Below are 116,969 nucleotides of genomic sequence, written 5' to 3'. Positions count from 1 at the left end.
TCAAAATATAACTTAAATATACATTAGTTATTGTTTATTCTTTGTGTCAGTAGAACCTATTGTAATAACCTTATTATTATTGTAACAGTACTAATTTGTTTTGTGTGTACCGCGTTAGTGTTATTAGGTTTTAAATGTTTTTAGCAAAATATATTTTTGGCGATCGCAATAATGAATTTTGTGTAGTTATATTATTCTAATGTTATTGTTTTTCTTAATAATTATTTAATATTATGTGTGTTAAAATTGTGTTGCCTACCACTTTTTACATCATTTCTACGATGCGTTGATGTTATATTATTATCTACTATTTTAAAGCGGGGAATTCACTACCGGGCTGCCCGCGGGCCGCCCGGTCTGGCGCAAGTCTGCCGCTTGCCCCTACTGAACACACACAGAACAGGCAAGCCAATCGAATTAGATAGTGGGCTGCAGCTCGGTCGTGGAAGCATGGACTCAATCTTCTTTGTAACAAATGATAGATCAGTATCGGCATTGATTTCTTTGGATTTTTTAATTAGTTCGCTGTATTAGCGGCAGTACGTAGATCGGTGTTCATGTAAACCGTATACAACCGGTAAATGGAAATAAACGAATGTCAAAATTGTTTTTGTTCCTTCATTCCTAAGTTTAGTGTTTGTATTGTTTACAATAATATGTTTTAAAATAATATTTAAAGTGCACTCCAGTCGCTCTCCTAGGCGCGAATGGCGACGGGCCGCCCGTCGCGACCATCCATGTACAGACTTTCCCGTGCCCGCGCGGGAAAAATCCGATCTCGCGGGCAGGCTGCGGGCACGGGCCAACGGGCATGTCTGTGCCTGTACCTAGGAATTGACGAGCAGACATGCGACAGACCTGCCCGTGACGGGCGGCCCGTAGCGGGCGGCTCGGTAGTCAATTCCCCGCTTTACACTATAACTATTAATCTACTTAAAATATTGTGTTTCATAATCACTGTGCAATCCATTTTTATTTAATTATGATAACAATAATAATTTATTATCGTGTTTCCATTCTTTGTTATATTTACCGGAATAATTGGTAATTTTAGGCGCTTTACAGACGACGCGGCGGGGCGTGCCGGTCAATTTGCAAATAAAAAATGTGTGTACGCGGCGCGGGCAGCCGCAGACATCTAGATTCGTGTCGCGTAGAGCCGCGAAATTGACCGGCCCTCCCAGCCCCGTCGTCTGCAAAGCGCTTTAATTTCACTGTCGTATTATAAAACTATTATGACGCTCAATTATTTCGTATAAAGTTCAACTCGAATAAAAATATGTTTTAGATTAGTAGCATCTTACTGTAGACATTTCAGCGAACATATAGAAATAATGAAAAGGTTTAAATTTAATTGTCTTTTGTACTCGCGCACAAAACATTTGTATGCCAGCCGTTACGCTGCAACGAGGAAACAAAAGAGCGGTAATTTCATGCGCGAGTAAAAGAGACACGTAGTGAGTAAAAGAGACAAGAGACATCTTTTTTAAACTTCATAATAATACAGGGACAATGATCATACAGGGGGAACAATCGGAAAAGCTTAATAATTGGGAAAAGTTGAGCTCTTCAAGAGAGTCCTACGTTTCTATTTGTTACCGCATTATTATACTAGATAATTAATTTTACGAACTAAATACTAATTTGTTCGTTCTTTAGAAAATGCACTGTTCAGTAGTAGATATAAAAATATTTTGTTTTATATTTTTAATTAGCTAAATAATTTTAGTGCTAAGTAATATCAAATGTTCCGTCGATATGTTGCCTGCTTGATATTTTATCTATTTAGAATAAATATCTTATTATTAATTGTACAACAATCTAGTCAAGTTAGATTAAAATATTATATTGTTTACTTAATGACAGTGCTGATATTTGCCATAATATATGGCAAATATCAGCACTGTCATAATTTGTCTCAAAGTGAATTCAAGTAAAGGACAATCACTTATTGTAAAGGCATTTTTTATTCAAATATAAATACTACAAATCATTCAACAAATCCAACAGTTACCCTTTCCCTAATAAAAATACTTAAACAGCGCAAGGTATGCTTATCTTTCAGACAAAGATAGCGGACTTTCAATTAATACGCTGCGTAAAATGTAATTGTTAGTAAAAGAGTAAACATACATTTTATAGTGTCTCCGATTAGCAAATAATAAGCTCTATTATTTTCTATATTTCCATGAAAAAGTATCAATTATACAATACCATAACACTGTCTAAGCGCAAATAAATTACGACATAAGATACTTGTTTTATTTATACCTACCCAACCTCACTTTTAAAATAATTTAAATTAATAACGCTATATTATAAGTACCCACAAATATAACGGACAGTAATCAAATTCATCAAAACTCGTGTCGAACTGGTTCTATAATATATAGTATTAAATAAAACAAAATATTTGTCTGTATTCCGTAAATATATTTACAAAAGAAATAAATAATACATATGGACATTTACATGGCGTAAATGCGTGAACACTGCTGCTTGAGACACGGAATGGATGATTTTAAGTCACATTTCTACACCTTTTCAATATTCATAAATAATTTTTCGTCTGTTGGTGACTAGTGGCAGATATTTCCAATCACAAAAGATTCATACAAGATCCATAGAGTCGTCTAACCTACTCGTCTGCGATGTTAAATTATTTGTACAATAAATTAATATTTCTTAACCTTAGAAGTTAATTGGTTTTCCGATGTAAGCGGCAAGATTCGCTTCTCTTAGGGCCTCGGCGCAGGTCTGGAACAAAAAAAAAAAAACATGAAAAACTGTTCCTATTATATAACATGATAACAATATAAGTACATTCAGTCAAAAATAAATTGCCATACTCCAGAAAAATGCTGGGAAAAACAAAACAAATCCTTTACATGGGCAATTTTGCGTTAACGAAAGAGTTGATCCATAATAAAATTATTATTTTTTACTCTGAGTATGATAATAATTTTTTACACTAGCAGTAGACCATATTCCCAAAATATTCGCAGCTAAGTAGACTTCGAACATAATTTTTAAATCACATAAAAAGTACAAAAATCTTATTATTGCCAATAAAAAATGTGTCAGAGCGTTAATATTTAAGGTGTACAAACGTTTTCTGTGAAAATACAAGGCGCAAAAACTACCCTTTGAACGTGATTTTGTTTGGAAATTTTATTTCAACGTCTACTCTTTCTTGACAGACTGTATAATCTTGAGTCTTGACAGACTGTATAATGTAATATCAGAGAAGTTGATTCCTTGGCAGATAGCGGACCCAAGTAATTTGGTCGCGTTAAGTCAAACCCATCCAACCGATCACGGCTATCATTGAATAAGCATAAGCCGACCACATAACGTAGGTCCGTCAAATGCCTAGGAATCAGTTTCCTCGATGGTACGTACGGGATGGGCGTGGCAAACGCGCGCGACGTCCTCGGCGGCGGCTCCATACTCCTGAGCGAGCACAGCCTCGTTAATCAGCTCACCAGCACCCTGAAAACAATATGACCATTACTTAACACTTTCACAGTCCACCATACAAAAACAAAATCTAGTCCCTCGAGTCCACTCCAATTGTCATTGTAAAGCATTTATTTATAATGGATTATAAGGACTTAAGGGAGATCGCAGACGACAGACTCGATCGCACAAAAAGTCTGCGATCTCCCTTAGTAATTTTTATGTGCTTCTATGCGTCTTATTTTGTCTATGCTTTTTTCAACGCCGGCAACGCCGCACCGACCGGCACAGCGTTATGAATAATATTATACACTAAATTAAAAATGCGAAAGTGTGAAGAGGTAACAGACAGACTCTCTGTTACCTCTTCACGCTTAAACCACAAAAAGGATTTTTGAACGTACTGTTTTGCAGCACCCTCTGTGTCAGTTTAAAAAAAAAACAAAAGTTCACCCCAACTAATTTATTTACCCAAAATTATAATTAGTTACACTTTAAGCTACGACTTCCCACACGTTACTTGCCCGGCTTCCAGAATCTAACTGAACGATAAATTGAAGTAGAATGAATACTAAACGAAAACTGCAACGCAAACGGAAAAATATCGAAGAATATAGAAATGCTAAGTAAACGGAATGTACTAACTAACTAGGGATGTAAACGAAGATACTTTGTGTGTGGGAAAGGACAAGGGACTATCCTTTGTTTTTATTGCGGAAAAATGCACGACTCAAGCGTTGTCTACGAATATCGGCATAACCGAGTTGCAGGCGTCATTTAGTATTCAATAACTCGACATTATATCATGCTCATAAGTGAAGACGTGAGTGGAAGAACTCGTTAATTAATATTTTATAACTTAAGGACTCATTTTTTCCCTTATAATTTGAACAAACTTTGTAACATACCTACTTTATCATCTAGCTAATACCAGAATTAAAAGTCACATAATTTTATTTCAAATCATTTTCTCGGCCGTAAAGCCTTCTTTTTTGCATAAAACGGCAACTTTTTGGGAGATCGCAGACGGCACACTTTTTGTGTGATTGAGTCTGCGGCGCACATACAGCCGTCATGGCCTCCCTTTAACTGCTATTTACCGGCTTCTTCCACTTACGTCTTCGAATTTAGTCGTTGGTTGTACATATCTTCGCAATCATGGTTATCAATCATGGCCCAACGCGACGTATAGGGGTCTATAATACTCACGGGTCCAATGATGTGCGTCCCCAGTATGACGTCGGTGGCCTTGTCAGCGAGCACCTTGACGAAGCCGTCCGTCTCGTCGTTCGTCTTCGCGCGCGAGTTCGCCAGGAACGGGAACTTGCCAACCTTGTACGCCTTGCCCTGGAAATTGCAGTGTTTTTTTTAACCTCTCGAATACCGGGATGTCAAAATTCGATGCAGCCGTAATGACCGTGTTCTATGGCGCCATTTAAATTTTCGTATTTTTTTTTTCAAATTTTACAAAATTTCGCCAATCAGGAACGAATTTAGTGCATACTTTTTGTAGCCACCTTCATACTCTTAAAAATAATGCATGAGGTCGAGTGCAGTCGAGCCGGTGCAGGTACACAGAGGTATTTCTACGGGTGGCTCGATATAGTGTCGGTGGGGTTCAAGAGGTTTATCAAAGTTTAAATCCTATAGGTATCTGTAGGTGTCAAAAGGCCTTAATATTATATCCGTACTAATATTGCGTCGGATGGGCACACTGACATACTTTCGCATCTATAATATTAGTAATAATAACGCAGGAGTAGTTTAATAGTGCCCAAGTGTGTGCGCAGTACACAAGATTACTCTCATAACCCAGTGGGACGGAAAACCGATACGACTGGCGAGAGATCAGGCGCAGGACCGACTTTTTACATGCCCATCCGACGCATGGATCATCTTACTCGTCAGACAATCAGGAGATCAGCCTGCATTGTCCTAAACCTAACCTAACCTAACCAAACTTGGAAATAACATGTTACCAACGCGGGATTCAAACTCACGACCTCCGGGGTCGAGAGCCACGCTCTAACCACTAGACCACGGAGGCGTGGGGGGGGGGGGGGGGGGGGAATTAATCTAATGATAATAATAATCAAAGTAAATATACCTCCTTCTTCAGATCTTCCTCGGTCTTGCCGACCCAGCCGACCTCTGGATGAGTGTAGATAACAGACGGGATAGCATCGTAGTTGAAGTGGACTGGCATTCCCTGAAATTAGAAATACACAAAATATTTTTATATTATCATTAACACGTCCATCGTGGGTATCGCAGACACAATAGATTTTCAATTCTTATGCGGCAGCAGGCTGCCACTTGGGGATTGATGGGTTAACCGACAGACGGCAGACTTAAAAATACACAATGTTACCATTAACGACTTTAAATACAAAATTAATCTTTAAGCATGAATTTGTTAGGAAATAAACTGGATTTGGCAAAAAACCAAGCGTAATTAATTTTGTTTCAAAACAGTTGAATTGGGCTCCTAATTTACAGTTACCACTCGCGGTTCGACAGGAACCGCGAGTGGTAACTTTCGCGCTGCTTCATGCCCAACTTGCACCAACCGCTTCTTCTTTATAAATAAAAGAACGATATGTTTTAGATTGAACAGCAAAAACTAAAAAGGGCGTAAGCGACAAAATGGTTTTTGTCGCGTAATTTAAAATCCATAAATTACATTTCATATAAGCTATGGGCAAATTAAAGTGTATGCTTGAACCAATTTATGTACAAATTTTGGAAGCTTAAGTCCCTCTCTTCTGTTGGCAAAATAGGAATCCCTTTTTTTAAAGAGATCTATTTGATTGATTATTCTGTGTTATAAAAGTTGACCAATCGTGTTATGCTATGGGTAATTCAAAGACAAAGACATGATGAATACTGACAATGAACTTTAAATTTCTTAGCTTTAGTCATTGCTGAGAAAAATCGATATCGCTTCAGCCAAATTATCAAGGCGTCACCTTAAGCCAGATTTAACCCCAGGCTGGTGCAAGTGAGACTGATTTAACGGAAGCTACCTTGATTCCTTCTACACAGACGATACCCTCATCTTCAGCCTTGTGCGCCAACATGGGGCCGTGGATAACGTCACCGATCGCGTAGATTCTGAAATATTACAAGATATTATTAGTTCAAGCAGTAATATTGCTTCTAGTCCCAGTGATGGAGTGTAACTTTAAAACATGCCAATATCAGAGCTATTTTTCTTAAACTTCTTTCTTGTTATTTGTACTGTTGGACAAATAAAACAATTTAAATATCAAACGTCAGTATGATATTTATATTGTTGTTTTAATAGTTTTTAACCCACCAATCCCCAAGCGGCACCCGGCTGTCGGCTGCCCACGATCAAGGTATTAAGATAAATAAAATTAAATTAAGAAATTTAAAAAAACCCCCGCCAAAACAACTTTAAAAAGTAATGAAATAATATTTACTGCCTTTAAATTCAAATAATTCCTAACTTGTGTAAAGTGATATTTTAGTCCATAATTGTTGTCACGGTGTGTCGGGGGACCGCCAAGTAAACTACAACCTATAACCGCCAAGTCGCTGATTACCTATCTCGATTCAGATCACTGTGAATTGATCCTTAAACTTGTTAAGTGAAATTAAACACCTACATTAGCGGTCCCCCGACACATACAGCTATAAAATGCCATACTCCTGTCATAGTGTCCGTAGCACCCTTTTGTCGATGTATTTGAGGCAGCAATAGCATTCCACCACATGTAATAATATTATGTATGCCACTTACTAACAAAAAGCTATTTATACAGACATTATGATGATACAATTTTTGTTCATTTCTGATTGGTACCTGAAAGAAGTCACTTGACAGAAAAATACAAAATTATAACATCATCTTATTAGTAAGACGGATTGTGTATACAGGTATACTACATACCCGGGCACCGTAGTCTGAAAGTGGTTGTTGACGGGCACTCGGCCGCGGTCGTCGAGCGCGATGCCAACCTTCTCCAGACCCAAGCCTTTAGTGTAGGGCCGACGACCGATAGAGATGAGCACCACGTCGCAGTCCATCTGTGGATGGGAGTAGTTTCAGTTAGTATATGGGCTGAACAGATAGCTGGCAGCACTAGTCTATAAAATAGCCGACTTTAAGTTTCGGATTGAAAATGAAAAACTATAACAGTTTGTAGGCATTAGCGACGCCCGTTGGAGTATTTCTTGATATACTAGAGAACGTGAATTAACTATAAGACTGGTTTGCACCAGAGGCGTGGGTAAAGTTAAATGTATGGTTATAGTTAAGGTAAATTTAACTTTAACTTTATCCTTAACTTTGCCCGGAGAAATTGACAGATGACTGCTGATTCAACAAGGTTATAAATGCGCGTGGGCGGGGGCGCTGCTGGTAAAGGAGAACTGTCAAAAATTGCGTTTTTGTATGATGACAGCGTTAGTTCCTTTTTTCGCCACGTGCATTTGAAACCTTGTCGAGCTCTATGGTTATGGTTAAATATAGCGTCTTGATGGCGTCCATTTTTAACTTTACCCAAAGATTTGACATTTTGCACTGTAGTCAAAGTTAAAGTTAGTTGGTGAAACCCAGTCTAAGTGTCAGGAGTCTGCAGCAGGATGTATCAAGTAAATTATTTAATTTTAAGTTTCGGATTATTGACACCGGTTAGCAGGACCGTCGTTGCGTATATTTCCTATCCATACTAAAATAATGCGAAACTGTCTGTTACCCTTTCAAGCACAAACCGCTGAACCGATTTCGCTGAAATTTGCTATGGAGATACTCTGAGTCCCGGGAAAGGACATAAGGATACTTTTTGTCCCGCAAAAATGTACGGTTCCTGCGCAATAAACGAATTTTGGCGTAACGGGGTTGCGGACGTCATCTAGTATTTTATAATTTAGACGCAGTTCCCACGTAAGGGCTATTGGCGCCCGTGTGCAAAAAAAGGATTTTGGCGCCCCTTTAGGCAAATTTTATGGGTCCTTAGTTTTGGCGCCTCTAAAGATGACGATTTGGCGCCCCAAGAGGATGACGCCCGTGTGCATTGCACACATTGCACATATGGTAGCGGGGGCCCTGTTTAGACGTGGTTGAATGAGTCATTAGTCATTACTCTATGGTATTTTTTTCTTATCCTTTTTTTAGTACCTTTGGTTTATTAACTTTGTATGACATAATATTCACATGATAATATACCCCGCGTTCCACTTGACGTTAAAAACGATCAAAACGCTCAAAATGCCTCCTATTTTGAGCGTTTTGATGGTTTTTAACGATAACGCGGGGATAGAAAATATATCTTTTATATTGTTAGTTTTCTCCTTATTCGTGACTTTTCATACTTATTTATGACCTATGATTCATAGGTCATAAATAAGGGTTATTTTATTAATTAAAAGTAAATAAGGATTATTAGGATATTATTAATAACTAGCTGTTACCCGCGACTTCGTCCGCGTCAACAAAGTTGACAAACATGTATGCAACAACAAAATAATTTTGAAAATCGGTCCAGAAACGGCGGAGTAAAATATAGGTAAAACATAAAAAAAGTAAAAAATATCCTCCTCCTTTTTGGAAGGTGGTTAAAAAGTAGCCTAAGTTACTCCTTAGTACATCAGCTATCTGCCAATAAAAGTCCCGTCAAAATCGGTCCAGCCGTTTCAGAGATTAGCCGGAACAAACAGACAGACATACAGACAGACAAAAATTGTAAAAAGTGCTATTTGGGTAATTGTACCGTATTCATATGCATGTAGTAAAAAACGGTTCTTTCGATATTACAAACAGACACTCCAATTTTATTTATATGTATAGAAAATAAATACTCAAAAAAATCACAGCATCTAAAACATGCTAGTAAATAACTCTTGATATTACGTCAAGCAAGTCATTCACAGATAACATTGATAAGTACAAATCTTGAAGTTCTTACGACTAACATACACTGATAAGAAAAATAAACCTTCAAATATATACTTTCTGTATGTTTTTTTTTTCTTTTGTAATTCGAAAAATTATAATATGTATAATTATGTGCATAGTGCATATTCTAGGTAGCTATTAACAGGTTATTAAAAAGAGGTCTGTCTAAAACTTTGCACCAGTACCCACATAATTACATTTAATTTAGTTGCTGGTTTATAAATCAATTTTGATTTAATAACTAAAACTCGCAGCTTCTTACAAAATGCCTTAACATGACATGTCACAACTCACAAGCCTTGTCAAGACTTAATATTATTGGAAAGTCACACGATAGACTAAACTTTTTTGTTTCCTTTAATTTGTCAATTTGGGCAGACCCAAGAAAAGGCGGCGCGACGAGCTAGACGCTGTAGATAAAGAGTGGCCAAATACAGCGAATAACAGAGACCTGTGGAAGGGAAGAGGGGAGGCCTTTGCCCAGCCGTGGGACACTACCGGTTATTAATAATTGAAGACGTGAGTGCTAGAACACGATAACTAACATTTTGGAACATACGAATTACGAACATTTACTCATTTTTTTCCTTATAATTTGAACAAACCTTGTAACTTATCTACTTCATCACCTGGCTAATATATATCTGGCTACACATATAATGTACAGTTTCTTTATTTCAATAATTTAACTAATTAGACTTTAGGGTATGAAGCACTAGCTTCAGATTCTCTTAAACGCCATTCAATCATTCAAAACATCTAATCATAGTCTGGCGACTGATTGTAGATTGAATACAAGGAAAAAAAAAATACTTTTCCAGCCCTAAATCTTCCATTTATGCAAAAAAAAAAAACGGCAATTTTTTACTGTTAGTTATTGTATTCTTCCACTGTCCAGTCCACCATGTTTTCAATTTAATTTATCACTTACCACTTCCTTATTCCCGCCTTTGGCTGCTTCCACGTCGACCTTGACACCTCCTCCCTCCTTCCTCACTCCGAGCACCTTGGTACCAAGCTTGAACTTCATGCCCTGCTTGGCCAGGATCTTCTGCAGAGACTTGGACACTTCGGCGTCGATGCCGATTCCTGGAAGTTGAGTTTCCAGTTGTAAGAAAGTTGTCTGTAGGAACCATCTTAACGCAACAATTAAGAATGGGGTAAATTACGTACATTGTATAAGTTTTGGCTATTTGTATATGCTGGTTTAATCATAATAGTGAGGGAGCCCTAGAACAATTTTTTGTATTACTAACAAGCAAATTTTTTGTGAGTAGCTTCATTTTAATAAGACAAACAACTTTTTTATCTGCGAAAAATCTTGAAAGTGGTAAGGGTAACAGAGATAGAAAGGATTTCATACTTTGATTTGATGGTCCTAAAATATGGATTGTTCTATTTGTAGAACAATGTTACTCATAAATTATGTAACTATTAACCTACCAATATACAAAAAATCAGCAGGTTATTGTTCCGTTTTAGGGTTCTGTAATTAACAAAACTTGGTTGACAAGGGTACCCTAAAACGGATCCAACAATGTTCTTACCTCCAATGCTGTCGAGGAACTCAATAGCGGTGACATCAGCACCCAATCTCTGGTACACTGAACCCAGCTCAAGACCAATCACACCGGCTCCAATAACCAACATCTTCTTAGGTACTTCAGTCAACGAGAGAGCACCCGTTGAGGTGATGATTTGTTTTTCATCAAACTAAAGAAAATGATTTATAAATTATTTAAATATATTGCATAATATTATGAAAAAGCTGTAAAATATACTTAAGCTGCTGAATTGACTAATAAGTCGGAATAATAATAAGGAACAATAATATTATTATTGACGATAGGAATGGAGGTACTATTACATTTCTAAAGTATAAATCATAATTCAGCATAAATATATTATAAAAAAATATTATGTAATATTGGTAAGATCAAATTAATTTTATGTTACAAATATTATGCTTTATTGACATAAAACAACTTGTTTTTAATTTTTGGTAAATTTTAAAACTACTCACAGTGACTCCTGGGAATGGTGTGACTTCAGATCCGGTGGCAATAAGAATATTTTTGGTGTTGATGGTCTCTGTGCCCTTCTCTCCGTTGACCTCTACTTTGTTTGGTGCCACAATGGTACCCACTCCACGGACAAGTTGAACCTTAAACAAAGACATACAATAAATAAACAGGAATCTTACATTATAATAATATAATAATATCTATGGACACTTCACACCACGTCAGTCTGGCCCCGTGCTAAGTACCTAAAGGACTTGTGTTACAGGTACCAGACAACGGAAATATATTTAATACTTTTATACTATACATATATTTAAGATTTTTATTATATCATACACATATTTAATACACATCCAGACCCGGGAACATTGAAAACTTTTTGTTCTGTCGGCGGGATTCGAACCCGCGACCCCCGGCTTGAGCTACCAACGCGCTCACCACTGAGCCACAGAGGTCGTCGAATTATGCCAGAACTATGAGGAAAGAGGAATGAAGGAAGAATTATTAATAAAGCTACAACAAGATAACAAAACTTTCTGAAACTGTCATTATGCTAGACTTAGATGTTTTTGTCACTACTAATATAAAAAAGATTCTTGTTACAGTTGTTGCTTGACAGACAAGGTATAACCAAAATGACTGTATTCATAGTGTAGATCCCTTTATGATTAAGACGGTCATAAGTATAATCTTAAATATGCTTACCTTGTTCTTCTGGAAGAGCATAGCAATTCCACCAGTAAGGCCCTTGACGGCCTTTTCCTTGTAAGCCATCATGGCTTTGAAGTCGTAGGAAACATTGCTAACTTCGATACCTCTGTTTTTGAAGTCATGTTTAGCTTGATGATAAAGGTGAGAGTTATGCAGCAGTGCTTTTGAGGGGATACAGCCCACATTCAAGCATGTTCCACCAAGGCTTGGGTCCTTTTCAACGGAAACCGTCTAAAACAAACACCAATTTGCTCATGAAAGTAAAACAGTTATAATAAATAAAAAGGAGAGTGAAAATACTTTTATTTTAAACATGTCTAGGTGGGGAGTGTCTACTCCCCACAGTATTTAAATCAAATATTGTGTATTTTTTAGCTTTGTAGTTTATATGAAGTGTGTAATAGAAACTCAACATGAAAGTCTTTGAATAATAACATATTGTTGTTGCGCCTGCCAAATCTTGTGTTTTTAGTAAAATTTTCAGGGCTAGACAATAAACTGTTTTATTGAATGATTGATAGATTTATCAAAAAATTAAAGATCAGTTCATACATAATAAGATTTGCCACCATACTGCATTTTAAATTATTGATTAGTCCATCCATCATTAAATAAAATCGTTTATTGTTTACCCTTGATACTAAAAACACAAAGGATTTGGCAGGCGCAATGACAATATAAAGCTTTTCTTTAACCTATCAACTCCTAAGCAGTTGAATTTGACCGCGATTTCAATAGAATAACAATCGATTTCCAAGAATCCACGATTGAGGGATTAAATACAGTGTGTATTTACCTGATATAATATGCAGGTTAATCCTTCTATATTTTTATGTGGTCAGGCTAGTGGTAGTAATCTACAGTCGTATAGGTATAGTTTTACATACCTTTAAGCCCAATTGTGCTGCTTTGATGGCCGCAACATAACCACCAGGGCCAGACCCAATAACTACGAGATCAGCATCATGTGTGGATGAGTAATGTCTGATTCCGATCCTTACACTTCCAGTCTGAAAATAAAAAACAAAATTAATTTAAGAGGATAAAAGCCAAGAAACAAAGGGTAAGATATGACATGACTTAACAAATTGTCCTATGTTAATTAGAATTTTTGTGTATGTAAATTGTAAACTAATTAATTGTGAATGGGTTAGGTACATTTTTAAACTTATTTATTTATATCTTATGATTGTGACTGAGACTACCTGACTACCTGAGACTACTATACTTACTGATAATTACAAGCAAAATAAAAATAAAAAAACTACAGGCGGTCACATGTTTGAAGGTCAAAGACACTGACTTCTCAGGGATGAATGTAAGCTTGTTTAGAACATTTTGTAACTAGTATATTTAAATGAGTACAAAATATATCATGATTTAGGTGATATTTATAGGAATTAAATATTAAATTTAATTATTTCAGAGCGGCATAAAACAGTGGATAGAGATTGCATAACCCGAGAATGTCATGCGTGTAGTTGAGGGATAATATTATTACAAAAACTAAACTTACTTTAAAAGAAGAGGATGCGAGTTTTAAAAATCTATATCCCATCCTTAATATTGTCTATAAATAAGGGTTATAAGTGTAATATTTATTGAATTATGCCCTGGCGATTTGCAAAAGTTCACACGGAATACAAATTTCGATTTTGGCTTGACAGTTGACACTTGACAAATGACAACGATATGTGTGTCATAATTTGACACATTTTTTTTTACATATTTTAAATAGCAGTAAAAATTGGACAAGTAGTTTTTAAAGCAACCTTATTAAATATAGTGTTTTTGTGCCAATGAATGAGCGTATATATAGCTTTGATAAGGGGAGGTCCCTAACGTAAAAAAGCGGCCAAGTGCGAGTTGGAATCGCCCATGAATGGTATTCCGCAGCAGCAAATAGGCAACGTGTTTAGGAAATCAAAAATATTTTTTATACATGTACTGCACAGATTTTAATCGGCGAGGTATTATTATATTATTGTCCAAATTGGACAAGTAAGATGGACAGTAATGGGGGGGGGGTCCGGGCCCCAGGACACCCCCCTTATATACGCCCATGACTAGTACTGTCCAATCACTAGTCATGTTCACCCTATAATAGGGTTGTTGAGGAAGTGATTATGAGAAAGAGGAGGAGGAAGAGGAATTTTCACGCGCAAATTTAGAGCATGCAGATGAGGAAGAGTATATTTTTTGAGCAAGAGGATGCGGATGAGGAAGCGAAAGAGGAAGCGGATGAGGAAGAGGATGATAGGAAATTATAAATACTAGCGGACCCAACTCAAAAAACTTTGTCCTGTCTGTACATAACTAGGTACATACATTACACAAAAAATAATTAAAAGGCAATTTTCCAGTGGACCAAACTATGAATCTAAACCATTCTCAAAACACACACAATAAAGAATCATCAAAATCGGTCCAGCAATTAAGGAGGAGTTCAGTAACATACACAACACATGCACACAAAAAAAGTGAATGATACAATTCTCTGGCTCTGGCGTGTGCGTTGCCATGATTGGATACGCGACGTGCATGCGCAGTGAAATTCCTTATAAATTCCTCTTAAATTTTGAAGAAGCGATAGCGGAAGAGGAATTTTTATTTTTATTTAAGAGGATGCGGTAACGGTTGAGGAACCCAAAATATTGCGGAACTTCCTCATTATGAGGAAGCGGAAGAGAAATCCTCAGCGGGTTGCTGAGGATTCCTCTTCCGCTACCCTATACCCTATACCACTTTTTGTTTGAAACCTATGCTTTCTTTTTTCACAGGTGATATCTAAGGTGGTTTCTAAAGTGTCATTTTCTGATATTATTAGAAATGATATTTGAGGAGCTGGCGAACAAAACCGAACAAGTCCACCAGAGTGAAAAAGTATATTTTTTCGTCTTCTCTAATTATTTCAATCAAAACTGGTTAAAAAGGCTTTAAAAAGCCCATTTTTAAACAAAACCGGATTAGTTCAGCAGTAGTCTGTAGTAGTCATAGACTTAATATTATGTATATATTATGTCTATGGTAGGACTTCAATTGTCAAGGGGAGTGGCGGGAAAAGTAGAAAATTTTTCAGCACTGAAAATTTAATTTGATTTTTATTGTAAAAAGTTGCATAATTGTAGGATATTTGTCGTATTGTATATATTTTTTAATTGTATATAATTATTTCTTCGTATTGTTGGTAAGTTTTTTAATTATATAAAAGTCCCTTCACGGGACCAGGCGCGCCGCGATGTCTCAGCGGCCGTCCAAACGGAAGAAGAAGAGACCAATATCATCTAGTCCGGTGGATGATCAGGCTGAGTCGAGTAGCTCTGAACAGTCTGAGCCCACAGAGGAATTTAGCAAATATGCTCCTTATAGAGTAAATGATTACAGCCGTCGCTATCCAGAGGACAGCGCAGCTGGATTTGAATTTGTAGTCTTCGTGGAAAGCACAGGTGAAACTCCTATAGGTACTCGCGACCTCATGGGTTTAAGTCGTATTTTCCAACAATCGATTAAGGGAATATCTTTCTTGAGAAAAATTAATAAATTCAAAGTTGGAGTCTATTTTAATCGGCCGAACTTAGCTAACGCATTTCTTGAAAATACTACTTTTTTACGAGACCAAAATTTAAAAGCAAGCATTCCAGCTGGTAGCACGGAGTTGACTGGTGTCATCAGCTCCGTACCGACTGAAATGTCCAATCAAAAAATTTATAAAGCAATTTCGAGTAGTACAAAAAGGGTAATATGTGTACGTAGAATAATGAGAAAAGCTAAGGTTAACAACAGCTTTGAGCTGCAACCAACGCAATCAGTGGCAATTACATTTTCATGCTCTACATCATTACCTGAATATGTTTTAATAAATATGTGGCGATTTCCTGTTACGACATATATTCCACCAGTGAAACAGTGTTATAAATGTTTAAGATACGGACATTTAGCAAAGTTTTGTAAGAATGCAGAGCGTTGCTCGATATGTGCCGAGGCTCACAATTATAAAAACTGTACTCAAAGCCCAGATAAAGCTGTTTGTGTACATTGCAAAGGTAGCCATTTATCTATATCTGGAGAATGTAGAGTTAAAAAAATGAAAATAGAAGAAAATAAAAAAAAGTATACAACTACATCATATGCAGACCTTTTTAATAATAAATTACAACATTTCCCTTCATTGAATGAAAACACAAATAGTAAAGACTTATTAAATGTACTTCTCTCAAATAAAAACGCACTTACGTTACTCACAGAATGTTTAATTAAAGCTATTACTCTGAACAAGACTCAAAATGCAAGCATAAACTCACAGCTTCTTTCAGAAACAATAAAAGAAACTATAAAAGAAAAAAATAACAATCTTTCACATTCTCTGCCCAAGTAAATATTATGCAATGGAACAGTCAAAGCTTGCCAAGTAATAAATATGAACTACAAAAATTTCTATTAGATAATTCCATCCACATTTGTATAATTAGTGAAACGTGGCTCAAACCACATATCACATTTAACATGAAAGGATACTCTATTGTGAGAAATGACTGTGGTAATAATCACAATGGAGTAGCCATATTAATTCATAACACTATAGTCTATAACAAAATTAATACATTTTATGATGATTCTTTACAAAATATTGTTGTTCAGATTCAAATTTTTCAGAAACAAATTTCGATTGTAAGTTTTTACAGCCCAGGAAGCTGTACTCCTGAATTTAATAAGAAAAAATTTAATGATTTAATACACACTATTCTGAAACCGATAATTTTGGCTGGAGACTTTAACGCGCATCATACTTTATGGGGTTGCGGCAAAGTTGACGCGCGAGGGAGAGATATTGTTGATGTCGCTGATGAGAATGATTTGGTTCTCTTGAATGATGGACGTCCAACCACTGTAGGGTCGCATAGATGGAAGCCAAATGCACTAGATTTGACTTTTGTTTCGGCGTCGTTAGCATTATTTTGTGAATGGCAAGTTTCTTCAGACTCGTTAGGTAGTTATCATTTACCAACTCTGACAACATTGAATCTTTCTCCATCATTCTCTCCCCATAGTAACTTGTCACAGACATTTGAAAGTTTTCCTCTTCACACGAATCTGAAAACAGTAAATTGGGATTTGTATGAAAAAACTGTTAATCAGAAATTAAAAAAATTTCAAATTGAAACATGCGATTTAATCGACAGTTATAATAGATTCTGTGCGCTTATAATTCAAACTGTTGATAAATGTGGCACATTTATCAACGGTTTGAATAAGCCTAAGTTCTGCACCCCAACTGCTAATTCTGTTTCTCAAAGTTCTGCCTGTAGTAACGTTAAAAAAAAAAGTTAAAATTCCATTAGTATGGTGGAATGAAAAATGTTCCAAGGCTGTACATGATTGTCGTCAAGCCTATGCGCGGTTTAAAGCGAATTCTTGTATTGAAACTTTTATCGAATTTAAGCGTCTTCAGGCGCATAAAAAACGCGTATTGAAACAAGAGCGAAGACTTTCTTGGGAAAACTTTTGTAAATCTGTTAGTAGATTAACTCCTATGAGCCAAATTTGGATGAAAATAAAAAAATTCAACCGAAGTTATACACCTAGAAGTAGTTTCATTGATAGTGAATGGATATTACAGTTTTTAAATAAATATACTCCAGATACAGTACCAAATAATTATAAGAACAGTAATTCCAATGTGACAACATCTCCAAATTCTTTTTTAATAGATAGTTTTACATTTGAAGAGCTGAAAGCAGCCATAAAATCTCGTAAAGATTCTGCTTGTGGTCTAGATTGCTTATCTTACAAAATGTTTAAATTGTTAGACACCAAAAATATGAAGTTGTTTCTTAATCTATTAAATTCATTGTGGTGCCATTCCATGATTCCTGAACAGTGGAAAACAGATTGTCTCGTTCCAATATTAAAACCCGGAAAGGATATAAATGTTGCAGATTCATATAGACCTATAACTTTAAGTTCTTGTGTTGGCAAAATATTTGAACAGCTTATTAAACAGCGATTGGAATTTTTTATAGAAAGAAATCATATTTTACCTAGTAATCAGTTCGGTTTTCGGCGTGGCCGTTCGGCTAGAGAGAGCTTGAGTCATTTTTGTTTGGACATTCACAATGCTCTGTCTTGTAATTCAATATTGGTTGGTATTTTCTTTGATGTTGTTGGCGCATATAATAATGTCAATTTGGAAAAACTTTCAACTATTTTAACTTCTTTACAATTACCTGAAAAATTGGTAAATTGGGTGTGTCATTTTCTTAGTGGTCGTAAATTATATGTGAAATTTGAAAATAAACTGATTGGTCCAAGGTATTCCTACAAAGGAATAAGTCAAGGTGGAATTCTCAGTCCTTTACTATTTATTTTGTATATACATAAGTTAAATATTGTCTTAGGTCAAAACATTACTAACCTACAGTTTGTAGATGACTTAACTATATATTGTACTGCAGACAAGTTGTCTGCAGCTATTGAAAATCTCAGAGTTGCTCTCCTCGGCCTTAAGGCCTATTATGATGATCTGGGCTTGGACATCAGCTCTGAAAAAAGCAAAGTTTTAGTTTTTTCAAAAAAACCTATCAAAACAACAAACATTGTCATACAATATGGAGATAGTAAGTTAGCAGTTGACAAAACTGTTAGATTCTTAGGTGTGATTTTTCAGAACTCCTTCAAATTTAATAAATATATTGATTACTTAGCAAACAGGGCTTTAAAGGCTTGCAATATATTAAAGTCTTTAGCAGGCACATATTGGGGAGCTGATCCAAAAATTTTATTAATTCTTTACAAGGCTATTGTAAGAAGCCATTTTGAATATGGTTATGTATGCTTTGCTTCTATTCCACATTTTGTTGATAGACTAGATAAAGTTCAAAATAGGTGCTTACGGATTGTGCTTGGTGCAATGTGTTCCACACCCATAATATCAATGCAGGTTGAATGTAACATCCCTCCTTTGAAAATTCGCTTTAAATATTTAATATACAGGTTTTTGTTGAGAATTTCATCCATTAAAAATCATCCTCTTCTTGTAAAATTGCAGAGTGGTTCTTCTTCCTCTATTTTATTACATTACCTACCTGAAATTGTAAAAATAAAGCAAGACTATAACTTATATGAAAGTGACTTATGGCCTTGCTATATGAGCACATTTAGCTCTAAATATTTTCCACTAAAAATTGTAATTGATAATTCTTTGAAGTGCAAAGAAGATGTCTACCTTTTACTAAGTAACCTAGTTGGTTATCAACAAGTCTATACTGATGGTTCAAAGACTTCTGAGGCGGTATCAGCAGCCATATATATTAAACAGGATAAGAAAGGATATGGTATTAGGCTTCCAAATTTAACAAGTATTTTTACTGCTGAGTGTTTAGCAGTTCTGTCTGCATTAGAGTATATTGAAACTCAAGTTTATGATAAATGGATTATAGTGTCTGATAGTCTTAGCGTTCTTCAAAACTTAAATAACCCCAAATTTTGTGCTACAACTAACTATATTATCCATGATATTAGAGAAAAATATACAAAATTAACAACATTAAACAAAAAAAATATAGTTTTAGTCTGGTCACCGTCACATATTGGTGTTAAGGGAAATGAACAAGCCGATTTTTTAGCAAGAGCTATAACTATTTGTTCTCAGGAGCATTGTATTAAAAACATATGTCTTCCAGAATCTGACGTTTTAGTCAAAATAAAAGAAACCTTTAAAATCGAATTTACAAATTTTTGGAAACAGACCATGGAAACCAAAGGAAAATGGTATTCTAAGATTAAACAGGAGTTGTCAGTCCCATGGTTTACTAAAGGTGTTTCATTTCATGACAGGAAATTTTATTCTACTATTTGCCGTCTTAGACTTGGTCACTGTCGATTTAATGCTCATCTTCATAGATTGAATATATTGTCTTCACCCGTTTGTAATTACTGTAATCATTCTGAACAAACCTTGGATCACATTTTCTTTACTTGTAACAGTTTTAATCTTCAAAGATTTATTTTTATTAATCACTTGATGGATATCTTTAAAACTGCTGAAGCCATCCCGCACTCCCTTCAGCAGCTTCTGAAAACACCCGATTGTTATAAGCCAATATATGAGTACGTCCTTTCTACCATTGGTGATATATAATTAAATAGGTACTCACCAGTCATTACCTATATACCTTGAGATTGTATATAGTAACACAGAGATAGTTCTCTGTAACGGTTATGTGTTGTAAATTTCCTAATTATATATAAGTACTTTGTGGTTGTAAATAATTCTCTTTTATATTTGCTTTTCATCTCGTTTTTCTTAGTTTTAGTAATAAAATATTATTTAATGTACATAACTTTGAACTGTTTATTAGCAGACTTTTTAGCCTTTTTAGGCATCTGTCAAGAGTCAAGACATTGAAGACAATGACCAATGACGACAGTATGTCAAATTGAAGAAGGGACAGTATTAAAAAAAAAAACAATACTATCAAAACATGAGAAATGGCTTCGGCCTGATGAAAAACTTATTATTCATATTATTTATATCAAAGAATTGGCTTCGGCCTGATGAAAACTCTATTTCAGATGGTTAATATAAAAGAATTGGCTTCGGCCTTCACTATCATTCATTAAATAGAGAAAACATAGAAATGGCTGTATGGGCAACGCTCCCTTTGCCTGTCCCGACCGGGACGAATTAACAAAAAAAAAAAAATGTCTATGGTAGTAGTCGTAGTTGATATTAATTTTTTAAACACTGTATTTTTTTTTCTCGCGGACCAATCCAGTTTTGTTCGCCAGCTCCTCAAATATCAGATGTATTATATTTTGCTCTATGATTAGAAATAAATATTAACTTATACATTATAACTTGAACTGTAAACGAAAGTGCTAAAAGGTGTTTTTGCATTAAATAAAAACTAAAACAGAATAAATTATTGTAATAATTAGTAATGTGTATAAAGAATAATAGATGTATACCTACTTTTAGTAAGTGTATAAGTAGCTAGACTCTACATAAACCAAAAATTATTACATCTATATAGGCTCTATATAGATGTAATAATTTTTGGTTTATGTTTTTATGATCATATTTTTATGATTTTTATATGGCATATTTATAAAACAAAATAATAAGAAATAGAAGAAGACAAAGTTAAATTTCATATGGCAGCACTAGATTGCGCGCGCTGCAAATATATACTAGTAATCTGTGGCGCGCTGCTTGCCGACAGCTACCTACGAAACTGAATGTTTTGTTTATCAATCGAGTTCTGCGGAGTTGTAGTGAATCGAGCTGTTTATTCTCGTGGTTTGTGTGATCTCATAAAATATTTTTGTTGGACTGTTTATCTATAATTTGTTGCGAATAATTGCGATTTATACTTCTTTGCGACTAAAACTGAGTGCTGCGCTTTATAGCGAAGTGATTTCCTTCAAGGTAAGTGATGTGATAACGAATTTAAATCTAATAATTTATTTTATGAAATAGATAAAATTAACCATGCTTTTTAAATTAGTATAAACAAGTCAGCATAAGTTTAGGATATATTTTTTATCAGATTATTCATGGTTTATTCATGTCAATAATTATCACGGAAAAAACGCGCTTGATTTATGTAGCTGTTAGCCTGTTACTCAAAATATGATAAAGCTATTAGGTACTTAGAGACACCTAAAAAAATCTGTCCGAAGTTTGAATTCGTTGGTAATACTTACATAGTTAATTAAAATTATGTAAATGAATATTATTGTGGCACCAGGTACAAGAACCAAACATTATTATCATGTTCATAATTTATTATTATTTATTATTCTATGATGATTCCCATTTGCCACTTATTTTCTACGTTCTTTAGAAAATTGCTGAAAATATGCACAATACAGGTGCATAATGGTTTCTACTATTTCAGCTCAGTCGTCCGTCTTATCAACTAAGCCAATACGCATTAGATGTAAATTATTTTATTTTACTACCTACGTTTTTGGCGTTTTACGGGTGCAAAAATATGCGCAAAAGTAGCCCATCTAGACCGTGGAAAACACGAGGAATGTACACTACTTAACATCTGCGCGAAGTTACATTAAAATCGGTCCAGTAATTTTGGAGCCTATCCAATTTTAAATCAAACCTTTCCCCTATAAAACTAGTATTTTGATTAGTGATAAGAAGTTATAATCCAATTTTCGTCATTCACGCGAAAGGTATTAAACAATAAAATATGATAAAATGGTCTATCTATTAATATCTAAATTCTAAAATCCTTTATAACGAAGTGCGTGTGTAAGATGCGTGTCTGATATTATTTAAAATCAGATGGATGGTCATGGATGTCATGTCAAGTAAAAAATTTTCTCTGCAAATTTTTTCGATAATAAATAGAAAAATCTATACAAATATAGCAACAAAGTGACAAGTGAAAAAACACACCCTTTTCAGCACTATAATTATTACCATCGTCAGTAATTCACAGCAGCCCAAGCGGGCAAAACCGTGAGTATCGACCCGAGATAATCTCCTCTGAATACTCGAACTCGTACAAGTGTTGCAAAATAGTATGTAAAAATATAATTAATCTGAGAAGCCTTCTTCCGTTTCACACCTTCTGACCAGCCTGTCTAGGGAAGACGCAGCATAATTTTCGCACTTTTAAAGATATTATCTATCCCGATCAATTTGTCAATAAGTAATAAAAAGATGTAGTCATTGATCTAAGAGACGCAAACAGCGGGTAGACTGCTCTGGCATCGGCATCGGAACCGGCAGCACTGCCCTGTTACGCACAAGTATGCTATCTCAAAAAACTCGAATTTGAGAAAAACGGCTCTAAAGTTTTAAACAAACATTTGCTTGTATTGTATTAATAAAAATGTGCTATAAACTTAAAACTGTTTGATTGACTTTGTTGAATGTTTCTAGAACATATTGTCATATATATTTTTTAAATATCTGTAATACTTAATATTTAAATAGAGTTAAACGAGTTATGAATAACCATCACTTCATACAAACGTGGTTACGCGTCGTGTGATAATTTAAGTTAGAAGAGTTGCGTGCAATCGGCAGCATGCGATGGGTGGAAAACTTATCTATGTTATCTAATAGTTGTATTAGATGTGTTTGACGAGTGCTACCGAAAGGTGGTAAAAACCTCTGCAGTTCGACGCGGCGTTATGTCGCCAGATGTGAGCGTCTTTGTCAAATTTGTATGGATTTGACAATTTCAAAGACGTCTCACGTAATTGAGGTCTGTCAAATCAGTAAAAATTTAGAAATGCATCTATGCGTCGCGTTGCGGTCTGAATTGACCCTTACAAATGTCACAGACGCTCAGTTCGAAAGTTAGGCTTTCGATCTGAGACTATAAAGCGTCAGTGACACCGCAACCGATTCAATGCGGCGCACGTTTTTGAAGACTTTCAGTCATGGCGGCATACAATTTTCTCGTGACACGTGAGCCGTGTCAGACGCCATAGAAGTAGATGACACGGCTACCGTGTCACCCGCCACGTTCAAAAAGGTTTATTGTTTTTCTTGGTTTTTACGTGTTTATTAGCTTAATTTATTTAATTGAACCCAAACCATTGATGTTAACGGAAGGCTACGTTGTTTTGAGTTGATTTCGAGTAGTTTTACTAAGTTTTAACCTGAAAATGGAAGGTAAGCGATTTTTTTATTCAGGTGTTGCAAACCTTTTGTAGGTTTCAAAGTTAGAAAAATGAGTATATTAACTAGATCTGGGTTTCCGATGTAAATTATACGCTCGTAGATAAATTTAAAGAAGTTCGTTGTTAAGTTTTTTTAACTTCAAAAAGGAGGAGGTTATACGTTCGGCTGTGGATATTTTTTATGTGTGTTCAACGATTACTCCGCTGTTTGTGAACCGATTTTCAAAATTTTTCTTTTGTTGTATGGGGTATTTGTTCCGATTAATCCGGTTCCGAGTTGGTACCATGTTCACAAAAGTGGTGGTCTGATGATGGGAACCATGAGGAAATAAAAAAAATATATGAACTAGCCAATTCCATACATAAAAACTAAGTTTTCTCGATATAATATTATATAGATTTTTGATAAATTGGGTTGAACGAAAGCTGAAAAGCACGATAATTGGGTTTCAGTTATAAAGCTTATAGGACTACTTTTAATTGCAGGGAAACGTTTTATTCCTATGGATAAGGAAGTTTGCGAAAACAGCTAGTTAGAAATATTTTCGAAAGAAACAACTTAGATTAAAACAAAAATCGTTAGTGGATTAGTAATACTTTGATGACAACGCAAGTATTTTTCTACATTATTGTTTAAAAAAATTGCGAGAACTTGAAAGTCTAAAATAATATAGAATAATATGGGCTACCAATATTACTTCTTTATATTCCTAAAGCAGGTCCGCAATTGTAGCAACAGACGGTACAGCTGCTGGAGCTTCTGCCAAACTTCAAAAAAATTTAGACGAACTATCTCGCTGGTTAAAATACTGGAAAATAAAGGCCAACGAAACAAAATCGGTCCATGTTACAATTAGCCTACGACACGAAACATGTCCCGAAGTTGAGCTAAATGAAATCAAAATCCCACAATCCGATGACGTTCGATACCTGGGCGTATATCTAGACCGTAGACTGACGTGGAAAAAGCACATCCAAACAAAAAGAAAGGCACTCGACCTCCAACTGCTAAAACTTCAATGGTTAATGGGCAAAAAGTCACAACTCCGTCTTGAAAATAAACTTCTACTCTTTAATAGTATCTTAAAACCTATCTGGACCTACGGCATCCAGCTGTGGGGTACAGCATCACCATCGAACATTGCCATCCTGCAGAGGTTCCAGTCAAAAACGCTGCGTATGATAACTGGTGCCCCCTGGTACATCTCAAACACTCACCTCCACAACACCTCCTGAAGGTAGAAACTATTAAAGAGGAAATAAAAAGCGCCCTACAAAAATACTCCAAAAGAATGCAAAATCATCCCAACCTCCTGGCTAAAAACCTGTGGTGGTACCCACAATTCGCCTAACAATCCTGCATCGAAGTTTCGGAGAACGGCAAGATATATACAACGTCTGAGATGACGTCAGTGGGCTTCGGCCTGACCGAGCATAACACCTCGCTCGGTCGGAAGATCTTCCTTTGTGGTGGCCACGCATATTCCCACATTGGTGACCCTCGACAGAACACGCCTCCTTCATCATTATCACTCCCCGCCCCTCCGCACCGCACCAGCCAGCATCGCCTCATCGGGTACCTCGTCCACTAGCCGCAATGTACCGCGGCCTGGGCGACTCCGCATCGGCATCATTGGGCTTTCTCACTACACCGACCGGTCAGCAAGCAGAGCACATCTCTTCTGGTCAGCACGTAGCATCGGCCCCGCACGGCAGCTTATCCGACTCACTGGATCCCGTGCAGCAGCTTACAGTTCCGACTCACTGGGACTCACTGCAACAGTTCCGACTCACTGGAACTCACTGGCACTGGCGACTCAAGCGACAAGACTTCAAGATTCGACCTCCGGTCTTCGGGGGGGAGTGATGTGGTGGTACCCACAATTCGCCTAACAATCCTGCATCGCGCTATCGAAGTTTCGGAGAACGGCAAGATATATACAACGTCTGAGATGACGTCAGTGGGCTTCGGCCTGACCGAGCATAACACCTCGCTCGGTCGGAAGATCTTCCTTTGTGGCCACCACTCCCACAAACCTAATGAGCGAAGAGCCTAATGCAACATTCAAAAGGCTCAAAAGACGAGCCCCTCAAGACATGTTAATATAAACAGAGCTAGCACCGAAATGGACATATCACTGGATATGGTCCATACACGCCAAGAATGAAACACATAAAATCCAGCTCAATGTCATAAAGACAGATCGCAGGACATAAAGGAGATAAAAAAAATCCTAAAAGTTTACTACTAAAAAGCCCGGCCGCAAATTATCCGAATTTCTGATCAAAAAATACATTTTGACACGTCAGAATTCTGATAACATGCGGGGTCCACAACAAAATGTATGAACAGAGTGCGTTCCGGCGGGGGTCCGGCGGGCGTACGACGGGGCTAAAAAAGAAGACAGCCCCCACTTTTTTCAATTCACAGAATATTCAGAAACAAACCCTATAGGCTTGTTTTACGTGGAAAATTAAAAGGGTTTTGTTCGGAGTAGAACCTTCTAAAGTGTAATTTGAGGGAGATACAATCGCTTTCTAAATGACACGGCTCACGTGTCATACGCCACACGTTAAAAACCCATTAGACGCGGCTGCCATGTAATCCACAATGAATGCAGCTTTTAAAAAATGTTGACGGCCCCTATTTTTTTTCAATTCACAGAATATTCAGAGGCGAAGCCTATAGGCTTGTTCTACGTGGAAAATGAAAATGTTTTTGTTCAGAGTAGAACCTTCTAAAATGTAATTTGAGGGAGATTCAAGCGTTTTTTAAATGACACGGCTCACGTGTCATACGCCGCACGTTAGAAATATGTATGACACGGCTCCCGTGTCATCCGCACTGAATCGGTTAAGTGTCGCCGCGACAGAGCGACAGATAGATGATCTATGCTGAATAATTATGAAATTATAGAGAACATCATTCGAGCCAATTAGGCCTGGAGGTACTGACACAAAATTCTTGGTCATTTGTACCAGTATAGCGGTTTTACAGGGGTATAATTACGTAAAGGCAAAAAATTTTTGTACCAGGCTAATTTTTGCATAGCTAATCATCGTCGAGTAGCCATTCACGAAAATTACCTTGCCATACTTTTCCGACAGCGCCCAATGGCCGCCATTACACTGCAAAGGTGTCTTCACGTCCGCGTCGGTGCGGCCCGGCCGGCCGCGCTCACTGTTTCAGCGAGTGGCCACGCGTAACTATTTCAACTATAAGATAACAGACTTAGTTTGAGTTACAGAATTTATTGATACATTCTGCCCATCTGTATTAACTTAAATTGAATGAGTAATGCCTAACTGATACAATAAAAAATAAAGTTAAACGAATTTGTCATAAGAGATTCTGACTCACTGATAAATAATTTTTTGAAATTGTCTATAGTGCCATATAGACTGTACTGATTAAGACTATTTTGCAGTGGTTAGGCGTAACTCGTCTACTTTAAAATAGCATACTTGTGCGTAACAGGGCAGCTGCAGCTCTCCATATAGTTCGCGCCATAGAAGTATTTGATATCGTTGGTTCACGCATCCAAGAAACAAGAAGCAGAGGAAAAAGTATTTCTAATATTATTAAGTATTTCTAATATAGTGTATTATTTTTATCTGTTATGAATTCAGGTAGTTAAATATTTATCCCTTTATTATAAATAACCTTTTTTTTACTAAGTAGGTATATTGTTTAGATTTTAGTTTTTTTTTCTTTTCTATTACGCGCCCTCTATAAATTGTTAGCATAGCCCTTTATGAAGCTTATTTTTTTTTTTAACCCATTCACTCCCATAATAACCCACCCCCGCATCTTCTTCGTAAGCAACATAACTCGATACAGAAAATCGAATCTAAGATCAGCGATGGAGACCTAAAAGGTGCTGCCAACATGCTTTTTTCCAGCGATAGCACAGCCCAATACAACACACATACCCTAGAAGCCCTCCGTGATAAACATCCCACACTCCCACCACCGAACATACCTCCTTCGTCTAGTCCTTCTGTGCGACCCGTATAGGCCTCCATAAAGGATGTGAAAAACGCGATAATGTCTTTCAGGACTGGATCGGCCAGCGGTTACGATGGTCTAAGTCCCCAGCACCTGAAGGACTTAATCAGTGCATCTGACAGAGCGCTTCTAGAGGACCTGACGACCTTAATAAATTTGATGCTATCTGGCAAAGTCCACCACGATTTCACGAGTATTTTATATGGTGCTAATTTATGCGCTTTAAAGAAAAAAGACGGTGGTATTCGCCCCATAGCGGTCGGTTGCACCTACCGTAGAATCGCATCCAAAATTTGTTGCAAACACATTACAAAGAAACTTAGAGATACTTTTCAGCCTGTACAACTTGGCTTCGGGAGTAAGGGTGGATGTGAAGCCGCCGTCCACGCCCTCCGCACTTATATTAAATCCAAAACCGGTCAAGTGATCGTGAAGGTTGATGTAAAAATGCCTTCAACTCCGTATCTAGAACTGCTCTGCTCAAGGAAGTCCATAACCACATTCCCGAAATTTATGAATACATCCTCCAAAGCTATGGCGCCAATTCGACACTTCTATACAACAGCGATTGCCTACTATCCTCTACTGGGTGCCAGCAAGGCGATCCTCTGGGCCCCGCTATTTTCAGCCTTGCCATACATTCTATAATTACATCCCTCCAATCTGAATTTAACGTCTGGTATTTGGATGATGGCACCCTCGGTGGAGACCCGGCTACAGTTCTCCACGATTTGCAGTTATTAATAGAGAAATTTAAATCAATAGATTTGGATTTAAATTTCTCCAAATGTGTGCTTTTTTTGAATAGCCCAATCGCACAGCCGCACGACGTAATAATGTCTGAATTTAACAATTTGGCCCCTAGTATCAAAATTCTCAGTAAAGAATCCCTCCGCCTTTTAGGTGCCCCCATTTTCAACGACGGTTTTGAGCCTTACGTTTCGGAACAAAAACAAAAATTCGTAGAGTCTTCTGGCAAACTCGTCGCAATAAAATCCCATATGGCTTACCAAATAATTCGGTTTTGTTTGTTTGTGCCCCAATTTACATATGTCCTGAGGTGCTGCCCTCTATGGGAGTATCCCAACCTTCTTTCCCATTTAGACACCATTTTAAAAGACACAGTAATGAATATTTTTAACTGCCAAATCTCTGACACCTCCTGGGCCCGAGCTACTCTCCCGATTCGTTACGGTGGCTTGGGTCTTAGAAGTATGTCCAGCGTGTCTCTTCCCGCCTTCCTTTCTTCAGCTCACAGCATCCATCCTCTCTTCATTAAAATCATCACCGATTCTTTTGGAAATATAGGCATTGTATCACTAGCTGAGGCGATCGACGCTTGGAAACGTGTTTGTCCCAGTGACGTTCCTGTCAACCCCAACATCCAAAAGAATTGGGATGAACCCTTAATAAAATTGGCACAGTCAGAGATCCTAAGTTCATCGTCCACTACAGATCGCGCGCGTCTCCTGGCGTCCGCTGAGCCGGAATCAGGTTATTGGCTCCAGGCATACCCATCATCCAATACCGGAACACTGTTAGACAATCATACATTCAACTTATCACTCAGTTTGCGACTAGGAGCCAATATCAGCGAACCCCACCTCTGCCACTGCGGCGCCGCAGTAGACCGCCAGGGTCACCACGGTCTGTCTTGTCGACGCAGCGCCGGCCGCCAGTCCCGCCATGCTTCCTTGAACGACGTGATCCGCAGGGCCTTGCCTCTGTCAACGTGCCGGCCACTCTCGAGCCGAACGGTATCGCACGTGACGACGGCAAAAGGCCCGACGGAATGACGCTCGTTCCATGGAGCCGCGGGAGGCCTCTTGTTTGGGACGCTACCTGCGTGCACACGCTAGCGGCGTCACATGTGACGGCCACAACAAGGGAAGCGGGTGCTTCGGCGGCACAAGCAGAGACAAACAAAAGAAGAAAATATGAAGCACTGGGGAATGATTATTTTTTTGTACCTTTCGGGGTTGAAACCCTGGGTCCGTGGGGCCCTGGTGCCAAACAAATGTTCAGAGAGTTATCCCAAAGACTGGTTGAGAAAAGTAACGATCCCAGAGCTGGCGCTTACCTCGGCCAAGGTATCAGTCTTGCGATACAGCGAGGTAATGCTGCCAGCCTCTTGGGTACATTGCCCGCAGCCTCTGACTTAGATTTAGTTTTTTATATATAGTCTTTGTTTTATATTTTAGCATTATTTATAGCAATTATTACTTATTATTATAATTATCAGTATTAATAATTTTAATATATATATATATATATAATTTCACCTGCTTTCCTATAATTGTAAATTAATAATTTAAAATTAAAACAACAATTAGTGTTCTTATACATTAGATGACGCCCGCAATTCCGTTGCGCCAAAATAAGTTCATCACGCGGGAACCCTATATTTTTCCGTGATAAATAGTATGCTATGTCCTTTCCCGGGACTCTAAGTATCTCCATACCATATTTCTGCAAAATCGGTTCAGAGGTTTGGGTGTGTAGAGAAGAACAGAAACACCTTCGCATTTATAATAATATGTATTTTAGTATGGATATATGGATAGACTATTAGACTAACTAAAATTGAAATCCACGTCTGCTAAACACAAAAATGCGTGTGTAAGTTTATGCGTGTCTGATATTTATAAAAACAACAATTAAAACCACATTACACAGTTAAATGCTTTCGGAACTTTCTTCATCAGGAAGTGGATGACAGACAGACATGATAATTTGTTCGTTACTGGAAAATTAAAAATAGCAAGAGGACGAGAGAATTCATGACGCAGTTTGGTGCAATTACCAAAACTCATAACAGTCGATTTAGTAGTAACCAGGGCCCGATCTAAGGGGCCCCCCCTTAGATCGGGCCCTGGTTACCGGGCATTTGCCCAGAGCGGCAAAAATGAGGGGCGGCGAAATTGACTTATTCCAATCTTCCAACCTAGCCATCCACCACTTAAGTTTGAGAATTTTACCAGCTAACCTACCTTAAGTTTGGTAGTGGAAATATTTGAGTATTTTACTTAAATGTTTCTCCTATTTTCCCCCAACAAATATGTTTCCTGTATATGTAAAGGGCGGCGAAAATTATCTTTGCCTGGAGCGGCTAAATGGCTAGATCGGGTCCTGGTAGTAACTCATAATTTAGATTGAGGTGCTTAGGTAATTTCTGCGTTTTATAGATTTTCACTTAACATTAAAGAGGACCAGTACGTTGTGGTCATGTAACTAAAGGCTGCTGGGCTAAAATATGGCTTCCAAATCTTGCTCAGTAATAACTAATAATTAACTAGTCAATATTTTAAGCATGGTTGTGTCGAGGTTTTCCATTGCGTGAGCGGCGCGCATAATTTCGATCTAATCAGAAATTAATTTTGGCCTTGAAATATTCGTAAATACTTTTTCAGGGTTCCCTACCCAAAGGGTAAAAAGGGGACCCTACTAATACCGGTAACCTAGACGTGTACTAGTCTACCTGCACCATAACAAACATAATAGAGCCTACTTTATTTTGGGTATTATATCTCTTTTTTACCCATATTGTTGATAAACGCATTTAATTTTCTAAGTACATATTTTGTAAAAGGACATTAGTTTTCTTGGAATATATAATATGTCGCAGTCAGAGCTCAGGTCAAAGGTCCAATACTGATTGACGGGGACATATTACTGCCGTCGAAATAGGAACACCAGTAATATTATACAACGACTTTCAATTCTATAATACATTAGTATTGCACGAGGTATTTGCGTAATGAGCAAACCATGTGGGCTTGTAACGTCAGATTATACAGTTGTTTTACTCCGCAGTTTCTATGGGTGTGATTGTTAGCAGCGTTTTTTGTTGTTATTGAAACCACGACCAGATATAGCCATACTAGTATGCCTTTGTCCCCTAAAAAAATAGCTCCCACACCGATTTCGGTGACGGTGGCTTGAAACCAGGCCAGCTACGCAGGAGTAATTTTATAGTGCCCAAGTGTATGCGCGGTACACAAGAGCACTCTCTATTCCTTTACTCTCATAAGTCATAACTCATAACCCAGTGGGACGGAAGACCGACACGACTGGTGAGAGTTCAGGCGCAGGACCGACTTTTTACATGCCCATCCGACGCATGGATCATCTTACTTGTAGGACAATCAGGTGATCAGCCTGCATTGTCCTAACCAAACTTAGAAATAACATGTTTCCAACGCGGGAATCGAAGAAACGGAAACCTTCATGTAGATGGTGTAGAGCAGCGGCTGCTCTACACCACGGGGGCGTCAAAGGTAAGGTACTAAACCAGCCTTGCCAGATTTTTTTTGTACCAAGTCGGGACTTTGGAACTTTTTGAGAAAAAAAGCGGAATTCTACAGTCAAAAGCGGGACAATATAAAAAAAGGTTATACAAAATCAAAAGTTTTTTGAATTTTTTATCTTTTTATTTTCGTTAGAATAACGTTTAGTGACAAAAGATAGCTAAAGTAGCCAAAGAAAATCCACCCCTCTACCTCCCGTACTTTTATCTTCATTGCGCACCTTTCTTTCTCAGCACGCTGCATGTACGTTCGGGCTTTCCTCGAAAAGCGGGACTGAGCCTGTCCCGCGCGGGACATTTAATTTTGATGAAAAAATCGGGACGTCCCGCCGAAATCGGGACGTCTGGCAACGCTGTACTAAACGTACCTACAGTAGGCTTCTCATTTACATAGAGATTGAATATTTGTGACTGCGCATCATTGAGAAATTCATTTAATGATGTTAATGATTGATGCGTTAGTTTTTGTCTGTGACATTGTTTAATGGTTACCTGATAGTTCACAGGCTTCCAAGTAAACCACATGTTACTTAATCGGTTAATACGGAAATATTAAAGTTAATAATAGATTCGTTACGACTTACATCATTAGACTTACAACGTTAGATCTCGAAATCTACGAACTCTATACTAATCAGGTGCTAATGGATCTTATCCGCAATTTGGTTCATCATAGATCTACAAAGACACGATACATAATTAGAATGATCTGCTAAGTACATAATTATTGTGGTATTATTAAAGAGCATAACATTATTAAAAAAAATGACCGCGCCGTCGGTGTTGCAATATGTAAAAATTCTAACCGCATTAGCTCAGCGGGTGGGAGGGCATTGTGCATTTCGTAAGCGCATACCTCTCACTGCCATACTTGTAAAGTAATTAAACTGACAGTTTTAACGCGCGGAAGTATAAATATTCATAAGTACGCGTTATATTTGGGGAATTATTCATATTACTATGACAACGAGCTGTTAACAAATCGTTGATTTTACGTGTTAGCGTGCGTTTGATCTAAACTCAAAACAGTAAATTCATGTAGCTCTATTTCTGCCTTTTCTATTTAAGCAGAGTAGCAAATAGCAACAGCTATCTCTTCAACGTAGAAATGTCGCAAAACACAATTGTTGTTATTACTAATCTCAAACTATGACCTGAAACTGCTAGGCCGATTTTGATGAATCTGTATCCATGTAATAGAAAACAATATAGAAATTAAAGCTGAGTAACAGGTTAATCACGCGGCTCTTCCCGCGTAAAAATTAAAAACACAAAATGTACACTATTTCGTATACTAACAGTAGTGTACTTTTTGTTGCAGGAAAATATTAGGTTTTTTTTACGTGGGTTGAGCCCATGATAACTGAGTCACTCAGCTTTAATTTCTGTATTGTTTTCTATTACATGCCTGCTCATGAATAGTACAAATAAACAATGGAAGGTGAACAAGTGGTTATGTGTCATTTGGCTGATATATTATTACTTCGTCAGGTTAATCACATGTTTTGACTACTCAATTACAAAGACAATGTGTATCTGCCGATTGAGTAAGCGTTGGGAGCGGTTTTATATATTAAAATAAGTACTACAATATTATGTTACGCTGCGAAGAAATTCGTTTATCTTTTTTTTTTATATAATAAGGGGGCAAACGAGCACACGGGTCACCTGATGGAAAGCGACTTCCGTCGCCCATGGACACTCGCAGCATCAGAAGGCCTTTTATGAGGGAATAGGGTAATAGGGGAGGGTAGGGATGGGAAGGACAGGGAATAGGTGAGGGTAGGGAAGGGAATAGGGTAGGGGATTGGGCCTCCGGTAAACTCACTCACTCGGCGAAAAACAGCGCAAGCGCTGTTTCACGCCGGTTTTCTGTGTGAACGTGGTATTTCTCCGGTCGAGCCGGCCCATTCGTGCCGAAGCATGGCTCTCTCACGTATAACGGCGAACCGTGTATTTTCTGTAATAAAACAATCCAAACGAAAAAAAGCATATTTTCCGGGACTCATTCCGTGAAAATCTGTTTAGTGGTTTGAGGATGAAGAACTGAAGAGGTATAAGACAGGTAGGTAGATACTTTCGCAAATCACCGTACAAAAAAAGTCAGAAAATCTACTATCAAACCTTTCGGTGGCGCCACATCAGTCGAGTAAAATAAAGGAAGAAAATTCGGCTCAATAAAAGCCCAGTGCCGTGCTTCCAGAAGCTTACTAAAATTTACTATTATATACGAATTTTAGCCTAACGGTAGTTTTTATGAAAGCATTCCCTACCATGGAACAGAAATGGTAATTCGAGACACACCCAAAATTGTGCCTTTTTATGAGTTTTTATAGCCCATTTATGTGAAAGCACCGAATATTGCATCCGAAAAAAGCTAGCTTTGACGACAAAAGCTTGTATATCGTATTAGCTTTTAAGGAAAAACTTGATCTTATGTTGCTTAGAAGTTAGTAGATCCCACACCGGTTTCGGTGACGGTGGCCGGTTTCATTGAAACCAGGCCAGCTACGCAGGAGTAATTTATAGTGTCCAAGTGTGTGCGCAGTACACAAGAGCACTCTCTATTCCTTTACTCTCATAACCCAGTGGGACGAACGACCGAAACGACTGGCGAGAGATCAGGCGCAGGACCGACTTTACATGCCCATCCGACGCATGGATCATCTTACTTGTCAGGCAATCAGGTGATCAGCCTGCATTGTCCTAACCAAACTTGGAAATAACATGTTTCCAACGCGGGAATCGAACCCACGACCTCCGAGTCAAGAGCCGCGCTCTATACCACTAGACCACGGAGGCGTTAGTAGATACCAAAGATTTATACAAATTAATTAGATTTTCGCCCTTTTCAGTAATAACTGGCGTTATTCATGACATAATATTGTGTAAATGCATTATAGAAGTCGATGATTGGAGTGTACAAATGTTATCACTTATCAGTTATCACACTCTTAATTACATGAATTATTTATTATTCCAATTAAAGCTTAAGTGTAGATAGGGGTAAGTACATTGTCACATGCAATTTGTTTTATAGATAAATTATTATTGAAGTTCAATCAAATAAATACTAATAGACTAGGACGAGTCGGCGCATGAGTACCGAAAACTATTCCACCTCAATTTTTTTATGCGATCCTCTTCAAATTGCCCTCCTGATGATATAAATGCATGTTGCCATGGCGCAACCCGGTGCCATATTGTTTAAACAAACATTGTTTAAACAATTGCAAGGAATTGTTATTTTTCAACCGAACAATTTTTTTTATATCTTTATTGAAATATCAATAAAAAAGGTCCTATGACTTTTTACGATAAAGTTAATATTTTTAAAGATATGAATTTTTAAAGGTTCGGAAAACCTCAAATTTGGGTACTTTCGACCCAAGAAAAATATATAAAAAAAATAATAATTATTTTTTTTTTTATATATAGATTAGTACTCACCTTGGGTAGGAAGTAGGAACCAATTAAGAATCCTTACCAGAAGCCTAACTGGGCACTGCAAGCTCAACATTAAACACCTAAACAGAATGGGTATTTGTAGCATAATGACTTGCAGATTCTGTGAGGAGGAGGATGAGACACCTATTCACCTTTTCCTCGACTGTCCTGCTCAGGAACAGGCACCTTGGTCGCCACGAATACTCGTCCACAGAGGAAATTCGTGGCATCAACCCCAACCATATCGTTCAATTTATGAGCAGTATTGGGTTGGGGATGATACTCTAGTGCGAAGGAGTCACAATAGATCCTCACGGGTCGCAGTGACGTCAGGGCTACAGCGACCTGATAGAATGATAGAGTTCTAGAAAATACTGGATTTATCGAGAAATTACAAAGTTCCATAATAGCTTTCACTAACCAACTTCAACAATAATAACCATTGAAATCTCGATTTTTCTAGCCACAACAAGAAATATTTTCCTACTTACCACTAAAACGTTTTAAAACTTTCAATTTTCTGCCTGCATAAGGCTTGAGTACTGTAGCTATTACTCAAACTGACTTAAGGTGCATTTAGGTCACAGCCTACTATGGCGCGTGCCAAAGGAGTTAAGATTATAAATTGTAATCAGCGTTCAGAAATGTAACTTAGAATTTGTATCATAACTCTAACAAGAACTGTAAGGATTTGGTCTAATTGAAACAGAGTTTATGTTTATTTTCCATCAATTTGTCCTCTTCAAAATCATAACGATGAATCACCATGCCTTTGTAACATCGTTAAGAAAATTATATGGTTATGAGACCACATGTCAGAGAATGCGGAATGCATTTTTAAAGTTGTATTTATTAATGGTTCTCACTTCTTAGTAAGCGAACTCATAAATATATATCTTCTGGGGTGGAAAAACCCGCAATGTAGGTAATTTGTTAGGTGCACGTAGTACTAGTACTTATCCTTTACTAGAAGTACGCTTCAAAGACGATGTTACCTGTTATGTAGTGTACACTTGTGTTGGTCAAAATCTACTTTATCAGCCTCATAGGCGGTCACTTAATCTGATGGTTTTTGTTGAATTGCCAAGTCAGAGTTACAACGTTAAACTTTTAGCCTGTCGAATTATTTTTTGCGAAACATTGAACAAGTCCGCAGATTATAATAATCCCATAAAAACACGGAAGTCTGTACGAGAGTCAAGGATGCAAAATAGAGCATTATGTAAACACACTTCTACGATATGAAACTAATCCGCTTTAAAGGTCGAGCGGAATCTTCAGCGGAATGAAGCTCGTCCAGCAATAATCCGGGTAATATAATAAGCCGGTTAAGGCGTTTGTGGCCCATATCTACGGTTCACTTTACTCGCGCAGTAGAACAGGTAATCCTGTTAGTTGGCCGTGACACGGCCCGGCTTCTGCGTTCGATTCAGTTCAGTTTGGTGCGCATCCATAGTCGCGATGTGCGACGCGAGAACTCGCAGGGCTGCGCCCGCCATACGGGAGAAGCTCGCCATCTATGAGAACGGTATGCTTCCCCGTGGTTTTGCATATCTTCGAACCCCGTACAAGGGTTAACGATTGAAAGTGTCCGTTGTATTTGGTAGCGTTTCACTCGCCATGTGTAGTGTCCTACGCACCATGACTACGATATATGATCCTTCTGACACACTGAGCTAGTACGCTCGTACAGAAATCGGATACGTTTTGTCGCGTATTCAGTTTTGTTTGCAATTAATCTTGTAACGTAAACCGGTTCGACGGCCTCGTGTTCGGTGACGGTTTCGGTTAATCAATTCCCAGTAGCGACACCTGATACAGGTGGATTCTTCAAATTTGGAGACTTAGCGGTAAATTAACGACAGTGTGGTGCTTTTCTGCGGTTATTGAATGCGTCTATAAGCCTACGATGCGGGAGCATACAAATGGGTTGAAAATACTAATAAATAGCACAAGTATTTATTTCTCACCGATTCACTAATACGTTGAGTTTTTCATTTCACTGCTCGACTAGCACTCCGCATCATTTTAATATTTGCTCCAGATTTATTCAAAAGATAGTACTGCATCCGCGTTCATCCCGCGTTATTAAACCAGACCTCATAGCCTCAGGTGTTTTTATGTTAGTTCTATAAATACGGGAAATACTGAATTCGTTACTATTGCCAAACTTTAACCTTTTTCTAGAATCTAGAACAGCTTTATTTTTTTAAATTTAACATCAAAACTTATTAGAGCAAACATTTATTTTAGATTATAGTCACACTTAAAGAAAACTTTTCTCTGTTTTGAAAACTAATTGATTTTCAAATTAATATTATTAAAACAACGTTATATTTTAACGTACTAATTAATTGTAAATAAATGCATTCCGACAATAGAACTCATACACAAATGCGTTTTTCCATATTTGTTAGTGCACAAAGTGTGTTGTACCGTCAAGTGCTAGCTCTTGGAGTAGCTCACTCACGTGTATGAAATTCTAGAGTACACTCGACTCTTGTGAGGGATTAAGCAAAGTAGAAAATAAGTCCTTTTTAAGAACGTCGTTGACCTTTGTAAGCGACCTTTATATTTTGCATCCCGTATAAATGCATATGCCTATGAAGGTTTCACTGGCAAGTTTAACTGGCTTTGGTAGAGCTGATTTGAATGTCAAATTCTGAATCATTCTTTATCTTTGGCTAGATGAAGCCCGCAACGCCGTTGCGCCAAAATTCGTTTATCGTCCGGGAATCGCACATTGTTACGGGATAAAAAGTATCCTATCACGTATGTCCTTTCCCGGGACTCAATCTCCATACGAAATTTCAGAAAAGTGGTTCAGCGGTTTGGGCGTGAACAGGTAACAGACAGATATTTATAATATTAGTATGGATTTGGTCAGCTACCAGCTAGAGATGTTTATCTCACAATCGTAAAAAAATGTAATTTAGGGTTTACTACAAAAAAAGTTAAATATATTATGCTAACTGTGGACCTGTTGTATCTCATTCACGGTTTAGTAAACTATAACATTACATAACGAATACACAAACATGGAGATTCTTTGGACATTCCAAAAAAGTTTATGTTCTTAAGCTAAAGTTGCCGATAAAATTGTATATTTTCTGTACCATCCATAAATATCAGAAACAAACGGTAGTTTGATATCTCTACGGTACCATCACTCATTTAAATAATAATTTTGATAGATAAACGCCACATTTTTAACTCTTTATATTTAACGGTTTTGGACAAATGTCCTAGACTAACGTCTTATTGTGTGTCAGAAGGTGACCCTACAAATTCAAGATACCTAGGAAGTGAATGTTAAAATATTCAGGTGCACTATTAGCAGTCCTAAGATCTCTCGGCGCCCCTGTGTGGTCCCCTGCCTCATTGTGGAGTCTCCTCATTAGCAGATCCTCTACAATGACACGCTTCATATCTTCAGCCATTACCCCTGTTTCGTCATTAACAATGCAAGTGTTATTCTTATATGTGCCAGTGTATAATGATTCGTTGTTTACATGTTGTGTATATCTACTACCTAGTTATTTATCTCGAATCATTACTTCGATGAATATTTTATCGTTGGAATTGAGTGGTTTGTGAGTAGTTCTTTGTTTGACAAATGACTCGTTTAAAGTGTTGATATGAAACAAAGATCTTTTCGAGCATCTTCTATGCGTTAAACTTAGTATATTTATAAACATTTGATACTCATTGTTGCATCATAATTCATAAAATAACTTACCATGACGCGCAACAAAATAAAAGTATTGCAATTAGTTTGGCGGGCTTCTCACGCGAACAAAATGTTTATTTTACTTTTTATTTTAATAATCAAGGTTTAGATTACAATAGCATCTGGTTTTTGTAATACATACGGGTCAAGGTTGATGGTATTACGTGGTTAGGCCGAATGTAGTTAGTGTAGAGTGTAGACTGTAGCATATTCAGAACACAACAACAGTTTAAACACAGATGGCAAAATTCCTCGTCTAATTTTTGTGATCAGTGCAAAAACTTATACACATGCTAGCTTTTGCTAAGAATTTGAAAAATTTTAGGCGAATTCCGAATTCCAAAGAAAAATGTTCTTTGTTAAAATTTTTGAAACGTTTCAATAAATCTTTTGTTACGGAATCGTACGACAAATAAGACAGGTTTACAAATTTTTACTATTCAAAAGAATTGTTTGATGTATTCTAACAAAAAGCTAACAAAAGTGTAGTCTGAAAGTAAAAGTCATTTCCTCCAATCATCGAAATAAGTTGAAATGGAATTAAGTAACAAATTCATACTACAAAAAAAACATCTATGTACCAAAGTTTGTATGACAAAAATATATAATTGGTATGTCATTGAATACATGAGAAAAATACAAAGGAAATTCTTGAAACTTAGCCTCGTTTCAAATTTAGTGTTGTACGTAATATTTACGGTGCGATAATGCAATACGCGGACAGTTAGTCAGTGTGCGTTGCATGACAATGCATCTATTGCATTGCGTATGCGGAACGGCGTACAACCGGACAAAAGGATCTGGGACGAAGAGACTCCTTGGGTGGTGGATTCAGGAATGGTTGGATTGACATTTCAAAGCATTAAAGAACTCAAGCTGAGGTAGCACTTATTGAAGAAATTGAGGAATGACCCAAAATAGACAAGAAAGAGTCTTGATGGTAAATACCAGGAACCATAATTTGATAGTTTTCTTAAACCAAAATATCAACTGGAGTCTTAAAGTTTCTGAAAGTGTCTATGATTGGTTTGAAGAATTAGTTAGTAGTATTTACATGTTGTAAAATTTGCCTTATAAGAAAATACGCCATAGTAAAGAAAATATATACCGAGTTCCAGTAATAACTATGTAGTTAGCATTGAAATGTTTGACGTCAAACAATAAACTGAAAACGGTTCGAATTTTCGAGACTCTTGCAAGATAATTTTGAATTCATGCATACTCATTAAGGACGTAACTTGAGACATTATCTTACAGAATATATTTCCATTGTTTTTATTACAACTACAAGTCGTATTTATCTCGAGTTATTTTTACACTCGGCTTCTGGTATTTGTAGTATTGTTTACAATGTTCGTATGGCTACTCGAATTCAGTTTGATTTGAAACAGGGGTTCGATAGTTGTTTATTACCGCTGTGAGAGAAACGAAAGGCAAAGACGATTGTTTGATTCTCTGGAATACTAATATTAGAATGTCTCGACGAGTAATCTTCGTTGTAAAAGAAATGTAGTCAGTGATTAGTTGTCGGCAAGGTGTAGTTACAAATGGTTCTCCGTTTCTCATGAATAAAACAATATTTAGTTTTATCTCGTTTTATATATGGCCCTCCCGCGATAGCATCTAATATTTTAAAGAAAGCGTTGGAATTATCGCTTTCGACATGGCCATTACAGCCTCCTTACGAGAGCGGAGCGAACCTGCTTTAGATAATCTCGCCGAGATCGGCCGTTTTGTCCGTCGGTGTGTCTGTCGGCGCGTTTGTACTGTCACTTATGTCTCGTTGGTTTTGTTTATTGCGTCCGTCGCTGCGGCCCGTTCTGATTTACTTTTCCTTGCAGTTTCCACGAAAGTAAACCCTATGTCGCCGTCATAAGGGACCGGGGGGAGGTAAATAACGTCTGGACGAATAGATAAACTCGCGTGCCACTTGTAGGAAACGGTAACGTTTGGCCAGCGTTCCGCGGTTTTATATGTATCATTAAATTTCATATCGGCCACGTGCTTGTTAATAAAATTTATATCCTCTGTATTTATGATTTCACATTTATTGGTTTGTTAGTGTAATTTATATTAAAAATGGTATATACGGGAAGTTCTCTACTTTATTCACGTATGTACTTACAAAAGTACATAGCTCTGTACTTCATCTTTTACTTTTAGATCATCAAAGTTATTTAAAACCATTATAGTTATGATCGTTAACACCAAGGCACTTTCAATCAGGATGCATAAACTTACCACGAGCTGCACTTAATTTGGAATAGTATTATTAATGGTCCATTAAAGTCGTCCGTATCGAGAGCATAATAATCGTTTTCCTAGCATCGTTACTATAACCATACGGTTCTCTATTAAGATTTTAACACGTCAATAAATAGTTCTATGGAAACATTCAGAAGCATATCAAGGCTATAAAGATTTCTTAAGAAAAACAAAATTAATTATGTAAAATCCTTCACAAAGTGGAATGAAATTTTCTATGCTGAATATATTTTTCTTCACCAGTCACCGAATACAATAACAATAAAATACAGTAGGTCAATTCAATGTGCATCTCAGTGGGGCTTCTGCATACAATTGTTAATTGACCTACTAACTTTTATTAAAACATAAGATACTTGTTGACTCGAGTGAGAATTATTGAGTGCATTGGTCTTGGTTGTGAATAAATGATGAACAATTTGACACCTACTTTTAGGAATAAAACACAAAAGGTGGCGCGTACGAGTAGCTTACGCAGGTTTTTCTCCCCGTAGTCACTGATACGATTTTAGGAAATAGGAATTATGTAGAAAAATCCCGAAGTACCAGTTTCTAAGCTAATCCATACTATCCATAGTTTCCATACTAATATTGTAAATGCAAAAGTATATACGTCTGTCTGTCTGTTTGTCGTCTGTCTGTCAGTAATCTCTTCACGCCCAAACCGGTTCCCGTGCTATAAACACATTTTTTCCTCTAGTAGGGAATAAAACATTTTTCGTTATTGCTTTTTATAGCTTGTGGGAGAAAGGAATTTGCTAAAAATGCGTCTTAGAAGCTTCTAGGTATCCAGGTCACTTGTCAAGTAATAAGCATTCTTCAAAAATCCAGCGGTCATTTGGTATTAGCTCGCCATTAATCTCGGCTCTATTGCAGAGTCTTGTGACCTTTTTCTAGAGTCCTTTATAGTCTTAAGACGTCCTTGTACTCTGACGTCTTCATACGGCGAAGACAAAGCGAGTCCCGACGGAATATGATCCTCAAAGCACACGGTCCATGAAAAATTACGTCACATTTTCCCAGACTTGTTTCAAGAATTAAAAGATACGAAATTCTGGCAACTTTTTCGCGTTCGTGTCAAATTTTTCGTTTATTTCTGTTGCATATTGCAACAGCCTAATGTGTTTTTTGTAAGATTAGTTAACGTTATGAAATGGTTTGGTACGCTTTACATTGTATGCAATTATTGTATCCAGGTTTAAAGTTGTAGCGTTGCAAAATTTGACCGTAATATTGAAGTTTGCAACTGTATTCGAAATTTAATGATGAACGTATTATCTGATATCGTCTTCCTTAATTTCAGCAGTTCTTAATTATTACTTAATTACACTTTTAGTACGTAAACACAAAACAAATATATACAGTAGAGTAGCACAACCGCGTTCTTAAAATCAACCGTGTGCATCACAGACGCTTGCGGTGTGTCATGTGACACTATATTTTTAGGGTTCCGTACCCAAAGGGTAAAAATGGGACCCTATTACTGAGACTTCGATGTCTGTCCGTCTGACCGTCTGTCTCCAGGGTGTAACTCAAGAACCGCTATAGCTAGACTTCTAAAAATTTTTTACAGATTGTGTATATCTGTTGCCGATATAACAACAAATACTAAAAACAAAATAAAGTTATTATTTAAGGGGGGCTCCCATACAACAAACAAGATTTTTCAAACATTTTTTGCTCGGTATCAATGATGACAACACGTAGGCACTTGAAATTTTCACAAAAGCCATAATTATATGTGTAATTTAATAATTATTAATAATATTTAAATAAAATAAAAACTTAAGGGGGCCTCCCATACAAAAACACAATTTTGGCCGATTTTTGCTCTATAGCGGTACGGAACCCTTCGTGCGCGAGTCCGACTCGCACTTGACCGATTTTTATATATATCCCATCCAAATACCGTAAAAGTGCTTTCTAACACCAGCTTATTTTAATGTCGTAAGGGCTAAGGGCTCTTCAGGAAGCCGGAGGGCGGCCCTTAAGCACGGATTTTTGGCAGCTGAGATCTCTTCAGTGTATCCTGTGATTACACCACAATGACTGTTAAGTGATCCGGAGGGAACTTTTAATACCCAAAAATATACGTAAAGATTTGAGGAAAATTTAGAAAAATCACGTCTTGTATGATGCATTTTTAAATATTAATTAATCCAATTTTATAGTCATTTATGGTCATTGGTCAGATGTTAACTGCGGTTACTTTTCGTGTAAATAAAGTTTTACTCCGTTCATTTTGTTGAATAATTTTAATTACCAGTTTGACTGTGCTCTATTTAAATAATAGAGAAAAGTAGTTTTAAAAATTTCAATAGAATTCTATTTAAAGCATCTTTGAAATACTTATTGAATTTTGAATTTGATCCATCTACATCAGAATTGATTTATGTACTTATACGATGCGAACATCGTATTTACAAAATGACTAGGATTTTAGTGCAATTAACTTACATACACGAAAATGAATTCGTTGGGCGGGCGGATATAGGGCGCGAAGTGGCGAGTGAGGTCAATGCCCGCGAGCCCTGCCCGCGGGGGATGCTCCTGCAATTATAGATACTGTCTCTTACTCCATAAGGGTCATATTGCAATGCCTATGACGTCATATTATGCCGAGTAAATCGAAATAAGATTTTCCTTGGATGTGATAACAAATTTCTTAGCTAGCTGACCTATCAGATGCTGTGATATGGTGTTTTGCCTCTTATAATGTTTATTCCCTTCATTGGTATTTGATTCGGCTCTTATCATGTTGATTTTAGTGCAAAAATGGTACCTTCTCGCTAATGACGTCAAAATTCAATTTAAGGCGAAATGGAAATATGATTTCATTAACATTTTTAATTAAAACGAGTTAAATGAAAAGTTTTGTTTACACGAAGGCTGTAAGTAAAATACTTCCTGTAATCTATGGCGCTCATTTCTCGCTTGAAATGTTTGCAGGATTTTCTTTTCACGAGTTAAAGAAAATGTGAGTTAATGAGGTGAATGTCCTGGTTTTGCCTACTTATAACTTGAAAAGTAAACTGTACTGATAGGAGCTAGGAAATAACAAGGAGCTAAGAAATATACCTACATGTACCAAGTAGTAATCCCTATAACCGCTGGTGGATAACGTCAGGTAGTTTAATACGAGATATCGATACCACCGAAACTGACTTGAGCAAGACCAAGTAGTAATCCCTATAGCCGCTGGTGGATAACGTCAGGTAGTTTAATACGAAATATCGATACCACCGAAACTGACTTGAGCAAGTTGTTATTCCAATACAGCAAGGCCTAGCTGCAGGAAATGACAAAATATGCCTTGAAGTATGCCGAGCTCGTACCAAATTGAAGTTGCTCCCTTAGTCCTAGGAATCCAGTGTGCACGTTTCGTAAAGTTTCTAGCCTCTGGCTATACGTGCAATCTATATATTAATACGTGAGCCAAAAACTTTGTATCCCTTTTGACGAAAAATGGGGAAACGTAGGTGAATGAAATTTTGCACAGTTATAGTTTATATGGTGAAGGAGTGCATCGAGCTTATATTATTTTGAAATTACACTTTTATCATACATTTTTTTAACAAATAAAACATTACACACTACACTACAACACACACACTAGGAAAAATGACAGATTTTTGAGTGACAAGCCTATACATACGAATTATACTCTTATTCATGGTTGAAGTCTGTTTTTTTTTTCTTTTATTAGGTTCACAAAACAAGATACAATTCACAATACATGTAGCCATAAATAATAGAGCATAAAATGATAATGCCAGATAATGTATCTCTCTAAGAAGTGAACACAACATGCACATAACAATTAGAATTTGTGTCAACTAACTACTATTTTTAAACACATATTTAGTTGGAGTTACTTACAAAGAAAAAACAGTAATTACCCTAGCCGTTGTCTGCCTAGTCTGTTGACAACAAGGTGACAAATTGAAAATGGATTATAGTTTTTTTTTTATTGAATGTTAGATACTATTAGACAATGCTTACACGGCCAGTCTGAGATCAGCTGAGTCCCAGAGACAAGAGTTGAAAAAAATATGATAAATCCAATATCTTTTTACAAAAAATAGGTAGTAGCCTAATGTTGTTGAAACTAAGGTCGAATTTCGACCATTGGGCGATCTCTAGTTTAATTAAATACAGTAGATCTTCATACTAGACCGCCCAATTTAGACTTACGCACACATTAGCGAGGTTTCAAATAACTTCAAGTTGCTGAAATATGCAGTGTCCAGTCACGCAAGTCTAAAACTTGACTGATTTCAAAAGACACGCTTACGGCCTTAGTTATTTATTAATTACTGAACTGCACAACATTATAATAATGTGGTATAAGTCCTATTGGTATGACACGAATAAGGCACCAAGACAAGCTTTAAAGCTGCGCGTCCACTGGATCGGAATCGGAGCGTACGGATTTGTTGCTTTGTATTGATTTGCGTCCACTATGTATGGTATTGCGTCCACTGGATCGGCATTTCTGCGCCTGAGACCGGTATTTATGTCGATGACGTCATCCGTAGTGAACGCGTCATTCGGATTCCGAAGGTTTCAAGTTCTGACGTGTTTGCGACGACGCGACGGCTATACATAAATACTTTCACGATGAATGACGATATTTTAATTACTTTAGTGTAACTTTAAAATCTAAAACATTATCGTAACCAACTGAGGAGAGACAGTAGATAATTATTTGGGATGAAATGGGCAAATAATGAATGAAAGTGGTTCTGATGAAATACAGCTAATTACAACAATATCCTCGTCACTATCCTCCATAATGAAAATGTACGTTATCAGGCTATGACGGACTAAGAATAACTAAATTGCCGATGCTGAATCCGAATGCAGTGGACGCACCACATCGGCATTTCGTAAATGACGACGCTCCGTCCGCTCCGATTCCGATCCAGTGGACGCGCAGCTTAAAACACGAACCAGACAATGACGTCACCGCAAAAGGTTCTATTCAGATGAAATTAAGAATGGTGCTCACCAAAGGTGTCGAGCTATTACCCATTCAGTACGTGACGCACCGACAAACACTGTTTACGATACAGGGGCGTATTGAAACGCCTCGCTTTTGTCATTATGATTTATGGGCGCATTTGAATATGCATGTGGAATCCGTGTTCACGAGTTACGAGTTACGACCTTGCTGTGTGGTGGATTGTTTGTGACGTCATGGCTAAAAGGAGATTATCTTTTTTGAGTCTGCTTTTGTTTTAAGTCATATAGATTCTAGATTGAACAGACAGAAACGGATTCTATAAATAAAAAGAAGAGATAAACTTCTGATAAAAGTAGTCCAGCCTGTCTAGCATACGCCAACGAGATATCTCACTCTCGAGATAATTAAAAACGACTCGTCTTATAATGTCAAAATCTCGACATTATCTCGACAAAACTATATAAAATGTGTTATTTCGATGATAGATCTACGCGAGAAAAAATGTTTGTCAATAGAGATGAAGAGACAAACCATCAAACATCGAGAAATTACACGTAGAGTGAGATATGTCGTTGGCGTATGCTAGGCAGGCAGGATTAACTTCTGTAGTGTTAAAAAAACCAGGCATTATTCCTACCTACTCAAAGTACGAATTATGTTTGGTTACTTTTTTGTCAGAACTCAGAAGTTTATCAATGCTAGCGTTGCTCATTGCCTAGTGTTTGTCGTTACGCAGGTAAGCCAATCAAAAGCGCTGTATAATCAAACTTATATCAATAAAACTTAGAAACTGGGCAATATTAATGTTATTTCCGTTTTCTAATTAGCTGACTAAAGCCTGTACTAACGGGAATGTTATGGACATAACATAAAGTTGCAACCCAGAAAGTTATACATTACATGTAACCTCGCTTTCCATTTATTTCGTGTCGTTATGGCTTTAAAAGTGTAATTTAATTGTAGCCGTAACTAAGTAAATACGTTAATGCTATTACGAGCGAGTCTTTGCTTTATGTAATCTCTTTAACCTTTGCTCTCTGACGGCAGCTAAGTAGAAAAATATTTTTCCAGACTTACTACATTTTACTACGTTTACACTACAACTACCCAATAAAATTGGCGAGTTCTCATAATATGATTCATACAAATATATTTTTGAGTAAGTAAGATGACTCGTTATGTACCTTGAATTTAAATTTTATAACTCAGAAAATGTCTAATATGCTGTCGATATTCAAACGTCGAAGCTATGATAGTTAAAGATATGAATAAAAACCGTCCCCTTAATCGTTTTTGACCCTTTATTATTCACCCTTCTCTACTTATGCGCGGCCACATTTTAGTCGGGTGCACTACCGATCGTTACTCTACAAGTGTGTAGTTTTAAAATTATATACAGTCTGACATAATCCGACTAATGAATACAGGGCTAAAACGCAATCGACCGAAGTTGTTGACAAAGTTGCACATAGAGTCAGTTCCTAGAATTCAATGGTTCTAAAAATGACTTCCATTTGTAAATAAACCAAATTAGGCTAATATAATGTAAGAATATCTAACGCATTGTTATTCATATTAGTAATTTGAATTTTCAATTGTGTAGTTCTATTAGTTTTATTGGTCTTAATAGACGTGGTGCATTTCTTCGGTCCGACTATTTGACCTCACTTACTGAGGGAATAAAGCCATGACTGTCATCAGTAACGCCTGCCCGCATCAGGATGTATGTAGTTTATTGATTGATGACTCAGACGGGGAATTACCGTCATTATGTTGACACCTGTTTCGTTTTTCAGTGAAATGTTTCAACTTTCAGTTGTATAGCTAGTAGCTACTCAATAATATATTACCGAAAGTCTATTAGAGATCGTTGTACTGCAATAAACACGCAACGAATTGGTCATTATTAGGGAAAATTATATGTATTTAATTATTTATATATGCTCTATCTATTAGTGGTTAAACTAGTTAATATAAAATCTGGGGTTTCAGTCAATTTAACAAAAAACATCTGAAGCACCATGCGTGCTTGGGACGCGTCCAATGTTTTTTTCGATTTTACATACTTTAACAAAAAAAATCCAGCTTTTCTTAAAGAAATGATGGAATGAAACTTTACTAAATGGAGAGCCATGGAATTTTGGCTCCATAGTATAATAAACTATGCATATTACGAGCAAGGAGCTCTCAACCTTTCTACCTTTGTTTATTTATCGTTGTTTGAAATTCTGGAAGCCATTAAACAAAGTGATGCTAAGTGTTCCTCTATTTTATGAGCCGTCGACTCTTCCAAAGATCTCCTTAGTAATGCATGAAGTAATATTTTTGTCAGTCCATAAACTAGGTTGGTTACGTTGTCTGCCCGTTTCGTAACTCGTAAACACGGGAATTCCCATTAACGTGAAGCAATCCGTACTGCAGCGATTGGATATAAAAACTTGTGGCCTACTTGGACGTTCTGGTTTTGAGTTTTCTAGTTCATAATGCACGGGAACGGGATGTATTGGAGATATTGTGCGAAACGAGCTTTGTAGATTACAGAAGTTTCAGTGTATGTATGATGAAAGCGAAAAAGTGCGCAAAGATCATAGACGTTGAAACATTTGACGTGGGTGAGCCATGCTTTGGCACGAATGGGCCGGCTCGACCGGAGAAATACCACGTTCTCACAGAAAACCAGCGTGAAACAGCGCTTGCGCTGTATTTCGCCGAGTGAGTGAGTTTACCGGGGTGCCCAATCCCCTACCCTATTCTCTTCCCTACCCTCCCCTATTCCCTTCCCTTTCCATCCCTACCATCCCCTATTACACTATTCCCTCTTAAAATGCCGGCAACGCACCTGCAGCTCTTTTGATGTCCATGGGCGACGGAAGTTGCTTTCCATCAGGTGACCTGTTTGTTCGTTAGCCCCCTTATTTCATTAAAAAAAATATCTTCTAGGAATTATGGCTGCATTTTTCTGATAAAAACAATAGGCAATAGAATTTATGCATTAAAAGGTTTCATAATAGGACTTTGCCAGGATTATTCCGGATAATGGTATCGTTGTCAATGGCACAATGCGATAGAATCTAGTTCTAGGCTCGACAATGCACTCATAATCCATTAACAATCAGCAATCAGATCACGAGGTGCATAAAAAATGGAATTTTAATACAACGTATGTAAGCACGAACGCTAGTTTTGTCTAAACTTAACAATTTTTGTTATCAGTATACTAATGCAGAACCGTTAGTGGTTTTAGTAACCATAATTACGGACCGACCCAAATTGCTCTACAATTAATCACCGGTTAATGAAGCAGTTTCTAGCTTATTTTAACGCCATTTAATGTATGTTGTTTTATCGTAATTTTTTTTTATGAAATAAGGGGGCAAACGAGCAAACGGGTCACCTGATGGAAAGCGACTTCCGTCGCCCATGGACACTCGCAGCATCAGAAGAGCTGCAGGTGCGTTGCCGGCCTTCTAAGGGGTAATAGGGGAGGGTAGGGAAGGGAATAGGGGAGGGTACGGAAGGAAATAGGGGAGGGTAGGGAAAGGAAAAGGGTAGGGGATTGGGCCTCCGGTAAACTCACTTACTCGGCGAAACACAGCGAATTTTTAGTTATTTCAGTTTTTCTAAGAGCTTGTTGTGGTTTTAAATTATTTCGTTCTATGTTAAATACACAACTCAATCTTGTCGATTATATTATTTTGTGAATTGTGACACTTTTGGTGTGTATCCAAGTTATCTCAGATATATCTGGGCCGTTGTTACTTGTTACATTATTCTAATTCTTGTTAAAATAGCTGAAATCGGTAAAGTGCTTATAAACTGAAAAATGTAAGAAAGAAGAAAGCTAGCAAGTAGCCATGTCTTTCGCATTTCGACATAACTATTACATTCCAATATTATGTAATATGTATATGTGATAAACACTCTTCGCATAACAGTGCATTATTTGATAGGGAGCAGTCCCTAGACAAGGGAACGTCATCAAATCATCACTCAGCCCTTTCGGAACGCAATCCTTTCATCGGGATTAGGTGTGGCTTTTATTGGTTTATGGGGTTATATTATTGATGGGCGCCAAGGGTCCAATTTGTATATTTGTTCACATCGATTCGAATTCGTATGAAGGTGGCATTTGATAGTCTTTGCCGTTACAGAGTATTGGCTTACGTTACAAATTCGGGATAACTTTGGACCTAAGCTACGTTATGTCATCTAAAGTAGTGGTTTATTTTATCCAGCTTTATGGAGCTTCTCCGTGCAATCGGTCTAGTGGTGGCTGACGAAAGAAGCTTTCCTATAAAGCAACAATGATGTTTCAAAATGTTGCCTCGTATCATTATTTTTTTAAGTAAGCAATCAAGTAAAAGATGCCATATTCAAGTACGAGGGCTGCTATTTATGTATCCGGAACTGGCCACTTACAAGAACAATATTTAAAAAGTAATTACAACATTTGAAAATAGAACTCTTTGGTTGAAGAATACATTTTGTTTCATGTGACTGTCAATTATTTTTCCATTGTGGCGTCATTTTGAAAATTGCGTGTCTTCATTTGCCATGGATTTAACGCGTGAACATTTTCGTGCAATGATTTACTACGATTTTCGGCGTGGGCTAAATCAACAACAGTGCTTTATTCAACTCACCGCAACTTTTGGAGATGAAGCACCATCAAAAACCACTGTTTATCACTGGTACAGTGAGTTTAATCGTGGGCGGTCTATGCTCACGGATGAAAATAAAGAAGGTCGCCCAAAAACAGCTGTTGTCCCACAAAATATAGATGCTGTGGGGGAACTAATAATGCGTGATCGTCATGTTACATATCGCGAGATAGAGGCGTCCTTAGGCATAAGTATGACGAGCATACATAAGATATTACACGAACATTTGGCTGTAAAAAAAATATGCTCGCGTTGGATTCCGCACAACTTGACAATCGATTAAAAACGGGCTCGTGTCGATTGGTGCAAAAAAATGATAAAAAAATACAACCGTGGTACGTCAAAAGCCGTTTATAATATCTACACAGGTGATGAATCTTGGATCTATGCATATGACCCCGAAACTAAACAACAGTCAACGGTGTGGGTGTTCCAAGATGAGCCGAAACCAACAAAAGTTACTCGTGCAAAAAGTACTTTGAAGCAAATGGTCGCCTTTTTTTTGGAATTAATGGACATGTGGCTACAGTGCCATTAGAGAATCGTAAAACGGTTAATTCTGAATGGTATACGACCATTTGTTTACCAGAAGTCTTTGAAGAAATAAGAAAGGACAACCGACAACGCAGAATCATATTACATCACGACAATGCTAGCTGTCACACCTCAGCTGAAACAACTCAGTTTTTGGAGGGTCAAAAGATCGAATTGACTGGTCATCCGCCGTACAGCCCTGATTTGGCACCTAACGATTTCTTTTTATTTCCATACGCGAAGAACAAATTACGTGGTCAACGTTTTTCGAGCCGCGAAGAGGCTGTTGATGCGTTCAAAATGCACGTTTTGGAGATACCTCAATCAGAATGGAAAAAGTGCTATAAAAATTGGTTCCAGCGTATGCAAAAGTGTGTAGATCATCGCGGCGAATATTTTGAAAAGCAATAAAACCATATTAAATGAGTAGGGAGTTATTGGGCATTCTGTCCCACCTCCGTTCGCTCGCGCGCTCGCTCACTTTGGTGAAGGTGGGACAGAATGCCCAATAACTCCTGTTCGTTTATGCATCAACTGATGGTAAATGAAATGACACGCTCATGACATGCACCTCTGTTCGCTCGCGCCCTCGCTCTCTTCGGTGTGTCAGAATACCCAATAACTTCTGTTCGTTCATGCATCAAGTGATCAAAAATCGCTTCTCATCGATGATTGGACGGCTGAAAAATCTAGAGAGCTATTATAGGAACATTGAATTTCGTATGTTTGAAGCTATCTGTTTATATGAGTCAACACACTGCATGATTATCATTTTGTCATAATCCACTAATCACAGTGGTCGATTGGATTAAACAGATATGAAATTTCTGAAACAAAAAGAATCACTTAAATTAGAATGTGTCTGTCCTGCAGTTAAAAATGAAGTTAAGCGACATGGAAATTTACTACCAAATACCATTCGCAGTATTGTTTGTGGTCCCTCAAACTGTGGGAAAACAAATTTAGTAATCAGTTTGTTACTACACCCGAATGGTCCACGATTCAGAAACCTTTATGTGTATTCAAAGTCTTTGTATCAACCTAAATACGTCTTTTTAGAAAAAGTATTGGAAAAAGTTGAGGATACATCGTATCACAAGTATAATCATAACAGTGAAATTTTAAGTCCACAAGAAGCCTTACCTAATTCTATCATAATATTTGACGATGTTGCATGCGAAAATCAAAATAATATACGTGATTATTTTGCTATGGGTCGTCACAAAAATATTGATTGCTTTTATCTTAACCAAACTTATACTAAAATACCGAAACAACTAGTAAGAGATAATGCCAATCTCATCATATTGTTTAAACAAGACGAGATTAATCTAAGACACATCTACGATGAACATGTAGGGTCTGATATGACGTGGTCGCAATTCCGTGAAATGTGTTCAACTGTGTGGAGTAAACCATACAGTTATGTGGTAATCAATAAGGATTGTGAACGAAATAATGGTTGTTACAGAATGAAATTTGATACATTTATAATAGTGGATTAATTTATTCTATAAAGCTTATACGTACCCCACTACGTAGTAGTATAACTTGAGACATCAATCAGAGTAGAATTCTTAACATGGAGCGGAATCTTAAGGAACAAATTGTGAAATCAGCGTCTGCAGTGAAAAGAAAGGTAGAAATGATAAAAAATACTAAAAACACAAATGACATGGCACTGGAGACGATATTTCAACCGATCGTCAGTCCGCTAAAATTATTAGCAAGCAAAACTGAAAAAAAACGTCATGAAGAAGACGTGGAAGAATCTTCAAATCGTTCACATGAAAAATTTGAAGAATCTGAGACGGATCTTGATGATGAAGAAAATTCAGATAATGACGACTTTAGTTCTAAAACACCTGACAAAACGCTTACTACATCACCTTCTGAGGATAATGATATCCATGAGAACTCATTTAAATCTATTCAATCATCACCGAGTATCGCAAACGATTCTTTGTCTTGGTCTGTATCGTCTGAAGCGCTGAAAGATGATATACCATATGGAGTAAGAAGTGAACGAGGAAAACTTTGGCTAGGCAAAACCCGTTTACATGATGATGGAAAAGTTCTGAAAATTAGAAGCCGCTCTTTAAAAAAAACTTCTGGTCTGGCAGAATTGTTGTACAAAAAAAAACCTAATTTAGATATTATTACAGAGGAAGACTTACAAAATTATAAATTGCTACTCATCGACACAAATGCACATAAACGTAACTGGAAACCATCGAACCAAATAAATGGTAATAAAGGGTTCAAATATACTCACGTGATAAAGCCACTATTTAAATTCGCTAGAAATAATACCAGTAGCGTAGAAAGTCTTCAGCGAGGTGAAGGAATCAACATTTTGAAAGAAGTTAAGAAAGACACTGATTTAGTATACTGGAATGATCCTAATGAGTTAGTTGAGAGACTAAAAATATTACTTGCATCTCGGGCAGCTGGTAATACGGGATTAGATAATGAAGTTAATGCCATACTTGAAGAAATGAAGGAAGCTGGTATCATTAAAAAAATGAAATATATAAGGCTGCCATCAGGAAAATTTAGCAGTTCTATTACACTGCAGAACCCAGCAAGACGGCAATGAATATAGACAAATTTGGTCATCACGTTCATAAGCGTTTACGATTATCTGAATTTTCTGAAATTCTTAGCGATACATTGGTAAGGTCCGATACAGGGGAATTCGATTTAAAGTCATCGAAATTAAAAGGGGTGCAAATTCCAGAAAAAGACGACGAGGCTGTGAATAAAGAATACGTAGATAAAAGTGTCCAAGCCCTTAAAAATGAAATGATGAAAATCCAAAGTAATGTCAGAAACTTTCTTCATAGTTTAGAAAAAATTACTACTACAAATTTTAGTAAAATCTACTACACAAAACAAGAAATCGATAACATGATTGCAGCAAAATCTGTTCAGAATGAGTAAACAAGATATAGTGAATGAACTACACAAAGGAGCGAGACGAAACTTCGCTCGTCGACATACAGTCATTAAAGGTCTGGATGATTTATGGCAAGCTGACCTAGTGGACTTACAAAAATATTCGTCGATTAATAAAGGATTTAAATATGTTCTCATAGTAATTGATGTTTTATCAAAATACGTGTGGGTTAGACCGTTAAAATCAAAATCTAAAAAATTTGTATCAAGTGCTATGTGCAGTATATTATCAGAATCCACACGAAAACCTAAAAACTTACAAACAGATCTAGGTAAAGAGTTTTATAATGATTCTTTTAAGCATTTAATGAAAACTTATAACATAAATCATTATTCCACATGTTCTGTAAAAAAAGCTTCTATCGTCGAACGAGTGATAAGAACTATAAAATTACGTCTTTACAAATTATTTAGTTTATGTGGAAAATATGAATGGTATAAAAATAATTTGAAGTCCGTTGTGCAGAATTATAACAATACTCTGCACCGCATTACAAAACATAAACCAATAGACGTTAACAGTTCAAATCAAAATACAGTTCGATTGAATATTATCAAAAGCCAACAGCCAAAAAAAGTACGCAAAGAATCGTCTTTTCGAGTTGGCGATTTTGTTCGTATAAGTAAATACAAAGGAGATTTTTATAAAGGCTACACCCCTAATTGGTCAACGGAAATATTTCGCATCATAAAAGTCAACGAAACTAGTCCTCAAACGTATCAATTACAAGACAAACATAAACAAAACATTGTTGGTTGTTTTTATGGAAAAGAATTACAAAAAACTAAATTTCCTGATATTTATCTTATCGAAAAAGTTCTAAAGAAAAAAGGCAACAAACTTTTTGTGAAGTGGTTAGGATTGAGTGCCGAAGAAAACAGTTGGATAGATAAAAGTGAATTAGTTATTTAGATATATAAAGCACATAATCAGTGCTATATCACAATACATACTTATCAATGAAGGAAGGTAGTGGTGTAATCAATAACTTGATAGACCATTTACCGTTTGAGTTGCATTTACCTGGATATCAATTTTGCGGTCCTGGGACGAAACTTCAAAAACGAATACTACAAGGCGATCGAGGAGTTAACAAATTGGATGAAGCTTGCATGCATCACGATATTGCTTATATAAATAAAGATCCTAGTGCTCGACGTAAAGCTGATTTAGAACTTTTGAGTATGGCAAAGAAGAGGTTGAAATCAAAAGATGCTGGTAAGGGAGAAAAGATTGCCTCGTGGATAGTAAAAAATGCTATGAAAACAAAAATCAGAGCTGGAAGTGGTATTAAATCATTTAAGAAAGGTATTAAAAAAATACATGCCCATTTAAAAAAACTTAAATCCAAGGATCATCACTCTGCTATAAAATATGCGTATGCAGCTGCGAAAAAACTGTTCAGCAAAAAGAAAGGAATATGTTTACCACGTATAATTCCACTTCCAAAATGTGGTGGACTTTTACCGCTTATTCCTATTTTTGCGGGATTGTCGGCGTTAGGTTCATTAGCAGGAGGTGCGGCAGGTATAGCCAAAGCCGTAAACGATTCTAAAGCGGCACAAAAGAGTCTCCAAGAATCTGAAAGACACAACAGAATGATGGAAGCGGTCGCTCTTGGAAAAGGATTATATATTAAACCTCATAAAAAAGGAGCAGGGTTATATTTGAACCCATCAAAAAACTAATTAGGCGGCTGCCCAGGCGTGCGCTCACGAATTTAGACATATTGGAGTATGCTAGTGATATTCCATACTTTCGCGGCGTTTACATGAGAGATAAGTTGCCTTTAAAACCTAGAAAAATAGAATGTGGAATTGTAAATTTAGATAGTAACGTGAATCCTGGCACACATTGGGTAGCCTATGTAAAACAAAACAGCTACGTAGAATACTATGATAGCTTTGGTAATTTAAAACCACCATTAGAACTGATGAAATATATGTATAATTTGCCCATAAACTATAATTATAACAGACATCAAGCATTTGGAACAACAAACTGTGGTCATCTATGTATTAAATTTTTAAAAAAATATTGGAAGAAACATTTAAATAATATTAAAAATAAATAAACGTGTCAGTATCAAAATGTCTTTCACTGTATCTATAACCGGGAGCGGAGCCTCTTTGACGACAAACTATTCTCCGACGTTGGAACTTCTTGGAGACTATGAATGTGGTCTTTTGCACTTTTCAACTTTCAACTCTATACCTAATATTGATGGACGAAACAACAAGTTTTATTACGGTGATAATGAAATGATCGAAATTCCTGAAGGGTCCTACGAGCTTCAAGATATTTGTGATTATTTGAAAACTAACATAAAAAATACACTGCTTAAACTAAGATGCAATAATAACACATTGAAAACAAATATATTTTGTTCTAAAGACGTTCATTTTAATAAAGATGATTCAATTGGCAACATACTAGGCTTTGGAATGGAAACAATAAAAGCTAATATAAGCACTGATTCACAGTATCCTGTCAGCATTCTATCAACAACTATCGTGAGGATTGAATGTGATGTAGTTAGTGGTTCATTTGTGAACGGAAAAGCAAGCCATATTATTTACGAATTTGTACCTAATGTACCTCCTGGTTATCGAATAATAGAAATACCAAAAAATTTAATTTATTTTCCAGTCAATCAAACTTCTATTAGTTCCATCAATATACGACTGTTAGACGCTGATAACAAAGAAATAAATTTACGAGGTGAAGAGGTACAATTGTATTTACATTTTAGAAAAAAATGATAAATTTTCATAAAACCCCTGCCATATCAAATGTCCAAGTCAGTCCTAAAAGATCTTCTCACAAAGACACACGACAGCAGTTAAAAAAGAAGCTTACCAAAAGCAATAAAGAATACCTCAAGCTAATTGGTTTAATAAAATGAATATTTTAAACATATCTCAACAAACCTCATACGACAACAGCATCGAAAGTTTTGAGTATCATTCGTACAGACCGTATGTAACAAGTTTCAACAAGAATGATGAAATACGAATCCCCATCAATCAACAAGACCTATATGTGCTGCCTTCGCTCAGCAGTTTGTATATCGAAGGCAAAGTAATTGTCTACAACAGGACAACTAAAGAAAAGGTTTCAAATGTACATTTCGTTAATAATCCAGCGTTATTTCTATTTCAAGACATAAGATATGAATTAAATGGAGTAGAAATAGATAAAATAAAAAACGCAGGTGTAACTACGACCATAAAGTCTTATCTGTCCTTAAATGAAAACGAATCAAAATATGCTCGAGTTTGGGGGTGGTCGCCAGAAGGTATAAATAATACAAGTGGTGGAGAATTTTCTGTATCCATTCCTCTAAACAAGATTTTAGGATTTGCGGAAGATTATGAAAAAATTATCATTAACTGCAAACATGAGTTAGTGTTGCTTAGATGTAACACTAACCTTAATGCAATCAAGTTGAAAACAGGAGAAGTTTTGGAAGATATTGTTATAAGTAAAATTATCTGGAGAGTACCTCATATTAAAGTATCTGACCGCGAAAGAATAAATTTACTAAAACAATTAGAAAAAGATCGAGCTATTCCATTAGCATATCGTAACTGGGATTTATACGAGTATCCATTATTACCCAAAACTCGTAAACATACTTGGTCCATTAAAACTTCATCTCAAATAGAAAAACCGCGATTTGTTGTATTAGCTTTACAAACCAACCGCAAAAACAACAGTGAATTGTCGATGGCGGAGTTTGATCACTGTCACGTACGTGATGTGAGAGTGTTTTTAAATTCGTCATACTATCCATATGAGGGATTAAACGTCAGTTTTACAGAAGACAAATTTACTTTATTATACGAACAGTATGCCAGATTTCAACAGTCGTATCACGGACGTCGGTCAGAGCCGTTGATGAGTTTGAAAGAATTCAGAGACGTTGCTCCCTTATTCGTTATCGACTGTTCGCGACAGCACGAAACGTTAAAAGGCTCAATCGACGTGAGAGTAGAAATCGAAACAGACCAAGAAATACCTGATCAGACAGCTGCATATTGTCTGATTTTAAACGACTGCATATTTGAGTATAAGCCTTTGAGTAATATCGTTAAGAAAATATCATGAATAGTAATACAATAATCGTTGACTTACAAGGATTTAAAAATAATAATAACGACTTTTTAGTAAAAGAATTATGTATAGCCACTCGACAGCATACACATACATTTTATGTTAAACCACCATACCCATTCTCAGCGCTAACCGATGATGAAAAAAAGAATGTTCGGTGGTTAGAAAGAAATAGAGGGTTTCGATGGAGCGAAGGCTATATCGATTACAGAGAATTCAGAAGAATTATTAAACCTTACTTAAAAGACCGAAACATTATCGTAAAAGGTGAAGAGAAAGTGAAATGGGTGAAAGAACTGTGTGATCATAATAATATTGTAGATATAAGTTACAAAGACATTCCAAGATTTAACATTCTGTACGATCTGTATTGTAAGGAAGAATCGTATAACTGTTTTATTCATAAGAAGTATTGTGCATTAAAAAATGTATTATGTTTAAAAAAATGGTGTTTAGAAAATAATGTACACTTTCAATAAAAAATAACTTATATTTATTGCTTTTTATTTAAATAATTAAAGTTGAATGAAATAGAAATAAAACAAATATATTCACATCACACATACAATTTATTTAAGCAATAATTACGTACACATTAATTTACAAAACAAACCCTAACTTATATTATTTTCATACAAATTATATATCTTGCAATTTTATCGACTTATTCATTCTAAAGTCTATTGCGACCCTACAGCTAAAACAAATACTTAATACCAAAGTAAACTAAAACCAACTCGTATAACTGTAATTACATATTTTTTTTGATATATTACTGACTAACTTCTCGGTTTGGTCCATTATTTCATCACCGTTTTCATTCACAACATATTGTGCGGATAACAAAAAATTATCATCGTCTATACTGTCACAATGTTGCTGGGATCCATCTAAATCAAACACTGAGATCTTTATCAGACGGAAACCTTTTTTGGGAACGCTGTTTACCACAAACGAATGAACTGGGATATTATGTAGTTTACTTAGTGCACTTTTAGAAACACATTTTTTTCTTAATTTTGCTGGACGACGTTCCCGAATCTCAGCGTTCGGCTTTTGCTGAGCTTTCATTTTTAAAAACTCTTCAGTAAATCCTTCCAAAGGATCTTGAGCATACTGGAAAGTATCCCCATATTCATGTCGGTAGACATTGTCTTCGGATGTAGCAGTCAAATCTTCTACGCGTTCCATTATCTGTAAAAAAAGAAAATATTTAACACCAAATCAGCAATCTTTGGAATTAACGATTATTTTTTAAATGTATTTTAATGACTTAAATCAATAATAAATCAACTTACCGTTGTGTAGTCAGGTCCAAGACTCTATTACCAAAAAATACGTAAATTATGTACACGTGAGTAACTATAATATAAGTTAAGTTTTGTTTTGTAAATTATGTAGACGTTAGTAACTAATTACAGTGCTTATCGACGCAAGAATGAATACTAAAACAAAGTCTTCACATTATTATAGTGATTGCATCATGTAGGTGGCATTATTATGAATGAGGACTCATGTTACAAACAGTACCGCGCGCTCATATATACGTAGCGTAGGTTGTACTACCTGTAGCCCTAGCATGGCCACCAGTAGAAACGCGAAAGTATAGACAAACTGTGGACTTGAGGTGCCATTCCGATCTTTAACGCGACTAATTGCGACCGACAAAAATTCAATTATAATGCCACTTTATGACAGATTATAGCCTATGTCATAAAGTAGGATATTATTTGAATTTTTAGGACTATAGTCTGTCATAAAGTGGCATTTTAATTGAATTTTTCGGAACGAAAAAAGATCGGAATGACACCTCAAGTCCACAGTTTGTCTATACTTTCGTATTTGTACTGGCGGCCATGCTAGGGATATTGGCATGCGCGCGCGGCACGTGTGGATTCAGATTACTCAAGTAAAGCATGTTTCAACTTGATAAAACTTTACGTTACTTGAATTTAGCATCAGCCTGCAGGTTTGCTTGCAAAATCTATGTAGTTGAGAAATAATAAATAAAACAAATTTATTTAGTAAATGATATTTTATTTCTAAATCTACATAATATACATACTAAATACACAGGTTATGCTAAGAAAGTAAATAATACAAAGAATTTCTTAATTAGGTACAGCTTATTAAATCTAGTTAAAAGTTAAATATACTAGTATGTCCCCATGATTTAGTTGAAATTTTATCTTTAGATATGACTCTCTTGTCATCATCACCAGACAGAGCAACTTTCTTCACAGCACATGTGTACAACTCGTGTTTTATTGACTTAAATAAAACATTTGTTTTATGAACAATGTTGCCTTCGTACAGAGTTTTTTGGTAATCAGTAACATTGAAATTGCTGACAATATTTTTCTTAATTCCTTTCGCTTTTTTGATTGTGCTATTTATGGTTTTAATACAATATAACTTTGAACGAAGGCCTACAAATTCACTTATGATTTTACCCGCCATTTCATCCTTGAACAAACCAGGAACTTTTTTATTTTGAATGGGTAAATCATATTGATTAGTATTACAAAAATTACTAGTATCAAAGTAAGGCAAAAAATGTTTTTTTATGTCATCATAAAAATCATGGGTCCGTATATGATATACAAAACTATCAGTGTCCGTGTAACACATCTGTACATTATTTTTATAAAAAGGTTTAATAACAGAGTAATGAAAGTTATACATATGACTTTTTGACAATTCTAGTACGGTAAAACCAATGTATATTGGTTTATCCAAAATTATTTGATCAGAGTTTAATTGTACCGCAACTAGATTTTCACTAAAAATTGTCACGCTATGGAAATTTGGACGAGCGATAAGCTTTTGTGCACATTGCCTTTTCTTAGTCACATTATTATTATCAACCCACTGATTAACTAAATGCACATTGACCCTCTTCTCATTATTTTCTAAAGTTTTTCCAAACACACTGTTATTCAAGAGTTTGAAAAAGTCTTGTTCAAATGTTGAGGAACTTTTTTGTCTCAGAGCAGTATTCAAATCAATGTATTGTTTCAAATACGGGCTTTGTCGAAAACTAATCACTCGATGAATTTTCTTTAATATTAAACCATGTTTTAAACATGTTTGCAAGTGAATGTAATGTATAACATACTTAAATTTATCATATAAATTTGGAACTAGTTTGAAAGTTTTCCCCCCGGGTGGAATGCATTTTTCAGAACAAAATGGTAAATCATTATGTAAGTTATGTAAATGTTTAGGATATTGTAAATCCACTTCTAGAATATAACCACACTCTGCATCAATCGGTATTTCGGTTACATTTAATTTGTTGATTTCTTGTTCATTGAGAAATCTGAAATCTGATAATGGTAAATATTGACACATACTATATCCATATAAATTATTACAATCAATATAAGTGACGTAGGAAGGAGATTCTGATGGTTTGTAATTTTCTAAGTAAGGATTATTTGCTTTTGCATGTCTATGAGAGCACAGACATACTCCTCCCCTGATACCACTCTGTAACATGCGCACCATCGACAAGTCATCGATAAGTTCCAATTGTATTCCTGTTTTTAATAACATCGCATCAAAAGATAAACTGGGTGCTGTTAAGTAAAAAGCTGGGTCTAATTGATAGTGTTGCTTGCAAGTCTGTCTAAAATTTTCAAAGATATCTGCCAGTAAAAGCACATCAGTTTTTAGATATAAATCCGTATAACTACCTAAATCTTTGATTTGAAATGTTGACCAAATTAGGCACGCGTGCTGGTAATCCTCATCAGAAATATCATGATCAGTTAGGGAACTATAAAAGCATTCTTTTGGGGGTAGACTTTTTTCGTCATACCGCTTCCACGAGTTCATATATTCGTATGGATAAATGCCTTTACGAGTGAGTAACTGAAATTCATCTTCATCGGGGAAATGATTTTGTAAGTTTTTAAACATTTCCGGTTTTAATGTCTCTGACAATTTACTTAAGCTTGTTCCCAAAAACTTAAATGAATCCACGAATCGAAGTTGAAAAAACTGATTATTCGTAACTGGTACAAATTTGGTAAATGAGATGTAGTTTTCTTTTGTTTTAGGTATTATTTTAATATTACCAGGAACCTCACCTAACGCTTTTATAAAAAGATGACAATCATAACCAGCTAAGTTATGAAAAAAAATGGGGACGAATGAAGGGCGTTTATACTGTAAATTACAAAACGGATGCGCAGCTCCGCGGTAACGACCAGTAACGTGGCAATGGTCACGGACTTTGTCCGAAAAAATAAAATTTTCACAAATATGACAACGTGTGGCATTATCAAAATCAGACTTATCCGCCGTAGAAAATATCATAGGGACTGGTGTACTAAGTATATCAAATATTTTTTGTACGTCTTTAAGAATCGAATCTACAAACTGCTTATCACAACCAGGTCCTCGATATGATACGTACCGATTGTAACTAGGGTCATCACGACAAACAATATAATAACCAAAAGCTATAGGTAAATGTTGGTGCAATGTAGTCGTATTTTTGCTAGAAGAACAGTTAGCTTCAGTATTGGTTTGTAGCATCGACTCAAAATCTGCGTAAATACAAAAAGGCATGTTTTGTTTTCGAGCATAGTTTTTAAATTTAATTACTGAGCCCTTATTTGGGAGGACAGTTACAACGCCTCCACATAAATGGTTTTCAACTTCTTTAGAAGTACTGAAAAATATCAAGCACAAATCACAGAAGTACAATTTGCTGTGATGAGATGTAACTTGGCTTCTAAACAGTCTAGAAGGTTCTTTGATCAAACAATAATGAGAAGTGTTATTATTTTCTAGATACAACAAATGTATAATTTTCTCGTTGCATGTTTTATTAATGTCTGATTTATACAACGGCCCAACAATAGTTTTACTTTTTTTTAAACCATAAATTATGAACTTAATATTAGGATTATTTTTTTCAAAAATTTTAATGTCATGGAAAGTTACAGGAAAAAACATTCCATTTATATTAAATAATTCACGAAAATTAGGATATGATGAAATTCTTTCAGGGTGATTTTTAGCTGGATATAAGGCTGCTGTCACACTCCATAGAAAGCAATGCTGATCTTTATTCATAATATTTAAACACGCCTTTTTAGCCTGAATTGATTTGGGTAAACTGATAAAACTCGAACCGCTAAGTGGTTGATATTTATTGATATTAATCTCAATGTATAAATTATTTAAAAATGTCCACCCACTGTCACGATCCTCAAATTCCTCTATACTAGTTTTTAAATAACTAACTGTTTCCAAATATATTTTTTCAAAATCATAATTACTATGTAATATTTTATTCTTGGTTCCAAAAGATTTTATTTCTTGTGAATTATTGTTGAACTTCAAAAACGTCCCAAATAGTTCGAAATTAACCTTAACACATGAATGTTTAATAAGGTTTTCATCTAAAAGAGATTTTAACTTGTTACGAATTTCGAAAAAAAATATATCTACTGAAGCTAACTGAAGTTGATCAAGAGGTAATATCTTATAAGTTACAATACGATTACGAAATGCAGAGCTGACGATTTCTACACCATCACTGTATTCTATTGTCTTACTACTTTTTCTATGTGAATTACTTCGCAAATGACCTACCCATGATTTACTATGTACAGATACGTTACACGTCGTACAGAAAGGCATTTTTTTATATTAAAAAAGGCAATGCTATCAAAACAATAATACAGTAACCGATATTAATGTAAAAAAAAATAAAAAGGTTATAAATCTATTCTAGTATAATAAAAAGAAAATTAATATCTACTATAAATTGATTAACTGTAAACCTACTTAGTAAATTTTATTTTTTGTCACTGTAATGGTCGGGCTCTGACTCCTCAAACTCGGTAAAAGCTTGTCCTAAGAAGCCTTGCAGTGCCTCCCAAGACGATGATGACTCGTCGCACTGGAGCTTCACACTTACCAGCGCCGTCTTGTATCGCACATTAGCAGCGTGAGACACGTAGTCCGATTTTTTGTAGATCTTGAGGTCCACAAAATATTCGCCACCGGTCTTCGCAGTCCGACGAGACGTTCCCGTAGAAACTCGGCTGGAGAAGCTTGATATTATTTCCCCGCCACGAGATTTGGGTTCACTGCAACTAGCTTCCTCAGCCCGCAAGATATTGAATAAGTCCGGTCTCCTTGTTCTGTAAAAATACAAAATTAACATATCATTAAAATACAATAATCGAGAAAAAATATTAGTAAAAAAACAAACAAAATAGGAATAAGTGTATTGCACATTCACTTTTGACTGTAAACAATTAGGTGCCTAGTTTTATCAGACTTCAACAGGATACTGAACTAAGTTTTGATAAATAATAAAAAGTAGGAAATCATTGTATGCAAACTGAATTATGGTGGTTGGGACTGTGTTGACTATTACAGACACTTTGTAAGTAATTAAAAACCAGCAGAATCAGAAATAGAATTTCAGCAAACGTAAAGTATATAATAATCGAACTTACCGTGTAGTTATAACTTCGTGCGGCGAGGAGTATTTTCGCTTTCGTTGAGCACTTTTGTCTGATGAGGTGCGGGTCAACTCCAGCGGAGGCGATGAGTCGCGTTGCTTTTCGGGGCCGGCCTTGCGTTTGCTGCTTGACGCCTTTGACTTCTTTTTCGGTGCTACCGACACCACAGATGGGGCCTCAAACTCTGAATCGGACCTATTAAAGAAGAAATATAAATTATTTTCCCATCTTGATGAATTAATCACAAAAAAGAATAATAATATTAATTCTATACTCACTGACATTTTATATTCTTTTATTTCTCGTTGAAATTGAAGACTGGTGCGAAGCCACTTGAAAAATTGTGACTTGTTCCAACGTGCATCGCCTTTTATGTTGGAAAAAGGTCTTTGTCATCAAAAATGTGTAAAAGTTATCAAGCGCGAGTTGATACGTATGTGCGTATGTTTGTCCGTTTTAATGTTATATAATTTTGCTTGATTTTAAATAACAATTACTTAATAATAATTAATCCGTTTTTCGTTTAATTAATGTTTAGTAAAGTTTTTTATTTATTGTTATTTATTCTACATAATATAGTTTATTCTACATTTTTAGGAAATATACTAATATTAATTATATATTATAAGCAATTCTTAGTTGTTTACTAACGTTATATGGAATGTAAATTTTCTGAAATAAATGGTTTGATTTGATTTGACTGATCATGCATCCAAATTTTCAAAATCTAGATAAGTATCTTTATACATCTGTGCATTTTTTTAAGCATGTTAAATGTTGCATACTTTTATAGCGAATTTAATCTTGAACCAATACCTAATTCCCAAGAAGAGATTAAATTAAATAAATTATTTTGTTTAAACAAGCAAGTAAATCCGAATATTTAATGTGTGTATGTGAATTGTGATAATATGGTAATTATGAAATATAAACGCTTCATAAACGTTATTTAAACTAATGATGCCTTAAGTACAACTTTCGACCTTATTATTGATCAATGTAGCTGAATATGGAATAAAATTGAATAAAGACGAATCTACGTGGCGCGCTCGCTGCGGCGTTTCATTGAAATGCTTTGTAATTGTATCTCTGCCGCTGTCCATAGTAGGGAGGCGAGCAAGCTAATTTTGTAGTTACTCGAGTGACATGGGGACCTAGTAGATTTCGTAGATTAAGTAATGAGGAGAAAAAAATATTATGACAGTGGGGCAATGACAAAATGCAGCTATTTAGAAGTTAAAAAAGTAATTATATATAAAAATTGTCTTAAAAGGGAATTTATTATTCAATTTAAGGAAACAAACATGTAATCGTCAAGCAGGATTAAAAAAATAAATCAAGAAGGCTTTGTTTTTTAAATATGGACTTTAATTTTTGAAAATTTCCCTTTACTTTAAGTGCTTTAAATAAAAGCTTATTTGGGGTCTACACAACGTTCTCTATTTTAATCTGACAATTTGATACTTAAAAATATTTTTTTAACGCCCCACTCAGATAAGCTGATTTCTATACCACGTTAACTAGAGACATGTGGGAAGCATACACAAGCTTAATATAATTAGCTTAATTAAATAAGCTGACGCGCTCGAGCAACTGCAGAAATCCTCTCTTCGGCTCCCCTACCGTAAAACGAGTGTTGGTTTTACAGTATGTATGTGTAATATTATATTCTTGTTTGACAGCTTGCACTTTTTTCCAGATCAGGGATGTGAACTAGAAGCGAGAACTCGATTAAAGAGATAATTTAAGAGGCGATCAGTTTTTACCCTATAAGTCCAATAAATTATAAATGAATATTGTGGGTAATAAACATGATTATTTTACCTCCAATCAAATTATGAAAATTATCATCCTTTAAATTCATTTACGCATATATAATATGCGTAACGACATCAATGTGACAATTATTTGTTTCAAAAATTATTTACAAGCACGGTCTATCGATGTTTATAATTCCTTATTTTACTTAGTTATGAATTTGACGCATGGTTTAATTTTTATTGGATAAATCTTATCGAATTTATTCATGTCTTACTGATTATTTGTATAACTATTAATTTGAATTATCGCAACACTATGTTGGGATGGATAACTTCACGTTTCAACACAGGAACATCGTGTGTGCATGTATTTGCGTGCGACTAATAGAGTTACCAACTTTTTTCTATCATATATAATACTTATTTATCATATATAGTTATCAACTTAAAAAATATAGTAGATGACAAAAAAGAAAAAATAAAATAATCACGTGGCACGCACACAATACAATACAACGTTTTTGGAATAAGATTCATTTTAGCTTGACTGCGTTCTGCTTTACGCAAAATATAGTAGTTTCGCCTACTATTTTTTTAGAAATATAGTATTTGATCACTTAAAATAGTAGGATACTATAATATTATATAGTAGGTTTGACAACCCTAGCGACTCAGTCGTTCTGCAGTTCCTATGATTTCCCGTCTTGGCTGATGGCTCATTCATTTGCAACGCAGTGCGCAGAGGTATCATCGTGGTTTCAGCTCAGTACATCAAAAGTGTATGGGAAGATAAAGGAATAGTTAAAAGTAAGTGTAGTAGTTATTGTATTCATTATAGATTTAATTCATTACACAATTATTTAAGTTTTGATTTAAATTGATAATATTTTAGTTTTTGAAATAGATTCATTATTAATAAATAATATTAATAATGTATCAATGTAATAACATTGATACATTTTAAAATTAAATAATTACCAATATATTTATTCGTTACCCATCAAATATTTAAATCTAATGTGGTAGTCTTATTGAATAGTATTTTCCTATATTAGCTTCATGATTTTATTGCATTAACTTTTTTACAGAGTAGGTATGGCAGGGATGAGTTATAAATTTAATTGAATAATGTAATATGATATAAATATCTTACCTTATTCATAAAACACTATTATACTTTTACGTGTGTTGTTTGATGGAAAAAAAAATATATATTTATTTTTTTCATTTTTTCAGATGCTTGAAAATTAGAGAAGTTCATCAAAAATCACAGCGGAACGCAGAAAAAGGATTAGACCAGGCATTATTTAATTGTAAGTAAATTTGAATCTAAATGTATCTAGTTTATTGAATGAGGTTTATGTAGTAGATACCATATTAGAGGTAATTATTTAATCAGAATAATAATTAATAACCGATAGTTATTTTAATAATAACAAATTTAAATATAAAAATTCATAATATATTTCCTGTAAAACTGTTATTGCATAATATAACGTTAAAATTTTCGAGATTATTTGAATGCCAATAAGTCAAAGAAACATAATTAATCCATAATTTTTAGATGAAACATTACTCAAACATCCTTAATCGTCGTCGTAGTTTTAAAGTACTCGTGACTCTAAATGGTGATTTTATGTAAGTGTGGATGTACATAACATTCGGTTTTCTTTTTCCAGATCGGATGATCAATGACGAAGAATTCTACATGACACAAACGAAGACATTATTTTGTTTATTTGTATAAATGCATAAAAAACTGGTGTTTAATTATTGATAAGATCCTAAATTCCTATCCCCTGAAATGTAAGCTTAAACATACTAAACATCATAGTGTGTTAGTATATTTAAGCCGAGGTATGTTTTTTGGTAAAAAAGTAGGTGATCTTACCATGGGTCGTAACCGATCACGAGTTAGGAGTATGATCGGTACGTGATCTTACCCACGGTAAATGGCACACTGACACACCGAAGTTAGCGAGGGCGTGAGCGAACAGAGGTGTATGTCATGAGCATGTCAATTCATTTACCATCAGTTGATGCATAAACGTAAGTGGCACACTGACACACCAAAGTGAGCGAGGGCGCGAGCGGACAGAGGTGCATGTCGTGAGCATGTCATTTCATTTACCATCAGTTGATGCATAAACGAACAGGAGTTATTGGGCATTCTGTCCCACCTTCACCAAAGTGAGCGAGCGCGCGAGCGAACGGAGGTGGGACAGAATGCCCAATAACTCCCTACTTAAATGATATATGTTTGTTTCTTTTTTTAATTCCGGATACATAAATAGCAGCGCTCGTATTTACTATATTATATACTTAAGTAACAAAAGTATTTTTTATTATTATTATTGTATATTAATATTACAATGCATAACATCTTGCATAACATCTTATAACAATAATAATAATAAATACTAGCTTGGGTAATAATACCTAATTGGTTCCCAATTCAGCAATGTTATGAACGGATCCGTAACGTTATTTTCAATGATTTAGATTTAGATATCCTATATCTAAATCAATGAAAATCTTAGATTATTTTGAATTGGATACAAATCACAAAGTAAACAAGGCTTTATTTACAAAACTTAGTTCTTATCCTCAGCTTCTATATTGGTTTTCCATCAGTATTGTCTTTACCTGGTACTAACCATAATTTTTCCGAGCGTATGTATCATATAATATTTTAACCCATCAATCCCCAAGCGGCACCCGGCTGTCGCATAACAATTGAAAATCTATTGTGTGATGTGTCCGCGATTCCTACGATCGAGGTATTAATAAGATACCAATAATGAATTATATGCAGTTTCTTTTCGTTTGCACGATACTGAACACTACGTAGTACGCAGAGTCGCTCTACAATCCTTGATGTGACATTGCATAATATTGCTGATTGGATCCAATTATTATGGAAGACAGTGATGACGTCATAAGGCTAACAGCATTAACTGTTGCCTTGAACGCGCCCCTGACGTCATAGCCAGTTGTTTCAGCAAACGAGCCCGTCTGGCCTTGCCCGAGCAATACGGTGTGATGAGGTCTAAAAATACACAGAGGTCAGGGGTTAGGTTCTGTCATTATGACGCAGAACTGCATTATTGATTTTGCTGGAGCTCTGACGTCTGCAGCTTCCAATGCAGAGTTGCCAGCGAAAGCAATGTTCATAGCTCGAATATTTTGTACAATGCCACTTTGAAATACTATGAACACAGCTAAAAATGGTGATTTAAAACACTAAAAACACGAATTTAACTACAATTCCCAAGCTTAAATCTATCAAGGCGGTTAGACTGCAGAACGTGTCATACATACATCTCACAAAAAACATAACTCTCCTTCTGGCGCAGGCAGGTAAAAATTTAGGAGTAGAAAACATCATAAACTTACAAAAATAAGATGAGCCTATAATAAAATGCGCAATTAGATACCTGGTCCTCATGAAAATAGATAAGAATTCGGACTGTAATAGATAGTGCCCCATTTATCTTAATGTCCATGTTTTAATTTCACATTCCGTTCTTTATCACAGCAAACAAGATAAAACAATAAGCGTACCTACATGTTGTTTAAAATGATAGTGTGGTTTTTTCTTTACCCACTCATGTGCTCTTTTGTTTTCTTGGATAATATTTTTGAAGAACATTAAAATGTGGAATTACCGTTTTTGTATTCTTTAAGAAGCAATTATCTTTAAGCAGCTAAGAGGAAATGCTAAATAACTCTGTCTGTCTGGTTTTTTTATGGTTAGAACATACAGCCGTGGGAGAGCCATGCTTCGGCACGAATGGGCCGGCTCGACCGGGGAAATACCACGTTCTCACAGAAAACTGTGAGAGCTGCGCTGTGTTTCTCCGAGTGAGTGAGTTTACCGGAGGCCCAATCCCCTACCCTATTCCTTCCCTACCCTCCCCTATTCCCATCCCTTCCCATCCCTATCCTCCCCTATTACCATATTCCCTCTTAAAAGGCCGGCAACGCACCTGCAGCTCTTCTGATGCTGCGAGTGTCCATGGGCGACGGAAGTTGCTTTCCATCAGGTGACCCGTTTGCTCGTTTGCCCCCTTATTTCATTAAAAAAAAAAACACTTGATCTTGACGAATGATGACATTTTCTAAATTAACGTTTTCTGCAATCTGCAATATTCACAGTAGGTACTCTATCTATAGATTTTGTATAATATTACGTCTCTACTTATATTGTTTTTAATGACCTTTCAATATACAAAAACATTTCTGTAAAGGAACGCGTGTCTAAACTTTGTCAATTGATTGCTTTTGCTGATATAAAAGTTTTGTGATAATAGCTTTCAGAGCATCATTAAAACGACATAATATACACGACAGTAAAGCTGTTACACATGTGTACAGTGTTATCTGTCAGTGTACAGTGTACACTATCTTGTTGTAACCGATACAGCAAACATGCCATGGCCCATATGAGTTGTGACTGCGAAAATATGGCCATACTTAGTGATTTTAGGTATAATTATCGTCTTATGTTTTTATGACATGCTGTTAAATATCGTCATCGCTGTTTTTGTTATTTTTAAGTTACCATCTAACTTCTAAATCTTTAGAATGTAGATAGTCATAAGTCATAACAAAACAAGGAAATGTATCAAAAGAACAAATAATAAAAACAAGAGTTGAAATTGTACAATTTAAAACAATGACAAAACACAGATAAAGAATAGAGATCACATTTAGATTTGAGATAAAGCCGATAAGGTGTAGTCTGTAGACTAATCTTGGTGATGTAATAATATTCATGATGTAAATAAAGTAGAGATGTGCCGATCATGACTTTGGCCGACTAGTCGGCCAAACCGATCATGGTTTCGGATGTGTCCGCGCTTCTTTTACTGCTGATTCGCGGGTTGCGCAGCATATTATGCAGCCTGTGAAGTTGATGGTTTTCAGTATATATTATTTTTTACTCTGCATCAATGTAACATGCAAACTTTCTTTAATATAATATATAATTACCTTAATTGTATATTTCATGTAAAAATTTGTGTGTGCAATAAACAGTTAAATAAAAAAAAATAATTACCCAATTTGTTAATACAAAATCCTAGTCTTTAATATTTTAAATAAGAATAAATTTTCGTTATAAATGTTTATTGAAGCAGATATTAAATTGTTCTGTGCCAAAGTATTTATTATACTTTGGTACAATTTTTATTTTATAAAATATGTCATAGATATTTGTTTATTATTAGATATTAGATATAGAGTATATTAGATATTAGATATATTAGATATTTATTTATGATGCAATTTAAATAATAGTAAAATAATAAAAAGCCGGATAGTCGGCGCTTTTTGCCGACTATTCGCCGACTACAAAAGTGGCCGGATAGTCGGCTTTACCGGCAAGTTGGTGACTAGTCGGTACAGCTCTACAAAAAAAGTTAAGTTTTTTGTTATAAACTGTAAAGTTGCTCGAAACGTCATTTTGATGATGACCTGCAGAGCTATTAAGTGTTTCAGCTTTATAGGGCTTATGCTGCATATCTATTTATCTATATAAATAAAAATGAATTTTCAGTTTTGTTGGTCTTGCTAAAACTCGAGAACGGCTGAACCGTTTTGGCTGAGTTTAGTCTTGAAAAATTCGTGGGAGTCGGAACGTTTATATGTGACACGAAGTTCACCGGGACATCTAGTTAAGAATACAAATTGTAGAGTTCAGTCACAATAGACAGAACGAACGTTCGTTCTGGCTTTTGTGTTAAGTTTTCATCAGATTGACATTTTACATGAAGAAAGACGACAGGACTCAGGCAGTAATTATAGTATCTCCACTGGAATCGAACACAAACGATCGAGTGAACAAAACAGCTGAAGCTGAAAATAATATCCACCACTGATTGCCCAAATATAAAGATAAGGTAGCCCATACACGATTCTTACTTGTTACTAATGGACGACAAAAATAATTCCAAGGTACGTTACAAAGCGGCGCCCTTGGAAGGGATTTCTCCCGGCGACAGCGCGACCTTCACCCCCCGGTTCAATACGCCCCCCGAATATCCTCAAGGACGCGCCTGGAAGATCTAAAGTTTATTCTTATGTGACCTTCAGAATGTGAACAGTTTTCAGTTCTCAAGAGCCTTTTGATACATAATAGTTTGTTTCTACAGGGCCTTCTGAAGGCCGCAATTTTATTGTACCATTTGTCTGTGGGGTTACATTTGAGACATCAATTGATTTTTTTTTATTTTTTTTATGAAATAAGAGGGTAAACGAGCAAACGGGTCACCTGATGGCCCATGGACACTCGCAGCATCAGAAGAGCTACAGGTGCGTTGCCGGCCTTTTAAGAGGGAATAGGGTAATAGGGGAGGGTAGGGAAGGGAATAGGGTAGGGGATTGGGCCTCGGGTAAAGTCACTCACTCGGCGAAACACAGCGCAAGCGCTGTTTCACGCCGGTTTTCTGTGAGAACGTGGTATTTCTCCGGTCGAGCCGGCCCATTCGTGCCGAAGCATGGCTCTCCCACGTCTAGACCCTTTGTTGTACCCACTATAATATTTTTGGGGCCTATGTCCGTTCCCGGGACTCAAAATATCTCCGTACCAAATTTCACCAAAATCGGTTGAGGGGTTTAAGCTTCAAGAGGTAACAGATAGACACACTTTCGCATTTATAATATTATTATTAGTATGGATATGTATTTTATCGTTCACTTTAAATATTAATCTTACTGTGATAAGGTTAATGCTTATCTTTGTCTATATGTTTAGTGTATCTTTCGTAAAATTCTACTAGCCGATGTGTAATATTTATAGTGAGTACATAAATTTATCATCGCGCACTTAAGGGTGAAGCCAGATATCTCAAACCAATATTATAACTCTGTTTACGTAGTCCTTACGTTAAGGTTATCTGTCGGGTTTAACAGGTTTACATACTTAGGTCACAGAATAGATAATAGTAAAAGTACTTAGGTCCACTTGCGCCGGCCGCGCGCCGGGGTTAGACTTAAGCCACAAAATAGATAATAGTACTAGGTTAAGCGTGGATTAAAATATTATAATACGCCATCTCTCGCGTTCTTTCTATTTATGAAAGACAAGCGGGATTATTAAAAAGAGAAGTGTATTATATTATTTTAACAAAATATAGGAATAATACAGACGACTCAAGCAGTACCGTAGTTTTTTATATTTATTTGATGAGAAATGTATTTTCAAATTAATTTATGGCTCAGTCAGTTTTTGACGTGGGAAAGCCATGCTTCGGCACGAATGGGCCGGCTCGACCGAAGAAATACCACGGGCTCACAGAAAACCGGCGTGAAACAGCGCTTGCGCTGTGTTTCGCCGAGTGAGTGAGTTTACCGGTGGCCCAATCCCCTATTCTATTCCCTTCCCTACCCTCCCCTTTTCCCTTCCCTTCCCTACCCTCCCCTTTTCCCTTCCCTTTCCTCCCCTATTACCCTATTCCCTTTTAAAAGGCCGGCAACGCACCTGCAGCTCTTCTGAAGCTGCGAGTGTCCATGGGCGATGTAAGTTGCTTTCCATCAGGTGACCCGTTTGCTCGTTTGCCCCCTTATTTAAAAAAAAAAGTCGTCATATTATGATGATGACTACAAAAAGGTTAACAAAAAGTACAAAATTAGTTAATTACAAGATGTTGGAACTTGGACCTGACTCCTCAGAACAGGTAAAACAAAACCGGTTATGTTTTCAATGTTAACTTATAAGATATGGGATTGTCTGTATTTGAGGCAGAAGCTTTATTGATAAAGACTTTGTATATTATATCGTTCAAATTCTCTACCAAGTACCGCTTCAAAAGCTATTAAGCTGAGGATGTTAGTCATGCTTTTTCTCTCTAATATTTTAATACGATAATGGCTGCGGTGCATTGACCTAATCAAGCCTCTGCCCGACAATTGTTGTTTTATCAGTTGATAAGTTTTAAACCACACGAACCGGTAGTAATTTCCTTTCGATTCCGACTGTGTGCTAATGTTATTATTAAATCGTTGCAATTTAACGCTCAAACGAATCGCTTATTATTTTAGTGAAAGCGTAAGCAAATGTAATTTTGTGTCTCCACAAGAGAAAATATTATGTTATGTAAATTCAATAGGTTTTTCTTACGGTTGTGTTTGTTCTTGCGATTTGTGTGCATACAATGCTATCCATAATTAATAATTATAAATGCGAAAGTGTGTCTGTCTGAAATTTAGTATGGAAATAGGTACGTTGATTTCCGGGGAAGGACATGGGCATAGCGATTAGCGAGGTACAGGCAGGGGTCGCTAATGCTCACGAGTTTCATACCTAAACGTGGAGCGGAGAGAGTTGCGGGTGAGAGGAGAGGCATTCAATCCCAGTTCGCTTGATCATATTATCATATAGAATCCTATCGTCCCCCCCCCCCCCCCCCCCCTATAGAACCCTGGCTACGCCCATGGGGAAGGACATGTGATTGTTTTTGTAGCGGAAAAATGTACGGTTCCCACGCGATAAACGACTTTTGCGAAAACGGAGTTGCGAGCGTCCTCTAGTTTAGTTATGATTTTTACACGGTAAGAATGTTATCGAGTTATTTTATCAATTTTCCTCATATTAGTATCTATCCACTAAGTACTGATAAATGTTAATATATCTAGGTATATTAAATAATAAATCAAATGAATCTTTGTAGACAAAGTGGTATCTAATAATAATTTTTAATAATAATATGTACCTACTTAGTAAGTAATTTTCTATCTGAACTCTACCTTCGATCGCGGATTCTTGAAAATCTATTGTTATTCTATTGTTATCGCGGTCGAATTCGACCGCTTGGGAGTAGATTGAGAGTTTGTAGCCAGACAGGATATTGGAAATTATAAAACATGTAATAACGTCTCATTGCCATTTTTCTTTGATTTCATAGACTTTCTATAGAGTTTCAATTATTATAAGATAACATTTCAAAAATTATGTAAAGTTCTGGAAATTCTGCACTCCATTTATCGCAAAATACTTCATGTAATTTTGATTAATGTTACGTAGATGTAGGTCGTTACGTTCGTAATTTTAATTAAAATTCCAGTAATCGTCAAATAGTAACTACAAAAGAAAAGACTATAAAATCCGGTGGTTACGTTTATGTGTTCACGGCAGAGTGACATCTTGTGATGCAACACCAACGATAAGTCCCATAACTCAGCGTGAATCTCCGTTGCATTTGTCACTACCGTTAAGATGAATGATAATGTTCTATCTGTACCTCGATCGAATATAACGGGGATAAGTAGCAAGAAATAAAGTGGAAGGTATTTTAAAACAAAAGGAAAACAAAAATTGAATGAATCACAAAATTCTAACCATCAAAAAGTTCTTTTATCCAAATCCAAACTCTGGACATAAGTTACATTGACTCTAGAATTACATATTTGTTAACTACATGATGACTTCGTGTGGAGCTTTACAAATTCTAGACCTAAGTCAATTTATTACATAGTTATCATATATTTTCCATCATTTTATGTTCTCAATTTAAGTGTTTGTCTACAGGTATTAGGTATACCTAGAATTATGTATCAAAGTAGCAAAGAGACGCGCTACTCGGTGCGAAAATAGAAAAGTGATTTAAGCTTACTCTGATTGATGTTGAAATATACGTTTAATCAACTTAATGTATTCGGTCACGGACAACTGGGTGTGATTTAATTAGTAATAGATTCCGAATTCAAATTGAATACAAATGCAGCGTTCTCATCGTCATCAGTATTACTCTTCTGCGGTCTTTTATACTTTTTTTTACGAAAATGGGGTTAGGTGTTAAAGATGTTAGTTACTTCAGCAGTTACTTAACAATGCCTACTTAATTTAGTTGTATTTGCTTGACACGGTGCGACAACAACTTGTCTGACAATAACTGCACCGTGAAGGCCTAATGGCACCCTCAGCACTCAGCCCTCAGCAGCCTAACAGTTTTGGATTCACTCTTTTTAATTTCTTATCATACTATTAGTATCGGTTTGGTCTCGTTTATTACATTAGGAAGTACGATATACCTGAACCTGATCATATCTGTCTTAATTACTATTTCATGAACGCTAAAACTCTATTTGTTACGACTACTAGAATTTCTGCTCGAGCGTTCAATAGTTATTTAATCGGAGCAATCGTTCAAACATTTCTTTTCTCTTTGCAACAGTTAGTAAACTATTTGATACTTGCAAATTAAATTTTAAAGTTGGTAGCGTTTCCGCCGATGACGGAACGGGGTCGGCAGCCGGTGCGATAACGAGCGAGACGAGGGTTTTTATTTTGCCCACAACTTCCATTTTGCCTACGCCGATTTTATAATACAAGTGCAATGTGGGCAGTAGGTGAGTCGGTTTCTATACAAGGGGAATAAACAGTGCTAGTATTACTGAAATATCTAACGACTAATGAATTTGAAAGAAGACGATTCATTCAAAGTTAAATATCATACCTACAACATTGCTGACGCCGATAACACGGTATTTATAATGGCACGCGAAATACGTCCTTTATCCTAGCATTGACGAGCCGTAAGCCGTTAAATTAAAATTGTGTGTTCGAAATCCAAAATAGTTCTGAGAATGGTTTAAATGCAGTCATATTTTTTTATTTGGAGTAAGCACTGCTTCCAAAGAAACGGCCAGCTTTAAAGGATTCCTTGAAATTAGAGCGTATGCAGTTAATTAGGAGCGTATGACCGTTAGTGCCGGTTATATCAACACAGTTGACCTCGGCAGAGAGCATATCGCAGCTGTTACAACATTACGGATAATCGGAAGTGTGTCGAAATTTCACAGTCTACTGCGAATAGAGAAAAACTTTGACCAATTAAAATAGCTGTGTAATGAGGCTGAGTAATGTTTTCGCATTACTTTGTACGTTTTTAAACAGTTAATGTTTGCTGACTGTTCTAGAAGGAGGGTTAAGTTTTTATATAGTTTTTTTTTATTTGGCGAGCTCTCGGGCAATGGCTTGTCGGATTTAAGCTTGGGAGATATCATTAGATTCTTCTTGGTTGAGAATTGAGATAGTGACACTGAGGAGCGGGGGTATCGCAGTTGGGCTGTTTTTAAGATATGTTTAGATAAGGTAAAATATTTATAGAGGACAAAGTAATATCTACGTAACATTATTATCACTTACATAAAAATTAATAGCCACACGACAGTTTTCCTTAAAGGTAGGAAAATACCACAAAGTTACACTGCAATTTTTTTTTATGAAATAAGGGGGCAAACGAGCAAACGGGTCACCTGATGGAAAGCAACTTCCGTCGCCCATGGACACTCGCAGCATCAGAAGAGCTGCATGTGCGTTGCCGGCCTTTTAAGAGGGAATAAGGTAATTGGGGAGGGTAGGGAAGGGAAGGGAATAGGGGAAGGTAAGAAAGGGAATAGGGTAGGGGATTGGGCCTCCGGTAAACTCACTCACTCGGCGAAACACAGCGCAAGCGCTGTTTCACGCCGGTTTTCTGTGAGAACGTGGTATTTATCCGGTCGAGCCGGCCCATTCGTGCCGAAGCATGGCTCTCCCACGTATATCAATTTTAACTATACAATCTATACATATTCCATCAGGCAGCGCCAAATTATTTTGAATACACATCGAACCCTGGGCCTGGTCGATGACCCTGATATGACCTTATTTAAGAATATAAGTTGCTCATTAAATTCTTCAAACTTTAATTTGGCTACTGCAATCAGTTACAAAATCAAAAGTATCTTCCTGAGCTATAGGTACTTGAGAAAAACTTAAGTTTTAATGGCTGTCAGTTAGGCAACCCGGCATCGCCGTAACTATCGGTGTAATATTTTTTATTAGAAGCTCGCACTTTGATGAAATCATCGTTGATTCATGTGTTTGTATTGTAACTGTTTCGTCAGAACACATCATCAGCCCATACGCTGAATATTTATGAGATTTCGAAACTATAATAGATACATGGGATTTGGGATTAAGTCGGTATGACCTTAGTACGAATTCGTGAGGCTTTTTTAAAATGAAAATATAAGGGGGCAAACGAGCAAACGGGTCACCTAATGGAAAGCAACTACCGTCGCCCATGGACACTCGCAACATCAGAAGAGCTGCAGGTGCGTTGCCGGCCTTTTAAGAGGGAATAGGGGAGGGTAAGGCAGGGAATAGGGAAGGGAGGGGAAAAGGGTAGGGGATTGGGCTTCCGGTAAACTCGCTCACTCGGCGAAACACAGCGTAAGCGCTGTTTCACGCCGGTTTTCTGTGAGCCCGTGGTATTTCTCCGGTCGAGCCGGCCCATTCGTGCCGAAGTATGGCTCTACCACGTAAGAAATTTGGTCACGTAAGGTTATGTGTACTTCTGATGTTCCATTAAAAAAATGTACTTCTTCTTCTGTGTATCTCTTAAGGGCAAAGCAAGGTTAATGATGTAATCCTCAACAGGCTTCCCACATTAATCCCCGACGTAGCACTCTATTACCTCTATTAAAGTGCGGAACTGCAAACAACGTACACCACATGTCTGTGGGGAGACATTGAATGGGACGAGCGCGGGAAATGTGATGAAGTTCAGCTCGCATAGGAACTATTTGCACGCAGACGTTACATCAAACATGTGATTATGATGTACGGTTTTAGAACTAGTTTTTGTGAGCAGAGATATTATGTTACATATTAATAGGTTAAGACTAGGCATCTTGTGAGTTGTGAGTGGAGTGTTCTTGCTGCATTTCTAAAATATTTGCGATAGCCCAACTGACTTGAGATTCAAATTTTTTTTATGAAATAAGGGGGCAAACGAGCAAACGGGTCACCTGATGGAAAGCAACTTCTGTCGCCCATGGACACTCGCAGCATCAGAAGAGCTGCAGGTGCGTTGCCGGCCTAATAAGAGGGAATCTGGTAATAGGGGAGGGTAGGGGTGGGAAGGAAAGGGAATAGGGGAGGGTAGGGAAGGGAATAGGGTAGGGGATTGGGCCTCCGGTAAACTCACTCACTCGGCGAAACCCAGCGCAAGCGCTGTTTCACGCCGGTTTTCTGTGAGAACATGGTATTTCTCAGTAGAGCCGGCCCATTTGTGCCGAAACATAGCTCTCCTACGTATAGTTGGTCTATGGTTTGTCTTTGTTTCTACATCAGATTATTCACTGACGCTCATCATCTTTTTAGTAGAAACATTGTTTCTACATTCCATAACTATTCCTACTAGGCTTAACAAACTGTTCTCGATTGTTCCAGCTTCGGAGACGGGGACGCTAAGTGAAACCAGTGGCGTGGGGCTCGTACCCACGCTGTGCGACATGGTGCAAGAGGGGGAGGAAGTGGGGGAGGGGCTGATCACGCCGCGCCGGCTGCCCAACCCCTGTCTGGAGAACTCACTGCGGATGGACTTGCACAGGGAGCTGATGTTCAACCAGAAAATGTGAGTATTCCCTTCTCTGTCTGTTCTTCTTTCGTTCTCTCTCGGTGTGAAAGATAATATAGGCGATTGAATGTGAGTTCGAGAGACAGCTGTTTTGTTTGTTCGGTCTGAATCATGGCAATTAACATGTCTTTGTTGACTGATATTTTGAAAACATCAACGAAGCCAACCACCCTCTGAAAAGGATTGCGCTCTTTGGCACCTAGTTTGTAGATTACGACTGAGGTCTTCGCTAAAAGGAGTTAATCCAAGATAAACCTGGGTTAGTCAAAAGCTTTTCTTATAGACTTTAAAGTTGCCAACTTTTCTGTAGCTTAAAGCTGCCATTTATCAGTTTACTGACTTTTTGTCTGACGATTGTCCTTTTGTGAACAATTTGTGAACAATGATTCTCTTAGAATGTTGGAAATTATTTACCTGCCAATAGCAAATATGAAATGTAATAACAGTTTAAGTTATTACTTCGGCTATAAATAGACTTGTATCACACTCGAGACTCGAGAGTAAAATTGAAAGAAAAAGTTGACCCGTCCAAAAAGTTAAACCATAGACGGCTTTTAAAAATTAAATCCTTAATGGGCGTTTGGACGTTACATGGACGTGGAAAGTGGTAATGCTAGTGAAAGGCATCATGTCATCCAGACTGAATTAAATTTGTCACAGTCCACTGTGACAGCTGCAATGGAATGACTGAGTGCATTTTGTAGAGCATATTATATGCAACGTGGAGGTAAAATCTAAACTTTCGTGAGGGATTGATTTTTCTTTTTATATGATGGTGGCTGTAGCACATTATTTGGTTTAGGATGTCGGTTGAGGCTCTAGAATAGTGTTTGAATCACGACCAAATATTAAGAGGATACCACAGCGGCTAGAGAAATGAAAAAAAAGTACGTGTAATATCTATAGCTGTCTCCCTTACCTCAAGCCTATACCGCAGAACGCGATAGAGACAACTGCAGAAAATCCAGAAAATCAACGATTCGTTGTCCCCTGATTCCTTCTCCAAAACTTAACCGATTTAAGTACTTTTTTCATTAAAGGTTAAAAAAAGGCTTGAGCTGTGTTCCTATGTTTTGCTTTTTTGTATAATCTATCCAAATCTGTTTTCTGGACGTTTGAACACAATGGAAAATCTGGCCATTTTTTTGGGTTTTTGAACGTTCATATCTTATTTAATAATTAAATTATGAAAAAAAAGAAAACATAGGGACATTGTATTAGTGGCCGTAGATATTCAGGAAAAAAATTACAACTCTACTAGCATTATCCAGGGAGGAAACAGGGGACAACGTTTGTATGGAAAAAATGGCGGTGTGGAATCCTCTTAAGGCATTGGCCAAAAATCGACCTTCAGTTCAGTTATTCAGATACAATACAAAAGAGTTTTTTCGTTCGTTTATCACTGTCTGTCTACTAATCTGGAATATGTAGGTATGTGTTGTAACTTTTACTACTTAGTGCGAATTGTTTTTTTTAGTTAATAAAATAAATAAGACATTAACGCACTGCACTCTGCAGCTCAACAAGTTGCGCTTGTCGTAATAAATCATAATATAAATATACCACGTAATCAATATTATACAAGAACCTGCTTATAATGTACAAGAAGTTAACGGCACTATAATGCGTTTAGTTGGTAGAGAAATGGGGCCCGATTCTTGTACTTCGAATATAGCTTCGTTCGGCAGCGTTCTTACTCGCGTGAGACGATTGTGGATCCCTGTCAATTAAAGTCCCTAGAGTTTTTTATCCGTGTCAATAATCTCTATATATTATATATTATATTCAATATAAAAAATAATTATACAATATAGTAGATATAATATTGTATTATTTGTAATGCGCGACTGAGATGAGATAAATGTCCGTAAATGTCGAAAACGCTGCGTCTTTTTCTAAACATCATTCTTAGAATATATAAACAACCATCCAATATTTTCAAGTGTTTACCGATTTCAAGAGAATATTTATTTCGCAAGTCTTTCTCACTCCTTCGTCCCCGATCGAATCAATTCAAGTTATGAGAATCAGACCCCTGAACGTGTTTTTGCTATTTGGGCCTACAGGTGCACGACATCCTGTGCTAAACTCGGTATTGTCGAACATCTGTCTCGTCGCATTGATTATTATTATTATAGCTATACAGTACACACATGGCAGCCGTTAACCACATCAATAGGAATATTCACTTTATGCTTATTTTAACACAATATCACGCGCTCGCTGTTTTGGTGTTACATAATTATGTAGTCTGTAGGTACTCTGATTCTGCTATATTAATTCAACATTAATAGCGCTAAATCATGTCCGATACTTTAATCTTTTTTGGGTTTTGAACAGTCAAAGAGAGGTAGAGTTAAGACTTAAGAGTAGAATTAGGTTTGATCTTTATTATAAGGAGACTGAACTAACTTTTATAAATCTGTTTGAATGTTTAAAACTCACTCAGAGTGGAACATTAATTACTTAAATGTAATTAAGTAATTCAAAATGTTGACATAAGCCCCATACATTATCTGTCAAGCTCTTCATTAAATTGAAGGTTAATAATAATTAAATGTCTCTGAGTACGGCGGTAAACTTTTATAACAGTACTATTTTATTACCTTTGTTGGGGCTTCTATACCGACGAAATAAATATTAATCTATTTTTAATTATATTTTTTATTAACTCTAGGTACGTAGTTGCACGTTAATTAAAGCCCATTCTAATATTTTGGTACACAGTGGCGGGGCAAGACCTTTTATGTGTGTGTGCCTCCTAAAATATATTTTGCGAGGCCCCCTGATGGATGACGCTAAGGAACGGATTTGTTGAGAGAAATAATAATTTTTTTGATACTCAAAGTTTTATTTATAAAACTTTTTATTTATGAATATTTCAGTATCACAACTCGTAAAACCTTAAAAAAACCTCGTGGTTCAAGGGGCGCGAGGCTCCTTAGACCGCAAGGCCGTGGGCGGTCGCCCACACCGCCCACGCCTTACGCCGCCTCTGTGTGTACTAACAAACAGTACACTGTACACATATATGCTGCTTTATTGTTTTGAAACAAACGCAATGTAATTTTTGCACACGTTTTTCACTTTCTATCCTTGACCTAATTTTTTATAGTTTACGCAGCTCCTTCAAAGAAATACTTATGTTAGTATAGCTGATGATTAATATATTACTTCATAACAATGTGTGAGTGTGTTTTCTTAAAATACACAATACAGTTCCGGTAAAATTACTCATATTTTAATTTGTATAGAAATCAAAACACGATATCGGTAATTTCGCTAGGTTAAGGGGGCGACTAACCCTAAAGTGTCGATTATATAATTCATATTTATACTTGAAAATAAGCCCCGAATTGTTTCATTTTCTAAAATTAGATACTACATTATATTTCCGAGAATTCGATCTGAGCAGAAACACGATATCTTAAATTTTTTTCGATAAAAAAAAATCACACAGATGCATCAAATTTTCACGAATTTTTCATTTATTGCCATAACCGTGAATTGAACTAAGTTAATATTTTAACACATTGTATAAAATTCTATCATTGAGAGATCGACCTAGCGGATTTTTAAAATGTATATTTATCGAGTTCTTGAGAAAAAACTAATTTGGCGATGAATCCGCGTCGTTCTTTTTCATCTGGCATAATTATGAAAGACGGGCGTGTGAAGAGAGAAGGACGATGTTTGATTTTTGGGGTTAGTCGCCCTCTTAAGTTTTAATGCTTTAGATTTTATAAGTACGTTCCAGAAGACATACCTACAAAATATTATTAATTATTATGTTCCAGAAGATAATAATATATTTTTCTTTCATATAAAAAAAATGTATTCTGTTATCTGTATCACACTAAGGGTCTGTTTCACCACTTCCTGATAAGGCTATCCACCAATTAACTTGACAGATCAAGTATGGAGAATCTGTCAAAAAAGTTGTGAATAGCCTATTAGGCACTTTATCAGAAAGTGGTGAAACAGGCCCTTAACCTTTAGGTAGGTACATGAATAACCTCACCTAACGAAACCCCGACTCAATCGAGAATTGAATTTCGATCGTTAACAACGAAAGTAAATAATTATTATTGACGCGTAGTTCAAAAAGAAGTAACTTCCAACAATTCTCTAACCTAACTTACTTCTTATATTTTATATGTATGTGTTTCTATAGGAAACTGACAATATTTCGATGATAAATCAAAGTCGCAAATCGAGACGGAATCGGTTTCGGCAGTAGTGCACCACATGTTAGGTTCGTCATAGCAGCTATATTTTCTAAGAACTCACTCATCTACCTGTTGATTCATATCGCTTATCGGTCTGTAGTAAAGTTGCCTCTTTTCCCTAGCCGTATTAGCTACGTATTGATTTAAGATGCTTACAGAATACAACGCCCTTAAGAGGATACCACAGCGGCTAGAGAAATGAAAAAAAAGTACGTGTAATATCTATAGCTGTCTCCCTTACCTCAAGCCTATACCGCAGAACGCGATAGAAACAACTGCAGAAAATCCAGAAAATCAACGATTCGTTGTCCCCTGATTCCTTCTCCAAAACTTAACCGATCTATCCAAATCTGTTTTCTGGACGTTTGAACACAGTGGAAAATCTGGCCATTTTTTTGGGTTTTTGAACGTTCATATCTTATTTAATAATTAAATTATGAAAAAAAAAGAAAACATAGGGACATTGTATTAGTGGCCGTTGATATTCAGGAAAAAAATTATAACTCTACTAGCATTATCCAGGGAGGAAACAGGGGACAACGTTTGTATGGAAAAAATGGCGGTGTGGACTCCTCTTAAGCCCGTGTACACCTGTAGGAAACTACCTGTAGATTTAATGTACCATTGAAGAAATTGATTCATAGGCAGTTGACGGACCTACGTCATACGGTATTGGGTTTCGACGACCACTGTGGTGAGCGCTTTGGTAGCTCAAGCCGGTGGTCGCGGGTTCCAATCCCGCCGACCGAACAAAACGTTTTCAAAGTTCCTGGGTCATGGATGTGTATCATATAATAAAAGTATACGGTATAGTATAAAAGTATTAAATATATTTCCGTTGTCTGGTACCTGTAACACAAGTCCGTCAGGTACTTACCACGGGGCCAGACTGACGTGGTGTGAAGCGTCCATAGATAGATATTCATATTGGGTTATGTGATATTTCAATTCAATATTAGTCGTGATCTGACGGCTGGGTTTAAACTTTAACATAACGCGACCAAATTACGTAGATCCGCCATCTGCCTATGAATCAACTTCTGATAGTACAATGTACCCAACAGAATCACACTTGTTTAAGCTACCTTCTGAGTACTAACTCATGACTTCTGACATGTTTACGCCTACTTATTGGATATTGGTTTGTTATTTATGAAACAAGTTGCCGGTATTACAGCAACTATGTACCTATTGTAGAAATCCGCACTAATAATGTCATGAATCATGATATTAAATTAATTCTGTCTATCTAGTCAATAGTTTTCAAATCTTTTAAGTTTGTCTTTTTAAGTTACCGCAAAACCGATTTTAATTACAGGTAGTTATATCAATGAGTTTCTAAAATACTAGAATAGCAATGTCTTACAAAAGATTCTCAGAAATGCGTAACCACTTTTTTGTTCAAAAGACAATGTCAAGTCATATATTCGTTATGTCATTATGTATGTGAGATATGCCTGCAGGCATCTTCGAAGTGGCAACGCGTTGCCACCGTAAACTTCCAATCTAGTTACGTTAGTAACATAGAATATCATTGAGTTATATACTAGTGTTTTGTGTTCCGGGAAAGGATAAGTATATCAAATGAGAGTCGAATTTAATCTAGTATTGCTTCTCTATAGAAGCAATACTAGGTTCTATATTAATTTTGTATGTGTATGTAGGTTAAATTCTACTCTCATTTGATTAAAAAATGGTACTTATCAAACGTCCTGAATTTTCAAAACCATTGCAGTTATTTACCTCTACGCATATAAGCATTACTCTAATAAATCATTCGATGTAAGTGAATCGTGGCAGTGAATCGAAATGTTCCCATTGGAGTGGAATTGCTTCCTTCCGTCGCTCAGACGACGCGGAAATGACCGACCTGCCGACACAAACGACGGACAAACTGAATCAACAGGTGTACGACTCGTAGGCGGCCATATAACCTATCTAATCCCCTTATATCAGGAGTTTATCAATTGGGCAACTTAGTTGATTGTTTATGTTTTGACGTTTGTCAATCAGACTAGTGAATTAATAAATTTCAGTTATAAAACTTTTAAAAACTGGACACTGATCGGCTTAGCGATGTAAGAGCTGGCGCGCACTACGACTTTTTGCGGCGCGATTACTTTAGCGACCTACAAAAAATTCAAATAAAATGACACTTTATGACATGGGCTATAATAGCTTTGATTTTCTACCGACATTGGTCTAGCAACCCATGCCGCCGCTGCTTTTCAGTGGCGTAGAGCAAAATGAAACCTATAACCTATGTCATAAAGTGACATTTTATTTGAATTTTTTTAGGTCGGTAAAATAATCGCGCGGCAAAAAGTCGTAGTGCGCGCCAGCTCTAAAGATATTACGTGGAGATTACAGACATGCAGAAAAACGGCCACATTTTTGCATTTACCATATTTTAAGCAGGCAAGAAAAAGTTTAATTTAATTGTAGGTTTTCAAAATATTAAATTAAATAAATAATAAATACATAATATATCTGACGAAAAAAATTATGCTAATCTATCATCTATCTAACATGGTTTCGTTTGGTAGTTTTTGCAAATAAACGTTCTTATTCTACTTGATTTACAACTCTAAAGTCAACGAAAATGTTAACTTTAAACTTTGAGTTTATAATATTGCCTACTCACTATTTTGAAAAGCGGATGAATAATCTCTTTGATTATAGCAGACATTCAATTTAAATTGAAAACCATGCTTCGGAGACTATGTTGATTGCTTACCAGATTTAGTATCAGATATGTTCCTACGCGCGCGGCCTAAATTCTGTATTTCCAATGTGAACTACATTTTACAACTTAGCTTTACATTCGTCCCTGGGCGATTCAGTGGACTAAATGCACTAAATTATCGAACACATAATAGTGTATCTAGATTAGTTCTAATCTAGAACTAGTTAGATCTAGATCTAGTTAAAGTAACTAGGCATGTACATAAATATACGTGAAATTCAGATGTAGAGAACGCCGAAATATTTCTTTCTTTCGGTGCAAGTTTTCAAGTGAAGTATTGTAAAATGAAATTTCTTAAATTTTTAGATATACTGTAAGAAATTATCACGTATATAATATGTTTTCTAATATACAATAAGCAATATCACGATAAACCAATTTCGTTAAAAATTTGTCAAGGAGATAGGTAGGTACTTTATGTCCTGGAAAAGAACAAGGTATAAGGTATTAAAATAAAAAATAATAAAATAAAAATTGTTTTATTTCTGAATAAATTTGAATCAAATATTTTCAGAACGTTGAACTACATGTTGCATGTTACATGTTACCACCGGTTCGGGAACTAACCCGGCGAGAAGAACCGGCGCGCTTGCAAGGCTGCTTCTACATTTATTATATGTGACTTACAATTGTGTATTCATATTGTATAGATTAAGTTATTTACTTTTTAGTAAAAAAGTGGAAAATTTGTCTTTTAAAAAAATAAAATTTACAATGTAAATAACTTAATCTATACAATATGAATACACAATTGTAAGTCACATATAATAAATGTAGAAGCAGCCTTGCAAGCAGCCATCCTACTCCCAAGATGTGCTATCATTTAGGAAATCTTTGACCGTATAGTAGGCTTTGGCACACAAACGTTCTTTAATTACTTTTTTAAATTTAAATTTATTTTTAGATTTATTGAATTTATTTAGGAAAAAAATCCGCAGCCTAATATAATATAACCTCCTCTTTTTGGAAGTCGGTTAAAAAATGGAGAACTTACGCGAGATTGAGAAACTTCTTTGCGACGAAGTTGCCGGCAAAGACTGGTACGTATTTAAGAATATTTTAAAGAAGAACATACGATGGAATTTATAAAGTGATAATTAACGACATGAGTGGATGAAGTGGGTAACCAAGATTTTACGACATAGAACAATTACTCATTTCTTCCCTTATAATTTGAACAAATCTTCTAGCTTAGGTCCCTCACCTCATCAACTAGCGAATATATCTAGCTATACATGGAATCCACATTTTTAGGGTTCCGTACCCAAAGGGTAAAAACGGGACCCTATTACTGAGACTTCGATGTCTGTCCGTCTGTCTGTCTCCAGGCTGTATCTCAAGAACCGCTATAGCTAGACTTCTTGAAATTTTACAGATTGTGTCTATCTCTTGCCGCTACAACAACAAATACATACTGAAAACAAAATAATGAAAACAAAATAATATTACTATTTAAGGGGGGCTCCCATACAACAAACGTGATTTTTTGGCTTTTTTTGCTCGTAATCCATAATTATTGCAACAATAGGCACTTGAAATATTCACAAAATATTTAATTATATTCGTACTTTAATATTAATTAATACTTAACATTTAAATAAAATAAATAATTAAGGGAGGCTCCCATACAAAAAACACTTTTTTCTCTATAACGGTACGGAGCCCTTCGTGCGTGAGTCCGACTCGCACTTGGCCAATTATTTTATTTCAAATTATTTTCCCGGTCTAAAGCCTCAATTTATGCGAAAAACGACATTTTTTAAATTGTTAATTACCCACTTGATCTACCCATGTCTTCAATTAGAGGATCGGCTTGATGGGAGGCAGGAGCTATATAGCGTGCCCATGGCGGCCGTAATTAACCGTAACCTAATCGCGACGATGAGGCTGCTAATGGTTTGGAAATTTCATTCCCTGGCCGTGCGCCGCCATTTATAAGTCTATGTACTCGTATACGATTTACTCGGCGTGTACGAGTAGATCAGCGGTTCTCAAACTTTTAGGTGGCAAAACCCTTTTGAGAGCTCGCGGAGCTCGCGGAGCCCCTACAACTCTACAAGGCATTTCTTTAATTTAATTTGAGAATGACTGCCGTAGATAATGGAATAGTATAGATACGGATAAGTAAACCTTTATACAGGGTGTAACAAAATAAAGTGATAATACTTTAAAGTCTTTAAACTTTAAAGTATGTCCCCTGTATAGAGTTCACTATGAAAGTAGGAGCGCTGAAAGCTATAAACTTTTCGTTTTGATACGCTTGCGCTAAATAAACATGAAGCCAACTTGTAGTTAAAAACATATTAACTAATTAATAATTATTAAGCCTTTCCTTCATCGCTTGCTTCATATGATTGCCATAGAGAAAATTATATTATTGTTACAGTAATAAATATTAAACATATTATTAGATCTACCCGTATAAAAATCTATGAATCAGAAAATGATTGTGTAATGAAATTATACGTCTTTAAACTAGAGCCGCGGAAACCACCTAGAATAAATCAAATAGCCAATTACTAATATCTAGACAGCGGTTAAATCTTATCTATTAATAGGCAATAACAGTACGAGGAAGCGTAAATTCTCCAAGTTAGAAAATACGGATGTTTGTAGCTTGTACGTGTACTAGTGTAAAATACGAGTACTATTTGTGGAGTAGCGCTTACGCTTTTAGATACGAAATTACCTACAATGTTGACTTGTTGGATTGGTATTTGGTAGTAGGTAATAACTACTAAGGTATAGACTATAGGGGCACTCTACGGTAGCTAGATTAGGTATGTGGTAGTTAAAGTTTAGCTGAAGAACTTTTTGTCCTATCCTACATTAAATTATGAAGGTGTGAACCCTGGACACTGGTCTAGAGTCTTTTTGACACCTTTTCGAATCACCCGAGTTACAGTGAATTCTCAGACGAATTTTTCAGTTATTCGTTAAAAATCTTAATATCAAAAGGTATTTGCGAATCTTAGCTGGCATTTACTTCCGTAAATTAAAAAAGGTAAATAACTTTATAAGGTAAATTTACTTTGCCTTAATGTTATCCCGAATTCCAATTTCGCAAACAAATTAAAGAGAACTTTGCGTAAAAAAGGTTACAAGTCAAAAGTAAAGGGATTTTGTCTATATGACTGGTTCAAAACTTATTCATTGTAGAGTCTAAAAACAGTTCTAAACTTCCATACTTTAACTACCTATAAATTAAGTACAATAGTTTTAATCTTAAAAAGTAATAGTGGGGCAATACTTCAAGCGTTTTTGTAATCTCTGCCTTAGACGATTCTGGATAATTTATTATCGAAATAAATGATGAGATTACTTTGATAAATAGTTTACACATGTTATCAAAAATTATTAAACGTGAGAAAGAGTTGGAAGACCGAACTACAAATAACTATTAATACGCTACGTATAACGTTACTAAATTTACTGAATGCAGCGTTACATCGAGGAAATAAAATTCGGCCTCAGTATAAAATAATTATTATACTTATCTACAATAATTACATCCGTTATACAATTGGGCAGAAAACTCTTTAATTATGTGTTTCCAGTAAAACTGATTTAATTACCCAAAATATTTTAATTGTTTAAACAGAGGATTATTGAAATATCGCACTTAAGTGTTAATAGTTGTTATTACTAAAATGTAAAGAATTTGGTGAAATAATTTATTGGGTAGCCGAAATATTATGTCAAACATTATTTTTTCCAACGGACCAAGAGGAAAGATGGCTATGAAGGAATCACATTTTTATTTACCTAACCTAAAACCTAGAGTTTACTGTAGGTTTGAGGCTAAAAATTGACATTGTTGTTCTTTACAATAACAATGTAAATTTAACAAAACCTACATACAAAGACAACAAATTCGAGTGTTACACAACGGTCATTATCACTGAAACGCGACATTGCCTTATATGGTAACGCGAAACGGCTTGATAAGATTATACGTAACAAAGAATTATATCAATGAGGACAATGTATCCTATTATAATCATCATCATCGGCCTAAGCACTAGAGTTTTTATTTGTAGTGAATCTAGCTCTAGTGTTTAGCTACAAATAAAAACTAGCTTGCCATACAAGGCTGAACTAACCCTACTGGGCTATTATAGCATTACTACGTTCTAGTAGTAGCTAATCTTTAGTCTGTCAATCTGATAAGAAATATCAAGTGTCTGCAGTCGGGTTGTGCAAGACTTGCTTGAACATAAGTGGTATATTGCTAGAAAAATTACGTGTTAACTGGAATTCTACTTGGTACATATTATATGCGTATTGCGTAGTTTGTATAGTCATTAAACTCCTAATCCTTTCAATAACGCCTCCGTGGTCTAGTGGTATAGAGCGCGGCTCTTGACTCGGAGGTCGTGGGTTCGATTCCCGCGTTGGAAACATCTTATTTCCAAGTTTGGTTAGGACAATGCAGGCTGATCACCTGATTGTCTGACAAGTAAGATGATCCATGCGTCGGATGGGCATGTAAAAAGTCGTGTCGGTCTTCCGTCCCACTGGGTTATGAGAGTAAAGGAACAGAGAGTGCTCTTGTGTACTGCGCACACACTTGGGCACTATAAAAATTACTCCTGCGTAGCTGGCCTGGTTTCAATGAAACCGGCCACTGCCACCGAAACCGGTGTGGGAGCTACTATTATTAATCCTTTCTATTTCTAAATTTTTTAGTTACTATGATATATTACCTTATATTACCTTCTCCACAAGTTCTTCACTTTACTTTGTGTGACTGTGTATTCATGTAACCCCAAACGGTTATACCACCACTTAGTTTTAAGGAAAGTTTCCTACGGGGATATTGATCGTCAAATGAAGTGTAGTGTTAATATTGACACGTCGCCTAGAAGAGCCTTCCTGTATGAAGTGTCTATATCCTAAATTGTCTCGAGGACGCCTCTCGTCACCTGACTACCCCATAAATGACAAAGCAAACACTGCTCTAAAGTGCTTGAGGTATTTCACCCCAGAACTGTGGATTTCACCTTTATAGCTTAGGGGTCATAAGCGCATAAGCGTCCTGTCAGAGGTAAAAAAAGTCTGAATGTATTTGTGCCCACCTGTCTGTACAGGCTCTAAGAAGATCAACATTCATAGAGCTAATAGAAACTGGTAGAGTTGTTGGTTGACGTTCTTTAAAGAACTTCGTGGAAAAACTTTACTGTGTCCGGATCATTTTACATTTCGTCTTTGAAGTTCTAACACCATGTAAGTCACTTCTTGTCTATTTGGAGATTTTGATGCAATTCGCCAGAAAATCGGAAGACGCATTGTTTTAGCCAATCAGGAACACCTATCGTCAAACAAAAATATAAACAGACGAACATATAACCTCCTCCTTTTTGGAAGTCGGTTAAAAACTCGTAAAATAGTTAATAAAGTAAATATGCATTACTGTGGATTTGTGGAATCTACACAAAATTCAATTTTTTTCTCTCCTGAAAAGTTACTATTTTTGACTTACGTGGTGTTCGAACTTCAACGACGATTTAAGTATTTAAAGAACGTCACATAGCTTTGAATTTTTAAATTAATTAATTAGGTAACTAAGCAATGTTCAAATTCGGAACGAGTAGCGCAAAAATACTGTTTTGAATATCTAATTACTAAAAAGATCCCAATGCAATGAGAACTTACCTATTTTTGTAGAATTTAACCGCGACTCATTATAAATTTTCTAATTTCAGAGGTAAAAATGTACTGAACCAGAAGAGTGAACTAGAGAAGGCACTCTCCAAACACAAAGAGAAGCAGCTTATGAACCAAATAAAGGAACACAAAGAAACGCCAGGTAAATATCCTTACTTCGCTTACATTGGCAATTTGAAATTGTTGCTCTACCTGCCCTTATGGAATTTTGAATTCTTTCCCATAGTCCATAAAAATGTTTTTTTTTTTGAGGGTGCTGTTAAGTGTTATCTGTAACCAAAAGGCTTAAACGGGCATAAGTCATAACTTTATTAAAATAAACGCACCTAATTCTTAAAACTATATTTTCATTCCTTTAAAGTTTAAAACAATATATTTTTACGCGTATCAGCAATTTCATAATTTACATTTTGAGGATCAATTTATTATAATTGATAATAATTGATTAAGAACATTATTATTGATATTGACGCAATCGATTATGATATCGCAGATTTGTGGAATAACCAACTGTTTATCTGATTTTATCTTGTTCAAATTGAAATTAACGAACTGCTTGGAAATGCAATACACCTTAATTAATGCAATAATTGCGACAGTGAAGCTGCAATAAACAACAATAGCTGTAAAAAATTGACTTAATTGTCCGAGCTAAGAGCTTCAGCCTAATTGCGAGCAACTGGCCAGTCAGTGTGACCAGTGATGAAATCTAAACGTTTTTTTTTATTATTATAGCTGAAAACTTTACATGTTTGAACGCACTATTCGCACGAACTAGTAATAGCCACGGGGACCGACTACTTCTTTGCGGAAAACTGTAAAATCTAAATCTAAAAAAAAAAAACAAATACTTTTGCATTATGGAATAATATAATATATGTGAGTTTCAAGATTATATTGAGCGAATTCTCGGAATCACTGTCAGTGACAGTGTCGCTTTTGTAGAGAAGTAATTAATTATTGTTTGAGGAAGAATTATTTAACCAACTAGTAACAAGTTTTTGTCTCGTCTAAGAACTTGGCTATAACTAATAGGTTCAAACTAAGACTAAAGAAAGGAATAGAAACTATTCGAGAAACCTAACTACAAACAATAAATATAATTATTTTCTATATGAGTTATTATGCATTTTGTCGTAAGCAACATATACATAAATGTACTAATTTTCATTTGTCTGCTCTTACTTACAGTAATTACTCTAACATCGTACTAACATCTAATAAAACCTAGAGTCCCTACTTTAGTCGTGAGTAAACTATGTTTCTTAAAAAGAACTTGTTTATAATATTATGTTATTCGAATTTTACGGGAATTTGTCGGTAGTTCATTTATTTAATAGCGCCTCATTTGTTCGCTAATGCTTTTGCACTAATCCAATCACAAGCTCTACTGAATTACACTACCGACACAATCGCCTAAGAACCGGTCATTAAAGTCAGGGCAGATTGTTTTTAAACAGAGGTTTTTTAGATTTACATCATCATCCTAGGCTTTTTTTTTTTACTTTTTACCGCTTCTTAAGCCTAAAGTTACAGTTAAGCGCATTAACCAATCTACGCGTATTGAGTTTGAACGTCGATCCTTCATCCAAGTCCAGTACTAGAACTGGTATGGGCCGTGGTTTTTTCCCCGCATTTTTGACCAGGCAGTTTTTGCGGCGGTGCAGGTGCATCGGGCGTTCACCTCGACAATTAGACACGGACCCGCCGTTAATATTTTAAAAGCCTTAGCCCTCGCACTGTCCGAGAAAAGAATTTTTGAAACTATACCTAAGTAAAGTTTGTTAAGTTTGAATGTACGGTGTGTTTTCTTTAGGGTAATACACATTGTTCTTTTAGTAATTTTTTTGGTGATTTTTACTAGAATATTGCCTCAAAAGTATAAGAAATAGATGCTATTTAGAGGAAATGGACAAATTTTTGAGAAACAATTTCAATCTATACATCTAAAAACTTTTTGTTGTAACATCCTGTTTCTTTATTGAATTGAATAAAGGTGGTACTAGCTATTGGATACCGACTTCTTACTTCTATCTCTTGTGATATAAATAAATCTTGCCTTCAATTTATTTAAAATATACTTTTATACAAAACGCATTGTTTCACAACTATTTCTCCAGCATTACCTTTTATCTAAGGAGTGCCTCAGGGATCAATACTCGGACCTTTTATTTTCTTCATGTATATCATTGAAATGTTTCTTTATTTAACATTATTCGGATAATAACAATCTAATATTCCAGTCAGGTAGTTGATAAGTGAAAAACATCGATGCAGATAACCGTCTAGGGGCAGGGCTCAACGACCAAGGTTGTATGAAAGTGAAATGCTACCTGTTTGACCATAGGATAGCTGCACCGGTCGCGAGTGAAATTCGTCATTAAACTTGCTATAGTTTATAGCAAGTGAACGTCCTGAGCTATATATTGCCTAGATACTTCCTAGAAGCTACCTAAGTTTCTGTTATTTCGTTAATAATGATAATCGAATCGGTCGATCCTTGATAATATTTTTGTAAATAATTCTAGGAATTCAAGATAGTAGAGACAAGAGTTACTACTTACTTCTACTTAAATTATTATCCTCCTTATCAGAAGCTAAACAATTTTTTGTTGTTTAAAATTTAAGGCTGCGAAATTATGTCCGTTATCCCTGTCTTAATAAATAAATCAGTCTTTATTCTAATGATGAGTGGTTAATGATTATTGAGAAAACTCAGTCATCTATGTACACAGTACACACATTACAATAATTATTTTCTTGTACGTAATGATGACTGAGAGAGTTCACTAGGTTAGCAGACTAATGAGACGACATTAACGTTATTTTCTTGTCGTTTTTTGCTCGATACTAAAAACAGTGTAATATTTTTGATACCCGAAGCGCGTTTTTTACAAAATGTTCCATTTTAAAATTACCTACATGTCAAACTTTTTTTCAATTTCCAGAGCTGGAAAAGGCAATAGCGGAGCGGGCGAGGCGGTTAGAGCAGATGGAGCAGCCCCCGGAGCCTCAGATTGAGCCGGGCACGAACCCCACACTGCAGGAGGTGCGCGCGCGACTCCGACATGCCGCGCCATCTGCCGCCGCCTCCGCGCACTAAAACACCAGCTACCGGCCTTTCGTACCTCTGAGTTTCTGTAGCATGAAAAAAACGATGATCCATTTTCATCCTGGATCATAATATAGAGGTATTCCTCTATAAAATGTCAAAGTCTCTGGTTTCTACAAAATTTTTACATTTTATAGAGTGATTCTGATGTACCTACGGAAGGCTTGTTGCTATGAGGTGTCGATTGTACAATGTTTTCCCGTGGTTATTTATTACACTAGTCAGATACATCGTGAGCCTTTGAGCCACATAGACCTTATTCATATAGCTTTAAGAGCAGTTTTTCATTGCTGCTCCAAATTATGAAAGAAGTTTGATAGAACCTATGGCTTGTTGTTAAAAAAAAATAAAGTTTCGCGCATTTAAAATTTAATCACCACGGGAATCAATCATGTAAATGTTTGACTGCGCTGCGCTTGTATCGTTTTCTAAATATATTTGTAATATTCATAGAGTATTAATAGATATAGCATTTAAATTATTGGCATGTTAAAACGTTGAAAATCTATTTACTACTGGAACTACAAAGTATAATTCTATACTTTTATTATACATTCAACGCCATCTACAAATCGGCTTCATCACTAGAGCATTGTACATTATTCGATAGATGGCGCTTTATTGAAACCGTAACGATATTTGACGAAAACAAAGCACGAATCATTGTTTTAATGCTTTAATTGTAAAGTATTTTGTAATAATATGTTGATTTCTACTTGTGTATTATTATGTTAAGTGTGGTTATAGATTATTTTTATGATGCTAAGTCACTGAAAGTGTCACAAAATGATTTGAAAGGTTTTGGTGTTAGGAAGGCTTATTTTTTATAGGACAATTCTTGCGCACGAAAATGTCGTTTGAAATAAATGACGTATTGAATATATTGAGCCATTTTAGCGCATGAGTAGTCTTACAAGAAACAAGCTACTAGGGTTACAAGGAATTAATTTTGATGTCTATGTTTAATACACAAACTACTGAAGGATATTCGCAAACGAAATATTGACTGAATCGACTACGAGCTAATAATGTTAAGGTTAAACGTCGACTTCAAAAGAAGAAAATATTTTTCTAAACTTTTTAAAGTCACAATGTTTAACGTTTCGAAACCCATTTGTAGCCATTTACAGTTCTTATTAAACATCTTATTCTCTAGAGTCTAGATAACTAGATCGGTAAGGATCTTACATATTTTGTAACAATAATTTAGACTAGTTAGGAGTTGAAGAATTGCGGCTTAGGCCTAGCACTGTACTCGTTCAAAGTAGGAGTGTAAAGTTTTGTATCTAATTCAAGTTTCTATCGACTTTCCTCTTTCGGCTTTCCACATTTCCTGTCCACGGCTTAGTGCTAAAAAGATAAATTAAATGCCACGATAAATCTGCATTCTCTACTTACAATTTACGTGTCAAATTTCTCATTCATACTGGCTTGAGAAGTCTAAAATCATGTTCTGTTTGGAATATTGAGTAAAATATTTTTTCGTTAATAAATAATGTGGCATATTTTTTTCTAATTTGGCACGGAAGCCCCTGTATGTATTGTAACAAAGTGTTCATGATCGTGATAGATATGAAGAATATTTTTATATTTTTTTAAATGTAAAACCTATAGAAATCCTATTTCTGATACCTTAAACCTATTCCATAGAGCAGTAACTGTTAAGTTTAATGGTAGATAAGAAATGTATAAAAAAAGCGTTAAGACAAGATTTATTTACATAGCCTTCGTAGCATACAATACTAGCGTTCTTACAATTCAGACTGAGGTATAGTTGCATAAAAAACAGTTTTTTTTTCTCTAAGTTTAAAATGCATCAATTATTATTTCTCTTCTCTATAGTCTTTTTGTATTATAATCTATTTACAATACTTTTTGACGATTATTCTTAGTTACTCGTATTCCCTTTGTCTGCAACTAGTCTTCAGACTTGTAGAACGTTTTTATTGATAATAAAGAATCTCTTTCTAAAGTTATAAGTAATATAGAAATACCACTTACACATCTAAAATATGCACGAAGTTCTTCCAATAACTCTGTCAAATGTAGTAAATAATATGTAGAATGTTACATTTTTAAAAAGACTTATTTTACAGGTTTTTAAATTGTCGCCAACTTCAATCCTAAAGATCAACCAATAGCGAATCGTTTTAATTGTATTTGACCAATGGCATAATAGTTTGATACGTCAGAAGTTATACGAACATTATAACCTGATCATATCACAAAACACCTATTACTTATATTACGTTAGTTTCAAGTAAACTATGTAGTTACCTTCATAAAAATACAATATGCAAAATAGTTAATTATTCAGTTAATTACATCTACACAACTACTTACATAAATAATACCAACTTATTTGATTATATCTATGATATAATTTCTTTATAGAACCGTACTAAACCATACATTTTATGGTTCTGTATCTAGCTATTTTTTTAAGTTTACATATTATTATTACTTACCTAATCACTCCAAGTTTTTTGTAAACTGATTTTCATTTTTTTGTAAATTTTAAAGTGAAGAAATGTTCTTGAACATTATCTTATTGAATAATTTGAAATATCGTGTCGCTCATATCTAGTCTGATTCAACACATAAGACTCCTTTTAGAACAAAGTTACAATTATGTTCTCCATTGTGCCTATTTATTGTTATTTTTCAAAGTTAAATTTATGTAGTAAATGAAAAAAGTTTCTTTTGCCCGGTTTCTGAAGTGAATTTATTAGTTTTTTATGTTCAGTTTGCAAGGTTCTTGATACAACATGCTCCGTTTTCCATGGGCTAAAGTCAAAAACCAATCCCCAATAGTTTCAACGACGCTATTTAAAAGATAAATTCTCAAGACAAAAAGTTCATAAACTGGTCATTGATTGGTTGATGCAAATGATCATAAACCGTAAACTCACCCCAGGAACCGGACATATTTCATTCCACTTGTTGATTCTTTCACTTTATTTCCCTTCTTAATTAATTTAGGGGACTTAGTACAAAGTGGCTTGTTCGTTAGGTTTTGGTTTCAGCTTCTGAGCTGTTCGTACGGTGGCCATTCGTTTGATATTGTGATTAGTGGTAAGTGACATTTCTTTATGAGAAATTGTAATAACATTTGATAATTATAGACCAATAAAAATGTTTTAGAATTAACATTACGTTTTATTAAAAAGAGTTAAGTACCCCATTTAGTTATGTAGTAAGACATTTTTCTGTAGAGAATAGAGATACTTACGGTCACAGTATATAATTCTTACACAGAAAAATAAAGAATATTATAATCTAATCCTAGTTTTGCTCCTAAGGGCGCGTTCAGACGTGCGTGGATTCAGCGTCGCGTGTTTTTCCAAACGCTGCAACAGAAAACGCGCAACTCTGACCGCGCCCTTAATATAAATAGATAAAGTAGGTACTAAGATTATTAGAAGTCATTATAAGTAACCAACATAGTCACAATTATAGGTTTTTGAACACAATAACATTATACAAACGATCAGGTTTACTTTAAGGTCTTTAATGAATTAAGGTACACACCTGATCTATACTAATATTATAAATGCGAAAGTATCTCTGTCTGTCTGTCTGTCTGTCTCGCTTTCACGCCAAAACTACCGAACCGATTGTAATGAAATTTTGTATACAGATAGTCTAAAGCCTGAGAAAGGACATAGGCTACTTTTTTACTGGAAAAAAGGGTTGTAGGGGGGTGAAAATACGAAAATTTGTTCAAATTAAATTAGTTCCAAAAATTCATACTAGATGGCGCCGTGCGTCTCTTACATCGCGCTAACGCTTGCCCAACATCTTTCTATAAGAGGTGGTATCATCGTACATTCAAGTTTTTTTGATTGTTATTTCTTTTTTACGGTATTTAATAAGTCAGTACTTTATATTATACACAGTGACGTAACCTTAAACCTATCAATGATAAATAGTTTATGGGTAAAGTTGTGTAATTGGGGGGCTAAATAAGCTTTAAAATTTGGCATAAAATATAAAGTTTGATTTAAAAAAATGAAATATTATGTGCACTCTGCACAGCTGTTTTGATTTAAGGGGTTTTCTTTATAAAAGCTTTTGACACTAATTTTGTGGCCATCGCGTGCTATAAACTGAAGTCCACGCGAACGAAGTTGCGGGCAACAGCTAGTAAACAATATTTAAATGCACGCGGGTATGACCAAACTGCGTTTAGAAAATAAACGAACGACAAAGCGCATGCAAGGAAAATGTCATAATTATTCTAATGGTATGCTAATATGAAAATATCAATACTGAAATAAAACAGGAAGTCACGAACGCTTATACAATAATGACATGAATTATTTGAGTGAGCCTAATTCACTATTAGCTAGCTGCGATAATGATCGGGGAAAATTGGCGGGTCCGCGAAGCGTGAACGGCTTTCGTTTTCGTCGGCGGGCGGCACGGCAGGGCGTCGCACCCTCGTCGCCGCGGCCAAGTCAGTCGCCACTCGGACTTCGGCCTACGACAACGCACACCGACCATGTGATAGTGCACGACCATGTACAAGTTAATCTGTGTCGTACTTATCGCGGCCGCGCTGCTCCAGGGTGCGCGAGGTAAGCGAACGAGGAAGAGCAAGTATGCGGCCGAGGAGGCGCAGGAGTCGACGCCGCAGCCCAGCGTGCTGACCTACTCGACCTTCGGCTTCAACGACGTGGGCTCGTACAACGGCTTCCTGCCCACCTCCCCGGACTACGCCAGCTACCTCGACCGCACGCGCGACCACAACACGCGGCTCTATGCCCCGGCGTTCCCCTCCGCCGCCGACTCCGGCTTCGGGAGCAACGAGCCGATCACAGCGGAGGGACCGAACGTCCCGAACTTCCAGTCTTCGATGAGTTTCTTCACGTCCCCGAGTGCAGACTTCAAAGGGAAGAATGCTAACGAGGGTGGTGTGTACGGGCAGACGGACGACGACCTGGCCTACGGCGCCAAGCTGAGTAAATCTAAAAATAAGCCGTTAACCGACGTCAACAACACGGGTATCAATATTTACGGCAGCGTCGCTTCCTCCATCGCCGAGTCTGAGGCGTCGAACGAAAGGAACCCTTTTAGACCGCACGCGCAGGCTTCGTCCGATCCCAAACTCTCGCCGGGTGAGACGAGCGACGTGCCCCCGAACGTGTTCAGACAGCCTTATCACTCGTACGAGGTTCACGAGTACGAGAAGCCAACCTCGACCTCGAACCCGCCCTACAAATTTCCGAAGGTGGTAGATTTCACCAAGTATAAACAGAACTACCCGACCAGCGTCGACAACAAGTACGTGGATATGTCGCATAAACCGATCAATTTGGACGCGATGGTAAATGGAGATGAAAATTCCAACATCAACACCTACAGTCAACCGGCAACGAGTCAGATGTACCAATCGAGGTACGAGTACAAGGATCCCCAAGCTGAGAATGAGGGTCCAAAGTTCAGTACATTCCAGTATCAAAATCCGACTGATAACTCCATTCACGTAGGGCAGACGAAGCAGACTAAAACTAATACAGAGTACAAAGATAAGGTGAAGAGCAGGCCGCTGCATTTGCAGTTCAGCAACGACGATAGAAAGAAGTTCAAGAACATGAAAGGATACGAGTATTCGACCAACCACAGCACGACTAGTTTTAAATTCGACTACGGCTCGTCTAGACCAAATTTCAACAGCAGCGTCGACGAGATATCTCCAGCGAGCAGCAACCTCGGCTTTACGAGTTATCAATTGCCGGAGAATCCCTACAACGACTTAGCTAAGGCACCGAGTATCAAGAATTACTATGACCCCGAGAGTAGCAAGGGACTTTCGTTCTACCGAGAGAAACCAGTCGTGGAGGAAACTTATGAGTACAAAAATCCCTTCCCCGTCCAGCGGCCGAAGCTCGTAGAAGAAGCGACGTACGACTTCAAAAGTCCGTTCACGGACGGTACGGTACCCACGTCGTCATCCCACTGGGGCAACATATTCAAGGAAACCGGCTTCTCCATCCCCAAAACTCACCCTTGGAAGCAGCAGAACACCCACGAAGACATAGACATAGTTCACATACCGAAGAAGCACGAAAACCACAAGTACGTTAAGCAATACGAAAATAACCCGAGCGAGTGGTCCTACAACAGCTACAGGCCGTTGAAATCAAATTACAGGCCGCAGGTCGATTGGAGCGATAACTACAGCACTAGGTACAGGAACGAGGAGGAGCTATTAGGTCTCAGAAACCACGATTCGTTGCAATCGAACAATTTGCCAAATTATAAGCCTAGCTACAACGATTTTGAAGACGAGGTCGACTATAGAAAGCTCGTCGAAAAATGGCGTCAGAATTACATAAGGACGAAACATAAGGAAGCCCTCCGTGAGTACGAGCCGTACGCATCCGACTCCAAATCTGTGCATGTCCCTACGACGAAGCCATATCCGGTAAGTTGTAATGCTTATTATGATCTTAATTGCATGTTTACTTTCCAAAATGACCTTCTAGATGCAAATCTTTGGGATTCTAAAACCTTGCACTTTCTTTAGGTAGAAGGCGCCGTGTAGGTTCCTATAGTAGCTAAATATTTTGGTTCTATTTCTATGTATATCTACCAACGATGTAGATTCGAAACCAACATTCAATTGCATGATTACCTTTTGGTATAAAACGTGAAGCTAATGGACTCTACATGACAACGTAATTATAAATTCTCTACGATTTTTTGCTGATCAAATGTTGAAGTATGTAGCGTGCGGTTTCCAACCATTTTTTCAGAGCGAATTGCTTTTCATCATATAAGTAAGACGTCCTCATTCAATAATTAAAATATTCTCGTAAACATTAGAAAATAGGAATTTCTCAAAAGAAGGTAATATAATATAAAAGCTAAAGATTGTAATCAAATATGAAGATTTATACTACCTACTCAGTAACAGATCTATCTCAGGTATTAAATTCCCATAGAGAGTGAAGGGGAATTGCTTATATTCACAACATCAAAGGAAACGTTTAAAGCACAGTAAGAACAATGCAGAAGTGATTTAGAGCCAATGAAAATTTATATTACAAGTCAATTAAAGTCAATTTTATACAGATCTCACTAATCACACATAAGATTAAGAAAAATTAGATGAGTCTAGGAATGCGGATCGTGAGAGTCTTTCGTGAGATGGTGGACTATTTTCCTCGCGCGGTTAGTCACTGTCAGCAAAATGATGCGCGCTATAATTAGTGTTATCGTGTTATTAATAATATCGTAAATATCCCAGGCACTTTGTTAAATTAGCTATATTTTACATGTTAACAAGAAAAAATATGATAACTCTTTGATCACACTAAGGAAATTATTTAAACGCACCAAGAGCAATAACGGTTTTGGAGGAAGGAAAAGGAACTTGGGAAAAGTGTTGGTGGCCAGCGGTCATTCAAAAATCATTTTGTGGCTGTCTTCTTTGATATTACAGAAGTACAAATATTATAATGAAAGTCATACTTACAAGTTTAAAACATTTGTTAATTTCTAATTAAAATTTAAAATCTCTACGAAGAGCCCCGCCTAAATATCCGTAACTTTGGCAAAATTGGTATTGTTGTCTGTTAGTTCTTAAAATAACCGCTGTAGTCGTTGCTTGCAGTATCTATACATAATATTATAAAACAAAGTCGCTTTTTCCCTCATGTCCCTTTGTTCCCTTTAATCTTTAAAACTACGCAACTGATTTTGATGTGGTTTTCTTTAATAGATAGAGTGATTCAAGAGGAAGATTATAGGTATAATTACATTCATTAAACAGTGGAGAAATACTGTTATTGTTAGGGTTTCTAATGTGATGTCGTAAATAATTATATTTTTTCGCTTACATTGCAAACGCAGGCTGAACCCTTTACCCTACGAGATTGCTCACAATAATGTACCAAGTATTGTACACATTGAAAAGGTCTGCAGAAAACTCCGCGATGGTATATGTATATCCCACAATAACATTTTTTTGTCATTTTCTTTTTACGACAAATAATGGCTAATTTTCGAAACCATTTTAATAAATACAGCATTAATCCTTATCCAATTAAATAACTTAAATACATTGTTGGTTTAATGTAGACCTATATGGCCCTTTACAACATTATTATTATAATAATAATAATATCTATGGACGCTTCACACCACGTCAGTCTGGCCCCGTACTAAGTACCTAAAGGACTTGTGTTACAGGTACCAGACAACGGAAATATATTTAATACTTTTATACTATACATATATTTAAGATTTTTATTATATCATACACATATTTAATACACATCCAGACCCGGGAACATTGAAAACTTTTTGTTCCGTCGGCGGGATTCGAACCCGCGACCCCCGGCTTGAGCTACCAACGCGCTCACCACTGAGCCACAGAGGTCGTCAAAAAAGTCGTACTTATATGATTACTTAGCATATGAGTTACAGATTTAAAAATTGCGGGAAGTAGCTTTTGCGGTGGTACCGACCAATGCGGGCCACGGGTAGTAATAACGAATACAAGTCAAAACTGCTGAATCGATTTTAATAATTTTTTCAGTGGCTATATTATATTTTATACCCGATGCGAAGCCGGGGCGGGTCGCTAGTCATTTATATTTATATCGGCATCAATTGATAAAATACTTCCTTATCAATAAAGGCCCTAGTGAAAGTGGTAAATGATTTTTTCAGTGTCATAAAATGGGCGGTTACTGCCTTGTGGTCATTAGGTGGTAAACTGGTAAAGACCTATGGCCACGGTACAATGAGTATCGAAAGCGCAATTTTTACCAATAACCAGTAATTACTGAATTATCGGTTTGTTGAACCGTCCATTGTTTACAAGGAAAGCAATTACGTCAAGTTATACAATGATTACATGACCTGCGTGTCAATTTATTCATGAAAAATGTAATAACTATTTACTTTACAAACGCTTCATAATTTGTTTGCGGTTAGCTATTGTATTGAAGTTTCGGTTATCGAATTTTATGTTGATCGCGACTAGGGTTGCCATCACCCAAATTCCCTTCGCCGGTCAGGCACGACAAAATCCGGACATTTGGTCGAAATGTGGTTATTTCCCCGGACACCTCTTAAACAGTATTTACGATAACCCAATAATAGATAATGCCAATTTTTGCTTTTCCAACAAGAATCTGTAAAAATCTGACTAACTCAAGTCCATGCAAGAAACCGTGTGTATGCTTAGCGAGTTTTTATCTTTCGTTTATTGCTGCATGACTTAAAAGTAAAATTTCTCTCATCAAAAGTGTCTGGATTTCAACCGGATTTTTCAAAACCCCGGCCGGACGCACTCCGGACGCCCATCAAACTAGGGCAAATCCGGGGAAATCCGGACGAATGGGAACCCTAATCGCGACTACTACGACACGACACTAGGTAGTAGGGACTACCTAACTACATGGTTTTCCAAATCGGGCCTGAAAAAGTAAGCGGAATCTCTACACTATATTGTCACTTATAATACCACAAGAGCTTCAAAATTATCTGGCATTTCCCGATAGGTTCGTTGCAAACAAATGAAGGAGTCAAGTTTTCCAGGTTAATTTTTCCTGAAAAACTTGACGACTTCTCCTGCTCCTGTGGTATTCGGGGGATTATTTTTCCGTCCCAAATGTCGGCTAATAGAATAAGAATTTGTTTTTTATATATAGCAACTACCAGAGAAAATTTTCAAAAAATTATCAGTATAATACCATGTAGGTTGTACCACGTGACGTCGAATGGTGCAATTCTATTGGTCGATATTTGGGTCGGAAAAATAATTATAATAAATTAGTGTTTTCTAATCTTTTTATGATGCGATGGTATGAAAAAATATTTCGCGACCACCCAGACGGTCTCGACTCACAGGTTGAAAAACCTTGCGGTAGCGAACAGACGTACCTACGCGTTTTTACATCAATAATAATGGAGGTGTTGAGCAAAAATAGGTTATCGTAATACATTATTATGATTCGTGTGAGAAATAATAATTAAATTATGCACGAATGACTGGTCAATGTTATGACGATAATTGGTTAATTTTATTGATGGGTATTAAAATAAGGTTTTGATTAGTGTTTCGTGCTAATAAGTTCTTTAGTTTATAGTCTTCTGACGAGCGAAGTAATTGATAGTCTCAGAATAAAATTTAAAAAATGTAAGTTAGAACTAATATTGCATAATATTGAACAATAAAGTTCAATTGGTATAATTGGATACAGGATGCTGTAACTGGCTTTTTCTCGTAATAAGTTTGGTACCTAGTTCCTACCATAGACCAATAAATAAATAAGTAGGTATAATAACCTAGGTATTATAAAGTCGAGAATAAAAAGTAATGAAATTATTGGTAGTATAAATTTATTATCAGAGAAGATAATAAAGCAACGAAAACTAGTAGATACATCATTATTTTCATTAAGTACTAATATTAAAAATGCGTATCTATCTGTCTATCTTTACCTCTTCGAGCTAAAACGGCTTGAGATAAAATTTGGTAGGTATGTAAGTAGATACTTTATGGGACGGGAAAAGACATTTAAAGACAATTTTGTTAAGGCAAATAATCGGTTGCTTCACGAATCACGATAGACTAATTTTGCCGCAAAGAAGCTGTCGACGTTATAAATATTTAGAAACTAGCTGTCCCGGCAAATGTTGTTTTGCCATATAAATAATTTCAAGTACTTATCAATATAAAAAGTACATAAAAACCAATTCTCAGCACTAACGAAAATACATACGAAATTTCATTAAAATCGATTGAGCCGTTTTGGAGGAGTTCGCGTACAAACACTGTGATCCGAGAATTTTAAATATTAGAGATATCTGACTTTAAGTTCAATAAACCCGGGTACCTCAACTGAAACCGTGTGTTGCAGATAGAAGTCCCCCACCCGGTGATCGTGCCGGTTCCGCAGCCGTACCCGGTTAAGGTCCCGGTTCCGAAGCCGGTCGCCGTGCCGGTGATCCGGGAAGTCACGGTGCCGATCGAAAAGCCGGTGCCGTATCCGGTTGTGAAAAAGGTCCCTTACCCTATTGAGAAGCCGGTCGCTGTACCTGTTGTCAAACAGGTATACCTTTACCTTTGTACCTCGTTAACGTAGTAAATAGTCGCCTAATACCTTGTTAAAATTAGACATGGGACTAATTTTAAATTGCTTAAAACCTGGGTTACGGATGGCTTATCCGAAAGTTCTGTCTTTGCAACAGAACTTCGATATAAACTCTTCAACACAAATGCGAGAATTGCCTTCAATAAGTGTCGGAGCGGAGACCTCATCTTCACATTGATATTTATTATGAAGACAATTTTCATGTCTACTTCGGTCGTAGCGCTTGCAGGTAGTACTTATTTAATATTTTATCCAATTACATATTTTTTTAATAGCAGTGCTTCCCAAACTTATTTGTACTGTGACGCCCTTGGGACTTTGCCATTTCTTTTCGACGCCCCTCAACCCAACCCCCAAAAATACTTTTCAATTTCAGAACCAGCCTACATAGGTTATCATAAAAACACTATTTGGACACTTATATTTTTATTAGGAAATAATGACCAAATCAAAACATAAGCATAAACATTAAAAAAGATAATTTTATAAAAGTTATTGACAGCAAGGCTGGCTAATGTGAAGGATGCGCTTGCTTTTCTGAGCATAGCTTCTAAAACCGGGGATGTATTCAGAATGACATATTTGGTTGTGTTGACATGCGACGCCCATGGGACAGTGTCGCGACGCCCCGGGGCGTCGCGACGGACAGTTTGGGAAGCCCTGCTTTATAGAATGCTCCGGTAATAAAATAAAGCAACTAAACCTAACAATTTCACCGCTGATAGTAACAGTAAAGATCTTTATATTTCTCATAATTGCACTACACTCTACAGTAATCTTCTGCACCAGCTATGCTCATTATGAAAATGTGTAGATGTAGATCAGTTTGTTTCCTATTCCGCTGTAATTAAAAACTTGGTGGTATTCACCTTCTGCGCTTATTTATTAATTTGATATTTAACAGTAGATGAGTATCATTGGCTTATATTTATAAAGAAATTTTAGCATTACATTATAGAGTTCAATCAAACTTATAACTCCCCTCTTTTTGGTCGGGGGTTAAAAAGACCCACATTAGTAAGGTGCTTCTTTTGATAAATAAGACACATTACCCCATAATAATACCTTCGGTTTTTTCCCATTAAAAATTTGTTGAAAATTAATAAATTGAATTAAACAACAACTATTTTTGCCTAATGGAGAAACTTTGGTTTTTTCTTCGATTAAACGTTCGTTAAAAATTGATCTGATTAAATACTTGTTGGCTTTTTTTAGTCGGTTAATTGTTTGTTAAAGTTTTGTTAAGAAAATGAAAACACCATTCTTTTTAGGTCCACGTGCCAGTGATGAAGCCGTACCCGGTGACGATCCCGCAGATCAAGCCGGTGTTCCACCACTCCAAGTCGCAAGATGATGATGACGATGAGGACTACCCCCCGAGAGACAAGAAGCCTTATTATAAGAAGTCCAAGAAGTAAGAGATTTTATGTTAAAATATTAGTAATTGAAGACAGTCTAAGTTGGCCCCTAGCTTGGCCTAGGCCCTAGAAATCTAGATGATCAATTTTATTGTGCAATATCACATAAACAGTTTATTTGAAAATTAGATTGAAGGCGCGCGATTTTCAATATCAACTCTAGACGATCAATAATTTGGCAAATACGTGATATTGCACAATAAAATTGATCGTCTTGTCTAGTCAATGGGCCCGCTAAGGGCTGGTTTACACGTATTAAGTAGATAAGTAGTAACTTAATTTGAAGTGCCTGCCGGAAATGTGTCAAGTGACAAGCCCCGCCTGCCAACCTTACAGAAAATAGTCAAAATTCTAATTACCTTGTTTAGTACTTAACCAAATTTTAACTTACTACTTGCTACTAAATTTTGTGTTTACATGCAATAAATAATTTTAAATTTAGTTAAAATTTAGTTAAATACTTATCTACTTAATACGTGTAAACCAGCCATAACGGTCGCACTCTAATATATAATTAATGATTATTGATTAAACTTCAATTTATTTAGAGGTTGACAGATAATGTATGGGGCTTATGTCAAAATCTTCAATTAAATTACAGTAAGGTAACTTTTAATATTCGTCTCTGAGTGCGGTAGCTGCAATTGATGATGGTTAGAGATTTACTTGGATTTGATTTGATGGTCCCGATTCATGGCACACGGACGTTCGCTTGGACCAAAATCAAGCGTCTGTGAACATCATTATTCTTAAATCATTGTTTTTAAGAGTTAGCTTATTAAAACTTCCGTTCATTATAATGCTTTACTTGGAAATTATTTGAGACAGATCCTTGAGTAGTTGAGGACAGTAGGCCTACTATGAAACTGTTTTGAGACTCAAACAATCGGGCGAGAATGCCGCGTTCTGCTCTAACAACGTCATTTCACGTTTGTTAGAGTAGGATGCGGCATTCTCGTCCGATTGAATCTCAAAACAGATTCATAGTACAAGGCCTGATGATAAGCCTGTTTCTCAGAGATTTCGCTTTGCTCTACCCACAGTCTTATTCACTTCCGGCCAAATCTGAGCTTCTATTAACACCTTCATCAAACTTAAATTTCGTTTCTAGATTTCTATGACTATCACTATTACAAATAGCCAAGAGTTTAGTGTTTTGAAATAATAATTATACGTATTATTTTCAGCCACCGCAGCCGGCCTCGACCGACGCCGCCCCCAAGAAGACCTTCACGGATGACCTACGAGCGTAGCAAGAGACGGCCCTACTCCCGACCCTCGAGCTCCAGTGACCACAGACGGCCCAGCCGGGACCAAGGTCACAGGGATCACAGGGACCAAAGGGACCACTACAGGGACCGGCCGCACAGGTACCACGAGGACTTCGAAGAATATGACGACAGTGATTACGCGTTGTACTGCAAAAGGACTGGCAAATGTTAGTGAAAGACGGTACTCATTGAAAGCGTATATGCGATGCAGCATGCTATTCAAAGCGCTAATTCTAGATGAGAAAAACATAACCAAACTTTAGAAGTGTGAACAAATTTTGCGCATGAAAAATAATTTTGTCTTAAAAATGTAAAAATCAATATAATCGATACGCTATTTTGAAAAAAAATGTGCCGTCGTGTAAACTGTAGAAGGTTTTAGTTAGGGCTGATAACCCAAAAAGAGGGAAGGGAAGTAAACTTATATTATGATGCATTTCGAGTTTAAAATTTGATATTATTTTTACAGAAAACAGTGAAATATGTTCGTTTTGGTCGCGCTTGCGGTGTAACTGTGCTTAAACTCAAACAATAATACATTTTCTTGTTATTATGTTGTTAAGTTCTGTTATTTAGTGTATAAAGTTATGATTATGATTTATGATCTATGTTTCAAAACCAAACCAATTCGTAAATCTCCCTAAGTCTTTAGAAAATTGTGCCAACTTGAAACAATTTAAAGTTTCTCTACCTAAGATGTTTCCTATATATAATAATTAAGATTAAGTAGCTGTAATTGTTAAGTTAAAGTCGTTATTATATTTAGATTTTGTAAATATGTTGTTTTATTTACCTTTCTAAAAACAGTCATACTAAGAAATAAGGACATTTTAAACATAAAACTAAATAGCCACCGAAAATGAAACTCGAGAATTTTCTAAGTATAGGCTAGGGTAAATCAGAGTAGTAGAAGTAGATAATTAGATACTTGTATTCTAGGTACCACCACTAATATTTATTCGGGGTGAAAACAACTTGCGAGTACTCTAGTTGCGAAAACCCTCGTAGCAAAAACTCAAGTTATACGTGGACCTTTTTACCGTCAGATTTTACGGGCGAATGGCCCACCACACATTCCCACCACTGCAACTCCTGTGTCGCCAGGATCAACAGTGGTAGTTTTTTACCGTCAACTCAATGTTCTTGAACTCGTAATCAAAGAAGCCTATAAAGGAGAAAATTAGCCTTAGGGTTAATTCAGACCGCAACGCGACGAGGCGAGGCGAGGCGCGGCGCGGCATAAATTTGTCTGGATTTGACAGATTTCAATTGCGTGAGACGTCTTGCGAATCTGTCAAATCCATATAAATTTAGGGTTGATTCAGACCGCAACGCGACGCGTAGATGCATTTCTAAATTAGTATGGATTTGACAGATTCGCAAGACGTCTGACGCAATTGAAATCTGTCAAATCCATACAAATTTAGAAATGCATCTACGCGTCGCGTCGCGGTTTGAATCAACTTTTAGAAATGCAACTACGCAAATTCGCAAGACGTCTGACGCAATTGAAATCTGTCAAATCCATACAAATTTAGAAATGCATCAACGCGTCGCGACTCGCGTTGCGGTTTGAATTGACCCAATGTAACAATAAACCCAGGAAAAGTTTCTATATCGATGTGATTCCATACGCAGGAGATCAACGTTCCGCCACGCTCTGTGCCCGCTTTTCCCAACGCTCTGCTAAGCATCACGTATTTCATTCCGTACCATTGCACGCGACGCGTTCGGTACAATTATTTCAAGTGTTCATGTATAAAATGTAGTATAATATCCTCTTATGTCTATATTAATGATACGTTTGAGATATGGGCCATTTCTAGCGTAGTGCATAAAAAAATCTCAGGCGGATTTTAAATTGAGAGCATGTATTTTTATCCGACAACCAAAGAACCAAAAGTAATTGTATTTTTGGCAGCCTATGTAGGTTTCACTGTAGAGTCTAAACGGTTTGTAAGGGTTGCGGCAGTAAAGATTATATAGATCTCGTTCGAAGATGTCAAGTGGATTCCTTCATATTAATCAAAGCAGTGTAAGAAATGGCTCATCGACAGATATTAGCTATACAGTGTATAACAAAAATAAGTGATAATACTTTAGGGTGTGTACGTGTTCCTTGTAGAGTTCACTGCGAAAGTAGCAGCGCTGAAAGACGAAAAAAAATTTTCACTTTTGTATGGGCAAGGGCGCGAGCGTCACGAGTTTCCCCATACATAAGTGAAAAAAAATTTTGGTCTTTCAGCGCTGCTACTTTCACAGTGAACTCTCTACAAGGAACACGTACACACCCTAAAGTATTATCACTTATTTTTGTTACACCCTGTAGTATCTAAACTGTAAACAATATGTCGATTTTAAAAAGCGTGATCCGATTTGGGCCACCATAACAGAAAACTGGCTGATTAGTTTAAACAATGTATTGATTTAAAGATACTCTAAAATCAATACATTGTTTAGAATTTAATACATTTTTAAATTTTTGGCCCTTCCCAAAATTATCCTAAAACATTAAAACAGTCCTCAAACCTCTTCCAAAACAACAATAAAACCATGACCTCCTCAACGGCCTTGCTTGTACACATTTTATGTCTTGTGTTATAATAACAGTGATGATATTATAGTTCTTTTTGAAAAGTTATAATTGTAGTCCAGGTCATGGCTAGCGGTTGTCGGTCACGATTTTTTCGTTGCAATTTTACCACACAACCTATTCTTGCACCTTTCCCACAAAGACGAGGCTATACTCAAAGCATTTTAATTGTTATGGTATATTCGAAAATAATTTGTATGGCCCGCCCTTGTAACAATTTTTAAGATACCGCGCGCCTCAGTTTACTTAAAAAAACCAAAGTATTCAAATACATTTAAAGAAGAAGGGTCACGATCCATATAAAGTTAACCCAGGTCCGGCGCAAACGAAACATATCTCATTTCGTTCCTTTTTTTATGGACATAAATAATCAAATATATTCATTTTTGATTTCAGTTGCTGATTTACTGAAATCGCCTCTGAAAGGCAAAAAATATTTGTTTTACTTATTAGTACTGTATACGATGATTATACAGGGTGTAAAAAAAATAAGTGATAATACTTTAGGGTATGTACGTGTTCCTTGTAGAGAGTTCACTGTGAAAGTAGCAGCGCTAAAAGACCAACATTTATTATTCACTTTTGTACGGGGAAACCTGTGATGCTCGGGCCCTTGCCCATACAAATCACAAAAAGAAGCTTTCAGCGCTGCTACTTCCACAGTGTCTGTCAAATGGTACACACCCTAAAGTATTATCACTTATTTTTGTTACACACTGTGTATTTTTTAACTTCATTACATGAATGACTCTTCTTGTATTAAACGAAATATAACGGATTGGGCCTCCGGTAAACTCACTCACTCGGCGAAACACAGCGCAAGCGCTGTTTCACGCCGGTTTTCTGTGAGATCGTGGTATTTCTCCGGTCGAGCCGGCCCATTCGGCCCGGCCGAAGCATGGCTATCCCTCGTATACAGTGGGATAAAAAATAAAGTACCTACTTACTTATCACATTTTTATGAAAAAAAAGTATCTTGCCTTACGAAGGCAATTTTACTATGTTAGCCACTAAAATAAAAAAAAGAAAACATGGTGATTGATGTCCGTTAAATAACGTATTATCTGAGATATGTTTCATTGACGCCGGGCCTGGGTCACCGATGAGCCTTCTTCTTTGCTGAAAACTTTTAATTCCCTTACTTATATGAATAAAAATTTGGTGAAAAGATAAAGGACAGGTTAGGTTCGCGACCTTAGCCAAACATACAAAAAATGCCATGAAAAAAATTATATACAGTGTGTTAGTGTAAACACCGTTATCCTTGAAACCATCAAATGAGCCCGTCAAAATGAACAACTTTTTCTATGAGAACAATGCTGGGAACTCAAAAAAAAAATGCCGTCTTCATACCCATGCGGATGCTCGGATCGGCAGTTTGTATGGGTATGAAGACGGCATTTTTTTTGAGTTCCCAGCATTGTTCTCATAGAAAAAGTTGTTCATTTTGACGGGCTCATTTGATGGTTTCAAGGATAACGGTGTTTATGTCGCAGCCGACTGGTTTAAATAGCCGTTCAATCAAACAGCTAGCCCTTTGACTGAACAACGCCATTCAATCACACTTCTAGCTTTTATTTTGAATATTTTAGTCGCTCAAAACGTTCAACACTACAGCTGATTCAAAAGCCGCCGTCTAATTGAAGTAGTTCAGCGCGCACCGCTGCGGCGCTAGGTGCGTTTTATTTACAATATGGCGTCAACTAGCAGGTTGTTGGTGTTTGTGGTTGTTTTTCGGAAAGAAAGTAGTTAATAAAAGTTACAAGTGTTATTAAAGATACAAAAATTGTGGAGGCACATACGAGTGAATCAAAATTTCAACAAATATTCGAGGAGAAATCACGGGATTATGAAATGGATGGACGCAGCCTCCCCCGAAAGGGGGGTTCGGGGGGCTTAGCCCCCCGTCAAAACAAAAACAAACACAAACCAGAAAGTCCAAAAGTTGGTTTGGTTAGGTTAGAACTTAGACCACAACACAGAGGCAGCCGGCGACCGCCGTCAAATAAAAGGGGAGCGCGGGGGGCGCAGCCCCTGCTGCTGTAGTCTTGAACGTTGTAGTCAACAAGTCGGCTAAACGACGTGTAGCCGTGTGATTGAATGGCGTTGTTCAGTCAAAGGGCTAGCTGTTTGATTGAACGGCTATTTAAACCAGTCGGCTGCGACATTTACACTAACATCTTGTATAAGTTGAATGAAGTAATGAAGTGTGTTTTAGAATTTAGTCATATTCACAGTGTTTCGTTTAGGTAGAGTATAATAACAATAGAATATAATAACAAATAACTAAATGCTAATTACCTCCTTAATTCAGCGAAGGCAAAGACCGTGAGGACTAAGGCTTTCAGGACTCTTCACTTTTCTGTGTGGGCTTGAATTACATATAGGACTATTAAAATAGTTATATACACTTTTTACCTCGAAGGCCTTCAGGCAAAAAAGCTGTACTTACTTAACTGAAAATGGAGAGAAAATGGAGCTGTAAATGATAATGGAAGCTTTCGATTAAATATTTGATAACAAAGCTTAGTTAAAACATCATATTATGTAAATGGAATAATTATTTCAAAATCAATGTTCAACATTTGTTTATGTAACTGTTTTACGCGTTGTATGAGCTTAATAAAAGTTAAGTCAGACTATTATTCTCTATTGTTCTTAATATTTTTTTGCAGATTAAGTCACACTATGTAGTGAAAGATATGAATAGTGAAAATAAAAATATTAAAAGCTTACTAAACAAAATATAATCGTCACAACTCACGACTCACTCGGTATATTATTTGTTACATAACGATGGAGCAAACCAAGGTAAGTTTTAAGCAGAAGCTCCTATTATCAAAATAATAGTTAGTTATTTTATCTAGCCTCTGTCACTTAGTTACGTGAGTTGTGCCTTCAATGCATCAGATTTAAGCTTCGATCAAATATTTCTGATTTAAACCATAAACTGTGTGGACAATGTTGATGGATTTTTGAGGATACAAAGAACACTGCATCATACAAATCTGTCATTCTGCACGACCCGATTCAGATGCATTTGATGCGCAGATATAATGTGTTACAATTTACAAGTTACAACTATAGTATGAAACTTGAACTTATCAAGGTAGGACATTCAATACTAGCTGAGCGATGATTGTGTCGCGTCGCTTGTACAGTAGGAACAAATACTAGAAGGTGAAACCTTTCTAGCACGTTTTACTCCGAGGTTGGCACCTGAGGCGAGGAACTGTAAGTGCTGAACATTCTGCAGTTTAGTAAACGATCACATCATAACAATAACATATTTTTTTATAATTTAGCTTTAAGTTCAAGTTACATAATGCAGTCATTCGTTACATCCGTTATAACTGAATTTAAAAGAGTTTGTGAATAGTGACTAGTGAGTGTTCCGATCCTTTCCGTTTCGAGAGCGAGTTCATAGGGTTCTGTAGGGTAAAAACGCCATTAAAACGGGATCCTATTACTAAGACTTCAATGTCTGTCCGTCTGTCTGTATGTCTCCAGACTGTATCTCAAGAACGGCTATAGCTAGATAGGTATCTGAAATTTTCATAGAAGGGGGTTTAAGGGGGTCTCCCATACAACAAACCTGTTTTTTGGCCTTTTTTGCTCGATATCAATAATGGCAAATGCTAGGCACTTGAAATGGTCACCAATTAAGTAATTGTACTTATTATTTTAAAATTAATAATAAAATTAAAATAAAATAAACATTTAATGGGGGCTCCCATACAAAAAACACAATTTTAGCCTATTTTTGCTCTATTATGGTACGAAACCTTTCGAGCGCGAGTCTAACTCGCACTTGGCCGATTTTATTTTGCTACTCCACGTGTTCATTTGATTAAAAAGTAAATTTTCCAGTAGGTAAATGGAATGACCTAACTTTTATACGCGGCGGAGGCATCAGATGTTTAAATATCTAGATTTTTTTCTATTAACAATATTGAACAAAATCAGTTATTATAGGCTAACTCAAGTTGAGTATCTTTTTTTCTGACAAATCACTTTTTAAGAGCGCATTTCAGATGTTGCTCGTCGTTTTTATCAAGGCATGTTGTCTGTGGCAGGGACGTTATGGAGCTTCGACACCGTTAAGTCGGAAGTCGGAACTTCCGATTATTCGATCATATTTTGAGACTCAAAACGGTTTTGTTGTAGGCCTCCAGGTTCATACTGTGTCGCGCGGGGAATCCCCCTGACCCCCGCTACGTGCGCTCTAACGTCACTTGATGTTAGTTCGTTACGCTCACGACAGGTTCTTAGGCCAAAGATATTTGTTTTGATTTTTGCGGTGTTTTGTTGGACAATGAAACCAAATCGAGTTGTATTTGGATACTATTTCGATGAAGCTAATTCAGATTTAGTAAATAGTAAACTGTGTATGAATA

General features: G+C 36.4%; 3 protein-coding genes and 4 long non-coding RNA genes across 8 annotated transcripts; 3 read left to right on the top strand and 4 right to left on the bottom strand.

The window, feature by feature from the left end:
• Nucleotides 1-2,412: 2,412 nt before the first annotated feature.
• On the bottom strand, nt 2,413-13,782 carry LOC121731372 (dihydrolipoyl dehydrogenase). Its single transcript, XM_042120777.1, has 12 exons — nt 13,634-13,782; nt 13,005-13,127; nt 12,112-12,348; nt 11,406-11,546; nt 10,930-11,095; nt 10,314-10,471; nt 7,376-7,512; nt 6,486-6,573; nt 5,567-5,668; nt 4,669-4,806; nt 3,403-3,492; nt 2,413-2,757 (listed from the first exon to the last, which is right to left on the bottom strand). Exons 1-12 carry the CDS (start codon nt 13,673-13,675, stop codon nt 2,692-2,694), a joined length of 1,488 nt encoding a protein of 495 aa, XP_041976711.1. The 5' UTR covers nt 13,676-13,782; the 3' UTR covers nt 2,413-2,691.
• A 6,347-nt stretch (nt 13,783-20,129) lies between these two features.
• LOC121731384 lies at nt 20,130-20,493 on the bottom strand. Its single transcript, XR_006036222.1, has 2 exons — nt 20,271-20,493; nt 20,130-20,188 (listed from the first exon to the last, which is right to left on the bottom strand). It is a non-coding gene; the product is annotated as an uncharacterized LOC121731384 (long non-coding RNA).
• Nucleotides 20,494-36,908: 16,415 nt separating this feature from the next.
• On the top strand, nt 36,909-99,326 carry LOC121731381 (protein FAM107B). Its single transcript, XM_042120789.1, has 4 exons — nt 36,909-37,062; nt 80,236-80,419; nt 93,103-93,206; nt 96,013-99,326. The coding sequence occupies exons 1-4, from the start codon at nt 36,996-36,998 to the stop codon at nt 96,165-96,167; spliced, it is 510 nt and encodes a 169-aa protein (XP_041976723.1). The 5' UTR covers nt 36,909-36,995; the 3' UTR covers nt 96,168-99,326.
• On the bottom strand, nt 59,316-60,487 carry LOC121731386. The gene is made up of 2 exons (XR_006036224.1): nt 60,064-60,487; nt 59,316-59,959 (listed from the first exon to the last, which is right to left on the bottom strand). It is a non-coding gene; the product is annotated as an uncharacterized LOC121731386 (long non-coding RNA).
• LOC121731385 lies at nt 64,714-65,715 on the bottom strand. Its single transcript, XR_006036223.1, has 3 exons — nt 65,535-65,715; nt 65,251-65,451; nt 64,714-64,929 (listed from the first exon to the last, which is right to left on the bottom strand). It is a non-coding gene; the product is annotated as an uncharacterized LOC121731385 (long non-coding RNA).
• Nucleotides 67,670-68,777, top strand: LOC121731383. Its single transcript, XR_006036221.1, has 3 exons — nt 67,670-67,823; nt 68,253-68,329; nt 68,696-68,777. It is a non-coding gene; the product is annotated as an uncharacterized LOC121731383 (long non-coding RNA).
• Nucleotides 99,327-100,604: 1,278 nt separating the features above from the next.
• On the top strand, nt 100,605-110,480 carry LOC121731371. Of its 2 annotated transcripts, XM_042120774.1 has the most exons (4): nt 100,605-102,606; nt 107,057-107,248; nt 108,562-108,704; nt 109,896-110,480. In XM_042120774.1, the coding sequence occupies exons 1-4, from the start codon at nt 100,699-100,701 to the stop codon at nt 110,149-110,151; spliced, it is 2,499 nt and encodes an 832-aa protein (XP_041976708.1). In that variant the 5' UTR covers nt 100,605-100,698; the 3' UTR covers nt 110,152-110,480. The 2 variants fall into 2 exon arrangements, with proteins under 2 accessions (XP_041976708.1, XP_041976709.1); XM_042120775.1 differs by lacking the exon at nt 107,057-107,248.
• The last annotated feature ends 6,489 nt before the right edge of the window (nt 110,481-116,969 follow it).

The sequence above is a fragment of the Aricia agestis genome, chromosome 10 (assembly GCF_905147365.1).
Source record: "Aricia agestis chromosome 10, ilAriAges1.1, whole genome shotgun sequence".
Taxonomy (NCBI): domain Eukaryota; kingdom Metazoa; phylum Arthropoda; class Insecta; order Lepidoptera; family Lycaenidae; genus Aricia; species Aricia agestis.
This window is presented reverse-complemented; position numbering and strand designations above follow the sequence as displayed.

What these genes read in the sequence shown, in the direction of transcription:
- LOC121731372 (XM_042120777.1), bottom strand. Translation starts at nt 13,675, where the DNA reads ATGGGATATAGATTTTTAAAACTCGCATCCTCTTCTTTTAAA. An exon ending in CACCATTCCCAGGAGTCACT is followed by an intron (nt 11,096 to 11,405) that starts GTGAGTAGTTTT and finishes CATTTTCTTTAG; the next exon opens with TTTGATGAAAAACAAATCAT. An exon ending in GGACGCACATCATTGGACCC is followed by an intron (nt 3,493 to 4,668) that starts GTGAGTATTATA and finishes TATTGTTTTCAG; the next exon opens with GGTGCTGGTGAGCTGATTAA.
- LOC121731381 (XM_042120789.1), top strand. Translation starts at nt 36,996, where the DNA reads ATGTGCGACGCGAGAACTCGCAGGGCTGCGCCCGCCATACGGGAGAAG. An exon ending in GCTCGCCATCTATGAGAACG is followed by an intron (nt 37,063 to 80,235) that starts GTATGCTTCCCC and finishes CGATTGTTCCAG; the next exon opens with CTTCGGAGACGGGGACGCTA. An exon ending in CTGATGTTCAACCAGAAAAT is followed by an intron (nt 80,420 to 93,102) that starts GTGAGTATTCCC and finishes TTCTAATTTCAG; the next exon opens with AGGTAAAAATGTACTGAACC.
- LOC121731371 (XM_042120774.1), top strand. Translation starts at nt 100,699, where the DNA reads ATGTACAAGTTAATCTGTGTCGTACTTATCGCGGCCGCGCTGCTCCAG. An exon ending in CTGTACCTGTTGTCAAACAG is followed by an intron (nt 107,249 to 108,561) that starts GTATACCTTTAC and finishes CATTCTTTTTAG; the next exon opens with GTCCACGTGCCAGTGATGAA. An exon ending in TATTATAAGAAGTCCAAGAA is followed by an intron (nt 108,705 to 109,895) that starts GTAAGAGATTTT and finishes TATTATTTTCAG; the next exon opens with CCACCGCAGCCGGCCTCGAC.